At 40.0% G+C, this 144,179-nt stretch overlaps 1 protein-coding gene across 1 annotated transcript; it reads right to left on the bottom strand.

The window, feature by feature from the left end:
* Positions 1-36,608: 36,608 nt before the first annotated feature.
* On the bottom strand, positions 36,609-114,321 carry LOC149181029 (protein YLS7-like). The gene is made up of 3 exons (XM_089414067.1): positions 114,315-114,321; positions 109,621-109,895; positions 36,609-37,635 (listed from the first exon to the last, which is right to left on the bottom strand). The coding sequence occupies exons 1-3, from the start codon at positions 114,319-114,321 to the stop codon at positions 36,796-36,798; spliced, it is 1,122 nt and encodes a 373-aa protein (XP_089270193.1). The 3' UTR covers positions 36,609-36,795.
* Between the last annotated feature and the right edge of the window lie 29,858 nt (positions 114,322-144,179).

Here is a 144,179-nt window from a genome sequence, read left to right as displayed (position 1 = left end):
GTATGTTACAAGTGGAATTAGAGCAATGTTTCTGATTTGATTTCATACAAAATGTTTGACAAAATGTATACAAGAAAAAATATACTTAATTGGTTGTATACAAAGTATTTGAAGAAAGGTTTACATGTAAAGTGTTTGAAAAAATGTATGAGAGATGAAAATAAAGTTTATGAAAGTGTGGTTAGGATAAATTTAATTGGGGTATGTGATAAAGTGGTATCAAATCTTATTGTCAACCTAGTAAAGGAAAAAGAAAATTTTGGATACCTTGTAACCTCTGTAAGTCATTAAGGGAACTGGGTATGTTACAATAAGTTGTTGGGTGAAAGTATCTCCCTTGCCATTTTCTTCCCCTTCTACTTGTTTGGGTGTGGGAGTATCTTGTAGCACCTACCCTCATCTTAAGTTGATCTCTTGGACATCCAGGGAATAGGTTTGATAGGTAGCCTTATTATTGTAAACTATTTGGGCCTGCTTATTGTTGGGATTTGGCATTGGTTGAGAAAGAATTTGATGCTATTTTGGAGTAGTACTTTGGGGAACATTATTTGGTTGAGGAATAAGTGGGAGAAATAAGGCTAGTTGTTTAGGAAAAGGAGGTCTCCACCTCTGTGGAGGATTAGTCCATTGGTAGCCTTATCTCTGAAAAGATTGATAAGAATATGGATGGGGAGCTTGTCGATTTGGATAGGATCACTGAGATTATATATCCCATTGTGGCTAATTAGGTTGATATCAAGGTTGAGGGTGTAATTGTGCTTTATATCCACCAAAACATGAAGAAGAGTTATAACTCATACCTTGTTGGAAGGATGTTGGTGTTGTTGGTACCTTTTTATTGATGGAGCATATTGAATTCATAGTTCATTCGTCTCCTTGACACATAGCATTTAAACATGGAAATGAAGGGAACTTGATAATTAAGTGAGGGTGTTCACAAATAGCACATACTTCTACAATATTGAATAGGCATTCATTATGAGGGTGCCTTGTGTACACTTAGGACAAAAGATGGTCAGTGGCATATTTGCTTTCTCTTGCATCTTGTTTTCTCGCAAAATATCCAATTTTAAAGCTAATGAGTGAAAAAAGTTATGTTTTCATGTCTCCAAGCATTCCTCCAACTTCATTTTATGTGATTGTAAAGGAAGTAGAAGAACAATTCACCAAACTCTTACCATTCCTATTCTTACTTTCCCTAGAGTGGTTTTTGAAGATTTTCTCGGTGTCTCCATAGTCTAGTTGGTAGATGTCCCCATTTGACAATATATTTATTGTTTCCATGAGTTATTCCCCAATTATTCTTAACAAAACAAGCTTCAGAGAGTGCTCATATAAAGTGAAATTGTGCACTCTTTATAGTTTAGTTGGAATCTTTCTTCATAGTCTTCTAAGGATTCGGGTTTCTCCTTCGATCATTTCATTGGTATCTATAGCTCTATAAAATACCTTGTATTTGTTGCTGAAGGTTTGTTTCATTTGATCCCAATTAGAGACACTATTACCTTCCAAGGTCATGAATCATCTTAGAGTTGAATCCTTCAATTTGGAGGGAAATATTTTGAGCCTTTGTTAATCATTTGTGTAGTCATAATTCCTTCATACAACAACATAACTCAAACAAGAATATATCAAGTTATTCAGTCGGTAGCCCATAGAAGTGAGGGAGCAAAAAGGGGTTGGTGTTATTAATTTTTTCTTCTCCATTAGTATACCTAATAAGAAATTAAAAAAGCTCTTTCTATTCCCTATCTCTAGCCATGGTCTAGTAAGATGGGGCTCCTTATTTTGAGAGGTGCTCAGATTATATGACTTGCTTCTCCCAAAAATCTATAAGATATTTTGTTTCTTTTAGAGAGAAGGGATCACAACCAACTTCTTGTTTTTTATTGTTAGTTCTTGGTTCAAAGGTGGGGTTTTTGGTAAAACTTTTCCTAATCTATTCCTAAGTCGAGGCATGTTGTCTAGACATATATGTTTTCCTTTCTCTGTTTTATGTTAAAGGAAAATCTAGTGTAAGATACTTTATGATAAGTAGAGAAAACGATGCCTTTTATCACCTCCCCCACGACAATGCCAAAAAATGGTGGGCTTTAGATTTACAGCAAGAATGTTGCCCTCCTACCTTTGCCAACTTTAATTATAAATCCAAGGTTTGTACAAAATTAAAAGGTGTTTTCCACTATACGTGCAAGGCACACTCCTTTTCCTTATTGTGTAACTATCTTTGTTAATGATTATGGCTAATGGCGGGGAAAGTGGCACCTGCATCTCAAAATAATTGTTTAGGTAAAGGGGAGTTTACTGTCAATTCATGGTTGCTACCTACCAAACTAGGAAACCTATCTAACCTTATTTGCAAGGAAATCCAACCAATGCTTGAAACAAACTCTATTTATTGATTACATATTAATCATCTTGAAGAAAACAACTTGTTGCAAATAGAAAGGAAATACTACTATCTAATCAATTTATATAAAAATGGAAATCAAATCACAATGAAAACATGCATCATAATAAAAATTGAAGGAAGGTTATCTAAATCCTAATTCCCCTACTGTTGATTATCACTACTTGATTTCATCATTTATGTTGTGGATACAATATGCATTGTTCAATGAGAGATATGTTGAAAAACAATTATGCATTATGCTATAAGAAAAGTTGTAGACCTACATTAAAATTTGCGATGTTACAAGAAACCTGCATAAGTGGTTAAAGAAGCTTGTGGAAGTAAATGAAATGTCTTTATGCTCATGCACACTACTCAAAATAACCTAAAACAAGCCATGCAAATCATATATATACTCAGAAAAGTGGTTGCATCATGAAATTAATCTTTCTACTAAAAAAGAAAATAATTATGGAAATTTATGTTTATTCATTTAAATTTGAATAATGTTATTTAGTCATCATTTCAATGTCTCCTATAGTGTATGGATTTTCCACTTTGTATTAGCGAGACTTACCCACATGATTACTTACATGGATTTTCATATGTATGCATTACTCAAGAGCAAAAATCATCCTAAGAAAACAAGAAACCATAAAAATGTTGGAATCACATGTTTTAAGGTCCCCTTTTTTTAGTGTCATTTTCATGACATGAGTAGACAATTATGGGCCACTAGATTGATCACAATAAACCAATTTTGTTTTTACCCTATTAGGGATTTCCCTTGATAAAATTAACCAATTCTATATTTTGTGCACTAAATGACACCAAAGTTTGTTAGAAAATCCTATTACACAGTATTTTGTCACACCTCCCATCCCATATCTTGAAGCGTCAAAATGACAAAAATTTTCAGTGCATTCATCATGAAACACATACAAAAGCATCCCTAAAGAAGAGAAGAAAAGTCGCTCTGAGAGAGTTCTGCAGAAGTTTGCCTAAAAACCTAGTTTTCAGGATCAACTCTTTTTGCACCACTGTTGGCCCGTACTGATGGCTTGTTGCAACATACTTACCTAGCGTTTTCAGTGCGGATTTTGATAGAAAAACCTGTGTTGAACCTCTTATGACAATTTTTCCTAAAGTGGAGGAGAAGCTTCTCTTACTAGAAGCCTCGAGAATGACGAGTTGGATATTGTTGAATAAGGATATGGTTGATTTCTCCCATTTTGAGTCCTTGATCCTACCTTTAGGGATATTCCCCTTAAGATGTGGACCTTCTTCCCTCTTTTGTGGATCCCTAACTCCCTCTCCTTTCCTATAAATGAAATCCCTTCTATCCCCAACTGGTTGTTCATTGCTTGGTTGCATTCCTATGCTGAAACTATGCCTAAATGCTACCCATCTTGCTAAGGAGAAGGAGTGCTTGAAGGTCTTGGCTTGGACTTGGAAACTCATCCAAAGGAGGCTTCCAACATCAAGGCTCATATGGTTATATGCTTCCCTCATTTTCTATTAATAAATACATCATGTGTTTACTTTCCATAAGTGTGTAAATCATTATTCATTTAGTATGATATTCCTTGATCTATCATATAGTTTATGTTAGAATGAATTATGCTATGTATGCTTGTATTGTCTTTGTTTGATCTTCTTATAGGTACTCATCCACAATGGTGTAAAGAGGATTGAACTTGGAAGTGAGAAGATCTAGGACGACATTAACGAGCGCTTAGCATCAGAGTGAGGTAGGTTATCTATCTTACTTTTTATTTTCCGACATGAACTAGGAAAGTTTGCATGTTTTTGTCTAGTTTGTTGCTAGATCCTCTTATAGGACTAGAGAGATCACTTATGTCTGAAAAATGGATTGTCTTCACAACAAAATGGTGACTCGGGAACAAGCCATTGCCTGTGCCAACTGTGCTGAAGGAACCTTTCCCATCTCAGCAGATGCAATTGGTAGACCAACCCCATGCTCAAGCCTCTGGAAGCTCTCAAGTGTTTATGAGTGGCTCAGAATAGATTTTTGTAGCCACGAGATCAAAAGATTATCCGCCTCCTAAGAAACATGTGGTGGAGAAATATACCACTGATGTACCCTCTTCCTCCACTCCACCCAGTTCTAGTCATCTCCATATTGAGAAACCTAGCACCGATTCCCTAATCTGACCACCCCCTAAAGGTGTTCTTCAGAAATCGTCCTATAATTCGATTGCGCGAGCTACCTAACACTACAACATTGTAGAAGACTTGGATCAAGAACCCTTGATGATGTCGGATTTGGAAGTCTTTCATACATGTCCATCACAAAGGAAGTATTTGCTATCTGCTATTGGAGGAATTGATCCCACAGATTCCAGTCTGATTACTTTTGATCGCGAAAACCATGTACCTTTCCTACCACCTCAACTTTCTTTACTCATTCAAGTTGTTGTTGTGGGCAAGAATATCCACTGGACTATTGTTGATGAAGGAGCCTCCACAAGCATCATGTCCATATCATGTTGGAAAGCCATTGGTTCCCCTCCTCTCAACCAGTCTTCAAACACTTTAGAAGCTTTCGATGGTCGAGGTTTCCACCCATATGGTATTCTCAACTCCTTACCCATTCAGTTGGAGGGAAAGATGGTCAATTTAGAAGTCGAGGTTGTTGACGCCAATCTCAATTACAACCTTTTACTTGGTTGGAGTTGGACTCATGCAATGTTTTGTGTGGTCTCATCTCTTTTCCATGTACTTCATTTTCCTCACCAAGGGAAAATTGTCACTATTGATAAATTGACTTTATTTTCCTCTGATTCTTCAATAGGTAATGTGCCTTATGTTGGGAAAACCAATATTGGTTACGAAATTGTTGGAGCAGGCCTTTTCAAGGTCCCTACCTTAATGGAAAATTGTTCCCTTCCTCCTCCCTCCAACGTTGCCTCAATTAACATGATCTCGTCTTATTATGACCCATGGTTCATTCCTAGTCCTAAACAAATTGATGATTTTGGTGATGCCATAAAGCTTAACCCAATTGAGAAATCTTATCAAACTGTCCTTTTCCCTAGAATCGTATCTAGAAACTCCTTGGCTTGGTTCTTCTAATTCTGAAGATCCTTTGAATGAGACATTCCTGACTTATGAAAGCATTGTTGAATTCATGTCCCTAGAAGAATCCCCTTGGAATGATATTCATCATTATTCCTCTTTTCTTCCTAGCCCTGGGTCAATTCCTACTTGCCTAGGTACTTTGCTTTCTCCTAAAATGACTACTCTGTTTTAGATGCCTATCTTGGTTCATGAAGTGTTGTCTAGAGGTAATTTAGGGAACATTTTAGAAACCATGCACATCGACATATCGGTTAAACTTTGGATTGTCAAAAACATTCACATAGGGGTTGCTTGTTATCCTGATGAGATTAAGATTTATACAACCCTATTCAAAGAATTATGTGATGTCTTCTCCTGTCTTACGAAGAGATGCCTAGAATCGATCCTAGTATTGTGGTTCATGAGATCCCCACCTATCCAGACGCAAAACCTATGCGACAACGTCTTTATCCGGTGCACCCAAGGAAGGCAACTACCATTAAGGGAGAAGTTGAAAAACTTCTAAAAGTTGGCTTTATTTATCCTATCCCATTGATAGATTGGGTCTCCAACATTGTTCTGGTAACTAAGAAACAGGGAACCATATGAGTCTGTGTTGACTATCAAGATATCAATCGAGCCTGTCCGAAGGACAATTACCCTACTCCTTTCATTGACCAGATTACCAATGAATGTGCTGGGAGTGAAATTTTCTCCAACATGGATGGATTCTCTAGATATAATCAGATTAATATCCTTCCTGCCGCTCAACATAACAATGCCTTTATCTGTCCTTGGGGGACTTTCGCTACAAAAAGATTCCTTTTAGCCTAAAAATGTTGGTGCAACCTTCTAATGGGCCATGTCTTATTCCTTCCACGATATTAAAAATATCGTTCAGCCATATCTTGATGCTTTATTGGCACACTCGCTTAAACGTCAGGACCATCTAGCTCACCTTCGGCGATTTTTCTTCGTTGTCGACATTACAATATTCGATTGAATCCTCATAAGTGTGTCTTTTGCATCGAATCAGGTCATCTCTTAGGCTTCATATTCTCCAAAGAAGGCATCTACATCGATCCTCTCAAGGTGGAGGCCATTATCAATTTTCCACCTCCATCTTCCTTACATCAACTCCAAAGTTTATAGGGAAAGGCAAACTTTCTTCGTCGTTTCGTCCCTAATTATGCCAAGCTTACCAAGGGTTTTACTTGCCTTCTGAAGAAAGGAGTCCCATTCATTTGGGATGACATTTCTCAGAAGTCATTTGATGATTTAAAAGTCACACTCATTAGTGCCCCTTTGTTGCATCCTCTGAATTATCATTGTGATTATCTCCTGTACTTGGTCGTCGCTGACAATACCATTGGTATGGTGTTAGTTCAAGATGATGATGATAAAAATGAGCATGTTATATATTACTTGAGTTGTAACCTTTTTGATGCTGAGACTCGATATGCTCATGTAGAAAAGTTGGCATTGGCAGCAGTTCATGTTGTCCAATGTTTTCGTCACTATATTCTCTTACGCAAAACTATAGTGATATCTGATTGCAACCCCATGAACTATATACCGTCTCGTTAGTTGCTTGGGGGAAAATACTCCAAATGGATTGTCATCTTATAGGATTTTGACTTAGATTTCACCAAGGCTAAGTTGAAGAAATCACTTGTTTTTGCTGAATTAATTTGTGACTTTCCCTCTGCAAACACGACTGTTGAATTTGATGAGTTGATTCTTGATGAATCTCTCTTCCTTATTAGCACCCACGATCTATGGTATGGAGATATCATCATATATCTCCAAACTCAGACCTTTTGATCAGATTTATCTTACTCTGAGCGGCGCTGAATCTGGTACCAGTCCCAACCCTATCGCATTATTGGGGATACCTTATACTAACTTGGCATAGATTCAGTCCTTCAACGATGTCTGATGCATGAGGAAGTTGAGAAGGATTTGAATGACTTCCACTCTAGAGCTTGTGGCGGTCATATGTTAGGATATGCTACCGCTCAAAAGATAATTCACACTAGATATTTTTTGCCCTCTATTTTCAAAGATTGCATTCTTGCAGTCCAAAAATGTCATGCTTGCTAGATTTACACCCAGTTATAACCGTTGGCCCATTTGTCAAATGGGGCATTGATTTTATGACTTTTAACCCTCACTTGGCCAGAGGGCATGGATACACCATCGTTTCTGTTGATTATTTTACAAAATGGGTCGAGGCGATGCCTACTTACAATGTTGACAGTGAAACTGTGGATTTGTTTTTATTCAACCATGTCATAGCTTGGTTCAGTGTACCGCAAGCCATAGTCACCAACCATGGCTCCCATTTCCAAAATCACATGATGAAAGAACTCACTACTCATTTGGGCTTACATCACGATAGCTCAACTCCTAACTACTCACAGGCCAATGGCCAAGTTGAAGTTGTTAACAAAGTTTTACTCACAATGCTTTGGCGAACCATTTGAATGCACAAAAAGAATTGGAACCTCATGCTTTTTTTGATGTTATGGGCATATTGAACCACTTCCAATACGACGAACAGATTCACACCTTTTCAATTGGTTTATGGTTTGGAAGCCACCCTACCTATCGAATGTGAAATCCCATCTTTAAAACTAGTTGTTGAATTACTCCCTAGTACTTCACCGAAGGAAGAATGGTTACTTTATTTAGAATGTCTTGACGAGACTCATCGAATTTCCGCATTAGTAATTGAGTCTCAGAAAAAATGAGTTAAAATCAGTATGACAAAACTGTGACCCCTCGTGCATATGCAGAAGGTGACTTAGTCTTGTTATATGATCAGGCTAATGACAAATTAGGAGTCAGGAAATTCAAACCCATGTGGCATGGACCCTATATTGTTAAACATGTATTACAAAAGGGTGCATACGAGTTAGTTGACTATGATGGAAATCAGTTGTCTGAGCCCTGCAATGGGCTCTACCTCAAAAAATATTATGCCTAGATTTTGCATAGATACCTTGTACATTAGTGTGTGTTTCATTAGTGTGCATTTTTTGGTGTGAATGTTTGCATTTTTGTGAACATGTTTTCCCTGCTTACCGCATGTTCCACTTGGTTTGCAGATGTCGATAAACCTTCTTCCTCATATCGGTTTCGCTGATGGCACTTGTTGTAGTACACATAATCTCTCTTCCGATGTGTGGGTACTCTATGCTCCCAATGGTGAGTTGGTGAATTTACAGGGCATATGTCTAGGTCGTATAACTAATAATATTTCTGAATATAGTGCATTTGTCAAACTATTGTCGGAAGCTATTGCTCTTGGTATTAGGGAATTAGTTGTTAAACTTGACTCACAACTCATTGTATTACAGTTAAACGGGCATTATTCCATCAGAAACCCTAATATTTTAAGGATGTACTTACGTTTTCGTCTCTTGGAAAGAAATTTTGATTACATTACTTATCAACATATTCTAAGACATCTAAATACATTAACAGACACATTGGCAAATCATGTATTAGATAGACATCTACGACACATGTAAAAATAAAACCATCACATAGTAGGAACAATAGATACAATAGGAAAACATGTATATATATATATATATATATATATATATATATATATAGAGAGAGAGAGAGAGAGAGAGAGAGAGAGAGAGTTTGCAAAATGTTTGTTACATCAAAATATCAAAATATGTGTTCTAAGACACATGGCTTCCTGAGCCTACATAAGTGCAGAAAAATGAAAAATAGAGATATGGCTATCTGCCAACATGGTGCTCGTGGTAAAATGAAACAACTCTAATAACTCGGCTCAACAACCAGTGCAATCTGGCCGACACTCCTATGGTGTGCCTCTAATACCGCAGTGGCACCTCATTAATAGATGCATACTCTAGAATGCCTCTTGTCAAGGCTTCCAGGTTGCATTCCACCTATACTATCGGATCATCCCCCTCATCATAGGGTTCTTTCTTGATCTTCTAAGCCACCCTCAATGCACTTAACATAAAAACATAAAAAAAAACTTGAAAAAACCTCAAAAATAGTTTTTTACATGCATCAATCCATTGTGTACCAGGTGGAAGTGGGAGGTTGGGATCTCCCTAGAAGTCTATACCGGCATAAGCCCAATCATCTACCATGATAATTTGTTGTCACATCCATCCAAAGAACATTGGGGGAAAAGACATCTGCTAACCACCTCCATGACAAGGCATCAACTCACCCCACCTCAGCAGTCATGGATCCTTGGACCCTGGAGCCTCCGGCTCTATCCATTGATACCTAAATAATGGTACACATTCTAGGAATAACATCACCAAGATAGATCCATAGCCGAAATGTTTCAATTTCCTGTCTTTCATTTTGTGAGTTGGTCTTTCATGTTGACCAAAAACCCTTCACACCAGTTAAAAACTGTGGCACCAAGACAATCTATTGCATACTGGAAGTGAGACTTAGTCGCTTTGTGTAGGGTCTAAGCTCCAGCTATTTGAGCCATGGTGTGTAGAATTGTTCTCAGTGGGATATTTGTGATAGTTTTTATATCTATCTTCCCACTCTTTGTTTTTCGAGAGCCTAGGCAATGTATCGCTATCAACATATCTATATTCTCTCCCCCAGTACGAGAAACAGACAACTAAATTCGTTATCCCCTTCTGGACAAACCTGTAATGAAATAGATGTCTGTTGTAGGTTTTAACCCCGTACAGAAATTACCTGCATACGAATTCTAAAACAGAAAATAAACATAGCGAGAGCATAACACACAAAACAAATATACACAAAGATTTTCCTGGATCCCAAAACTGGAACTACCAGATTGATTTTTAATTATGTTCCTTTCACTGTTGCAATACATATATATGCATGCCGAAGCATCCAATACCATGCATCGAAAACCATCGTGCCCAAAACCATGTGCGAAAACCATGCACAAAACCATAGGTAGGTTCACCCACCTAATATAGGGTCCAAAAAAAAATTCCCAGGGCGTTGCCCCGGACCCCATAGAGGGGGCTACCACCCCCTTGTGACCCCCCCACTGTGCATCAAAGCAACGAAGCAGCGACTCCACCCCCCTCTAATCGTGGAAAGAGTATAACACAACGCAACACCTGTAATATCTATCTCGAGTTCTTGGTCTCTTATGATAAACATTTGGTGGTCTACATCCCACCACCCAACTAAATGTTGCAATAATTCCATTTGGGTCGTAATCCCAGGGATACAGAAGAATTTAAGTAGTCCACAATCCCGAAGATCCCTTATGCAATTTGGATATTGGGTTTCCTAATGATCTTCTACTTCATGCCCTCTTTCCTTCCATTCAATCACCATTTTTCAGTGAATAACCTATGGAACATCCATAAACAAATATTGTATCAACTTCTATGGGAGAAAATTTAAGAAGTAATCATTAATCTTGGAGGATTTATGAATTGTTTTATGTCTTTGTGCTAGCGCGTCTGTTTCCCAATTTTTCCGCGCTTCCAGCATGATGCCATAGCTGAGCTCAGGGTGAGTAGTGTGAGTCCGATGGGTAAAACCGATGCTGATCGGCCTCGACATAAAATTTTTGCCAACCCTCCTTACCATCTACTCTATGGATGAAAACATTTAAAAACACAACCAGAATGTCGAGGAAAGACAGATCTCCTACCTGCAGCAACAAATCATCGAATGATGTCCTGGATTGGTTGGAAAATTTGGGTAAAAAGGTGCTCTCCAAATTACCAAATGTCAAATGGTAAATGTTTTTTAACTTTTTGAGTTTTTTTAAAGTTTTTTGAAATATTTTTACCATTTAAGGCACATTTTTGTTTATATTTTAATATTTTTTCTCGAAATGGGTAATGTGCGTTCATTTGTGCGGTGATAGGTCATGGATAAATGGTGACAGTGATTGATTTTGATTGAACTAACGAGTTTTATTTTATCACTTTTTCGAACTCGTAAAAAAGAAATGAAAAAGGAACCCCTTGGAGTCATCTTTCAGCTCTTTTTTGACTCTTTAATTATGAAAAGATTGCCAAGTACTTGTTGTTTCGAACTCATTCAAGTAAATGAAATGAATTCTACTTAGTACAATTTTAACTCTTTTCCAGACTGAGATAGACTATTGTACAAAAAAGGAATACCTTGGTCACACGTGGCTAAGAGGTTCTCTTGAATATTGTTTTCTACCTTTTCGGATTCGAGAGACTATCTACGAAAAGGGACCTCTGGAGTTTCCTTTTTACCTCTTTTTCAAACTCTCTAAACATGAAAAAGATGTCGAGTTATCCCTCTCTCGGACTCGTAAAACTTAAATGATGCAATTATTGTCACCATGACAAGATTGAGTTACACCTTCCTAAGGCTCGTTAAACTTACTAGGATGGATTCATCTGAAGGATGAACTTATATGGTAAACATATGCTATCCTCTTCAAGATTGTGATAAAAAATAATGAGGTACTCACCAGAAATTGTGGGGAAAAATGCAAGTGAACACATCATGTACTTTGTATAAAGGCAACATGTTGCTCTTGAACATGACACTTATATGTCACTCATGTCGGGTTTGGGTTATCCTCACTTCCTCACTTGTCTTCTTGGGTTTTGGGAATCCATTTCCCTTTCATCTGATTATATCCTGATGTCATCATGACCTATGATCCTATGATTGAGTCAAATGTTGCCAAAATCTGGAGTCGTGTCACCAATATGTTCAAGAGAAGTCTCATCTACATTTTTACTGCTTATACCCTGTCTAACCTTTCTGCAACAATCCTGAATCATTGTTACCTACTATTTCCCATATTTTGTTTCATGTTGATGATGTGGGAAACATTATGCTCCTCCTTCGATGGATCACTTCCTGTCAACTTCAGCTCATTATCTAGGAAGATGATCTAGAAAATCCCTTTCAGTACCTTGGAGCTTGCATGCCTCAATGACAAGTTCTTCACATTTGAAGATAAGTTCACATCATTGGCCTTCGATCAGATGATTATGTGGGTGTTCGATTTCAATTTCCTTATTCACACTTGTGTGTTGTTGTACCTTGAGATCCATTGTCATTATTGGTGGTTTCTCTCATGCCTATTAACGGTTCACATCATTGACTGGTAATCAGGTGGTTTTCTATCATGTTCGACTCCGACACATCTATTCACATGATAAGATTCATACTTTGGTTGGATCGAGACATAGATGAAGACCCTGGGTTTTGTCTGATAAATCCAGGTTGCATGGAGTTATTAGCTATTCATGGTTGTACACATGATTCCTTCTAAATGGATGGATGCATCCATGCCGTAGGTACATACAGATGATCCATTCTATTCAGATGTATACGTCCATGCCATGGATCTATACACATGATCCCTTCTATTCAGATGGTTGTGCCTATGTCGTGGATTCATGTCTTGTTAGATGCCTATTCAGAGCTATATTATTAGGCATATTTACATCAGATATGTCAGATATATTGTATCATGCTTGATTTGCAGGTCTCCTAATGATCTTTTTCCGGGTCCTTGCCTTGACTTGTAAAGCATTTCATCCATCACTCCCTGTTCTACCTTCATGCTTTAGGGGGCATCTGTTACACATCATTTTGTCACACTTCCCGTCCCATATCCTGAAGCATCAAAATGACAAAAGTCGTCAGTTTATTCACCATGAAACACATATAGAAGCATCCTTGAATAAGAGAAGACAAGCTGCCCCAAGAGAGTTTTGAAGAAGTTTGCCTAAAAACCTAGTTTTCAGGATCAATGCTTTTTGCACCACTGTTGGCCTGTGTTGATGGCTTGTTGAACCATACTAACGTAGTGCTACCAGTGTGGCTTTTGATATGAAAACCCATGCTAAACCTCTTATGGAATTTTTTCCTAAAGTGGAGGAGAAGCTTCTCTTACTAGAAGCCTCGAGAACGGCGAGTTGGATATTGTTGAATAAGGATATGGTCGAGTTCTCCCATTTTGAGTCATTGATCCTACCTTTAGGGATCTTCCCCTTAATATGTGGAACTTCTTCCCTCTTTTGTGCATCCCTAACTCCATCTCCTTTCCTATAAATGAAATCCCTTCTATCCCCAACTGGTTGATCATTTCTTGGTTGCATTCCTATGTTGAAACTATGCCTAATTGATGCCCATCTTACTAAGGAGGAGTACTTGAAGGTCTTGGCTTGGATTGGAAACTCATCCAAAGGAGGTTTCCAACATCAAGGCTCATATGTTTGTATGCTTCCCTCATTTTCTATGAATAAATACATCATGTGTTTACTTTCCATAAGTGTGTAAATCATTATTCATTTAGTATGATATTCCTTGACCTATCATATAGTTTATGTTAGAATGAATTATGCTATGCATGCTTGTATCATCTTTGTTTGATCTTCCTTGCAAGTACTTATCCACAATGGTGTAAAGAGGATTGAACTTGGAAGCGAGAAGATCGAGAACGACATCAACGAGCACTTAGCATCAGAGTGAGTTAGGTTATGTGTCTTACTTTGTATTTTCCGACATGAACTAGGAACGTCTACACATTTTTGTCTATTTTGTTGCTAGATCCTCTTATAGGACTAGAGAGATCGCGTATGTCCCAGAAGGGATTGTCTTCACAACAAATCCCCTTCATGGGCCACATGCACTCCGAAAACTTATGTCCCAGAAGGGATTGTATTAACAACAAATTACCTTCATGGGCCACATGCACTCTGAAAACTTAAGGCACATGCTTATTAGGCCGATATGCCTTCTTTTTGAATCAATTCACCTCCAAATTTTGTCTACCCTTTTCACTATAATTTGACACCTGTCTCTTGGGTGTTTGTGTAATGAGACAAATCGATGGAGGGCAGGGGTTCTAATGTCTATTCCAGTTCATTTACATGTTTTTAACTATATTGAATCATGGTCCTCAGTGATGGGTAGAATGGTGGGAATTTCAGTTATGGGCCTTAGTAAACTCTTTTTCATTAAGGCCTAAGATTATATTAACAATTTTTGATCCTATATTGAAAAACTTTATAGGAAACATAAAACACAATAACATACTTATCCCCCCGCCGAGAGTAGAGGAACCATCCTCAATTGTAGTAGCATCGCCAAACAGAATAAGTCTCGGTCCAACGTAATCCAGCGAGTCGGGATTTCTAGTGCTTGTAACAACTGTCAACGTATGCCTGCACCTTAGCCCGGGTGCATATTCCTCTAAGTCTCAGCTTGCGTTCATCAATCTGTAAGGAGACAAAAGAACCCACGCAGGCGCAGACAAGGGTTTTGGTACCATAGTTGCTCCTCCTCCCTGCTTAGATAGTACCATAGGTAACAATCGACCTAAAATCCTTATTCCCTTTGCTAATCATGCCGAAAAATAGCAAAAGGCTTGTCTTCATGGTCCATGCCTTATTTTCCATTCAACCATATTGAGTTCGGAAGATTATGGGAAGTTGATGAGAAATTCAAAAAAAAACCTTGGCAATAGGATTTGTTCCCCTTAATTGTCCGCTTCTTTTCTCTGTTGTCTTGTTCCTATAGACCATGGATATTGTCTACTAGAGGACAGCTGACCTGAAATCCCTATTCCCTCTACCAGTCATGCTAAAAAATAGAAAAAGGCTTGTCTTCATGATCCATGCCTTATTTTCCATCTGACCATATTGAGTTCGGAAAATTCTGGGCAATTTATGAGAAATTCAAATGAAAACCCTTGGAAATAGGATTTGATCCCTTCACCTGTTTTCTTCTGTGCTCTGTTAGCTTGTTCTAGTAGACCATGGATATTGTTTACTAGAGGTGATATGTTATATTTGTTGACTTTCCAAAATAATGCATTCGAAAAATTTCTTATTGCTCTATTGTGCAAGTGTTTTAGAAATTAAGTTTTTTTACATCATACAAATATTGAATTTAGCTCAACATCTTATGTAAAATTATGTAAAATAGTAACTAGTGGGTCAGATACTTCACCCAATTGTGAATATCGATGGAATTGTTGTTGAAAACTTCAAAGATTCCCTCTACGCTCCCTTTAGTAGCTTCAGTACTCAATTTTACCCTGTCCCCTGAAAATGAAAATGACGCGACAAGTGTTCCTTCATTGAATTGCAGTAGTGTGGCCCCCTTTTGTACCTTTATTACTCAATTTTACCTTTTCACCTAAAGATGAAAATGAAGCTTCAGATGTTTCTTCGTTGAATTGCAGTAGTGTGGCCTTTAATGTCTCCTTTGGATGTGAACATTTCAAAATGAGTTCTCTTCCATATCTAACAGGCCCACTCACATTTCGAGGCCCTTCAATCTTATAAATATGGCCAACATGATAATCACCAGTAAATTTAACCTCCGATCCAAAACAGATGAGTTTCTTATCACAATTCCTGCCTACTAAGATCTTACTCAACTCTCTGTGCAGTTGATCAAAACTATCAATAGAACCAGAGCCACGTAATTCTTCATGATGTTGTGAGGACGCAGTCCCAAGGGAGTCAAAAAATTGTGCTCCATTAAAATATTCTAGTAGAATTTTTAGAAATCATGCAATGACACTCTCCTAAATTGCTCCCATAGAGGACTCGACAGAAGTGCCTACTCGGGCTTCCGCAATTGAAGTGTTGAGAGTTTTCATTAAATTTTAGTATTCATCATATCTTGGAAATTTACCATGTTTCAACAGAGAGAACAAATTCTTATTTCTCATTTTGTAAAAGTTCAAATCGTTGGTCCTGATGATGGATCCCTGTTGGGATTTGAAACATTGACAAAAATATGGTTTCTACTATGGATACTCCGAGACTAAGCCCAAAATAAATGAACCACAGATGCCTCAAATCCAAAAGTTCAAATCATTGTCCTTCAACCAGTTGTCGATTTGACTTCGAAGTTTATGAGTTCCTTTTAGAGTTTTCCACTCGGGCCTTGTAGAAACTCTTGAGGGCTTGTAATCTGCAGTCAAGAAAGCACATTGATTATAACCATCACAAAATACAACATTACTTGGTGCTATGGGGGACGCCGAAGACGATTTCTTGAATTTCCTATCAATGGAAACATTAAATCCATCAGAAAGCTTGACATCGTTCTCAGAGTTTTTCACATGACTTATTTGAAGCTTCTTAGTGTGTCTCCCTTTAAAAGAAGCAGTTATGTACGAAGAAGCTGAAGCTTCAAGAAACGTCTTTCCTAGAGGCTTCTTTCAGATCTTGACCTTCATGCCAGTAGAAAACAAGAAAACAAAAATGGTTGATATGCTACTATCTGTTCTTAATGTAGCCATAAGTGATTTAACAATCTCCAACAAGAAGGTAGGTTCTTAAATTTTTTTGAAGTGTTTTTTATAATTTTTTTTTTAATTACAAATGAAATCAGAAAAATATAATGTAATAGATTATTTTTGTTTCATTGAGATAATTGTTGCAATAAAGTCAGAAGAAGGTATAGTTGAAATTTGTTTCCCTTCTTTAATTAATAAATTGTTTGGTCACGTACCGTATTTGATTAGATTTTTTAAGAAGATGACACTAAGACATTTACAAAGAAATTTACAGTGTACTTTTCAAGTTAAAAGAATAGTAATAATTAAAATTTAATGTTATCATTCATAAGTCAAGAGCTTAAAATTTAATGTTATAATTTATAAGTCAAGAGAATAAGTTTCTTATTGAATATGTAATATGAGGTTACACTTTAATTAGGGTTAACATCTAGTTGTATAACGAGATTAACATCTCGCTATATGTATGGGACTATTACTTGTAAGTACTTGGTCGGAATATAAATCGTTAAAGGTGATTATGGTGGGATAATAGTTTAATTGTAGATTTTATTTGAGTTGTAATCCTCATTTTCCTCAAAGAGTATAGATTTTAAGTGGGAGACAACCTAAAAACATTTGGCAAGGGTGGAAACTTGCTCATTCAACCTGCATTAGATGGAATGGTATGCCAATAGGTTTTTCAAGGTAGACCATGATGCACTATTTCATTAGAGAAATATATAACCAAAAGATGTTATGAATCTTGTCCAAAGCCATTCAGTCTTAGTAACATCTGAATTTTTAGTATTTACTCACAGTAAAAAATAAAAATCAAGAGAGTAAGTTGATGACCGTCGTTAAGATGGGCTTTGGTGAATGTGAAATTCTATTGAAGTATGAATGCAAAATTCTAGTGAATTGTATCATAATATTGATTAGGAAATTGACATTTCAAAATAGATATTTGATAGCCTTCAATTTGGAATCGTAGGACATTCATCATTGGTGAATCTACTCTTTCTGAACTATGTTTTGGAAGGTGGTCTTTGATGGAAAATCAATCAGATATGATTTGTATAAAATAGTGTAAGACCAAACCTTGCTTAGCTTGGCAACCCATTCAAACTCCATATTTGAAGAAGACCACTAAACACAGTGGGAGTCAATACTATGTGCAGGAGGAGATAGAGGTTCTTGCTAGATGTTTCAAAAGGCCATCTTCATTCTTTCCATGTTGAATCCTGAATCCTGAAGATAATTGTTTAATTTGTTATGATCTTCAATGGAGATATGATTTTGCAATGCCTTAATGTTAATTATGTGTAAAGTAAAAAAAGCTTTTTGTGTGTAAGAGTTTTCCATTTTAACTATGTTTTTTTTTTTTCTATATTGTATTTATCACTTCAATAAAATACATTTTTGCTTAATATTCTTGTTTGAAAGGTAGGATTTCAATAGTACGTATTTGTAGTTATCCAATACTAAATTGGTTTTAAAAGGAAAGTCTCAACTTCTTCCAGATCTCCCAATTGCTTTGTATTATCGAAGAGTCTTGGATATAGAAGATAGGAAGTTGAAATAGTATCAGAAACATAAAAATTTATGAAGCTCACCCATATGTTTTCCTTCTAAACTCATGTCTATGAATTGGGATAAATAAAAAGGGATTTCTGTGAATGCAAAGAATAAATCAATTGGATGCTAATATCTTAAATAATATATCTAAAATTTGAATTGTTGGGCTCAATGATCTCCACTTAATTCCTCTTGGTTGAAATTGAATTTTGTTAGAGTTGTTTTCGAATGATTCTTGCATAATACTCCCGTCAGTATATAACAAGACTTCCATTTGGACTCCCTATCTCCGACATGTTCTCGTGTACTGCAAATTTCAATAATGCTGCTTAAGAAGGGCGCATCAACAGGTCTTACTCCATATGAGATTGCATGTATGATGTGTAGAGAGTCTCTCAAGAAGCCATCAGTGATTGAGAACATTGTGGAGGAGGCAAAGGAAGAAATTCTTCTTGGATGGAGTGAGTCTGCATTCTTGGAAGTTGTTTCTGAGATCATGGACTTCTACATAGAAAAAGTGAAGTGTACCCAGTAGTAACATTTCATTTCGCGTTGTTTTTATTTCCTCTTAATTAAAGAGGGTTTATTAAAGTGGCAACGATGATTATGTCCTCTTGTCTATAGTTTCTTAAATTTATAGTGTGTATTGCCTTGAAACTCTCTCTTTAGCTAGACTAAGTTACAAGGAAATAGAATAAATAATGTGATGAGGTTGGAGCCATTATGACCTACTTTGTTTTGTTCTATGAGTTACGTAACCAATGATAGTATCCATGTTGAATTTCCATGACCTTGGGTCTAGGTTAGAGTGTTAAAATCACGGACGCTACCAAACCAAGAATCTCAACGATACTACTTTGCATAGCGGAATATAAACAACAGTAAATCACACATGCATATAATATAGACAACTTTTTACAGTTTTCAACCCTACTTCGTTATATTAAACAACATATACTATGATAGTTTAGGGCTCTCGTACCAAGGATAATGACCCTCATACATCAACTAGTACAAGATACAAAACTGGGGCTTGGTTTCGGTCCATCGACAACCAATCTATCCTCAACAAGATACTTTCACCATCTGGCTGATGAAGTCGACTCTCTCAACTCCCCTTGGTCGTACCCTGTACCTGCCTAGTCCTTCGGCTCTCGATCTACAACTCTTGCCTCTATTGTAGAAATTTCTCTATAAACTAGCTAGCTCTAATACCATGTAGAAATTCTCATTGTAGATTAACCCGATAATGCAATATACCAAAACAAAATACTATAATCTACTTCTACTATCAAACTTGCGGAAGCTTAATCGATTTGAGCAAGATCAAACAGAACACATATAACAAAGAAGAAGAATCAATACACATGAAACACAGAAGAATACTCTACAGAAAGCCTCAGCTAAAAACCCCACTATCTGTATTATCATACAAGGTGGAAACATATCAAGATTACACAAAGATTTAGCTCTCACAGCTAGCCAGCTCTCAGTACAACCCTCCTGGATGCTCACAGGTTAACAAAGCTTCTCACAAGCCTTATCCTTTGCCCTCCAAGCCTCATATTTCCTTGCGCAATTTCTCCTGGGTGATCCTACTGTTACCCAGTGTAACACTGATCTCACACCCTGTAAAAGTGCGCAATCCTCAAGGAACCTTATTCCTTCTACATGGATGAGTTTCCTTTATAGGAAAATTCCTCCAACTGATAGTACATTGTCCTTGTCTTTAATCTCAATTGGGTCTTTCTCTAAATAGACATGCATGAGTTATTTATGAGAGAATCTTCAGTTATCTGGAGTACACTAGTTGCATGCATGCATGCATTAACTGACTGAACTCACAATTAGTTCCTCAAACAGTTTGGAACTAATTTAACTGGACATAACTCAGTTAATTGAGCTAAATAATTACAACTCAAATACAACTCATCCTTATCTCCTTAATTAAGGGATAATCTCCTCAATCAAAGGGATAATTGTTGCATGACTTCACAAAGACTTCTAGCTTGAATTTCTCCAACTAATTAACTCAAGATGAATTAATTAATTATTTTCCAAGCAGCTAGTGAGACTAAATTCGAATTTTAATTCTCAATTTTAATTCAAGGACAAATTAAAATTGGAATATACTGAATGCTATTTTTAGCATTTCTTGTTGCTATTTTCAACACTCCCTCTCAACAAGAAAGGAATTCAACTCAATCCCGATCCTAAACCTTTGGAATGTTCTGCATGCAACACTTCTCTCAAGTGTTGTTTCTCCAGCAACTCCAGAAACAAAAAAAATAAAAAAATATCCAACCTGAATCAGTATGATGCATCTGTCATCAAAGTCTTTGACTACTATTGCCTCTGTCGACTGAAAACTCTGCGCTTCTGCTGACTCAGCCTTTCTGCACTGTTGTCAATCCTTCTCTGCGCTCTTCAGTATCTGACTACTCTAGCCTCTGTCACTTTGATCTTTTATTGCATCAATCACACTGATTCCTCCCGTTGCTATGTACTTTGGGCTCCCGTAGCAAGGTATGATCCATGAGATAAAACCTCTCAATGGACCCTGCCCAATTTCATCCTTCTTGGGACTATCACTTCACATTGCCCTACCTCGCACTTGGAGGTATGGTTGCATGTAATCCGTCTGCCCACTTAGCTCGAAATTTCCCCCTACTGGAGGTCTCTGCATGAGTGGATGCCTCCACTCGGTCTCCTCTCAGCATCTCCAATTGTGGCTCCTCCACAATTGTCTGAGACTTCTTCTGGGGCTGCATATTGAGAGGTAATTTACTCTCCCTCTCAACCACCAAGTCTCTAACCTTTGCCTTGCTCCTCAAGGCTTTGCATGCATCTTGAACCTCAAGAGCATATAGGTTCTTTACTCGTGAACCGATCTGCTTCACATGTCCCGTGGTGATGTGTCTAAGGAAAATCTTTCCCTTACTGAAGACAACATCATAGCATTTGTCCTCCAACATCGCGATCAATACCAAATTCTTCTTCAGTCTAGGCACATACTTCACATCTGTCAAGGTGATAAGAGCTCCATGCTCCCTCTGAAAGGCAACCGTGCCCACTCCTGAAACACTAAACCTTTCATCGTCACCCATCTCTATGAGTATCTTGAGGTCTTTCTCCTCCAAGGTACTAAATAAACTTTTATCGTCGGTCATGTGGAATGAGGCTCCACTATCAAGAAACCAACCACAACCCATCATCGATGAAACCATGCATGCGATGAGGGTGAAGTCCATTTCAAACTGAGAGGTCAATGCCTCACCTTCAGATCCTTCCAAGGATCCCTTCTTGGACTTCTTCGATGGGCAATTAGTCGCATAATGACCCATCTCATGACAATTAAAGCATCTCACTTTAGACTTGTCAACCTTCTTCCCTCCATGAGAAGAATTCAATTTGGAATGAGAATCCTTCTCCTTCCCTTTCCTTGCCTTACCTACTAAGGCCAGATTTTCTTCATCATCCTTGGATGAAGAACCATCTCGTGTGCTCCTCCTGATCTCCTCCTACATGAGATCTGACCACAGTTGTTCCCAATCCTGCAGTTTCTCCCTTCCATTCACAGAGTCCTGGTAGCTATTCTAGCTCTTTGGAAGGTCGAGGAGAGCAAGGCTCACCAGATCTTCATCAACAATAGTTATTCCCACACTTCCAAGCTCATCTCTATAGGTGGTGAGCTTGTTCAGATATGTGGAAATAGTATCGTCATTCTCCATCTTGATTCTCCGAAGCTTATCCTTGAGCGCTAGTTTCCTCTGGTCGCTACTATTCTGGTAGAGGTCCTTCAATGTCTTCCACATTGAATATGGAGTATCCTTCCCATGGAGACTCGAGACAATATGGTCTCAAACTCCCTCAAGGATGATCCGTCTTGCCCTCGCCACACACTTCTTCCATTCAACCAACTCTTGTGCATTAGTTGAAGTTGGCTTTGGGATTTCTCAATCAATGAAATCCTTCAAGTTGTTGTCTTCTAATACAGCCTCCATGTGATCTTTCCATGCTATGTAATTCGAGATGCCATCCAAGGTATGCTCGAGTCTCAAGCCATAGAATGCCATTGACCAGCCTGAAGTATGAGATGAATTCGATTTGTACCTGCAACCCCGAACTTCAAACTTTGAATTTCCCTTCTCAGTATATTGTTCACAGCTTCGATCAACTTTGCTCTGATACCATGTAGAAATTTCTCTATAGATCAGCTCGCTTTGATACCATGTAGAAATTCTCATTGTAGATTAACCCGATAATGCAATATACCAAATAAAAATACTATAATCTTATTCTACTATTAAACTTGCGGAAGCTTAATCGATTTGAGCAAGATCAAACAGAACACATATAACAGAGAAGCAGAATCAATACACATGAAACACAAAAGAATACTCTAGGGAAAGCCTTAGCTAAAAACCCCACTATCTGTATTATCATACAAGGTGGAAATATATCAAGATTATACAAAGCTTTAGCTCTCACAGCTAGCCAGCTCTCAGTGCAATCCTCCTGGATGCTCATAGGCTAACAAAGCTTCTCACAAGCCTTCTCCTCTGCCCTTCAAGCCTCCTATTGCCTTGTGCAATTTCTCCTGGGTGATCCTACTGTTACTAAGTGTAACACTGATCACTCACACTGATCTCACATCCTGTAAAACTGCACAATCCTCAAGGGACCTTATTCCTTCTGCATGGATGAGTTTCCTTTATAGGAAAATTCCTCCAACTGATAGTACACTGTCCCTGTCTTTAATCTCAACTGGGTCTTTCTCTGAATAGACATGCATGAGTTATTTATGAGAGAATCTTCAGTTATCTGGAGTACACTAGTTACATGCGTGCATGCATTAACTGACTGAAATCACAATTAGTTCCTCAAAACTATTTGGAACTAATTTAACTGGACATAACTCAATTAAATGAGCCAACTAATTACAACTTAGATACAACTCATCCTTATCTCTTTAATTAAGGGATAATCTCCTCAATCAAAGGGATAATTGTTGCATGACTTCACAAAGACTTCTAGCTTGAATTTCTCCAACTAATTAACTCAAGATGAATTAATTAATTATTTTCCAAGTAGCTAGTGAGACTAAATTCGAATTTTAATTCTCAATTTTAATTCAAGGACAAATTAAAATTGGAATATACTGAATTCTATTTTTAGCATTTCTTATTGCTATTTTCAACATCTATCAATGCTCCAAGTCCATCTCGCCACTGAATCTCAGCTATCCAATCTACTCACTAGTTGATCATTCATCCATCAACGCATCAACTCACTGAGACTCATGCCGAGTTGTTCACAACTTCACTTGTGAACAACTCTCGATATTCCCATTGCTGCTCCTCAACTACTCAGGGACATCAGCCCACTATGGTCTTCCTGTGTTGCACCGATGAAGACCAACATAGGGCATTTTGGATTTCTACCTATCACTGCAAGATGCCCATTTCCCACAATGAACATGGGCTAGAAGGACTGCCCATCATCTACTGTAGAAGTCCTTCTCCACACACAAGTATAGGGTTCCACAACTGCTCCTCTGGTTCGTCAACTCTTGAGCTCAACGACTTCCTCTCTCGCAACTACCTTTGTCCATCAAGGCGTTTCTCATCAGGCTCCAACTTGGACACTATCACGCTGTCCTCTAGCAGACCATAAGTGCCAAATCTCGTCCACACTTGGTCTTCTCTCATGTTGCCCTCCAATAGTCCACGATAGACCAAGTCCATTGCTATAACATTTGCACCTAGTTAGGGTATCCCCACACTTCAGAGACCCTTACACATGGCTACCCACATACTTCACCAATATGCCCTTTGTTATGTAATAGAGGAGCTATTGCACAAATCTAGGCACATGAATATGTCCTCACCTAGGACACCATCAATCCATAGATCATCAAGTGAACATCTGCAACACTCCTTATTGTTGTCCTCTTACCTTCCAATCTGATGTGCCTATTATTACCTTGGCTGCTTGGTAGGCTTCCCAACAGTCCATGTGGGCACCTCCAAACAACTCCTAAGGTTTCTTCACGCTGCCCATCATATGATCCAACACATGGATTTCCAAGTGTGCCCACCTTCTGTTGTACAAGGTCCTTTATGACAACATGTCTAGGGCACCTTGTCACCTTAACAACTCACAAAGATGAAAAGCACATCTTTCCAACTTAGGACGAATCCTATAGCATCAAATTCAACGTTATATCTTCAACATACCTCTGGCTGTGCGTGCTGTTGTAGTTCCTCACTGGTTAGGGCACCCACAAAAGTTTGTCACAACCCTAAAACACTCCAATAGGCACCTAGAAGACTGTGGTTTCATCTCCAAAAGATCCTCCTCCCTTCACTATTATAGATGGCACACTATTTCAGCTTGTTAAGGACAACAATCCTCACAAAACTCTTTTACAGAAATGTGGCCAAATAATAAAACCCAGAATAGGACTATGGCATCAAAGGGAAGACAGACTTCAAAAATCCACACACGGGTATCAGATTCTCCTCAAGGTATGCGACCTCCCTTTGTTAGGATATTCCGACACATAGGAAGTAGTTAAGTATAACTTGGTCTAGTATAGAGTTAGGTAAAGTGTGTTTCTTTACTATGTACATTTTGTAACTTACAATCTGACGGTCACGATATGTAGTGATCCGACGGTTCATTCTCTCCTCGGTATTACCGACACTTGATCTGTGGCTTAACACCCGATTGGTCCATGATCTCTATTTAAAGAGCATGGAGGGTCATTTGTAGGGTAACCGTCCATGAGAGAAGCTTATGTAAATTTTCATTCTTTTATTAATAAATTGCCTGAAGTGGCCGCGTTGGCTCAGGCCGTGGACTGTTTCCCTCTTTGAGGGTTTTAACCACGTCAAAAATACTGGTGTATTGATCTGTGATCTGTTTGTGAGCGGTGTCCTTTGGTGTTTTGTCTGAGGAACTTACCCTGTAAATTCCTACATGGTATCAGAGCTATTTGAGGGCCGCGTCCGTTGGTGATCCAAATCTGAAGCCAGTAGAACTGCATCCGACTGTCGTTTCCTAGATCTATTGTTTTTTACTACTTTCGGGTCGAGAGGACTGCTCTATTATGTTATGAGCATCTATTCCAGTGAGGAACCCCTTTCGTTTCATGCGAAAAGGTTTCCGGAAGCCCTAGCTACGTCATTTTTAAGATCTGGAGGTATACAGTGTTTATTTGCAGTTTACAGTTATTTTCTCTATGTTTATTATTTCGGTTTATTTAGCTCCTTTTTTATTACCGAATCTATACCTTTCATTTATGCGTATGCTCTTTGCCCCGCGACTCTGTGCGATCTGGGCAAATCAGAAACAGAGAGGAAGGATTTTTCTCATGCGTATGCTCTTTTCGCCGCGCCTTAGTGTGATCTCGGAAAATCAGAAACATTGAGGAAAATATTTAGTTTCCGGCTAAAGCTAACTTCGAGCCGTAAGGTTCGTTTTTTTTTTGTATGTCCGTGTTGGGTTTTGTGTTTTTTGTTTGTAGGGAAAAAGAGCTTTCTCAAAGTAAGCACGCAGCCCAAAGCTTCAACGACTAAAAAAAAAACCCCCTTCCTCTTTTCCAAAAATTACTAAACTTTTAGTTTAGCTCACTTGGTCCAAAGCTACTTTATGAGAGTAGAGGTCTTGAGTTCAAGTCTTCTTTTTGTTGAGCTAATTAGATTAAGTTTGGAAAGGGGGCTGATTTTTTTTATAACATTATCATTCATTTCCGCACATTCCCGCACTTCGTCGGCATCTTCATCAAATTTTCTTCAAAAAGCCATAACTTCTTCATCCGAAAGCCGTTTTCAGTGCCCTTTTTTTTTTAACCAACCTAATTTTTCGAGATCTTTCCATTGGAACACTTAGTTTCAGCATCTATAGCTTCAGTTTCTGTTAAAATGGAAAGTCCATGCCAAGTTATTCTTGACAACACCAACTACTTCCAATGGTGGTCCTACATTGTGGATTTACTTAGAAGTAAAGGTCTCTACATAATAGCCTCAAGCCAAGAACCCAAACCGAAAGATGAAGATAAGGCAGCTAAATGGGAAAATAGGCAAGATCAAGTATGTGGGTTGATAGGGATGTCTATTTCTCCAGATCTTAGATTCCATATTGCAGAACCTGATACTCATGAGGAAGCAATGAAACAGATCACTAAAGTTTTTGGAATTAAAAATGAACTTAAAGCCCATCAACTCGAAAATGAGTTGCTTACATTGGACCCCAATAATTTTTCTTGCATTGAAGATTTTTTGTCCAAGTTCAAGACCCTTAGACTTCTCTTGGAAGGTGTTAAGGTTAAGAAAGAAGATAGTAACCTTATCTATTCCATTCTTACTAAGTTGGGACCAACCTATTCTGTGTTTGTTTCCACCTTCCATTCTACAAGAGAAGCCTGCATTTCTCAAGGACAAGCCTACAAGTCCCCTTCCTTTGATTCCTTTTGTGATTCTTTAATAAGAGAACAAGAAAAACTCTTACACCTTGGTCTTCTTAATCTTGGAAACTCTTCTAAGAAAGCGTTAGCTGCCCAACAGCAACCAAATTCAAAGAATCCTAAGAAGTTGTATCCTAAAAGGAATGGTCCTAAACCAAACAAGGGTCCTAAGCAATTTCAGCCTCAAAATGAAAAATCATTTCAACAAAACGATAAGACAAATAAAAACAAAGGGAAGAAGACTGATAGACATTGCAACTTTTGTAATCGAGATGGCCACTTAGAATCCAAATGCTTTAAGAAGATGGAAGCCTTGGAAGTAGCAATGAAGAAGAATAACATCCATTTGGAGCACTCTTCAACTTCAACTTCATCTTCAGGAATAGCACTTTCTGCATGTGGTTGTCAAGCATCTCGGTCTAGCTATGCACTAAATGTATCTTCTTCTTCTCATTCTCATGAGTGGCTCATTGATTCTGGAGCTTCTTATCACATGGCCAAAAACAAAGCCATGTTTTCTTCTTTAAATGATTGTAACACCAAAAATATATATGTTGGTGATGATAGATCTCTTAGTGTTGTAGGGACTAGAACTGTTCATATAGACAATGGTCAATTTAATGATGTATTATGTGTTCCAACCTTATCCTGTAACCTTCTATCTGTATATCAGATAATTCATTTAGGTGAAGGTAAAATCATTGAATTTTCACCTCATGATGTTGTAATTAAGGACTTAAGAGATCCTAGACAGATTTTAGCTACTGGCATTACTGATGATTCTACAAGGTTGTATAAGTTTCACAACTTTGGGTCATCAAATCTTCCCTCGGTATTTATTGCTCATAATGATGAAGTGAGCAAACTTTGGCATGAGCAATTTGGTCACTTAAACTATCGCTCCCTTCAGAATCTATGTAAAGAAAATATGGTGACAGGTCTTCCAATGGTATCTTGCAGAGATGGTGTTTGTTCCGGATGTGTACTCGGAAAACATCATCGGGATAGTTTTGAAAAATGTGCCTCTTGGCATGCCTCAGCCCCTTTACAGCTTGTGCATAGTGATTTATGTGGTCCACTTCCAGTTGTTTCATTCTCTGGCTACAAGTATTTCTTAACTTTCATTGATGATTTCTCCAGACGCACTTGGGTATACTTCTTAAAACTCAAGAGTGAAGTATTTAACATATTCTTGGCCTTTAAGGCCTTTGTTGAAAAACAATCTGGACATCAAATTCTTAAGCTAAGATCTGATGATGGCGGAGAATATGTTAACAACAAATTCATCAACTTTTGCACTAAGAATGGAATTCAAATGCAACATATTGTTCCATATACTCCACAACAAAATGGTGTAGCTGAAAGGAAGAATCGCACCTTAAAGGAAATGGCTAATTGTATGCTTCAATCTAAAGGACTTGGTCTTAATTTTTGGGTAGAAGCAATTAACTGTGCAAATTACATAATAAATCGCACTCCTACTAAGGTTTTAAAGAATATCACTCCAGAAGAAGCATGGAGCTCAATTAAACCAAATGTAAGTCACTTTCGTGTTTTTGGAAGTGAAGCATGGGCCCATATTCCAGATGAGAAACATAAAGCTTTAGAACCTAAGAGTGAAAAATGTATTTTTGTTGGATATTCTGAAGATGTCAAAGGATATAGACTTATTCCACTTAAGTCCAAAAATGTTATCATTAGAAGAGATGTAAAGTTTGCTGAAAATATATCGGCCTACGAGCCTAGTTCGGCGGATCTGCCACCTCTCCCTATCTCTTCTACTTTTGAAAATATTTCTTCTTCAGATGATGAAAGCGAGGATGAAAATCTGCCCCCACCTTCTCAGGATCCTCCTTCAGCTCCTCAGCTTCCAAAATGGGTCCGTGCTACTCGGGATGCAGCAGGTGATCTTGCCGGTGATCCTACAGATCAGCGACGTACACGTTCTCAGTTCGATAGAGCCTCTTCTTTACTGGCTCAAGCTTCAATGAATTATGATCCTGACACCTTTGCAGAAGCTTCAGGCCATCCAGATTGGGACGTAGCTATGAATGAAGAATATCGTTCATTATTGGCAAATGATACATGGGATCTTGTTCCTCTACCAAAGGGACGAAAACTTGTTAGATGCAAATGGGTTTACAGAACCAAGTATGGACCAGATGGGAACGTTGATAAACATAAAGCTCGTCTTGTTGCTAAGGGTTTTTCACAAGTTGAAGGCATTGACTATACCGAAACCTTCTCCCCTGTTGCCAAAATGAACTCTATCCGCCTTGTTCTTTCCCTTGCTGCCTCTTTCAAATGGGAAGTCCATCAGATGGATGTTAAATCTGCCTTCTTGCATGGGGACTTGCATGAAGAAATCTATATGGAACAACCTATTAGCTTTATACAAACAGACTCCAACCTTGTATGTCGACTTAAGAAATCCCTTTATGGTCTCAAGCAAGCTCCTCGGGCTTGGTATGCCAAAATGGATAGCTTTCTTTTAGAATCTGGCTTTTCTAGGTGTCATTCTGACAATACTGTCTACACCAAGAAAGTGGGCAAGTCTCTTATCATTCTTGTTCTTTATGTTGATGATCTTATCCTCACTGGTAGTGATCCCAACCTTATAAACCATGTGAAGTCCAGCCTTAAAAAGAAGTTTGAAATGACAGACTTAGGACACTTGCATTATTTTCTTGGTCTTCAAGTCTTGCAATCCAAGGAAGGTATTTCCCTTTCCCAGTCCAAGTATGCCTGTGATCTTCTACGCCATTTTCACATGGAAGATTGTAAGCCAACTCCTTCTCCCTTTCAGTCTAGAGTCAAACTTTCAGTCACTTGCACTTCCCCTGAAGTTGATGCTACCTTATACCGTCAACTTGTAGGAAAACTTTTGTATCTAACCCATACTCGTCCTGACCTTTCCTTTGTCGTTGGTCTTGTTGCTCGGTTTATGAAAAACCCACATGAAATTCATTGGAAAGCAGCTAAAAGAATACTTCGTTATGTTTGAGGTACAGTTCAGTTTGGGATTCATTACAGTGCCGAAGCATCTCCTCTATTGGTTGGTTTCACTGATTCCAATTGGGCTGGTGACCCTGATGATTGGAAGTCTACTGCAGGTTATGTGTTCACTCTTGGTTCAGGACCTATTACATGGGCTTGCAAGAAACAAGGTGCCATTTCTCTTTCTTCAGCAGAAGCAGAGTATCGTGGTGCCGTAGAAGCTAGTAAGGAAGCCTTGTGGCTTCGTCAAATCCTGTCAGAGTTTGGCTTTCAGCAGCAACATCCGACTACACTTTGGTGTGATAATCAAAGTGCCATTCAACTATGCAAAGATCCAGTCCAACATCAGCGCAACAAACACATTGAACTGCACATGCACTTCATCAGAAAGCTCATTCACGACCATGTTCTTGAAGTGCAATATTGTTCAACAGATGATCAAGTTGCAGACATCTTTACAAAGGCTCTCACAGAGGCGAAGTTTACTAAACTTCGATTTATGGTTGGAGTTCAGGAAGTTGTCACTAAGGGGGGATAGGCTCTAGTGCCTCCTTCCTTCTCCTATTGTGTCATATTTGTACATCCTTCAATCCTATCCCAAGTTGTTCTTAAGGGGGGATGTTAGGATATTCCGACACATAGGAAGTAGTTAAGTATAACTTGGTCTAGTATAGAGTTAGGTAAAGTGTGTTTCTTTACTATGTACATTTTGTAACTTACAATCCGACGGTCACGATATGTAGTGATCCGATGGTTCATTCTCTCCTCGGTATTACCGACACTTGATCCGTGGCTTAACACCTGATTGGTCCATGATCTCTATTTAAAGAGCATGGAGGGTCATTTGTAGGGTAACCGTCCATGAGAGAAGCTTATGTAAATTTTCATTCTTTTATTAATAAATTGCCTGAAGTGGCTGCGTTGGCTCAAGCCATGGACTGTTTCCCTCTTTGAGGGTTTTAACCACGTCAAAAATACTGGTGTATTGATCTGTGATCTGTTTGTGAGCGGTGTCCTTTGGTGTTCTGTCTGAGGAACTTACCCTGTAAATTCCTACACCCTTCCAACTCAACTCTGACCCAAAACAAATATAAACAACACCACAAATCATGCCCAAAGTTGCCTTTAGGCTCGTGGCCTACTTCCTGTAGCTTTTCGGCCTCATCATAGGTGTATGTATGCCCAAAAACCATACTTTTATCTCACCCTCCTCCTCCTCCTTGAGCTCGGCCTATTTCAGAGAGAATTCTATGAAATGTTGCACACTTGGATTCCTTAAATGAATCCAATTCACCCTTTATTTATAGAAAACAAGAGGGCTCAACGAATTCATGAAGAGGCCCATCTATTGGACGAATTTTACATCAAGCTTACATGACTTGAAAACCAATAATTACTAGTAAAATTCAAAAATTCATTTCTCTCTAACGACAACTCGAAATCGGATGATTCTCGTTGCGTTGGTATCATCTCATCGACCACTATCATCCTCATCCATCACATGTTGATTTGTCATCACAGTTTTGGCCCAAATCACGATGGGTACAAAACCCCACACTTGGGTTCCAAGGCCACAAGCTTCCCTTGTGGTGCTTTTCCCTCCAAACCCTAAACCCTAGGGCTTGAAGTACCTCCAAATATACACAAATCAACACTCCCTCTTAGCGAGGGAGGTACTTCCAAGACTAGGAAGTAACCATCATCATCCGGTGACACTAGCCCATTTGGCATCCATCACTACAACATACCTTGTAGATGAATCCGACAATATCGGTAGTGCCTTTGCCTCGTCACATCTGAACCTGAAGATCCCAAACCTCCATAGGGATGCTCCCTTTGATGCTAGATTCCCTCTGAGCCTACACGACCTCCACTGGCTCATTCCTGCAAGCACTCATCCTCCTGGATCAAATACCACTCGTGCAAATCCTACCAATATTGAATATGCAACATCACAATTTGATGAAGATTCTAGCCTATTAACCTGTAGTCCATCACATGAAGCCATCTCAATCAGCCTAATCTCGTCCACGCCAAAGTAACCCTCGAATTTTCCCAACCATCCATGACAAGACATAGGATGTTCACGATCTACAAACCACCACAAAACATATTGAAGTGCACCAAGTTCATGACCTATCCACCATAACTTCCTTCCCATCTCATCATGTAGTCTATCGAGACCACATCTCAGTGTCTTCAACTGAACCCTCAGCTCCATAATCTAGACACCCACAACTCCCTCTGAGTTGCTTCGTTATGCACACTTTGATTCACTGTCCCTTAAAGTAGCTCAGACATGCTCCGATACCATGTTGAATTTCCACAACCGTAGGTCTAGGTAAGAGTCTTAAAATCCCTAGCACTACCAAACCAAAAATATCAACGATACTACTTTGCAGAGTGGAATATAAACAACAGTAAATCACACATGCACATAATATAGACAACTTTTTACAGTTTTCAACCCAACTTCATTATATTAAACAACATATGATACAATAGTCTAGGGGTCCCGTACCAGGGATAATGGCCTTCATACATCCACTAGTACAAGATACAAAACTGGAGCTTGTTATCGGTCCATCAACAACCAATCTACCCTCAATAAAATACTCTGACCATCTGGCTAATGAAGTTGACTCTCTCAGCTCCCCTTGGTCGTACCCTGTACCTTCCTGGTCCTTCGTCTATCGATCTGCAACTCAGGCCTCTATGAATGCTCCAGTTCCTCAGCTATTTAATCTACTCACTAGTTGATCATTCGTCCATCAACGCATCAACTCATCGAGACTCCTATCGAGTTGTTCACAACTCCACTTGTGAACAACTCTCGATCTGCCCACTGCTACTCCTCAATTACTTAGGGACTTCAACCCACTATGGTCTTTCTACGCTGCACCGATGAAGAACAACATAGGGCATGGAGGGTTGCCACCTATCACAACAAGATGTCCATTTCCCAAAATGAACATGGGCTAGGAGGATTGCCCATCATCTACTATAGAAGTCCTTCTCCACACATAAGTTTAGGACTCCACAATTGCTCCTTTGGTTCGTCAACCCTTGAGATCAAGAACTGCCTCTCTCGCAACTACCTTTTTCCATCGAGGTGTTGCTCACTGAGCTCCAACTTGGACACTATCACGTTATCCTCTAGTAGACCATAAGTGCCTAATCTTGTCCACAATTGGTCTTCTCTCACGCTGCCCTCCAACAGTCCACGAGAGACCAAGTCCATGCTGTAGCATTTGCACCTAGTTAGGGCATCCCCACACTTAGGAGACCCTTACATATGGTTGCCCACAGACTTCACCAATCTTCCTTTTTCTCTACAATAGAGGAGCTATTGCACAAATCTAGGCACATGAATATGTCCTCACCTAAGACACCATCAATCCATAGATCATCAAGTGAACATTTGCAACACTCCTTGTTGTTGTCCTCTTACCTTTCAATTTGATGTGCCTGTTGTTACCTTGGTTGCTTGGTAGGCTTCCCAACAGTCCATGTGGGAACCTCCAAACAACTCCTAAGGTTTCTTCACGTTGCCCATCATCTGATCCAACCAATGATCCAACACATGGATTGCCAAGTGTGCCCTCCTTCTGCTGTACAAGGTCCTTTATGACAACATGTCTAGGGCACCTTTTCACCTTAACAACTCACAAAGATGACAAGCACATCTGTCCAACCTAGGATTGATCCTCTAGCATCAAATTCAACACTATCTCATCAACATACCTCTTATTGTGCATGTTGTTGTAGTTCCTCATTGGTTAGGGCACCCATAGAATTTTGTGACAACCCTAAAACACTCCAATGGGCACCTAGAAGACAACGGATTCCTCTCCGCAAGATCCTCCTCCCTTTGCTGCTATAGATGGCACATTGTTTTAGCTTGTTAAGGACAACAATCCTCACAAAACTCTTCTATAGGACTGCGGCCAAATAAGAAAACACATAATAGGACTGCGACATCATAGGGAAGACAATCCTAAAAAGTCCATGCACAGGTATCAAATTCTCCTCAAGATATGCGACCTCCCTTCCAGCTCAACTCGGACCCAAAATAGAGATAAACAACACCAAAATCATGCCTGAAATTGCCTCTAGACCTGCAGCCTACTTCTTGTAGCTTCTTGGCCTCATCACAGGTGTATGTATGCCCAAAAACTAGACTTTTATCTCACCTTCATCTTCCTCCTTGAGCTTGGCCTATTTCAGAGAGAATTCTATGAAATGATGCACACTTGGATGCCTCAAATGAATCCAATTCACCCTTTATTTATAGCAAACAAGAGGGCTCAATGAATTCATGAAGAGGCCCATCTATTGGACGAATTTTACATCAAGCCTACATGACTTGAAAACCAATAATTACTAGTCAACTTCATAAATTCATTTCTCTCTAACGACAACCATGGAATCAGTCTCACCGAGCACTATAATTCTCATCTATCAAATGTCGATTTCTCATCATGGTTTTGGCCCAAATAATAATGGGTACAAAACCTCACACTTGAGTTCCAAGCCCACACGCTGCCCTTGTGGTGCTTTGCCCTCCAAACCTTAAACCTTAGGGCTTGGAGTACCTCCCAAGCTACACAAATCAACAATCCATGCCTTAATAGTATACTTTTGAGTTGTATACTTGTTTCATAAATATGAAGGCAAGCTAAATTGTTTGTATTATTGAGATACATGAAGTATTTTGGAAGCTATATAACGTCTTTGTTGTCATCTATGAGTTATGGAACCAGTAACAATAACCTTACCTTAATAGTATACTTTGAGTTACTATATTTGTTGCATAAATATAAAGGAAAGCTAGGTTACATGTACTAATTGAAGTAGCAAAAGTATTTTGGAAGCTATATAAATTGGATTTGTTTTCAAATATATATTTTTCTCACTAAGCTGCTTATGCAAAATATTGGTTTGGTAAAATAATATTGTTCCATGACAGATCAATTACCGAGTTCATGCTTAGGGAAATAATGTCCAAAGACTTATTTCTATGTATGGCAATGCTACAAGTAAAATAATAATTTTCCATCACAAATATCAATCACCAAGCTCAATGCTTACAAGAATAATGTCCAAAGACTTGTTTCTGTGTGTAGCAATTTGAAATTTTAGTTTATAATAATGACTTAGGAGGTACAATAGGAATGGAAGTAGGCCACGGTAAGTGTTAACGGATAAAAAAAATTGAGTATAAATTGGATAAACATCATAGATTCGTATTCCATTCCAGTATATTTAGATAGTAAGCACTTATTTCAAAACAAATATTTGTTATTCATTTTTATACATCTCAAGGATTTGAAACATTTATCATAAACCCCAAACATATCATGACATGAAAAACATTTTATCTTGATATTTCAAAAATAAAAAGGGTATGGAAAACCATATATAAAAGATAAATTAGATATAAAAGAAAATTCAAGCAACCATCATTGAGACAATACTAGACAAACCCACAAGTATCTAAGAAATCATGCGGCAAAATTTACCCTATAAGATGAGATTGCTAAGGAAGTGGATATATGAAATTAAATAATGGGGATTATGGACTCTACTCCTTGCTAAGGAAGTGGATACATGAAATGAAATAATGGGGATTATGGACTCTATTCCTTCAAGAGCACGGCCCTACAATCCGTTCTACTCTTGAAATAAAAAATAAAAATAAAAAATTAATAAAAAGTAAAATTATATATATATATAATTTTCTATTAAAATAAAAATTTGTAATCCAATGTGGAGACAACTACTGCTTCTTTCTGTTGAAAATAAAAATTTGGATGAAAATGTAAAGATGTCAAAATTCCGATGAATATGCAAAGATGCGAAATCTTTATGAATATGCAAAGATGTCAAATCTTCCCATCACATGAATGAACTCTCCATCATTTACAATTGAATGGGAAAACACTATTTACAATTGAATATAAAAAAACTACATGTAGCTAATTGAATTTTACTAGACTATCTCAATTCTTAGGAAGCTATACTTAAATATGAATGCAATGTCTTTGAGTAGTGATTTGTCTTCTAGATGTATATTTTCTACCCTTTGAATTTTACTAGACTATCTCAATTCTTAGGAAGCTATACTTAAATATGAATGCAATGTCTTTAAGTAGTGATTTGTTTTCTAGATGTATATTTTCTACCCTTTTAAATTTGAACTTTTAACTTTTTACTCGAAGGCATGTGTTCTTAACCATTAAAACCACTCAATCTGTATTTAAAATAGGTGTAGTCTAACTAATAGATAAAATAGTTTTTTTTGGTTGTAATCTAGCAATACAATTCTTTTTTTGTAAGCTAGGGGGACTACATCTTCATCATGTCTAGTATATCACCCCGATCGCGGTAGAGAATTGAATTGGTGACTTCAGATCAAGGAGTGCGTTAACATAGTACCCCATCACTATCTATCCCAGATCCCATGGACCTAGCAATACAATTTTTAACCACATTCTAATTTCTTATTTTTTATAAATGCTTTTGCAAGCATAAATGGATCCCCGACACATTCAATTTTTTGCAAATTAAACAATTTAAACTTGTGAATTTTAAAAATTTATACATAATTTTGAGCAAAATTAACCAAGAAAAATGTCCAAAATATATCATGTCATCTATTAATAATATAACCTAATTAATTTTTAAAAAAATATTGGCATTTTGAGTGTCCAATTTTTAATGTTCTAACCTGTAATTATAATGACATTCAAAAATGTTTTTGTTAACCAACTCTAATATTCTTACCTATTATAAATTTTAAAAAAATAAAAATAAAAACTTAAATAGCCTATTATCTCAATTGCATACAATTTTTTCAATTTAAAAATCTTATGAGCTCTCTGGTAACTTCTGTAGCAATGGCTAGTTTATGTCTACGATAATGGAAAAATGGATTTGAGCTACCAAATATTGCACGAGTGTATGGATGAAGACCACCCCAGTGGGCACCCACACGGCTATCTCGTGAGATCTGTTACAATTCACATGTCACTGCTGCTGCCATTCAGATGCCTTCTGATAATTTCGAATGTCATTGCTGCTGCCATTTAGATGCCTTCTTGTAATTTCGAGGACAAACTCATTCCAGCTGTCCACAGCCCCAGGCATACACCAGTGTACACAATCCTGGGGCCGGGGTCGTCCATTTGGACCTCTTTCTGTTCTCTTATTAGGGTCACGACTCCTGTAAGGTCCTGGATGCCCATCGCCTCTAAGCTCAAAAATAGAAGTTATGTCCGCCAATATCAATTTGGACCTGTTTTTCAAATTTTTCTTGGCTTCCTCATACGCATATAGTTGGCATGATTTCATCAAGTCAGAGAAACCATTGGCAACAACTTCAATATCTGTAAAAGGTCTCACTTTACCAGCGCAGGAGCCTCCAGTATTCCAGGCACCTCCTTCATAATGATCGGGGGAAAAGGTACGGAAAATTGTTAAGCCCTTGTAATCTGGATGCGAAACAATGCCTTTCAATGCAGTTTCTGTGGCAATAGCAAATGCTTCAGCATTGTCAATTTTGCGTTCGTGGCCTTTTTCCCACCATTGCTGTCCACCCACAACATTGTCTTTGTATAGAAAAGCTGCCTTGTTTGTAAACCAGTGGCCAGATGATACAACTAAAACATCAAATGTAGGCAGATGATCCATAAAGCTTTCATCAATTTTGTCAAGATGCAATTTGGTAAGACCCTCTGGTGCAAATTGGAAGGCTTCTGATGAAGTGTGTACCAGCCATGCAGACCATATGTGGATGACTGTGACAGACTGAGAACGATAAAACCAGCGTTGCATTTTTCTGTTTCCCCTGTTTTGGGGAGTTTCAGCCTATAATGCCAGGAGTAGAAATATGAGAAGTCAATACTCAAGGAAAAGCTAAGAAAATAGCTGAAATTATGGTGAATTTCTAAGAGAACACACTAAATAGAATATGTTACAACTTTCTTTACAATGAGATGAACAGCACAGCTCAGCACAAGTTAATTCTACCAAGCAACATTGGAATCCAACAACCTGGGAACATTATCCTATCGAAGTTTTGCAACATCAATTATCTTTTACACAGTGGTCTGTAAATCAAGAAAAAATTTACATGTTTGCAATAAGCCCATAGAACCCTTATGAGGTATTCCTCACAAACCTTACGTGTTAATTGAAATTTCAGAAGTTTGCCATGGGGAACAAGCCCACGCCTGTGCTCGAGTCTGGATTACCGCATTGATTGTTGCATGAAATTTCCACGAGCGAAGACTATATTCCTAGGACAATTATTACCTTGCTTCTTGAAGGTGAATTATACCCTTGAAGAACTAATTCACCCTTGAAGAACTAATTCACCCTCTTAATCTGCCTCTTATCTGACTATACATCTGCTCCGGAGAACACCAAAACTTAACTGTCAACCTTGGGCTCCTAATAGTTGACATGCAGTAAGATAATTCTTTTACTATTATCACTAAAATCCTTGTTATGTATGTATGATATTGTCATCATTAGCCACCAATATCAGTGGGGCTGTTTCATTTCTCATCCGTTGAAGATTTTACTTTGATCGTAGTCCAGTCATGCTTTCAATAACCAGACTGTTTGTATCTTCCCCGCTGACACTAGCCAGCACAATGACTATCAGGCATCCCTAAAACCACTAACATTGATCTTCCAAACTTCAACTTGTGAATCCCTTCCCCTCCCTACAAAGTTGTCTTTAATCACATACCATTGCAATTCAATCATTGTTAATAAGCACAATGTTTCTTCCTCTTGGGTTATTGTGCACATAATGTTGCTATCTCCAGGGTCCCCAGAATCGCCATTTTTTATTACCGTCTAAATGTGAATCTTTTCACACTCATGCGTTGACAGTTGTTGCATCACTCCATCCTTACTTTCTATAATTTATTTTTGTTTTATTTTAAAAGCAACGTGGATTTGAAGTACTGCGAATTCTCTTTTCCACATCGGGAGAAGAGAATATTCAACATTGTAGCTTCCTTGGCATGCATCGAGGACAGGCTACCTCGTTTTAATACATTTGGCTTTATGAGTAAATGACAGCAAGACAAAAGAAACAATATCAAGCAAAAAGGCTCTCTTACTTGTATCCTACTCAGTACTCACAATCCTCATTGCAACCTCCACCTCTACTTTTTGTATCATTCTTATGTATGACACTGTGCTTGAGTAAATGTATGGGTATCACAGAAGAGTAAACCTATATTTCAAACCCACCTCTTTATAGGTGGAGCGCATCTCTTAGCTACATTGGAGTAATTCGCTTGGTCATAAGAACTTTATTTCTCAACTCCAATGGTACAGTTTCTGACTGCTACGGTGATCGTTTTCTTGTATTATCCTTGTATGTTTGATTAGAAGTATCGACACCACAAACATTCAAAAAATACTTGGCCCCACTTCTATCCAGGCTGAGCGCACTTCTCAGCTGTGTTGATGAGTTCTCTTGATTGCAACAACTCTATTTCTAAACTCTAGAAAAACAGTTTCTGAACTGATTATGTAAATGATTTAATGACAAGAACTCATTTGGTTATAGAATCACATTATTTCACCAATGATGACATTGATTAATGAGGTTTTGGGCTTGTGCCTAGTTGGAATTTAGCTAGCAACTATGTTGCACCAAGTTTTTGGGTAGGGAGGATTGGAGGAATTTCCAGGGGACAAGTAGATGGGACAGCAAAACATATTTAAAACAATTTAAAATATTAAAATTTAACAGTGGACATTTTAAAACATAGAACTAATATACAACTCAAGGGAAGTAGTGATTCTTAAATAATAGGTCTACAAAAAGATAATACACCCTCAGAAGCCCCAAAAAAAAGTAAACATAGGGAAGAACCTACCAAACATGGGAGTCAAAAACTGTTGTGATTATTCCCCCTTACATACTACATAGTATTCCATAACACACTGCGTGGGTAATTGTCATGGTCTAAATGCCAAACCAGTCAATGAATAATTTTCTTGGAGAACTAGTGCCACATGGGTGCTAATTGTTGAGAATTATAGTTCAGACAGGAACTTCCACAGAGGTTCACTGTGAATGTGTGAGTAGTTCAAGATATTTTCGAAAAGTAATTTTATTTTTGGAAAAGTAATTCTATTTTATAATTCACTTTAGTTAAAAAACTGAGTATCTTATATTTTATTCCAAAATTGTATATCATGCATGACTTGGATGAGGAGTAATCTTAAAAATAGATGCCCACTAAAATTGTAAAGACAAGGCAAAGTAGAGTCTTTGAACACGCTTGAGCAGTTGAGCAGGGTGAGCCATGAAGAGGGAGAGAAAGCAGGAAGCCAGGAAAGAGACATTCCTAGCAGTATTTTTGTGCAGTCATATGGAAATCCATAACAGTCATGGAGACAGTACCGTACATATCCTAGCAGTAGTTTTCTGCAGTCATATGGAAATCCATACAGTCATGAAGACAGTACCATATGTATCCGTACAGTCATATGAACAGCCCATATATGAGTCTGTACATTTCGTAGAAACATGACATACATCCGTACATCAGTTTCTTTGCTCAATTCAAGGTTTTCTTGGCATCAGTGTAGTGCTGGTTTTTGGGTCAATGTGTAGAGGCTTCCTTGTAAGTTTTTCAAAGGATTGAAAAGCTTATTTGAAGGAGTAATTAACTGTGTATGTGTGTTATGCTTCCACTATTTAATTTCTAGCTATTGTGAGATTGGTGCTCTGGCCTAAAATTTAATTTCACCATTAATGAAATTCAGTAATCTACTTGTTTGATTGAGATCAGAAGGACATTAGTCACCTGGGGCTTGAAATTTTCACACTAGTTTAGGTTGGGGAAGTCTAGACATGCCCCAAAACATGGAGGGATGTCCCCCAAACCTTGCTGTTTTTGTCAGGAAACATGTACGGGACATCCTTTTTCAAAAATGGTGACTTCCCCCGGCAATTCCCTAGTCCCCAGGGATGGGGAAACACAAGGAACACATCCCCTATGGGTGGGTACGATTCCTAGGCAACATTGGCTGGAAAGTTAGCCTAAAACATTTCCAAGGACTACTGCACTCTTTTTGTGTCATCTTCAATACAATGTCATCATGTTTGTTTAGAAACCTATTTATCCAGAAGATCATATAAGGAATTCAACTCATTAGTTTGTGAATGGTTCAATGTGATTCTCAGGCAGCATCCTTTTGACATCTGCACTCTTGTTCTCAATTTCTGGTTGAGAGCCTCACTTGAGAAAGAATATGCGAAGGTATATAACTACTAGAAAGTGCAGATTTTTCTGGGTCCTATAGGCAAGCTTGTTGCTACCAAGTAAAACTTACGACCTCTCATAGTCAATGAGGCATGTTATCCTTCTAGTGGTCACTTCAAATCTGAGACATTATTCAAAGAATCAAGAAAGGGTTAAATAGAATATTTAAGTTTTACTTGTTCATAGTCAATGAGGCATGTTATCCTTCTAGTGGTCACTTCAAATCTGAGACATTATTCAAAGAATCAAGAAAGGGTTAAATAGAATATTTAAGTTGGTAAGCAATTGATGTTCTTGGGGAGAGGGTATGGTTTCATGGCATAAGAAGATAATGTTTTTGCTCAGCTAGTATTTTCTTTTCGTATGCTACTCTTACTGTGCTGAGATAATTCATATTATTCTAAAACCATATCTAATTTATTTTCATTCTAGCATCTACTTCCCATTTCTTCAACTGACAAGCATGTTGATTTTGGTTAGACTCCTTATTTATTCTACATAGTTTTTAGAGGCATGCATGATCAGGAGTATGTACTAGAAACATATCTAAATAACGATTGTGTTTGTGTGTTTAACCTCGAATTGCTAAGCACAACATAAAGATTACAGAAAACATTGTATTTTACAATTTACCAAGGTTATAGGTTTGCTAACCACTTTCATGATTATATAAAAATGTTAAGTACAAGCGCAAAACCTTACCTTGTATAAACTATTTCTTTGATAGGCACCCATTAGTATTAAAAACTTAATACACTATCACATGCTCAGTGTTAGTAATTAGGCCCGAGAGAGAATATGAGGGAGACACAATGTCTTCTATTATTCTTCGAATCTTCACTAAATACGTTCATATACATCATCAAGTTTTTTTGTGTGGTGAGTAAGCTACAATGCCTTAGTATTCTTTCATACCTAACCGCATATTACATTAATATAATGATGTCTCGGTTCACATCGATTAAGAGATAAAACCATCACATTATTTCACAAGCAGATTTGCAAGCTTTGTTCAAGGGTGAAAACAAAAGAACACTATCATTTTCTGATGTCTAATTTACTATGAGAACAGTTTCAGATACTGTTGCCATTTTGGTGAATGAAGGAGGTCCTCAAGCATAAGATATCTTGACTAAAGTTGTCTAGCCTTGTTCCTTAAAGGTGAGTATTTTCAAGTACCGCTTGCTTTGAAGTACTCATTTTACTACTAGATGAATTACTTATTTTTTCAACCTACAACAAATATCAATAACATCAAAGCACTCGACAGCTCCAGCAGAAATTATGTGTGATGGGTGTAGACCTACAAGGCATTGCTTTTTAATTGAGACCACCCAGGGATAGATCCACACTAAGATTGGTTATGAGTAAAGGGGTGACTACGCATACTGGAGTTTACTCTAAAAACTCTTAGTCAAGGTCATATTACTATCTTTCTTTCTACTAGGGGATTATTGACCTTGGATGTTAAGACTACTTCTTCAATCCTTGTTGGGTATGTTTTGAAGATATTGAGGATTACTTCACGGAGCCATATTCGGTTGGGGTATTCACAAATGACGTTATCAATCAGTTCCTTGGTGATCAAGTAGGGAAAACCAATTTGTGGGATTCGTACCATTTTGTTCATCATTTTCAAGCATATTGAAGTTCGTTGCAGCATCACTGAATCTCTCGAGGATTTCCAACCCCTCCTCTATTTTATTACGAGCTTCTTAAAGTTTGTTGCAGCATCATTGAATCTCTTGAGGATTTCCAACCCCTCTATCTTATTATGTAATATCCCCAATTTTGTGAGCATGGGAATTTTGCCTAATTTTGGTGATATTAAGTAAAGGGGCAAATATTGTTTTGGGGAAATGTGGCAAGTATTATTTTATTGGAGATTGACTGAAAATTATTATTTTATTAAAATGGAGGCAAAATTCACTTAGTGGAAAATGACCCCCACCAATAAAATAATAATTAAAAAAGGAGTCTAGAAGCATGGGGTGAAATTATAAAAGGAGGATGGACTCATTTTCTAATCATCTTTTGACTATTACACTTAACACTTCATCTTCTCTTGGAGCTGTTTAGTGCAAGGGTAGAGCGCTGTTTAGCACAGGAATTCCAGGCAAAATTCCACCCCATCTTCGAAGGACTTCGAGTGCCTCCTTAGTTGGGAATTCGGAGAGTCCATTGCTGGGCTTTCATAGAGCTTCATTGATAGGAATATTCTGAGCTTTGTGTATTTCCCGAGCATAGAGGCAATTCGAGTTATTCATTGTGGTCTAGCATACAGCAAGTGGGAGTCTAGGTTATTTGCAGGAAGATTTTCATAGTTGGAGCTGGGAATTTTGTGGTGATTTTGCAGGGATAGAGAGCAACAAATCTGTGGGACGAAATTCTCTTCATTTGGAAGTTTGTAGGGGTTTCTGGCTTAGCCTATGCAAGGGAAGAAGGGAGAAGAATTGTGGAGAGATAAGGGTCGAAGATTGGAGGTATACCTCAAGGGAAGAAGGGAGAAGAATTGTGGAGAGATAAGGGTCGGAGATTGGAGGTATACCTCAAGGGAGAATTTTGTCAGTGCTAGATTTGGGCATAATTCTATAATATCAAATTGTGGGGCATTTTCTGGCTAGTGGGTGATTTGCACTTGTTGGGGGTCACCGGGGGAGGGTGGATTCAGCCCCAACCCTTTCTGGGTTTTTGTGGGTTTGGTGAGAGGAGTCCTGGGTTAATTTCGTAGAATTTTCTAGATAGTATTTCTGGCAGAAATCAGTGTTCTAGTCAGCAACTAGTAGAAGAAATTATTGGAGAAGGGTGCACTTCACTTCGGGACCATTTCCACCATTTGGGTCGGTGAGAATTTTCTGGGTTATTCTCGGTTCCTTGTGAGGAGGCTCTAGTTAATTTCCTCGAATTTTTCGAGCAATTTAGAGGGTCGAAACACCAATTCCATTCGAGCCAACAATAACAGGATTTATTGGGCTAGTGCAGAGACTTGGGGAGTGCAGTTTCCAGCATTTGGGCAGCGCCATTTTCACTTGGGACTTGACTAGCTTGCGTAGCAACCCCAGGTTCCTCTTCTTCATTTATATGTACCTTGTTTTCTCAGTTGATAAAATGGCTCAGCTCTTGGTACAATTTCTGGTGCAATTTGTCATTATGCTGACATGTTAGTTTTATGGTTACATGATTTTGCTTTCTTTGTTGGTATCTCTTAATATTTCCCACTAGGAATATTACAGTGGTATCAAAGCCATAATCTTGGCTCAGCTTGTGGGAAACCCTTCATTCTATGACAAGACGAGAAAAAAAAAAAAAAAAACTAAGAAATCATGGGATCCAAAGAAAGGTTAAAATCAAACAACATGGAAGTAACCTTGAATGAGGTGATTAGGATGCAACAAATGATGATTGATGTGGGGAAGCAACTAATTCATACCACAATTGGGAATCAAGACCATTCTCAATTATACAACAAATCCACTATGCCCAAAATTATGGATAATGCATCAAGATGGCAAGACATGATTGCAATTGATGTGGAGTTATTGGCAGCAAATTGGAGGGCATACCAATCATTGGGACATCGCATTCAGACATCTCTCTCTTTTTGGGATTTCTGTGAACTAAGAGGCATGCACAAATCAGTGGGAATTCAGTGGAATTATGCAGGGATGATGAGGAGGATTAAGGCAAAAGATGGAGTAGTTGAAGGGGCCATGGTTGGCAAGGAGACAGTTGAGCATACACTCGTTGATGATATGCCATCCATTGTTGAGGTATTCATTGATGAGGTATCCGGGGTTGTGATTGAGTACTCAGGTGATAACTGCACAACACAAGTTGATGAGGTGTTGGGAGACATCTCCACCGTTGATGAGGAGCCAATAGGTACAAAGGCATCTAGATTTATGACAGAGTTACCGGACGAAAACCACCTGCAGCTGACTGGCGAGCATGTCTTCGGTGTTGGGTTGTCTATGGAGGAGCAGTTGGAGGCTCATGTTGAGTCCATGATGGAGGATGATGTGCAACCATCCTTTGGGCTAGCAATTGATGAGGGGCAACATAGAGACTACACGTTGGGATTTCAGCATAGTTTTTTTTAGAGGCACATTGATGGGATCTACAATGTTATTAGCCCACCCTTACACATTAGACGGGGCCAGGTTAGTGTTAATTTTTGCCATTGCGGTCAAATTCCACCTTAGACCGCTCAAATGACCGAGATAATGATTGCATTAGATTCCTCTTTTCGAGAGGACCAAAATCGACCTAAAGACCACCCAATTTAAGCGGAAGTTGAGTTATGAGTTATTTTATTTATACATGTATTTTGGAATGGGTTGGTCCTAACCACATGGGTAACTACTTAACCCCAAGTGGACCCTCATGAAAGCCTATAAATAGAAGAGGCCTGAAGCTCATTTAGACACATTCGATCAAGCCATCTTCTCTTCTCTTATTGTCTTGGTTCGCACAGGTCTGTTAGAGGAAAGTTCGCACAAGGGTCTGCAATCTTAGGGTCGAAGCTCGCACTGATATATGGATTTCTAGCCCTAGATGTTGGCACAAAACTGGGCATTTTAGTCCTTGGACGCTGGCACACAAGCCTATTAGAGCGTCCAGAGACCCATAGACGCTGGCACAAAAGCTTATGAGAGCGTCCAGGGTTCCAAAGGCAGATCTGGAGGTGTTGGTCCCCAGACGCTCACACAGAGTGGTCTTGAGAGCGTCTAGGAGGTCCTGGACACATGCACAGTAACTATAAGAGAGTGTCCAAGGGTTTTTGAGCAAATTTGGTGAGTTCGTCTCTGGACACATGCACATAATAGTCTGTCCGGGCTGCCATAGTCGCTGGCATACAGTTCACAGAGAGTGTCCAGGTCTGTTATAGATGCTCGCACAACTCCTCCTCCTTGCGTTCGAGACTCAAAGATGAGATTTTAGTATTCTAAAGTTTCCACTCGGTGTTCAGCAGTGTTCGACACAGTGACAGTGGTATCTAGCAGTCGTCTACAGCCAGTGACAACATATTACAGTCATTAGAATCGTGGTTTTGTTTTCAAGCATGTTTAGACCTGTTTCATGGATATCATAGTTGTTTTGTTGCATAGATAAAGTTATGGATCATTGTACTCTCTTTTGCTGAATCATTTGATAACGATCTAAGAAGAAGAAGATTTGCAAGAGTTTTCCCCATAGTGGGTTTTGCCCTAGTCTTGGACCAATCCTGTGTCTCTATGTGTGTGCATGCTTTTCTTCTATTTTTCCTTTTATGTTTCACTGCATTGATGATGATGATGATGTTGTTCTTTCTATATAATTTCATATGCTGATGTATAATGGTGTAGATTTGAATAATTTAATGATGATATGGGGTGAACTTAATTTATTAATGATGAAATGCAATTATCAAAGCAAAGAACAATGTAGCCCTATGAAAATTTATCAGTTAGCAGGATTGAACGACATGATTTGAGTATGACACCGCATCAGCTTGGAGGGCTTGTTCCTTCCACAAGGGATTGTACATTCCATCCCTCCTTTAGGATTGGATGGCGAGAGGTATTGAGATGGTACTCGATGGAGCAGGCTAGGCGGTTGGATACATCCATGGCCACATTTCAGCAGAGGCCATGGATTACCAGAGGGACTCAAGGGCTAGACTGTTGTTGGGATCCAGGTGGGATTTCCCATCACATCATAGAGCCGATAGGTGATGGTAGTAGCTGCGTGATGGATCCAACATTTGGGCGCACACACATTTTCAGATCTCCATCAGAGCCCTAGATAACACTAGTGACAAGATGGTTTGACAAGGGAGCAGACAAATTTCATGAGTTGTCTTGGCATATTGACTGTGCGTGGAGTCACAGGGTGATTAGCCTACTTTGGCAGGAGCTAGTAGGAGGAGGTGGCATCGACAGGCCACCAGATAGGGCATTACATGGAGACAGTGCTCTCTCATTGGTATATTGGACACCAGAGCTACTGAGGATAGGCAGTAGGCATAGTAGTGTCATTCCTGTTGGCATGTGAGGAGTCAGGCCGCTCAGGTCTTTCAAGGCAGATGGGGAGATGTAGCCCACATCATGGAGGGCTTACTAGCAAAGTGGTGGATGTGTTGGCACATGCGGGATGGCATATGATATAGGGTGGTATGACAGTAGGCAGTGGTACCCAGGAGTGCACAGGGATATGCCGCAGAGTCCACTGTTATGCAGAGGGATGCGACCTGATGCATACAGACCCAATTTTAGACCCTATCATCCAGTATTGTATAGAGTTATGTAGTGACGAGCAATGGCATGTAGAGGAGCACAGAGGTACGTGGTTGTTTGATGTAGCATGTTGGTTTGCATTGAGCGACTCAAATCGCATCGAGTACACGTGGGGAGTTCCAGGTACAGTGACAGGCAGGATACGAGACAATAGATGATGGTACAATAGTAGCATGGGGTATCCAGTGGTGTACAGGGATAGGCTGTAGGGTACAGTGCCAGGTCGAGGAGTACAAGGATACTCTGTGGGATGCAGGGGCATATGGTGCTGCACAACGAGGTCTTGGAGGGTTGCCTCCAAGGATACTTATGGATGGAGACAACAGGCATACCTTGGGGTGTAGTTTACCCAGGATCGACGTGGACGCAGATGAGTGATACTCGATGGTATCCATGGGGACTCACACGCTTGTCCCTCTTACACATCACTTATAGGCATAGACGATTTTGCTGTTGTCCTTTGACACTCTGGGCGCGAGCAGCGGGGGACAGGGAGCTCACTCGAGATATTGGGATGACACTTAACGCACTAGGGGAGAAACTTCTCAGCGGTGGCATTGGGTCAGTGCAAGAGTTGACAGCCACAGGTTGGGGGATAAGGTGATCATCTGCAGGGGCGGCATATCGTTCATCAATGAGCCTATGCTTGGGGAGCTGGTTACGAGGGAGACATGTGTCACTCTTTCCACAAGGCATGTTAGGACCATGCATGAGCAAAGGATACCATGTATGGTTGAGGCAACTTTCCAGTATGTGTTCGGCCTCCAGATATTGTATTGGCACATTATCGAGAGGGTGGACGGAAGACTCAGTGGTGATGGTTGGCAGAAGCAGGATGACGATTTTGCTGTTGTCCTTTGACACTCTGGGCGCGAGCAGCGGGGGACAGGGAGCTCACTCGAGATATTGGGATGACACTTAACGTGCTAGGGGAGAAACTTCTCAGCGGTGGCATTGGGTCAGTGCAAGAGTTGACAGCCACAGGTTGGGGGATAAGGTGATCATCTGCAGGGGCGGCATATCGTTCATCAATGAGCCTATGCTTGGGGAGCTGGTTACGAGGGAGACATGTGTCACTCTTTCCACAAGGCATGTTAGGACCATGCATGAGCAAAGGATACCATCTATGGTTGAGGCAACTTTCCAGTATGTGTTCGGCCTCCAGATATTGTATTGGCACATTATCGAGAGGGTGGACGGAAGACTCAGTGGTGATGGTTGGCAGAAGCAGGATGGGTCTGCATACACTGAGTCGATTGTGAGTATCAGATACCCATCTATTGGCTGCCTTTAGGGGGTAATTATTTGGCACATGTGGCTTCTAGGAGCCATCGATACTACGCAGTGGTAGGCACAGGGCAGTTTGGCATGCATCGGATTAGTTCATGATATATGGGGCCTATATGTCGGTTGCATGCAAGGAATAGGGAGGAGGAAGAGACAGATTCCAACATTTGTTAGAGCTATGCACAACAGGTCTGGCTAGGGGATCCAAGGATTCAGTTGGTTGATAAGCCACTCCATCTCGTGAGGAGCAGGACCATAGCAGAGGGTGATCTAGCTCACTTTGGGGTTGACACATGGGGGATCACTAAGGCCTCCATTGTTTGGCGAGGCAGGCTTCTTCAGTTGTAGCTCAGGATCGAGACTAGTGATGGGTGGGTAGATATTGACATCATAGAGACACCTGGGCAGGATGAGCTTGGCCTTCGTCGATATTTCTCTTCCGAGTTTCAGGGGAGGAGGTTGCAGTGTTCACAAGATGAGCAACCTATTCGAGTCAGAGTGGCGCAACGGCAACATGGTGGCGATTTTTTGAGACGAGCATGGGACCTGGGCATCGCAGTTCTAGACAATTCAACGACCTTTAGGGATGAGATCGCTGCTATAGGGGGAGATCACTCAGATTTTTTGTTGGGCTTCAGTGACTTGCTGATGGTGTGGGGGACTTCATCAGCATGGTAGGTTGGTCAGCAGGAGGATATCAGGAGGAGCACATGCAGGAGAGACTTCATTCCCACAGGGATTGGGCTGTATCTTCAGGAGTTTACTCTTGGTGTGCATGAGGTGGACTACTTGGTAGGGCAACTTCATGGAGAGTTGGACAGAGTCCTACATTATCATGATGCTCTACTTATTGATAGTATGCAAAGGGCTTCTGGAGCTTATACCTGGTTGGACGGTGAGTGGAGCAAGGGGTGCTTCACATTGATCAAGATGCCTTGGGATCCTGGTATTGAGAGATTCCTTCATGATCAGACAGTGCAGAGATCGGGGTTGAATCAGTGGCACATTTGGGACCTTGGTATTACTGGTGATGATAGTGGTGATTAGCAGGCAGAGGGGGTGCTTGTTCTGACATTGCTTGAGGACAAGCAATTTTTGGCGGGGAGGACTGTAATATCCCCAATTTTGTGAGCATGGGAATTTTGCCTAATTTTGGTGATATTAAATTAAAGGGGAAAATCAAAATATTATTTTGGAGAAATGTGACAAGTATTATTTTATTGGAGATTGGTGGCAAATGATTATTTTATTAAAATGGAGGCAAAAGTCACTTAGTGGAAAATGGCCACCGCCAATAAAATAATAATTAAAAAAGGAGTCTAGAAGCATGGGGAGAAATTATAAAAGGAGGATGGACTCATTTGCTAATCATCTTTTGACTATTACACTTAACACTTCATCTTCTCTTGGAGCTGTTTAGCGCAAGGGTAGAGTGTTGTTTAGCACAAGAATTCCAGGCGGAATTCCACCCCATCTTTGGAGGACTTCGAGTGCCTCCCTAGTTGGGAATTCAGAGAGTCCATTGCTGGGCTTTCATAGAGCTTCATTGACAACAGTATTCCCAGCTTTACGTATTTCCTGAGCGTAGAGGCAATTCGAGTTATTCATTGTGGTCCAACATAAAACGAGTTGGAGTCTGGGTTATTTGTAGGAAGATTTTCCTAGTTGGAGTCGAGAATTTTGTGGTGATTTTGGAGGGATAGAGAGCGACAAATCTGTGGGATGAAATTCTCTTGATTTGGAAGTGGGTAGGGGTTTTCAGCTTATCCTATTCAAGGGAAGAAGGGAGAAGAATTGTGGAGAGATAAGGGTCGGAGATTGGAGGTATACCTCAAGGGAGAATTTAGTCAGTGGTAGATTTGGGCATAATTCCGTAATATCAAACTGTGGGGTGTTTTCTGGCCAGATTGGGCGATTTGCACTTGTTGGGGGTCACTGGGGGTCGGTGGATTCAACCCAAACCCTTTTTGGGTTTTTGTGGGTTTGGTGAGAGGAGTCCGAGGTTAATTTCATAGAATTTTCTAGCAGTATTTCTGGCATAAATCAGTGTTCTAGTTAGCAGCCAGCAACAAAAATTATTGGAGAAGGGCACAGTTCACTTCAGGACCATTTCCACCACTTGGGTCCGTGAGATTTTTCTGGGTTATTCTAGGTTCCTTGTGAGGAGGCTCTAGTTAATTTCCTAGAATTTTTCGAGCAATTTAGAGGGTCGAAACACCAATTCCATTCCAGCCAACAGTAGCAGAATTTATTGGGCCAACGCAGAGACTTGGGGAGAGCAGTTTCCAACACTTGGGTAGCTCCATTTTCACCTGGGACTTGACTAGCTTGTTGTAGCAAGGCCATGTTCCTCTTCTTCATTTATATGTACCTTGTTTTCTAAGTTAATAAAATGGCTCAGCTCTTGGTACAATTTTTGGTGCAATTTGTCATTATGTTAATGTGTTGGTTTTATGGTTACATATTTATGCTTTATTTGTTGTTATTACTTAATATTTCCCACTAGGAATATTAGATATTATGAGGTTTTGAACCGTCTTACTTTCTATTATATCACTTTGTATTTTATCTCACATGATTAAGGCTTATTTTATTTTATCAAGTATATTAGACCTGCCTTGTAAAACTCCTTAGGATCAAGTTAAAGATGTATTACAAGTCCAATAGACCAATTATGGTCATTAGGGAGCATTTCCATATAATTGCTACTCCATTATTCCCTTCTCTTCTAGTGGATTGAGAGAATGCTATATTCACTCCAAAAATGTAAGAATATTGATGTTTATTTAGTTATGTTTTAGTAATCAAGCAAGGAGATTGTCTTACCAGGTAGCTTTCTTTGCCTACTACTTGATTTGCAATATAGATTCATTTTTACTCATGCATCTTAATTTATTTCCAAGAGTATTATTGAATTAATTTATGATTTTTTGTGTAATACTAGGTGTGTGATGGTAGGATCATTGTAAGCATGCTCGTCAGTTGTAAACTGTATCTGTGTTTTGACCTAAACTTGTTGTGACTCCACTTGTGAGTCTAACTAGGGAATTTTCTAACACATAGCGGTGTGTTACAACAAAATCTAACACTCACAAAAGTGTAAAATACTAAGCACCAAAGCGCTAGCTTTGTATAACTCAGAAAAGCTACCCACTATCACCTTATGTCACCTCCATAGCTCTTCATCTCACTTTAGGTTGCCTCTTCTCCAACACAAGGGAGTATCCCTTAGTAGGATTGCTAAGGCTATGGAGGGGGGCTCTAGAAGGGTAAGTCTTAACGAAATAAGTGGTTCTAGAAGTGTAGATAAGGTGAATGGTTTGAGAATAATAAGGTTATGGAAACCCTAAGATTAGTTCCTACCAAATCCTGGGCAAAATGGAGTCAAAGAAGCATGGAGCTAAGAGGGAAAATGCATAAATATGTAAAGTAAACAAGGGTTGTTATACATGCCACAAAGCAGCCTTAGCTTGTAGAAAATTAACCTTGGAGAGCTAGGGGTGATTCTTTAACATTGTTATGAAGGCAATGTCATATTACCATACCAAACAACTAAGTATTTTACATGCAAGCTTGACATAATAACAATAAACATAAGAGGGATTATACCCTCACACTGTACCATCCATATGGTAGATACTCCATTACGAGGCCTTCATAACATGTTGTAAGGATTTTCTATAAGAATTAACAACATTTGAAAAATGATGCAAACATAAAAGCCTTGCTTACACTAGAAGAAATACCTCCAATCTTCCATTAAGCTTGCCAATATGATGTACAATGTAGCCTAAGGGGAGAACTTCAAATTCCAAATTCCCAACCCTTTCAAATGGAGAGAAAACTTATTTTCATAGAGGGTGCCTTCTCCCTTTATAATAAAATACATTATTTCCTAACTAACTCCATGACAAGTCAGAAACAATATAATAATTTAGTTAGACCTTTCCTCAATAAATGGTTGACCATTTGTAATATTCCTTTGCTAAAATATGCTAGCATTGGAAAAAATATTAAATTTCTCTTTTAGGAATTTCGATAAACATTTTGTGTGCAAGCTTTTCTTCGAATTTTATTAGCTTGATCAAGCGATTTACATGCCAAATATCAATTTGTGAACCTGTAATACAGCTTCAGAAAATAGCTAGAATAACTCAAGGATGATCTTGGCCCTCTGAAAAGAAACTCAGCCCCAACAAGCAAACCTATCCTGGCAACAAGATAATTTGTCCTCAGAGAAATAACATGGCACTTGACAAATATCTCAGCCTCCTCCAACAAATACTCGACCGAGCAATGGAACTTGGCCTTCTCCAACAAGTGAACTTAGCCTCCAAGAATAATGAGTAATTCGGCCTCCAATAATGATGAACTCGACCTCTAAGGATGAGAGCAATTTGGCCTTCAATAATCAACCTCCACAATGATGTATTTGGCCTTCAAGAATGACTCCGCCTTTGTACAGCAAATAGTCTTGGCCACTGGAAATTATACTCAACTCTGGCAAATTGGATTCACCTTCCACCATTGATCAAACCTCCAACAACTGAGCTCGATCTCTGACAAATGAAATTCACAATCGATCTCATCCTCCAATAGAATACTCGGCCTCTAGTAAATAATCTCGACCAGCAAATGAAATCATCCTCTAGTAAATAATCTCGGCCCCAGTAAATGAAATCGACCTCTAGTAAATGGAAACTCGAATTACAATAATTTCAGCCTCCATAATGATGACTTCAGCCTTCAGTAAATTAGGCTTCCACAATATACTTTGAACCTACAATGACAATGACCAAACGTCAGCAAATTAACCCTTTAGCCCCCTCTGGAAAACCTGCTCCAAACACCTACAAAATCTCTTGTCTGCACAAGCGGAAGATTTGAAGTAATCTCCCCAAGGAGCCAACAAAGGTGGCACTTGAAGTCCACCGAAATCAACTGAAGAGTTTCATCTGAAACTCTTGTATGAGACTTGCTCGAGCCAAATCGATCTTCAAAGTAATGATAAATAAGACAAAATGAATGAGAAGTGACCCCCTCTCCCTTTTTAAAGATTTTCTAGATCTTTCTCCGACCTTCTAGAAGCACCTTATTATTTTATTTTTAATTGATAAAGTCACTAAGTGAATTTTTCTTATTTTCTTCAAGTGACTTTTGCCCCTTTTTGTCCTTTTTCTCCAATTAAATAATAAAAGCACTTTTCCCCTCTTTTATTTAATAAAGTGACTTTTTTATTAACTAATTAAAGTCACTTTTAACCTTGGGAAATGCTTAATTCGCCACCATGATCACATCAGCCTCCCAAATCCACTTTTCATCATCCTTCCTTGTAGATATTTTCGTCTCGATTCCAATGAGCTATTACACTAAGGTGTTCCTCCAAATAATCAACCCCAAATAGCACTTTAAGCGTAAGTAATTAAAATATGCCTGATAATAACCCTGTTTTATGGGAATCGTCGGAATGCAATGGAACCAAGATCAAACTGTGTGGAACTGACCTTGATGATGAAATATGGCAAGCGATCCCAATCGGACCCCATAAAACTCCTCCAAAACCCTCCAGGCCCACCAATGGTGGAATTTTGCTCCTATGACTTGGCTGACACAAACTCTGGAAATCTCCCTTAACCACATCATAAGGTAATCCAAAAATTAGGGACATTACAGTTCTCCCTCCCCAAAATTTCTTGTCTTCAAGCAATACCATTACAAGCTACTGCTTCACAAGCCAACCCAAACTAAAACTAATACCAGGGTCCCAGATGTACCATTGAGCCACTCCATGCCACTGTACTACCTTAATATGAATGAATCCCTCGATATCGGGGTCCCAAACCATCCTAATCAACATGAAGCATTCCTCGCTTTACTAACTATCCAAAAAGGTATAGGCACCAAAGGCCCTCTACATATCGCCAATAAGTAGAGCATCTCGATAATGCAAAACCCTGATCAACTCCTCGAGAAGCTGCCCTACTGGGGAACCAATCTTGTGTACCTCAAGAGTGAACTCTTGAAGGTACAATCCAACCCCCGCAAAAAATTATCCTCATTCACATGAGCAACCCATGACCTCCTCTTGGTGATCATACTACCATACTAGTTAGGCATCCAATAACATCAACGAATCACTAGGAAGTGAAACGCTGTCCATAAAACTGAGACCTAATGGAAGATCTGGGTGATCTTCCCCTGTAAATATTGGCTCATCCATAATGATAGCTGAATTGCCAAGCCCTATAACCCCAAGGTCCCACACAAGTCTCTAAAAGAAACCATTGTTCGATCACTGTGTTACTATGATCATAATTGTTTGTCTAATGTCCCCATACTAAATCAGCCTCTCCTGTAACTCTTGGCCATAATGTCGTTAAGCACTGAAGCCACGCCCATGGAGCCCATCTTGCCAAGGCAACTCAACGATGTTAGAGTCTACCAATCCATGGCTAGTCTTAATCCTGAGCAACAATAGGGGAAACCTGCCTCGCCCTATGGTGAAGGCCTCCCACATGTTAACCCATGAATTAACTAGATCACTTAATGTCATAACCCTGCTCATCAAGAAGTGAAGTGATCCATCAATCAACTGGATCCCTAGATCCCATAGTCAAATCGAAAGTTCACAACTCCCATTGTGTAGTACTAATAGCTGTTGGAACCCATCTGAGCCTCGTCTTTGATCCCTCTATGCAATCCATAGATGGACATCATGTATCAAGAATCATCCTGGTGCATGCTAAGCTACCATGTTCCTGCCAGATCACATAGCAAAATCTGCTATCCTGTCTCTTGATAATGTACCAAGATACTTCCTAGAGCCTAAACACCCTCCTGTAAAGAGGTCTACCATTCAATGTACCTCATGCTCATATAATGCTCCAGAATGTCTTGCCAAAAGTGTATCATGCAACTCTCTCATGATCATCTTCCTAAGTGTGATCTCAAGGGTGGAACATATGCTACCTCTGCAGTAGATCACACCATCCCTAAGCCTGTATCTGTCAACTTGCGCATCGATCATATGCCTCAACTGGGAAATCTCTCTTGTCCACGATGCGTTGTGTCTCATCCAATTGTCTCAAGTGAGCCTCTCGTGTTCTGTTGCTCGTGATGAGAGAATGATGGGGCAACAACCAAACCCTCTACGACTGTAAGCAATAGTGGAGAGTGATAAGTGTGTGGGTTCCTAAGGGTGTGATCAATAATCCATATGGACGCCCAAGGGTAGTCTTTTGAATGTCCCTCTCTCCACCTTTGATCTAATGATATCTCAATCGAAGACCACTCTTCAATATACATGTTGCTCCGAGATGTTCATCTGCCCCCTCACCGATCCTGGGTAAGTCAAACCTAATGGTATGCCTGACGTCTCTGTCAGGAGGTCTCCTCGGAGGCAACGCTCCAAGATCCCACTGAGCAGCAATATACACCACTGCATACAACCATGTATCCCTATACTCCTTTGCATAACACTGTACATCGCGACATATCTTTGTACACCACTGGATACCACTGCCTATTGTTGTACCTCCCCTATATCTTCTGGTATCCCGCATGTGCCAATGCATCTGTCACTCCACTAGTGAATCCATTGTTATGTGAATCATCCATCCTAATTTTCCTTGGTAAGTCTGAGTGGCATAACTCCTCACATGCCAATGGGGGTGTCACTGCTGCACTGATCCTTAGTGGCCCCTGTGTCTAGTGCATCAATGGAAGAACATTGTCTCCATAAAATGCCCTGCTTGGTGGAATACCAATGCCATCCCATTCGAATAACTCCTATCGGGGCATGCTGACCACTCCGTAACCCGATACACGGACGATGTGCCTGGACATCTCTCGGAGTCTGCACATTCCCTTGTGAAACCAACTCACCACTATCGCTAACTGAAACTCTGGTGGAAACATGAAGGAATGTGTGCATTCATTCATTGGGCCAACCACCCCGTCAATGCCATAGTTGTCCTGCACCTTCGGTATGTGATCGAAAGCCCGACCTAGATCCCAATGCTAACCTGGCCCTCCAGTATCCCTGAAGTCCAAAAATTCCTGTTGAGTTGTACCCCGGACTACGACTATCTCCACAAGTCCATCCCACTCCACTGAGTACCAACTCAAGATCTTTGGCCATCCAACCCCGAGGGAGGGATCGAATGCACGAACACCTGTACATGGAACAAACCTTCCATATTGATGTTGTACCATGCTCAACTCTTGTTGTTCTGTCTTGCTGACCTGTTCAACCCATAAGATTCGTCTAGGAAATTATGCCTCTCTCATTCCAATGCACAAAGGTGGGCTAATAGTGTTGTAAGCCTTGTCGATGTACTCCTGAAGAGGGTTATGATGAAACTCCAACATATGCTCCCCTTGCTCCCTCGTTAGGGACTTTAGCTATTCCCCAATGCTAGATAGATTGGCCACTGACTTGACACATATGTTACAGATCCATTTGGGCACATCACTCCCATCATCCAGATCATTGTTTTAGGGCTCATCAAACCCTAATTTCAGTGGCTACATGCCCTAAACAAGTCACCCTTTTGAATGCTTCCTTCCCAGACAGTTTCATGACATGAAGACATCTTGAATTGACCTCTAGAGGGACCAACGCAGGTAGGCCCATGTAAGGGTGCGCTGCAGAGCAATTGAGTCCATGCCAGTGTGCTTTGCAGAGCACTTAGGCCTCCTTTCACCTGCCTTGGGCGAGTTTGAGCGAAATTCACATAGGGTTTGGGGAATATTCTTATCTTTTGGAGTCGTCTAGAAGGTTCCCTCACTTATCAACTCCTATGAGCTCGAAAATGGATGAGGAATGAGTTAAGATGCATCCTGTCCTCTCATCCCTTCCTCCATGGAACTAATTCTAAGTATGGAAGGCCATTCAATACCACCATTTATGACAAAACCTCCTTCATCTCCCTATAAATTGACCACTCATCTAAGTGATCAAGGGCTGGACTATGTTGAATTGTAAGGAGATAATGTTGCTATGAGAATTGGCTTTGAAGCAAGTATTGTAATGCTACAAGTTTGTCATGCTTTTGATGTGATGTAGATGGGATCCAAGCTGGAGGAATGACTTTGAATCAAACACAATGGATGTAATTCCTTCTTCTATTATTTAAACCTTTCTCCCATATGTTTGTATTGTCATATGATGCTTATATGTGTGAAATGTATCTGATTCCATTCACTTGTATTCAATAGATCTTTTTCTTTGATCAGTTCTTTGTCTTTTGTTTGTGTTTACAGGTACTTCTCAAGCGTGTTAAGTACGGGAAGGAGCGACAGGATCGATACAAAGGAGACAAGAGGAAAGCGAACTACAAGTAGGTCTTCTAATCTTCTTTGTCTTATCTATTGCTTATAGGAAAAGGCTAAAGTGATTTAAACTGTTGTTCTAGATATGGCTACTTATCTAAGGAATTAGTATTTATCCGTAGATACCAAATTCTTCATAACAACATACCACTCCTATGTCCTCAAGTTCACTGATATGTTGCGGGATGGTGCCTTGAAGTGTGTAGGTCTTCTTCTTCATCCCTAGAATACCTTCCCTCAGATGCTCAAACTCTCTCTGGTGGCCCTCATCTAAAAGCCTTGCGACCCTACTGGATAACCTTACATCTACTTGCATCTCATCAACGGCTGGTCCCAAATATGGATGCTCAACTCTCTTGACCACCTCTCCAACTTGAGCCTTCAACGGGCTCTCCAATAGAGATGACTCATGCTTCTCACACCCATGGGTGTTATCAACATCATATGATAGCTCTAATGGTGTATCAAAGGTTGTCTTAGGGCTCACTTCAATCTTTGCTTCCTAGCCTTTAAGTGTTGTTCCATATTCAGATCTGCAACTTCCTTTTTCCTTTGTTTCCTTTGATAATGCCCATGCTCCAATTTGCTCTATCACCTTCGTGAAGTTTTTGTTGAAATCTTCAAATTTTTTAGAAAATTTTGTGAATTTTTTTTCTTATTGCAACCTCAGAAGCATTTTCAAATAAATCCCTCAGGTTGGCGGGAAAACCAACTTTGATACCATTATAGTATTCCTTTGCTAAAATATGCTAGCACAACTTGCAAAAATATCAAATTTCTCTTTTAGGAATTTTGACAAACATTTTGTGTGCAAGATTTTCTTTGAACATTTTGTATGAAAAATAAACAAACACTTACAACAGAGATATTTTAAGGCACAACCAGAATTTTATTAACTTGATCAATGGGTTTACATGCCAAATATCAATTTGTGAACCTATAATACAACTTCGACAAAAAGCTAGAATAACTCTGCCTTCAACAAGGATGATCTTGGCCCTTTGAAAAGGAACTCGACCCGAACAAGCAAGCCTAGCTTGGCAACAAAATAACTCGTCCTCAGAGAAATAACACAACCCTCAACAAATAGCTTGGCCTCCTTCAACAAATACTTGACCTAGCAATGGAACTCGACCTCTGTAATTCGGCCTCCAATAATGATGAGCTCAACCTCTAAGGATGACACGCAATTCAACCTTCAATAATCGACCTCCACATTGATGTATTCGTCCTTCAATAATGACTTGGTCTTTCTGCAACAAATAGACTCAGCCACTAACAATGATGCTCAACTCCAACAAATGGGATTCATCTTCCAACAATTGATCAAACCTCCAACAAATGAGCTTGATCTCCGACAAATGAACTTGGCAATCGATCTTAGCCTCCAGTATATGAACTTGACCTCCAGTAAAATACTCGACCTCCAACAAATAATCTCGGCCCCAATAATTGAAATCGACCTTCAATAAATGGAAAATCAAACTACAATAATTTCGGCCTCCACAATGATGACTTCGACCATCAATAAATTTTGCCTCCAAAATATACTTTGAACCTGCAATGATAATGACCAAAGCTCAAAAAATTAACCCTTTAGCCAAGGGTCTCTCCTCTGGAAAATATGCTCTAACCACCTACAAAATCTCTTGTCTGCACAAGTGGAAGATCTGAAGTAATATCCCCAAGTTTCCAACAAGGGTGGCACTCAAAGTCCACTGAAATCAACTAAAGAGATTCTCCTGAAACCCTTGTATGAGACTCGCTTGATCCAAATCGATCTTCAAAGTATTGATGAATAGGATACAATGAATGAGAAGTGACCCCCTCTCCCTTTTTAAAGATTTGTTTGATCTTTCTCCTAGCTTCTAGAAGCACCTTATTATTTTGTTTTTAATTGATAAAGTCACTAAGTGAATTTTTCTTATTTTCTCCAAGTGACTTTTGCCCCCTTTTGGCCTTTTTCTCCTATTAAATAATAAAATCACTTTCCCCTCTATTTAATAAAGTGTCTTTTTTATTAACTAATTAAAGTCACTTTTAACCGCGGGAAATGTTTAATTCACCACCGTGATCACACTAGCCCCCCAAAGCCCCTTTTCATCATCCTTCCTTGCATGTCTTTTTGTCTTGATTCCAACGAGCTATGACACTACGGTGTTCCTCCAAGTAATCATCCCCAAATAACACCTTAAGCGTAAATAATGAAAATATGCCTAATAATGACCTTGTTTTATGGGAATCATCAGAATGCAACGAAACAAAGATCGAATTGTTCGGAATTGATCTTGCTAATGGAATATGGCAACCAATCCCAGTTGGATCCCATTAAACTCCTCCAAAACCATTCGAGCTCACCAATGGTGTAATCCTGCTCCTATGACCTGACTGACACAAGCTCTGGAAATATCCCCTAACCACATCACAAGGTAATCCAAAAATTGGGGACATTACACCATCTCAACTAAATATGTGGTTTCCATCCTCTCCAATAAGGTTTGCCTCACCCAAAATAATGAAGAAAAATAAAATCAAAATCTGGGGGTATCACCTAAAATATGTTAAATTATTAACTTAGCACCTAGTAATTAGTTCCTAGCAGATTACCACAAATCTACCAAATAAAGGAACAAATAGGTTCTTAACACAATGACTCAGCGGAAGCACAATTAGACAACCAATCTCAATCACATGTGACACATACAAATTATGCCCTATCGACATTTCTTCATTAAATCAATAATTTAAACCTACTCGGGCTCTTGCCCTCGGATAATAGTCCAATTGTGGAAAATACATTTACAACATACCCTGGATTTGATCCAATTGATTAGGCACAAGATCTGCATCTCTATTGTTATATTCTTGCACCTTCCTCTGACCCGACACACGTAAGTATCTCAATCTCTCAATCCTCACTTGTGAAAATCTCTTTCTCAATAGCTTGTGCCGTTGGATGGTGTATTTCTCCTCTTCTTAGCCTTGCTTTTATAACTTCACATTCATCTGAATTCCTGAATCCTAACCTTAATGGATGGTCAAGATTAGATCTCGCCTCTCTTGATATCAATGGTTGAGATTAAAACTTGATCGCTAAAGTAAATACTTTACTTTTACTAAGTTTCCTTAACTTGATAGCCAACATGATTAATTATATGTTTTTCCTAATTTAGACATAGGCTGAGTTACAATAGCAACTTACTTAATACTTAAGCAAGTGTCCTAAGAAGACTTTGGGAAACTTTTAGACGCCTAGACACTTAGGCCTATGCAAAAGTATCTACCCAAGCTAAAAACATCAACACTACCTCTTAGTGAGGTAGGTACTTTTTCCACTTGAAACTGGCTCTAATCCTGGAATTACATTCGTTGCCATGGTTGCTCCCTTTAAATTGGAAGCCTTCCCTACCACTTGGTTTAGAATCAATCCTCGAAGACCTACTCTGTTTGGACTTGTTCCTAGATGCCTCATGCTCCTTAACATCTTGTAAGGTCATCACATACCAAGAGACCTTCTTGATAGAATTGGGAAGATCTGTTCACTGCTTCTGCCCACCTGATTTTGAAGGCCGAATCCCTTTGAACTAATCAACCTTTAAATCTTCCTGCTCCTTGTTCTTTTTCATCGTTCAATTTCTTGCCATTGCTCGAATAGTTTGGCCCTTTAGTGTATACTGGTTGCCCTCTCTGACTTCAATGATGTGGCCATCATTTGAGCTAGATCCCCATGGGTCTGATCAGTGCCTTTCCATCCTAGAATGCTACAAAAAACCCTTTCTTCTCTATCATTTAGACTAATGGCAAACTTCTCCTGAGTTCCAACACCCATAGCACACCCTTGACTCCCAACATGCCTCCTGAATCAAGTTGGAATATCACTATTCCAACTCCATTCATTGCATGTTTGGTATCAACATCAAACTCCACATGTAACTCTGAGTCCCACTTTGTCAGGTTATCAAACAATTCCCATTCTCCTATCATATGTCATGCAGCTCCACTACCCAATGGCCATGCACCAGCTAGTATGGTGCTCTAGGAAGGGTAGGAAGCAAGTGAGAATGTGCAATGGACCACTACAAAATAACAATACTATAAAATATTCTCTATGAAGACATGCACCCTTGCATAATGTGCCTATGATGGTTAACCTAATCAATGCATGTGCCAAAACCATGTGTTGTTTTACAAACCCATCCATTTATATTCCCAAAACCATGCACACAAGAGAGTGCCACCTAGAGAGGTGTGTAAAGGCAATGACACTCATTAATAAGTAATACAATATTCCTCTATATGCCTTTAAAGTTTAAATCTATGCCAAAGAGGGGAGTACTCCATTAAGATCCTAAAATCGCCTTCAAATAACCTCATACATGTGTGAAAGCAAGCCAATTGGGTAGGATATGTTACCTATCAAACCCTTACTTGTAGAGATAAAGTCCTAAAACTCAAGCAAGGACCTAGAGGAACTAAGAAGGAAGGCCACTGTCACCTCACCAACCTTCTTCACACTTTAGGCCATCTTTTCTCCAACTCAAGGGGAGCTTCCCTATCACTCGATTACTGGAATTTTAGGCAATAAGTTCAAAGGTGAAATGAAAAGTAAATTCCAGAAAAACAGATTTGTGTAAGTTAAGGAAAAGAAAGTAGATGGTAGGTCCAGAGACTAGTGTCTCACCATTGGGTGCATAGGGTCAAAACATAGCTCAAATGCAAAGCAATCCTAATGATGGAAAGATTGATCAATATGGTTAAAAAGTACAAGCTAATTGAGCTCATTCCTTGCTGTCCTAAATTGCAAGAATATATAATATGGCTAAGTACATTACATAAGTAGATAATATCCAACACTCAAGAAGATTATGGTTAGTAGGAATAATGTCAATGTGAGTTCATCCAAAGGTAGAGAGAAAAATGCAAGATTGAACAATACTCCATTGACAACCTAAAAGGAAAATGGAAGGAGTATACCAAGTTCTTACTCCTCAAGCATATGTAATATTTCCTCATCCACATGATAATTGTGTAGATCTTCCAAGCACATCCAACAAATATTGCATTAAGCTCCAAGGGATTTCTTCCATATCCAACTCTTACAAGAGAAAGAGAGAGAAAACCCTTATATAGGTTTGAGCTCAATACCTTCTAAAAATAAAATAGCATTCTCCTTATTTTGTTTTCAAAGGAAAAAATACTAGAAATATTAAAATAAAGCCTAAGTGGGAAAATTAAGACCAAAAAGTCCATATAAAATGCTGATAAAAGATTATAGATGAATGTGATGCCACATGTCATCTTCCTTAACCTTCTAAGTCATGTAAGGTAAATGCAAAGTGCCACACATTCCCTTCTCCATGTGCAAGGGAACTCCTAAAAATAGCCACTTCAAATAAAATAATATATCATGCCAAGTCAATGAAGTAGGGTGCTCTCCGAGTGTCATGAATAAAGTGCTATTTTAGAAGCCTATTGACCAAGAACCAATAGAAAATTTCTTCTTTTACAAATGCACCACTGGAACGTGTGCTTCTTTGACCCCTTTGACTAAATTATAAACAATAAAAGATTCTCCATGTGCCTTAGGAAAGAGTGCTTTGTGGACCACTTTGAATTGATAACATTAAAATATTCCTTTGACAAGTGTGCCCTACGAAAGAGAGAAATTTGGGTCCACATAGAAGCAATCACCATAAATATTTTTTTCATGCATGAATGCACCCTTGAAGGAAGATAGTGGTGTGCCCTTGGAAGTTGTGCACTCTTAACCACCATTCACCAAGTCAACCATAAAAAAGTAACATAGAAAGTACACTCTTAGAAGTTCTGCAATGTGTCCACATTAAAACCACCTTATCTTCTCAAATAATGTGCAAGTGGACCTAGTAGAGGAATGTACTAGTTAATTCCCTCGGAGAATGTGCACAGGTGTGGATGGGTGAGTGGATGAGGTGGATGGATGAGTGGATGGTCAAAATTCAAGGCACATGCACTACTAGCCCCTAGACAACTCAAGGCTTAACAACCTCCTCAAAATGCATGTCAAAGGAATAACATAGTTAAATAGGCAAGTTGGCATGTGTGAACAAGGCTCATGCTAGCCTCAACAAATTAGCTATTTTTAATGGGATGCCTTATTGTGTGTTAAAGAGGGAGCACTTAGCCTCATGTTTGTAACACAAACATAAAGTTGCATCTCCTAGTGATAAATAAAAGTAAAACCTAGGGAATGAGCCTCAGTGAAGAATTATGACATTATAGAGTATTAATAGGCCCATAATCAGGTACTCAAAATAAGATTTTAGGATTTAATCAAAATTCCTAAGTGTTAATTTTAGTTAACAATGGTATGTTCTATGCTTAGCACAATTACTTAAATGTCCTTTTTAGCAACCCAATGACAATTTCCAATTTAGTTTTCCAATATCAATCACATTAACCATAAATCACATTGACAGTAATTGTAGATAGAACATGAACAATAAAACGCAGAAGACAAGCCAAGACAAGAGAACTCCAGATTTCGCATATGCCAGGGGAAAACCCCAAGATGGGGAAAACCCTTTGAACAATTCTTCTTATTATTATATCAAATGTTCAACTGAGAGAGATAGAGTACAAAAGTAAAAATTGACTTGCCAAATCAAAGTCAAAACAACCCTGTCAAATCTAAAACTTTCTGCAGCAGTCAACAACCCTAACCAGAAAGTCAATGCTGGTCAAAGCAACAACAAAATGTGTTCAAAGTAGATCAGTCATACCCAATCAAACTCGGCTTGATAAGGTGGTCAAAGCCAGGCCAAAGTAGTCTTGAAAACAACGGTCAAATTTTGCGGTTAGGTTTGTGGTCAACCCTGTGATAGGTCTGCAGTCAAAGTCAACAAAATGCCTCGATTCCTGAGCCAATGGATGTGGCTTGCCAGAAATTAAATTCTGGCACAAAAACCACAGTCAAAGGAGGTCAAATCACCCCTGGTCAATGTTGGTCAAACTTGCAACAGTCTCTGAAATTTCAGCCCTGTAATTCGACCTGCAATTCGTCCTTCTGTTGCCACATGTGTGAGGAAAAGAGATGCCCAATAAGCTGTACGAACTAATTAGATGACGATGGAGAAGAATGTGTGAGTGAGTGTGGTGCCAAATGAGGTTGGAGGTCTCTCTTATTTATACAAATTGTTGAGGGTGAAGTGACATGTCTCTTGGGCTTCATGAGCCTACATGTGTGGGCATAAATTCAAAAAACATTTCTGCTTATTCAAATTTGATGTTCTTTAGGTTGATTTTGGCCCTCTCAAAAAGAGGAATTCAATGCAATAATCATCTTCATCAAATGAGTTATCCAAAGTGGAATTTGTCCCTAGTTTCCAATTTTAACACTCCCTCTCAACTAGGGAGAATTCCACCTGCCAATCCATCCATCATCATGCCTTCCTGTCATCATGTACCATCTCTGTATGTCTCTACTCTACTGAACACTGATATAGATAATGAAGAAGAATTGATCGAGAGTGAGTCACAAGACCTTACCACTCTCCACTAACAAAAGTCAGTATAGGGGTAGAACCCCAATTAGACTTGATCCCAGATCAAGTTGTTGAACACCGTGAATCCTAGACATAAGGAGTACAATAGTACACGATGCTTACATTTGTAGTGCTATGGTCCCTATCTTCTTTTCCCAATTCATTGGCCAGATGAGAGGTACTTCCCATGAGTCTCGGACTACATGGGTAGGATGTATGCTAGGGCATCCGCAGGAGAAGGTGAACCACTCATCCTGCTCATATGTTATAGGAGAAGGTGAACCACTCATCCTATGCATATATCATCAATCATAGGGGAAGGTGAACCACTCACCCTACACACATGTCAACTATCATGGGGGAAGGTGAACCACTCACCATGTACACAACGTGTTGAAGAATATAACTAGGTTTGGTCTTCATATTTATATTTGAGTCAAAGAATGAAAAATATTTTTTTATTAATATTAAAATGACTTATTAAAGCACGAGTTTCATGTTAGGTCATCATTTTATAGGTCAAAGTCTCCATTGAGGACTTCTAGGTTTTTGAGTCATTAGATTCATTACCCATTTAATGAGACCCTTCTTGGGCTTTTGAATCATTATTATTGAGTCAAAAATGTAATTTGTCACCTCCACACCAAGTCAACCCTTGCTTGATGAAGTTGGCCTACAAGAGGACAATTCAACCCACAAAAAAGGCTATATATACGAGAGCAGTTCGTGTTGATTTGGGGTAGCATCGGATGTGCTCTACCCATGGAAATTGGTGGAGAGGCTAAAGTACATCAGATATCCAAGACCTAGAAATGGTTTGGGTAGATTCTACCCGGTCAAGGAGATATTAAAATAATTAATATTTTCAATGGAATTCCTAAGTCTAAACCTAGGAAAAATAAAATATTAATGGGTATTAATATAAAACTAGGTTAGAAGGTTCTAAATGACATGGATCAAGCCAAATCTAATCTTAACCGTTGATTAGAGATGTAATCTCGGCCGTTGAGGGACCAACATGAAAATTATAAGAGGAGGTTTGAGGGTCAGTTGGAGAACACACCAGAGTGATCAGTCATTCGATTTTCTAGAGCGGGGTTTGCTAAGAGAAATTGAATCAGTGATCAGAGTTGCAGCAAGGGGCAGTGAGTACGAGGTAGAAGAGACTACACAGAGGCCGGAAGGGCCTGCGTCATCCACATAGAGGCTGCAGGAGTGACACAGAGGGCCATAGAGGCTGTGCAGTGCCTCAGAGGGCTGACGCAGAGGGTTTTGGGTTGACGCAGAGGCCAGGAGGGCTGACGCTGATCTTCAGATTGTGTTGGAGAGGGTTTCGTGGTGCAGACTTTCGGAGTATCTGCTTTCGAATAAAGAGGTATTACTGCCAGATTATTTTCTCTGTTGGGTGAGCCAGTTTGGCACCCAATTGTACTCAGAAAGACTGCATAATAATATAACCCTCAGAATTGCTGCACCGGTTTTCCCAAGTTGGGTTTTTCCGGGGACGATTGTCCAAAAATAATGGTGTCACTTGTGTGTTTGTTCATTTCTTTCAGTTGTTGATTTGTAGATGGTTGAGACTATATTGTGTTTATTTCAGTATTTATGTGATTAAATAATTTGTTAGTAATTAAACAAGTAGGAAAAATAAACCAAAGAATACAAATAAAATTTCTAACAGGTAATACTTAGAAATTTCAACATGGTATTAGAGCGTTGCAGATCATAGGAGAGCTGAAGGCACCAAATGAATCAAAGCATTTGCAGCAGAAACAATTGTCTCGAGTGACAGAAGCTGTTCCTAGCAGAAAGCAGCAGAGAAGGGTTGACGCAGAGGGATTGTGTCATCAGTTCGAGCCAGAGGGAGGTCAGCGCAGAGGCTGAGGAGGGCAGAAGAGGCTCACGAAGAGCCACGCAGAGACCAGGAGGGTTGACGCAGTTGGCTAGTGGAGAAATTCAGCGAGTGCCGGGATTGTGTAGAGCCTAGAGTCTCAGTCCTTCAATTGCTGGGGCATAGGAAGCTGTGGGTAGATTGCAGGGAGTGAATCTGGTGGGGTGTTGTTACTACTGAGAGAGAATAGTACCTAATGAGGCAAAACCAAGGTAGAGGGAGTTTCTACTTAGGCGGATTTCTAGCTAAGAAATCCAGATCAGTGTTGCAGGCGCATAGGAGATCTGAGAGGTGCGACTCGACGGTTGGCAGGCGGGTTTCCAGGAGGGAAATCGCGACTTAGTGGGCGCCAAAGAGAGAAATTCCAGGAGGGAAGTAGAGGCTTAGAGGAGTTGAAAGGAAGAGCAGAGAGATGGCCATGAGTGGACTGAGGGATCAACACAGGCTGGATGGGGTGTCCAACTTTATCGTCTGGAAGGCCAGGATCTTGTCCATTCTAGATAGACATCGCATCAAGGCCTTCGCCTTGAGAACCGTGGCTATCCCAATTGACCCAGTTGACAATGAAAAGTATGAGGATGCAATGGCCAAGGTGAAATGCATAATCCTTGATGGGGCCAAGGATCATGTGGTCCAACATATTGCCGAGAAGGAGATGGCAAAGGAAATGTGGGACACCTTGAAGACATTGTATTAGCATACTTCCGTGCAGAGGAAGATGCTACTAGAGAATCAACTGCGGTCATACTAGATGCAGAAGGGGGACCAACTCACTTCCATAGGGGCCAAGCCAAATCGGGAGTTGATGGTGAGGACCGCCCTAAACGCAGTCTCTGAGGAGTGGGAGACATTCATCCAGAGCATTCTGCACAGAGCGAATCTTCCAGATTGGGAAGAATGGTGGGCAACTCTTTGCCAAGAAGAGATCGGACAACTGACCAAGATGGCAAGTAGCAGCAAAGGAGTCTGTGTCCAGAAAGAGGAGGAAGAGGATGCAGCTCTGGCATCTGCGGGGAAGCAGGAGAAGAGGAAGAAAAAGGACCCCTCCAAGATAAAGTGCTTCAACTGTGGGGAACTGGGGCATTATGTGAACCAGTGTTTGAGGAAGAACAATAAGGGAGAGGTGTCGGACTCCAAGGCAGTGCCAACGGAGGCGAAAAAGGAGGTAGAGGAGGATGACGATTGTGCCATGAGTGCTCATGTACCTCTAGAGAAGAGGTAGGGAGACATTGAGCTGTAGTCAGGAAGACCACAGGCGATGAGGGGCAAAATACTTGAGGTACCCAAACTCTTGGATTAAACCTGGCTACAGGAGCCCCGAAGTGAGAGTAGCAGGATGGCAGATGTTGGTAGAAACGGATGTGGATGAAGCAGCAGAGAGTGCTAGAAATGCAGAAGTCCCATGCAACACATAGGGGGTTGCAACAGTGCGAGAGGCACAAAGGAGGTTGCAACAGCGTAGGATGGCACAGAGAGGTTTGCAGCGGTGCGAGAGGCACAGACATGTTGCAGTAGCAGACACGCAGTAGAGGGAGCACGAGATAGTGACAGAGAGATCTTCAGCATCGGGAGTGTTTCTAGCCTGAAAGGGATATCAGTACTTGGGTGGATCAGTTACTTACTTCTCAGTAACTGAGTTGCAGTGCAGTAGCAGTAGCACGATGCAACATGATGAGAGGGGGTTGTAGTGCAGATGCAGTGTTGGGAGAAAGGACCAACAACAACACGGATGCAGAGGGAGCTGTTGTACAGATGCAGCAGTGGCAGTGGCAGAGCCATGGGCAGCAGTACAGGATGCAGCAGTGCAGAGGATGTTGGGTGGGGAGGCCTAGCATCAGCACAAGGACTGGTGCCGTATAATTAGGGTGATGCTCAGTGTGGAGTATTACTAGAGCATAATCCTCGCTAAGAGGGAGTGTTGATTTGGGGTAGCATCAGATGTGCTCTAGCCATGAAAATTGGTGGAGAGGCTAAAGCACATGAGATCTCCAAGACCTAGAAATGGTTTGGGCAGATTCTACTCAGTTAAGGAGATATTAAAATAATTAATATTTTTAATGGAGTTCCTAAGTCTAAACTTAGGAAAAATAAAATATTAATGGGTATTAATATAAAACTGGGTTATAAGGTTCTAAATGACATGGATCAAGCCAAATCTAATCTTAGCCGTTGATTAGAGATGTAATCTCGGCCGTTGAAGGACCAACAGGAAAAGTATAAGAGGAGGCTTGAGGGTCAGTTGGAGAACACACTAGAGTGATCAATCATTCGATTTTGTAGAGCGGGGTTTGCTAAGAGAAATCAAATCAGTGATTAGAGTTGCAGCGAGGGGCAGTGAGTACGAGGTAGAAGGGACTGTGTAGAGGCCAAAAGGACTTGGGTCATCCACGCAGAGGTTGCAGGAGTGACGCAAAGGGCCATAGAGGCTGCGCAGAGCTTCAGAGGGCTGACGCAGAGGGTTTCGGGCTGACGCAGAGGCCAGGAGGGCTGACGCTGAGATTCAGAGTGTGTTGGAGAGGGTTTCGTGGGGCAGACTTTTCGAATATCTGCTTTCGAATAGAGAGGTATTACTGTCGGATTATTTTCTCTATCGGGTGAGCCAGTTTGGCACCTAGTTGTACTTAGAAAGATTGCATAATAATATAACCCTTAGAATTTCTGCATCGGTTTTCCCAAGTTGGGTTTTTCCAGGGACGGTTGTCCAAAAATAACGGTGTCACTTGTGTGTTTGTTCATTTCTTTCAGTTGCTGATCTGTAGATGGTTGAGATTGTATTGTGTTTATTTCAGTATTTATGTGATTAAATAACTTGTTAGTAATTAAACAAGTAGGCGAAATAAACCAGAGAATACAGGTAAAATTTCTAACGGGTAATACTTGGAAATTTCAACAGTTCGATCTATCTGGACATTAGCTTAACAAGTTCGATACACATCAAGGAAGTGCAGAAAAAGTGCGAAGTTCAAGGAGAAGAAGGAAGGATTGCAAGTCGAAGTTTCTAGGCTATCTCTCTCACTCTCTTTTATGCGAAGTTAATGGGCTATTTGCTGGGTCGAAGTTTTTCTGTTGGCAAGATCGAAGTTTTGGATTTGCTGGGTCGAATACTGCTACTGGGAAGGTCGAAGTTCTGGATTTGCTTGGTCGAAGTGCTTCTGCTGTAAGGTCGAAGTTGCTGGAAAGAAGGCCATACTCGGTGGTTGGAGGAGGTCGTGTCTAGGTTGAAGAGTCTTGGATTATCTCGTCTTAACTACTGAACGAAGAAGTTTGACTGGGTTTTCTCCTAGATAGGGGTTTTGCTCTGATAAAGTGCCTACATATTGTGTCTCTTGTTCTTGTGATCTTCATACACATAATTTTGTAATTGCTTGATGAAATAAATATAATAAAGAAGTAAAATAAGCCAACATAATTCACAAGTAATTATCAAGAAAGAGAAATCAAACCCTAATTCTACTAACATTGATTTCTCAACATGGTTTCAGAGCTAAGGTCAAGGAAGATTGGAGATCACTCTATTGGATTGAAAGAAAGGGCTACTCCCTTTATGATAAGATACTTGAAAATGGGATTCAATATTGCAGGAAGTTAGATCAAAAGAATCATCTACATTCAACAATGTCAAAAGAAAAGGGTTTTTGGCTGCACTAATAGGTTCACTCAATGATGACAATGCATGGATTATTTATAGTGGAGCATTAAGACACATGACAGGAGATAGCAAACAACTTCACACTCTTTCAAAGGAACAATCTTCTCATGCAGTGGAATTGGGAGACAACAAAAGCTATGTTGTTAAAGACCTGGGATCAACTTCTTTGAAGCTGGACGATGGAGCAAAGCTACATCTCAACAATATACTCTATGTCCCAGGATTGAAAAAGAATTTACTTTCAATTTCTTTCTTAGAAGATAAAGGTGATATAATTGCTTTTGATGGAAAAGTTTTGGCTTGGGGAAAAGATTCAAGCATTGATAAAGCTAGAGTTATTGGAATACGTGAAAGAAGTATATATAGAGTCATAACACCATCTCCTCAAGCCCTCCTCAAGCCCTAGTTCACATGGAAATCAATCCCATTGAACTATGACATAGAAGATATGGACATTTACATTATAAGGTTATTCCCTCTCTCAATAAATTGGTAAATGGCATTCCCAATAACAAAGAAGACTATGAAGGAATATGCAAGGGATGTGCCTTGGGAATGAATACAAGGAATCCATTTACAAGCAGTGAAACAAGGTCTAAAGAAATATTGAACCTCATTCATTGAGATGTGTGTGGGCCTATGTTTGACAAATCACTTGGAGTTCATCTCTATTATGTAACCTTCATTGATGATCACTCTAGAAATACATGGCTCTATCTACTCAAATCAAAGGACGAAGTATTTGAAAAGTTCAAGGAATTTAACCCTGAAGTAAAGACCTTAACCGAAAGAAGAATGAAGGCTTTGAGATTCGATAATGGTGGAGAATACACTTCAAAATAAATAATTGCATATTGCAAATAAGTAGGAATTAAGAGGGAGCTTATTGTTCCCTACAATCCCGAACACAATGGAGTTGCAGAAAGAAAAAATAGAACACTTGAATAATGTATACAAACAATGATTTTTGATCAAGACATCAAAATTTCCACGGGGAGAAGTAGCAATGACCACTGTATATATACAAAATAGAAGTCCTCATAGAATGTTGAAATTTGATGACTAAAAAGTTTCCTGCAATCCCAACCATCCCAACTCGGTTTTAATTTCACCTTATCTCTTCAACCCAAAACTCCTTGAAAACCGTGCCCACTTTGCCTCGATTTCCATGCCCACTTGAAGGTAAAGATATGTACTGTACGGATACAAACTGTACTGTACGAATTTAGTATGGATTGTACGGATTTCCGTACCGCTGTACGAATTTAAAAAAAATAAAAATGTAAAAAACTTCTCTCGAACAACGTGAAACTCATAGCATTAATGTTGTTCGTACTGTACCTTCTGTTGTCTTCTATGCCTCGATTTTCGTGCCCATCTTTGCCCAGAAATAACTGCTTCAGCTTGCTGCAACAAATTTCTCCTTGAGAACTTTTCTCCAGCTCTCAGCCTCCTTTTTCCAATTTGCTCATGAAGAATGAATGTAGTCTCTCTTTTCTTTTCCCCCTTTTGTTTCCCTAAATGACTTTTGGGCAACCCTAAGATCGAATGGCTCATATTCATTTAGATCAAGGGATGAGAATAAATGTGCATTTAATTCTCACTTTCTATTTTTAACTCATCCATTAAATAAAGTACCCACATTGTACTTTATGTCTAAAGTCATTTTTCACTTTATAATTTAACATTGACTTTACCACTTATAAAGTCACTTTCATTTTATAAAGTCACACTTAGGAAAATAATTATTTTGGACACTTTTCCCTAGGTAGAGACTAACCCATGGGAAACCACTTGTCCAAGGTACATTAAAAATCAACACTCCCTCTTATCGAGGAAAGTGTTTCTCACCACACCCATCTTGTCCTTGAAATGGACATGCTTGCCTCTTGGCAAGGACTTTGTGAGAAAATCGACCACTTGCTCATCTGTTGATATATACTCTAGCTTCACTCCCCCCTTCTAAACATAGTCCCTGATGAAATGATATCTGATGTCAATGTGTTTTGACCTGTCATGAAACACTAGATTCTCCGTGAGTTTAATGTAACTTTGATTATCATAGTGAATAACCGTCGATCTCAACTCCTGATCAAATAGGCCATACAACAACTTGCGAAGCCAAATGGCCTCACAACTAGCCTGGCTAGTAGCCATATACTGAGCCTCAGAAAAGCTCAAAGCAACTGACTTTTGCTTTTGACTGAACCACGACACAACTGTCGAACCCAATCCGAAGCAACACCCTGAAGTGCTTTTCTTGTCAGAAGCACAACTTACCCAATCTGCATCTGTGTAACCTGCCAACCTCACTCCATCTCCCTGCCTATAGTCCAAACCATAATCAACAGTCCCCTGCACATAGCGAAGAATGTGCTTTGTAGCTACCCAGTGCACCCTCTTGGGCTCAACCATGAACTGGCTAAGTGTGTTCACTGCAAAGCATATATTTGGCCTAGTGTTGACCAGAGACCCAATAAACTGCCTATACAATGTGGGATCCGCCAAACTAGAATCTGAAGCATGAAGCTTCTTCCAGTTGGTGATCATAGGTGTAGACATGGGTCTACAGTCTGCCATGTGAAATCTTCTCAACACATCCACAACATACTGCCCTTGCCCTAGAAAGATATGCCCCTCCTTCTGCCACACCTCAAGCCCCAAAAAGTAATGCATCAACCCAATGTCCTTCATCTCTAACTCTATAGCAAGATCCTCCTTGCAACCACTAATCAGTCTCTCTGCCCCAATTATGAACAAGTCATCAACATACAACACAAGAATGAGTGGATCATTCCCTACAACAATGTAGTATAGGTTCGGATTTGCATCACTCTTCATGAAACCCATCTGCTGCAAGTAAGTATCAATCCTCGAATACCAAGATCTCGGAGCTTGCTTAAGTCCATAGAGTGCTTGCCTCAACCGGCATACATGGATCTCTCGCTCAAGTACCTCAAAGCCCTGTGGCTTCTCAACGTACACCTCCTCCTCTATAACCCCGTTCAGAAATGCGGTCTTCTCATCCATCTAATGGATCTACCAACCCATTTCTGCAGCAATAGAAATAAGGGACATGATAGAAGTGTATCAAGCTACGGGAGCGAAGGTCTCATCATAGTCAACTCCCTTTATCTGTGAGAAACCTCTAGCCACAAATCTCGCCTTGAACTTCTCAATGCTGCCATCCGCAGCATGCTTGATCTTGTAGAGCCACCTGGAAGTCACAACTGACTTGCCCTCGACCTAGGCACCACTTCCCAGACATTGTTCTTAATGATAGAGGCATACTCCACCATAGCCTCTCTCCATATCTCCTGGCTGGTAGCCTTCTCATAGCTAGTAGGCTTAGAGTCAACAATGGTGGTAGCCTTGGCTGCATAATTGCAAAACTGCTCAGGTGGCACACTCTTCCTGTTCACACTCTTTGGAGGACCAACGAACTCCGCTTCCTTCAAGGTGTCTTGAAGCCACTTGGGCCTCCTCTTCCCTGAAGAAGCTTCCCCATAGGGAACCTCATCCTCTGCCCCCCAGTCTGGTGAACCTGAAGGTCTGCCAACTGACCCTGGTGTGCTTGTACCAACACCTGTCCTCGAAGAACCTGTACTGGTAGTTGTGCATGTGTTAGCTGAAGGGCCATGTGAACTCTGTACGAGTGGACTCCCTAAAGAAGTGCCCGGTGAACTCGCCACTGGTGCCTCAGATGTCACTAACACTGAAGTACCTTCTGTACCAGTCAATCCAGAATCCTGAGGTCCTGCTCCCTGAACCTGACCTCCCTGCTGAGGAAAAGTCTGTGACTCTCTCTCATCATATTCCTGTGATCTCCGATAGGCCCTCTCCTCCGCGAACTTCACATCCCTCCTAATCACCACTCTCTGTTTAGAAGGAATGAAGATCCAATAGGCCTTTGAAGTCTCGCTGTAACTCATAAAAATACCCTTCTCTACCATGGGTTCCAGCTTCGTCCTCTGCTCCTTGGGGATATAAGAATATGTGAGACATCCAAAGATACGAAGATGTCCCACACGAGGCTTCTCTCCAGTGAAAGCCTCCTCCGGAGTCATATTCCCCAATACTCTGTGAGGACTCCTGTTCTAAAGATAAACAATACTATTGCAGGCCTCAGCCCACAAAAACAAAGGCAACCCCTGATCATGAATCATCACTCTAATAGCCCCAATATTAGCTTTGTTCTTCCTTTTAGACACCCCATTTTGTTGGGGCTTGTAAGGAACCGTGAACTCTCTCCTAGTGCCCTCCTGTGCACAGAAGTCAGAAAACCCACCATCGGTGTACTCACCACCATTATCTGACCTCAAGACTAGAATCTTCCTACCTGTCTACTTTTACACAAGAGATTTGAACTCTTTAAAGCGACTGAAGACCTCACCCTTGGTCTTCAGGAAATATATCCAAGTCCTCCTAGAATAGTCATCAATGAATATAACATAATACTCATAACCACCCAAAGACACATGAGACATACGACCACTAACATCAGTATGAATCAAGTCTAGTATACCTGTAGATCTGTTGTTGCTCGTTGGGAATGGTAACTTGGTGTATTTTCCCAAAGCACACCCTCTACGGACCTCCTAATGCTTGACACTGAAATCAGGAACTCCAGTAGTGATCTCCCTTAGTACTCTCAAAGCTCCATGATGCATATGCGCCATCCTCTGGTACCATAACTCGCACAAGTCTCTACTGCTGGTGGTACTAGTATGAGTGATACTAGATGTGCTACTCACAAATTCTTCTGCCGAGTGAAAACTGAACCTGTATAGTTTCCCAAAGCGGACTTCAATCACTTTGGCCGAAGTGATGGAAGCTTCCCTGGGATGCATCAATACCTGCCCTCCTGAGAAAGTGACGTCAAACCCCTTCTCCTCCAGCAGACACTAAAATCAAGTTCTTCTTCATCCCCAGAACATACAAAACATCCATAACCTTCAAAGGAGGCAAAGACTCCCTCTCAAAGGTCACAGTGCCCACACCAACAACTCTCATAGTGCGGTCATCTCCTAGTACAATCTCAATATCAAGTTCCCTCTCTGCAAGCTCTGAAAAGAACTCCCGTGCACCTCTCATATGGCGGGAAGTCCCGCTGTCTATGTACCACACATCGGATGATGTACTACTAGATGTAGAAGTAATAAATGCAAAGTCTTGGTCAAACTGTGAAGCAAACTACTCCACCTCTACTGAAGCTGCAGTACCCTTCTTCCCCTTGTTCTTCCTCTCAGGACCCATCTTCTGACATGCCCAATGTTGCACGAAGCGGGGATGAAATGGGGACGTTTTTTGGAAGCGTTCCGCGTCATTTTCCAAAAATCTAGGAAGCGAAGCATCTGCTATCTATATATATATATATATTTATATTTTTTTGCATTTATACTCAAAACAAACATCCCAAATACCAAATTAGTTGTAGAAGACATGAAAACATGCATATTTTTGCATAAATCAAGATAGATATAGCATCCATTGTACATTAATGATTAATTATTCGAGCATCAACCATTTAGTTGCATCAACCATCTAGAATCTAGATTCTTCTCCTCTTGTCTAGCCTTTGCTTCTACCTCAATTGTCTAGGGATATTAGTCAACATTGCCCAATTTTGGTCAAACTACCTAATTCAAGACTTAAAATATGGTAGAAAAAGCTTAACATGCTTGATCGATGATTTTGACTTGATTGAAAGGTAATTTTTTTGCTAAGGGCGTGACAAAGGAGTTCAACAATTAACACCACCAACACTAGGGTACATATAGGGCTTGGTGCTCTTGATTAAATGCTAATCGCATACCTTAATACTTGATATAATCTAATGAGGATGCCACAATCCCATTGATCCTGAATTCCTGAAAACTGTTAAGTCTGCTGAATTTTGAATAGGATATGAAATTCTATTTTCTCCATATGAAGTCCAATGAGGCTGGAACCACTCTCAAACATCCCGAGTCATTTCATGGTAATGTTAAAAATTTAAGTCAAAAGAATGAAAATGAAAAATAAAGGAGAATGTCACTTTTACTTTAAACATTACCATGAGGGAGTATCTACTATATTTATATTTTTTTTGCCTTCATTCCTCACCTTAACCCAAGGTGGACCCACCCCCAATATGCAAACTCACCTAAAATTAAAAAAAAAATTGATTTTCTAAACTGCGTGGCGCTTTTTCCGGAAGGATGTACAGAACCGTACACTTCGCCCTCCGAAGCGCCACGCTTCGTACAGCCGAAGCGCTGTACGAAGTGCGCTTCGGAGGGACGCTTCCGGAATTTCCAGGAAGCGTCCAAAACAGGCGGAACCACGTTTCCGAATTTTGGAGTCACGCTTTTGAGGATGCTTCCTGTATGAATCCGTATGGGACGCGCTTCGGGCATTAGATTCGGGGGGGAGGGGACGTGTCTTGCAACATTGGACATGCCTAACATTTGACTCTGGACATATCCATATCTTTCATCTTATTCTTCCCTTTTCCCTTAGCCCCATCTGATGAGGCCCCTTTCTTGGCCTTCCCTTTTGTCTTCCCCTTGGCTATCAAGGCCACATCTTCCTTATATGCTATCTTCACCCTACCACTGCCAATCTTCCGTGTCTCATGTTGCACACAATCATCCCAAAATCTGTCCTAATTGGGAAGATTCTTCCTAGAGGTAACAACATCTCCAAAGACCTCCCAAGACTTAGGAAGTCCCGCTACAGCTATCATGACTAACTTTGTGGGTGCAACTGCCTCACCAATAGCAGTCATATCATTACGTACCTGTTTGACCTTGCCAAGATAATGAACTACCCTTTCAGCGTTTGTCATCCTAATGTTCTTCAATTGTTCTTTGAGTACCATCTCCCTGCTCTCATTGGTACTTTGATAGAGAGTGGTTAGAGCTATCCACATTTGATATGCATATGTGTTTCCTCTCACCTGAGGAATCACATGATCCTTCAGACTGTCCATCAAAATCCTTTTTGCCTTTGCATTATTTTTTGTGAATTCAACAAGTTTATCTGCAGCAGTAGGAGGTACAACCACTTGCCGCACTATGTCCCAAACTGTTGTCTCCTTAAACACTGTCTAAATTTTGTCCTTCCAAACAACATAGTTGGATATCCCAACTAGTTTGTCCTCTATCCTTAAGAACATGGCCATGACTGTTGTCCAAAATTTACAAAACCAAGAAAATGGAGAAATGAACTTTTCAGCACACCTTGCTGTCCTAAAAGTTTACTCTGTGTGAAATTTCACCTTGCTGTCCCAAAATATCAGTTTGCTGTCCAAATATTCAGTTTGTTGTCCAAACCACTATTTTTTGTCCCAAACTATTTTCTGTTGTTCAAACTGCAATTTTCAGCCTATACCTCTGATACCATGTTGAAATTTGATGACTAAAAAGTTTCCTGCAATCCCAACCCGATTTTAATTTCACCTTATCACTCCCATTCAGTTAAATGCCCTTTCCCATAAACATACATTCAACATATAGAATTATGGAAATGAAATTTTCAGATTAAAACACATGGGACTGTCAAGACACGCTGAAAATAAATATGGACATACACAGACTAGCAACACACATAAAAATACACACAGATTTTTGGTCAACTTAGACCTAGGCAAAACCCCTTCAATCTTCTCTGGGGAAAACTTGTTAGAGAGCTCTTCAAATTTATTTATGTTTCAAGTTCAGAAAAAATACATTTGCAGATAAAACAAAACAGCGAAATACAACTTATCTCTTCAGTCCAAAACTCCTTGAAAATTGTGTCCACTTTGCCTCGATTTTTGTGCCACTTGAAGCTGAAAATATGTAATGTATGGATTTCTGTACCGCTGTACAATTTTTTCAAAAAAAATCTCAAAAGCTTCTCTCAAACAACGTGCAACTCACAACATTAAATGTTCATACTGTACCTTCTTCTATCTACTATGCCTCAATTTTCATGCCCAACTTTGCCCATAAATCACTCCTTCAACTTGCTGCAACAAATTTCTCCTTCAGAGCTTTTCTCCAGCTCTTAGCTTCCTTTCTCCAATCTACTCGTGAAGAATGAATGTAGTCTATCTTTTCTTTTCCCCCTTTTGTTTCCCTAAATGACTTTTGGGCAACCCTAAGATCTAATGACTCGGATTCATTTAGATCAAGGAATGAGAATAATGTGCATTTAATTCTCACTTTCTATTTTTTAACTCACCCATTAAATAAAGTACCTGCATTGTACTTTATGTCTAAAGTCATTTTTCACTTTATAATTTAACATTGACTTAACCACTTATAAAGTCACTTTCACTTTATATAGTCACACTAAAATAATTATTTTGGACACTTTTCCCTAGGTAGAGACTAACCCATGGGAAACCACTTGTCCAAGGTACATTAAAAATCAACATAGAATCCTCGATAATATGACACCCGAAGAAGCATTCACAAGAAGGAAGCCATGTGTGGACCATCTCTGAATCTTTGGATGTCCAGCCTATATCCACATTTTAAAGGACAAATGAAAGAAGCTATATTCTACAAGCATTAAAGGGATATTCATTGGCTACTGTCTTTCTTCAAAGGCATATAGAATCTACATCAAGGAAGGAAGACATATTTATGTAAGCAGGGATGTTATATTTGATGCAAATTATGCCTACAAAAAATCCAAAGATATTCCTATTGATTCCAATGACAAAGACATACCACTATTCGAAGAAGAAGATCATCACGATAATCCTACTACAAATCAAGAAGAAGAAGAAGAAAGACCGAGTGAGCCTATTCAACCTATTGATTCCGATGACAAAGACATACAACTATTCGAAGAAGAAGAGCATCATGATAATCCTACTACAAATCAAGAAGAAGAAGAAGAAAGACCGAGTGAGCCTATTCAACTTGTGATCGTACCCAACACAAGGAAGAGGCCAAATTGGTTAAAAGCTACTCTTGAAGATGCCGAAGGACATGGAGCTGCGAAAGGAACTATTAGAGAAAGAAAAAGACAAAGAATATATTTTGGATATGCTACACACATGAAAAAACTAATAGAAGCTGAACCTACAATATTGGAGGAAGTTGCTCATCAAGAAGTATGGAAGAAGGCTATGTAGGAAGAATATCAGTCCATCATGAAGAATGAGGTTTGGGAAATTGTTCCTAGATCAGGTGACAAATCGGTTGTCACCTCTAAATGGATCTACAAGATCAAGCACATTGTTGATGGAAGTTGTTGTAGTGGCTGCAACACCCTCCAAAATTTTGGCTTGTACTAAAATTTCAGAGCCTACTGTGGATCCTGTGATCAATCGTTTCTTAGTCACTTATTGGTAAGTTAATGACCTCAAGCTCCCTCTTTCGATCTTAAGAGTCGTTCACGCTTTAATCTTTCTACAATATGTGTCATCTTTCGAGGATGGGGATTATTGCTTGTTATGCAAGGGAAGTTTGTTTTGCTTCAAGGGGAAATCTGCCCATCCTACCTTAGCATTCAAAACTGCGCAGTGGTTTCCTCTAGTGTCCTTCCCTCAACCAGAACTCAATGTCTCCAGAAACTGTGCAGTTTTGTCCCTCAACTGCCCAATCTGCCTTGCATCCTGAGCGCAGATGTGTCCTCCCAGGACTTCATCTCGCAATAGTGCCTTGCATCCTAAAAATGCGTAGTTTTGTCCCTCAGTTGCTCAGTCTTCCTTGCCCACTGAAACTGCGCAGATGTGTCTCTTAGTGATCACAAGAAGGATGACATGCTAGAGGACTCTCAAGGAGCTGAGGAAGAAGATAAGCAGACCAAGGAACCCAAGGTATGATAGAAGATCAAGACTGCATGAAGACTCCATCTAATGCACAACCCTTGGAGGGTAGGTATGAAAAACAAACTACATCTTTTGAAATACACCTCTTAGTGTAGCTTGAAGGAATGCTTATCATTGTCATATCATTCTGTCTTCAATGACGTGCATAGTTGCAAGCATTGAAAGTCATTCCATGTGTTTCCTCTATGTGTCTTGCTCCCTTTTGCTTGCTTAACCAATTGTCGTCTTTTGGCATGTTGATTTCTTTGTAATGCTTTTGATCTTGTTTTGGTGATTTCGAGGTTCGTCTTTGTGTGTTTGGGTTGTCTTAGCTATGTGAACACGCATTGCACTCACACACAAAGTTGTAAGCACTGTCGCGCAAGTGTTGTCATGATTGTCTAAAGGTCTATCCCAAGTGTTGCACTTGTTTCTTTCAGCTCTAGATAGTCCCACAGAGGGTCATGCTTTGCTATGTTGTCCTGGTGGTCAGTGTTGTCATGTTGTCGAAGTACGCTAAGTGTGTGATCACAATGTCGAGTCATCACAAGTTCACTTGCCTCTCACACTTAGCCATTTTCCTGAAAATATCTCGACAGAACAACTTCACTTCCCTAGACCCCGATTGAGCTGCACTGCGTAGTCTCAGCCCTGAGTGGTTCTTCTTTAATGTCTGGAACTGCACAGTGCTTGAGGCTATCCTCCTGGTCAGTTGCACTGCGCAATCCCAGAGGTGAGCAGCCTATCTTCCTTCCCAGAACTGCGCAGAAACTGCCTCATTGCCTATCTGAACTGCGCACTTCGCAAGAATAGTCATCGAGCCTCCTTCCTGCTTGCTGGAACCCCACATTGCGCAGAGACCTGAGCTTGCACTACTCCCAAAAATTGCGCAGAGACTTGAGCCTCCGCTGCTCCCAGAAATTGCGTAGAGATGTCCTCCCAGTGACTTCCCTCAACCGGGACTCACTGCTCTCAAAAACTGCGCAGAACTGTCCTCTGGTCCCTCTGCTGTCTTGCCTTGTCTTCCCTCTGGAAACTGCGTAGAGGTGTCCCTCAGACTCCCACCTTGCAGCTGCGATTGGTGTCCTTAACTGCGCAATTCTGCCTCCCAGTGGCCTCTATGTAGTTTTCCAGGACAATAAAGACTGTGCCCTAGAGTTCCTTGTCTAAGCCTGAGTTGCGCTCTGCGTAGTCTTAATGACCAGTCCTCCCTCCCTGTCACCTGGAACTGCGCAGTGCGTAGTTACTGGGCCCTCTCCCAGCCTGTCATCTGTCCCAGGCCCGGAACACGGAAAACAATGCATCATGCTAGACTAGGAGGTTTTGGATTTGATGTCGTCCCGTCATGAGTGAATTGCAAGCGCAGGTATTGATAGACCATGGTGAGACGATGAACGAGATGAAGAGGGAGCACACATGCTAGAAGACTTACTTGTAGCTGGACAGATGAACAAAGCGCATCAAGAAACAAACGAAAGGAACACATGCATGGAACCATCTTACAAGACCAAGACCATCGAAGACCCCGCAACACCAAGCCATGCAGAGGAGAAGACAAAGCACACCCGAGAGTACATCCATCACTTAGCAGCTTGACATGGACACCACAGCCAGCCAGTACATGTCAGCAGTGTCGTGTCAAGTTGTGTCATGAGTTGTCAAGGCCACATCACCACCATGGGCCATATCTGTTGTAACTGAATGTAATGTAAAGTGAAAGTCCAATGGACACACACAAGAAGTTGAAGAGTCATGTTAGTTGAAAATTCATAGGAAGTTCAACGGTCATGAGGGTAGTCCAAGAGTCACAAGGGTCAAGCATCACCCTTGGCTATATATACCCCTCCCATTGTATGAGCAAGGACTTTTCACCTTGGCTCCTCCCACATAGCCTTGAGAGTAGACAATCAGTTCTTTGAGGAGCGAGGAGTGGCTCCAATGTCCCACTACTGGGACTAGTGATGTATGGTGTACAAATGTGTCTTGGGACTTTTGCTTAATTCAGAAGCCTGTTAAGGCCAACATGTTTTCATGCATGTTTTGTAGATGTTTGTAAGACTATTCTTTTGGCATTTGTAATGCATGTTTGTTTCACCTATACTAAGATAGTTGAACTACTTCGGTTGTTTTAGTACTTACATTGTTGGGAATGTGTTTTACTGGTTATCACCGTTGTCTCATCCCTATGGACTACTTTGTGGGATACTAAACAGACCACCTTTGTGTAATGGTTATCACTGCTGTCACATCCTTGTGGACTATTTCGTGGGATACTTGGCAGACCATCTTTGTTTTCTAGTTATAATGACCGTCACATTCGTGGGGACTACTCCGATGGGTGGTGTATCTGTTGTCCCCTTCACTTTGGTTTTAACGACTGTTGCATCCGCTGTGGAATATTCTGCTAGATGTTGGACAAACCTTTCTAGTCTGCGTGTCTCTTCCTGGGTGGTACTATTACCTCTCACTTAGAGGCTCATTTTACTCTCTCCCTTTGCAGTAAGAGAACCGAGGCACGAGTTACATTATGCACTCACCAGGCATACTCACCTCACTTTTTGAAGACACCCGCGGAACACTCTCATGTGCTGATAGCCAGAGCCAAGGCATATCTATAAGTTAATGGCAATTGCGCCATCATACCAGATGTGACTCCTACGCCAAACGGTGTGAGGTCTAGTTGGAACTTCACATTGGGGAGATCCCCTTGGTTGATGGATTTCCAACACCGTCAACAAAATGGTGCTAGAAGGAGGGCCAGACGACAGGCTGTGCCCGTAGAGTCTAGTTTGAATCTCTTATTTTCAAATGGCTCTTCCTAAAATCACAATCCCAGGATGTTTTTCTAAAGAGCTTAATTGTACCATCCCTGCGGAGGTTATTCATGACCTGTCCGAACTTAAGTTCAATGGTGAGGGTGAATCAACTTTTCATGAACATCTGTTTCAAGTTATCCGTCTCTGTCTCTGTCACAAAGTAGGTTCCGAAGATGTCATGGCTAGATTACTCACCCTCACATTCGAAGGTCATGTTAAACAATGGTGTCATACATTACCCATTGCTTCCATCTGTTCATTCGGTCAGCTTGGAAAGATGTTGTATAAAGATTCTGATAAGTATAACCACCAAGATGTCTGTGAAAGAATCCGTCATTTAAGAATGAAGCTTGATGAATTAGTTGAGGACTTTGCTAATTGGTTCCCTCATCTTTGTTGCGAAATTCCTGACAAAAATTTGAACTCAGATTTCTTGAGACAAGAGTTTAAACGCTTGGTTCATGTCTCCCAATACAGTGAACCTCTTGTTTTCCCTTCCTCCCCAACTCTTGCGGATCATGAGGCACCTCAGATTGCAGAGAAGGAGCCCACTACCCCATTTGTTCCTTGTCCTCCTCCTTTTCCAGTCCCAATGTGGGTGCCCCCTTGCGGTGATCATGAAGCCGAGAAATATGCACAACATGTCCCCAACCCATCTTCTCGTTCGTCTCCCGCTTCAATGGAGGAAATTCTAGAATGGATCAGGAAGCCTACAATGAAGACTCACTCCTCCATTCCGTAAGAGGACATCACCGTTCATAACTCAAGTTTTGAATCTGATCTGCATCTCTGCCATCCTCTATCATCTACAAGCCATGACTCCTTGCACCATGACTCGCTTGATCAATCTGCTTCACCAACTAGTTATTCGCATTCTCTTGATTCTTAAGCTATTGGCTTAAATTGAGATTAGGCGCAAGGCAGTCACATTACACAGGTAGAGGAGCAAAAATGTGAGGACACTATCAATCTTCCCTCTCTGTTTCAAAATTGTCCACATCAAAACAATGAGCATTCATTCTTGAAAAGATTCTCAATCTGCTAATCTCGGTGGAACATCCTGTACAATCAATTCTTTCGATAAACCCCCCAGTCTTGGGTTGTCATCACTCCCATGCTTCCATATGCTGTGACGAATGCCCAAGCACATCATATGATCTTCCATTTTCTCATGAAGACTCTAACTTAGATCTAGAATGCACTCTGGTCAAAGAAGACGTCCATATCGAAACTTCCTCTTCACCTCACTTTCCCTTGTGTCCTATCATTCGCAATGCATCTACATGTGATGGAGATACTCCATGTTCTCTTGCTTCTTCATCCGATGAGTTATCTCCTCGATTGACACAAGGCGGTGAGGTTGTCCATGATAAAATTGAAAACAGTCTAATCATAGAGTGTCCTACCCATTCCCCATCATCCCTTCTTTTGCACGAAGACAACTCGTCAAATCAACTTGCTCATGTGAGCTCACCAATTCATTTATCTTTGGACGTACCATCAGAATATCCTCTTCAATTTAGTAATCTGATTGGTTTTGAAGCTGAAAAATCTAGTGAAATCTGTGATAGAGATGGCTGCCATCCGGAGAGCAGTTTTGAAATTAGCAACAACAACCACCCTCAAGCCATGCATGATCTGGTTCAAGTTTCAAAATGTGATTCTACAGTTCTGGAAAGTTTCGGGATGTGTCAGGTAGTCGAGCCACCTCAACGTCCGCTGACAGTTATGTCAAGACTTCGCGACTCTAGTAAGCCCCCCGAACCAAATCAAATCTGGTTTCTCACGCACAATCTGTCTATTTGCATGGTTTCATTCGGTGTGGATCCCCGTGTAAGAAATGTTTGGTATTCCGGGTGTGATCTTTCAAATTTTCAAAATTTCACGTATGGCCGAATTCACGAATCTGTTATAGCTCATTTGTCTTCATGCAAATCTCTTACGTCAAACTCGGGTTGGGAATGTTCATCTCTCATGAAGTCATGGAATTGTGAAGTTGATCATCTCAAAGACTATCTTTGCCTGCAATCATACTTATCGAATTTCCCTCTTCATGGTCAGCTCCTTGGCCTTCTTGCGAACCTTGCACTGCAAATATGTTTGTCATATCTAGCTCACAACGAACTTGGTTCCATTATTCAGAGCATTCGCAAGATTGTTCAAATGGATTTTTCTTTGTTCATTGTAAACCAGGAATTTGACGTCTCAACTAGCTCATCTGATCATTTCTCTATCTTGGGTGACTGTCATTCGGCTTATCATTTTCCCATTAGCACATCCGATGACAATTGCTTCGCGCTCTCTGATATTCATTGCTTAACATCTCTCTCTTTAGATTTCCGTCAAGCGGAGGCACCTCAGCCTTCGCTGATGGTTATGGCAGGTCCTCGCTGTCTTGGCATGACCACTGAGGATAATCAGATCTATTTCTCTTTACAAGATTCCCATCGTGATCCTGCTTCTTGAATCAAAAATTATTTTTAGAGATCACAAGGCTTTCAAGACAACCATCATGAATTTTACAATCTGATCGCTGAATGGCTGGAACAATCTTACTTGGCAAGCTCTGTTGCGGGCAACAAGTTTCAATTATTCCTCGCGCTTGTTAAGAAGCTCGGTGCAGACGAGGACGTACTTGCAAAAGGCTTCCGAGCTTTGTTGAAAAGCGGTATCCATCAAAGAGGTAAGCATGTGCATTGGGTAAAAGTAGTGGTTGTGATACGTCTTTCTTTTCATAGGCAAGACATTCCTTCCCATGTGCAAAATTTTCAAGTTTCTATATTTTCTGTTGCACATCACTTTTTTTTTGTTCTAATCATTCATATCTTTGTGGATGCAGGTCGGGAACGACTATGGTGGCTTCACTGGAAATTTCATTGTTGAAGAATCTAGGGCAATTAGGTTAATAAGATTGTTCTCACGATGATAACTATTTGTGAGGTAATTCTTACCTTTTCTTATTAGCACAATCTTCTCTTGTTATTATTAGAGTGTGTTTTTCTTACTTCATCAAATAGTTACCAAAATAAAAGAGACAAGAACACAAGATGTTGGCTTTCTCCTAGGGCCAAAACCTCTCACTCTTTGAGAGGAAAACCCGCACAAATTCTTCTTATAGAGATTCCAATTGATGAATACCAAGACCAAGACCCTTGACCTATTAGCCTCTCCAAGATCAAGACACAAGTCTTCTTCACTCTTCTTTTGATTCAACCTTCTTCTTCAGATCTTTCATCATCACTGTCATCATGTAGTTAGACTGTAATGCTCCTCTTCCTTTAGCAGCAAAACCGAACCCTTATTTATGATATAGTACCGAGACCTCATATTACAAAGGGTTGGTCACATATTTGTGCTCCTCTTCCAAAGTCCTTCTTCACTGTATATATCGAATTTCTGTGGCATAGTATTGTGCTGTAGCTTCTTAATGATGCAGAACTATGACTTCTACAAGGACATTGAACTGTGGTCTATACCGAGACCATTCTTCCTTGCTGCCATCGTGATCATAAGAGGGATCCGAATTCCCTTGTTGTTGATTGACTATAGAGGGATACAAACTTTGCCTCAGACATCTGAGCTTACTGTTATGTGAGATCTCAGAGAAGAGCAAAGTCTGAACTGTGATTACCCATCTGAAAATTGTAGAGTTATCCGCATATTGCACCATGGATAGACTTCCGAAAATACCTCACCGTGGCATCCAAAACCCTTTTCTATGATAGCCATCTGAAACTTAAGAAGGATATGAGTTATGCACTTAACTTATGCAAAGATCCTAGCTGGGTATATATAGTAATTTGTCCCACATATTGAGCCGACATGATAGTATGAATGGATCATGTGTCTATTAATGTAAGCCGACATGAGCTTTCCACAGAATTTGGAGGCCGAGTTTGAAGAGGATGGCAAGTGCTTGTTGTTGGAGAGCTAACTAGACATATTTATAGACTTATATACATTGATTCATGCTCAAGAAGAGCTTCTTCATACATGAAATTAACTCTTTGACTCAATAATAAATCCTAAGGCTCTCAATGGGAGCCACTAACAAATAAACCTCTTGCTCATGAAACCCATGAAGCAAGGCATACAAAAATAATTTTATTTCTTTTGTTTCATTATTTTCAAAGATCATGTCATTATGAAGATCGAACCTAGTTATATTTTACAACATTCATTACACGTAACCCCGACCGTCTAGCTGTTAGGGTAGGAGTAGGATTAGTTGCATCTTAGTTTTCCTTTCCTTGCAATCATCTTGCACTTGTTCCCGATAGTTCTTTTTAGTTTTATTTATTTATTCTGGTTTCACACCATATTCGCTTTAGTCATTTTGTTATCTTGTCCTTAGATTTTGGTTTCCTGATTTTGTGTCTTCTTTCTTTTTACTTTGTTCCCTTCCTTGTTCGGTTTTCCTTTTTTTTTTCGCTAAGAAAATAAGTGTTGTGCCTGGACCTGCATCTTGGTTTCTGAATGTGTATGTGGCTGACGTTCAAAGAGTCTTGTGACATTGCAGCCCTTGGCCAGTCCTGTGTCCGTCTTCCTTGTGTTTGGTTGTAACTTTTGGCCGATGAAGTCTTGATGGAAAATATGATCCGTCTGTAAGGAGAGCTTTGGTCCAACCATGAACCCGTGTCCAGTCTGGGAAACCTCATGCATGTACTCAGTTTTCTGCTTTGGTGTGTTCAAGCTTATCCAACTAGTAAAAATCAAGAAGGGAAAAATCTAAACAAGCAAACCTGAATCAGAGTTCTTTACATATTTGTCTGAAGGAACAACCTCTCCTGCTCTCAATAAGTTAGGATCCCTCTTTCGCCCCAAAAATAAATAAGTGTCGATGCACAACTCTCTTTCAAAAAAAATAAAGGCAAAAGAAGAGAAAGGATTCCTGCGCAAAGAGGTGAAGCAAGCAACTCCACCGGGGTGATTTCTAGGCTCGATGGCAGTGGAGCAATGCTTTTGTTCTTGCGTGACTCCGCCGGGGTACTGTCCAGGCCTGCTCGCAGTGGAGAAACACCAGAGATGAAAAACTATACTCTGAAAATTTTAAGCTCACGAGCTAAACTACCCTTCCCAATTCGAAACTCTGTGATCTGGCTGCATCTTGTGTTGTGCTCAACTGATACAAGGCGAACCATGTCTATCCATGGGGTAAGTGGGGAAGCCGAAGTAATCTGCACGATGAATCAATACTCCTTGATCGACCAAGGCCCTGCAATGAACGAACCAAGACACAGAAGCTGGAATTCAACCAGTGTGTCGCCAAGTGTTGTAGCGGATGCAACGCCCTCCAAAATTTTGGCCTGTACTAAAATTTCAGAGCCTATTGAGGATCCTGTGATCAATCGTTCTTTAGTCACTTATTGGTAAGTTAATGACCTCAAGCTCCCCTTTTCGATCTTAAGAGTTGTTTGCGCTATTATCTTTCTACAGTATGTGTCATCTTTGGGGGATGGGGATTATCGCTTGTTATGCAAAGGGAAGTTTGTTTTGCTTCAAGGGGAAATCTGCCCAACCTCCCTTAGCATTCAAAACTGCGCAGTGGTTTCCTCCAGTGTCTTTCCCTCAACTGGAACCCACTATCTCTAGAAATTGTGCAGTTTTGTCCCTCAGCTGCCCAGTCTTTCTTGCATCCCGAAACTGTGCAGATGTGTCCTCCCAGGACTTCATCTCGCAACACTGCCTTGCATCCTAAAACTGCACAGTTTTGTCCCTTAGCTCTCAGTCTTCCTTGCCCACTGAAACTGCGCAGATGTGTCTCTCAATGATCACAAGATGGATGACATGCTAGAGGACTCTCAAGGAGCTGAGGAAGAAGATAAGCAGACCATGAACCCAAGGTATGATAGAAGATCGAGACTGCATGAAGACTCCATCTAACACACAACCCTTGGAGGGTAGGTATGAAAAACAAAGCACATATTTTGAAATACACATCTTAGTGTAGCTTGAAGGACTGCTTATCATTGTCATATCATTCTGTCTTCAATGACGTGCATAGTTGCAAGCATTGAAAGTCATTCCATGTGTTTCCTCTACATGTCTTGCTCCCTTTTGCTTGCTTAACCAACTGTCGTCTTTTGGCATGTTGATTTCTTTGTCATGCTTGTGATCTTGTTCTAGTGATTTCGAAGGTTTGTCTTTGTGTGTTTGGGTTGTCTTAGCTATGTGAACACCCGTCGCACTCACACACAAAGTTGTAAGCACTGTTGCGCAAGTGTCATCATGGTCGTCCAAAGGTCTATCCCAAGTGTTGCACTTGTTACTTTCAGCTCTAGACAGTCCCACAGAGGGTCATGCTTTGCTATGTTGTCCCGGTGGTCAGTGTTTTCATGTTGTCAAAGTACGTTAAGTGTGTGATCACAATGTCGAGTCATCACAAGTTCACTTGCCTCTCACGCAACCATTTTCTTGAAAATCTCTCGACGGAACAACTTCACTTCCCTGGACCTTGACTGAGCTGCACTGCGTAGTCTCAACCCTTAGTGGTGCTGCTTTGTTGTCTGGAACTGTGCAGTGCTTGAGGCTATCCTCCCCGTCAGTTGCACTGTGCAATCCCAGAGGTGAGCAGCGTGTCTTCCTTCCCATAACTGCGCAGAAACTGCTTCACTTCCTATTTGAACTGCGCACTTCGTAAGAAAAGTCATCGAGCCTCCTTCCGGCTTGTTGGAACCCCGCATTTCATAGAGACCTAAGCCTGCACTGCTCCCAAAAACTGTGCAGAGATGTTCTCCCATTGACTTCCCTCAGCCGGGACTCACTGATCTCAAAAACTGCGTAGAATTGTCCTCTGGTCCCTCTGTTATCCTGCCTTGTCTTCCCTCTAGAAACTGTGCAGAGGTGTCCCTCAAGTTCCCACCTTGTAGTTGCCATTGGTGTCCTTAACTACGCAATTCTGCCTCCAAGTGGCCTGTGCACAGTTTTACTGGATAGTGAAGACTGTGTCCTGGAGTTCCTTGTCTAAGCCTAAGCTGCGCTCTTCACAGTCTCAGTGACTAGTCCTCCCTCCCTGCCACCTGGAACTGCATAGTGCGTAGTTATTGGGCCCTCTCTCAGTCTGTCATCTGTCCCGGGCCCGAAACACGGAAAACAATGCATCATGCTCGATTAGGAGGATTTGGATTTGATGTCGTCCTGTCATGAGTGAATTGCAGGCGCATGTACACTGATAGACCATGGCGAGACGACGAACAAGATGAAAAAGGAGCACACATGCCAGAAGACTTACTTGCACCTGGACGGACGAAAAAAGCACATCAAGCAGCAAGCGAAAGGAACACATGCATGGAACCATCTTACAAGACTAAGACCATCGAAGACCCCGCAACACCAAAGCCATGTGGAGGAGAAGACAAAGCACACCTGAGAGTACATCCATCACTTAGCAGCTTGACATGGACACCACAGCCAGCTAGTACATGTCAACAGTGTCATGTCAAGTTGTGTCATGAGTTGTCAAGGCCACATCACCACCATGGGCCATATCTGTTGTAACTGAAGGTAATGTAAAGTGAAAATCAATTGGACGCACACAAGAAGTTGAAGAGTCATGTTTGTTGGAAAGTCATAGGAAGTTCAACAGTCATGAGGGTAGTCCAAGAGTCACAAGGGTCAAGCATCACCCTTGGCTATATATACCCCTCCCATTGTATGAGCAAGGACTTTTCACTTTGGCTCTTCCCACATAGCCTTGAGAGTTGACAGTCAGTTCTTTGAGGAGCGAGGAGTGGCTCCAATGTCCTACTACTGGGACTAGTAATGTATGGTGTACAAATGTGTCTTGGGACTTTTGCTTAATTCAGAAGCCTCTTAAGGCCAACACGTTTTCATGCATGTTTTGTAGATGTTTGTAAGACTATTCTTTCGGCATTTGTAATGCATGTTTGTTTCACCTGTACTAAGAATCTAAGATAGTTGAACTACTTCGATTGTTTTAGTACTTATATTGTTGGGAATGTGTTGTACTAGTTATCACCGATATCTCATCCCTATGGACTACTTCGCGGGATACTAGACATACCATCTTTGTGTAATGGTTATCACTGTTGTCACATCCTTGTGAACTAATCCGCGGGATACTCGAAAAACCATCTTTGTTTTCTAGTTATAATGATCGTCACATCCGTGTGGACTACTCCGTTGGGTGGTGTACCTGTTGTCCCCTTCACTTCGGTTTTAACGACTACCGCATCCGCTGTGGACTATTCCGCTGGATCTGGATAGACTTTTTTGGTTCACGTGTGTCTCTTCCTGGGTGGTACTATTACCTCTCACTTAGAGGCTCACTTTACTCTCTCCCTTTGCAGTAAGAGAACCACGACACGAGTTACATTACGCACTCACTAGGCATACTCACCTTGCTTTTTGAAGACACCAACGTAACACTCTCATGTGTTGACAGCCAGAGCCAAGGTAGATCTCTAATTTAATTGCAACCGGGCCATCATACAAGATGGGACTCTTACACCAAATGGTGTGAAGTCTAGTTGGGACTACACCTCGGGGAGATCCCCTTGTTCACAGAATTCTAGCACCATCAACAAAAGCATAGACAAGTACAAAGCTAGATTCATTGCAAGAGTTTTCTCTCAAAAGGAATGCATAGACTATGAAGAAACCTTTGCACCTACCGCAAGATATACTACTATAAGATCTTTGGTTTCGTTGGCTGCAACAATGGGATGGAATATCCATCAAATGGATGTAAAAGAAACATTTCTGAATGGAACCATCGATGAAGAAGTATACATTGAACAACCTGAAGGCTTTGAAATAAATGGCAAAGACACTCATGTTTGTAGACTCAAGAAGGCCCTATATGGTTTGAAGCAAGCTCCTAGGGCATGGTATGCAAGAATGGATGCATACCTTCTAAGAATCGGGTTCGTCAAAAGTTTTGCTAATCCAAATTTCTATATCAAGGTTGTGGATAATGAGCCAATCATTATTCTAATATATGTGGATGATCTATTTATTACAGGTGCAGAGAGAAGGATACAGGAATGCAAGAAGATGTCGGCAATCAAGTTTGAGATGAAGGATCTAGGACTGATGCATTATTACCTAGGTCTGGAAATATGGCAGAAACGTGGGGAGATATATCTGGGGCAAGGAAAGTATATAATTAAGTTGTTGCAGAAATTCGGTATGATGGATTCCAAGCCCATGACTACTTCCATGATCACCATTCTCAAGAAGTTGAGAAGCTTTGACTCAAGTCTCGTAGCTCCTACCTCTTAACGAAAGATGGTGGGTTCTTTGATGTATCTAGTAAACACTAGACCGGATATATGTTTTGCAATGAACATTCTTAGTTAATTTCAGTTGAAGCCTCTTCATGATCACTGGATAGCTTCCAAGCATATATTGAGATATTTGTGGTACTATACATCACTGCCTCAAGTATGATAGCAAGGAAGTCAAGCTGACAGGTTTTACAGATTTTGATTGGGGTGGCAGTGAGACTGATGGAAGAAGCACTACTGGTGGATGTTTTAGTTTGGGATCTGCGATGATTTCATGGATGAGTAGAAAGCAAGATCCTGTTGCTTTAAGTAGTGTTGAAGTTGAGTATGTGGTTGCATGTGAAGTAGGAAAGGAGGTTGTATGGTTGAGGAAACTTCTGTCATATTTGTTTGAGAAACCTCTAAGTCCTATTGTGATAAATTGTGATAATCAAAGCAACATTAAGATGTCTGAAGATCCTGTGTTCCATGCAAGGATGAAGCATATCAACAATAAGTACCACTATATTAGAAGTTTGGTACAAGATGGGATCGTGAAGCTATAGTATGTCCCGATCGACGAACAGGTAGCTGATGTGTTAACAAAGTCTCTTCCTAATAAGAAGTTCTAATATTTTAGAAGCATGCTTGGTTTGGTTGATATCACTGATCTCGTTAAGGATAAGTGTTTGGAAGAATTTTGACGAGGCATCTTCTGTGATACAAAATGTCTGGGAGGACATCTGGCCGACATATATGTTGATGTCTAGTTCTCGAAGTAGGGAGGGTGAGGTTGGTCATAGAGATCTGACCTTACGCACCTAGTTCCCTGGGTTGATGGTTAGCAAGTAAGTCTAATGGTGCCTGTTACCCACCATTTTGTGGGTGATATCCCTAGGATAAAAATTTTCTCCAAGATGGTCCTCAACTGGCAACTAGCAGCCCTTTGCAACCACCAACTACCTTGTTGTGCCATTTCTCTGCCACCTGAGCCAGCCATGTGGTCCCTCACCCATCTGCCATGATTGTATGTTTGAAGGTGGGCCTCCCGAACTTAAAGGTATTCCTTGTCATTTGGTAATTGAGTATTGTAGTTTGCTTATCATGGATACTTCTGGGCATGGATTAATGGGGAGATTCGACAAAAAGAGTCGGCTAGGTCTGTGCTCTTGTCCACTAGACCTCTTTTGGATGTTAACCTTGGACCCTAGTCCCGTGGGATCTCTTTTATTGACCCTTACACTTTAGGGATGGTACTACATAGGAAATTCTGATTTTGGTTTCATGGTCCCGCTCCCTCAACATATATATTACTCCCCTTCCACTCATTATAACCCCATTCATCATTTCTCCCACTTGGGTCCACATTCCTCCATTAGGCCCACATAGGGTTAGCCTTCCCCTTCCCCTTTCCCACACCTTGTGTCTGACCTGGAATGATGCCCCGAGATTGATGCAGATGAAAAGAAAGGTAAAGTATTATTGGCCACATCAAACAGGAAAATGTACCACAAAATGCAAAAGATGCTTGAGACAAACACATTTAGCACGTGGGCAAAATCCAATACATGAGCTCTACCCCATCATCATGGCCATCACCCTAGTTCCTACAGGCCCTAGATGAGCCTCCTTTATCATTTAGGAACCCATGATTGTCCCAACCCCTGGTGGGCAATGAATCACCCTACCTTAAAGTGGGTATCCACTGCTATATCTCACACATCATTCTCTTACCCCTTGAGCCCCGAGCAGTGAATTAAAGAAAAATCATAAAAGGAAAAGGGAAAATAAAAAAGGGTGGAAAAATCAAGGTCGGGGCACCTCATGTACCAAGATTGCTCCCTCCTATACATTATATACCCGAGTGTGGGCTTCCCTTGTATTAGATACTCTTGTACCCCAACATGTGACCCAGGGTTGCCCCTTTCATTCCCTACTCCATGCATCTCTCCATCACATGCCACCACCCTTTTAAATGATGTACCTTGGATATACTATTCCCTTTAGAAGTAGAAACCACCTAATAGAATACTTGGTTAACCCCACTTGGAGCTTGGAGACATTGGCACATGCCAAAGCCCATTATGGATGGGCATGCCATTATGGAGTCCCCATTTGTTGTCCATGGTTTTTAAGCTCCTTTAATCGATTTCCTTGATGACTTGTTGTACTGGAAGGCTAGGGGACGCATTGGATCTTATGCAGGATTGCAGGTGGTCTCCATCTTGGGTTTGGTCTCCCTATATGGGGTCCTAACCCTCCAGAGGGCTACATTGGCACATTTAGGGTGTGTGTTGAGAGCCATGGGCCTCCACAGCAGTAGACAACACTCCATGGATCCCCAAAGATGTTCAGAGATTGCTCAAGATTCTCCTGTTGGACAAGGAAAATGCACCTAGTTCACCTTTGCCCAGACAACCCCAAATTTGTACCATGCACTTGGCAGATGACCCAGGACTTGTATGCTAATGTGGTATCACTTACACCATCATTTGAGCCCTTACAGATGATCTACATGCATCTTCGACTTACTTGGAGACCCATTAGGTCACTTGTGTGCCCTCACACCCTTTGAGAGCACCACATGTTTATTATGTGGAGAACAAGGGGCCAACCCTTTGTTCATTACTTTTTGAAGTCTTATTCATCATTATGGAACTTATGGAATTCATCATGCTTTTTAGAGAGACCAAAAATATGTATTATTGATCACTCGACCTCTTGAAACACTTGTTATTTTGTTTATGAGCTAGTTAGGTGGGTTTGTCACCAAAAATTAGTTATTTGAACATTATTTCTATTTTAGGGGCTAATGTAGGCTCAAATAGCTAAATTGAACTCCTTAGAGGTGTATAAATACAAATGATGAGAGTTCATTTCTCATCATCACTTGGTTTGGACTTGTATCTCTCTTGAGATTTTTGCTATTCCTTCTTGGTGGACGAAATTTTGGAGCATGGATGAATTTTGATGTATGGATTGTCTTTTCTTATCTTGGAGCTTCTTGATTGGCAAGTTTATTGGTGGTTGGATATATTCTCTTACATGTAAGTACAAATTTAATGCTATTTATTCTTTTACTTTGTCACATACATTGATAATGAGATTTTCGCTATACTAGGGCTAGTTGTTGCATGCATTTACTGCAAAATTGTGGAATTATGTTTCTATATAGCATATCTCTATGTATGGGCCATGTATGTTGAACGAATTCTCCTAGGGATAATTCTATGGTTGAATTTATCTTGATAAGCCACTTCACCTTGCAAAATGAAGTATAAAAGCTTTTAAGGTCACTCTCCTTTGCCCTAATGACAAGTGAAGTTGATCTTAGAGCCTCCTTGACCTAGAAACGAAGTCTATTTTCATATTCTTCTTGACTCCAACCTTCCCAAAGGATTAGGCACTGGTCTACCGTAAGGTGATCACTTAAAGAAACATTTTTTTTCACCTCTCCTTTATTCTAGGTCTAGCCACATTAGGGCTCCTAGGTCATCATTTTCCCGACAAGCCATCCCTAGAAAAACTTCGATCTCTTGGCCTCAACTGCGTTGGTATCTCTCCTAGGCCGCCTCCAAATTTGAGGAAATTTCGACAGTGGGGTTGTGAGATATCCCAAGCCTTAGCCTTGAGATTTGTTTTTGCTCTGAGTTTCCCTAGGTTGGCTCTTGATAGGGATCATTTTGCACCTTCAATTGAAAATCAATTCTTTGATTCCTTTTTCCTCCTTGTTTAGGTCAAGTCTATCATTGGTTGCTAAACTCCTTCCTCTTGACCTAACTTGGGTCCACTTGGTCCTGTGTGGTCCCATACCTTTGAAAAGTCAACTCTTCAAAAACCACTTGGGAAACCAAGTTCAACAAGGATTTTAGGGTTTTGGAAGCTCCTTTACAATTCACACTCCTCAAACCTAGCCCTTAAATCCTCATCCCCTTCTCCTAGAAAGCTTTGTACCTTGCTTAAAAGGCAAGCAAGTCCCATTCTTGAGCCTCCCCTAGGAAAGGGTCCCTGAGATCACTTCACACCCATTTTAGTTGATCTATCCTTCATAAGTGATTCTCTATATATCGGATCTCCTCCCATCAGTGAAAGTCTGTAAAGAGTAGGAAGCTTTAGCTGTGGTGGCAGTGGGTTTTAGCTTCATTGTTGCTCTTAACCTAGCAAGTGCCCCTCTAGGACCCCCTTGTTAGTTTGAGCGGTAACATTTTGGCGCCGTTTCCAGGGAGGAAGAAGGTCTACCTCCCTAGTGAATCATTGAGGAATTGATTCATTAACAACATTTATAAGCATTCCTTTGGCAACTCTATTCATTGTCCAAACCCCTAGTTTACTTGAAGGTGACAACATTCCTCCTTTAATTAGGGCTGCTGCAAAAAGGGGAGAACAAACTCCATCACCTGTTAGAACCGCCCTTCTCCCTAAATTTGAGAAAGTCAGTGATCCTTCCCAAAAGATGGCATCTAGTTCTAACACTGACCCAAAACAAGACCAACCCAAGATGATCAAAAGTGAAAGACATTGGGTTAGTGTCTTTTCCCCTTTGAAATTGAGTGATGATCCCAAACCATTACTTGAAAAATATAACTGATGGTTACCCAAGTTCAAAGGGGATGCTACTTGGATTGCCTGTGACTTTGTTGAGGAATTCTATTGGCAGATGTCCCCTAGGATGATCTTCGATGAAGATAGGCTCATGATGCTTTTTGCTCTATCGCTTGAAGGACAAGCAAGAGAATGGTACCTTAGCCTTCCCCCAGCATGCATAGAAGACTAATGACTTTAAAGACCTATTCATGAAGAGATGGTCATGCAATGCCCAAGGAACCTTTAACATTGAAAATTTCTATCAAATAACTAAGGGAAGGGAAGACATACGAGAATTCATTCAAAAATTTGATAGGGTAGTCAAGGATATCCCCGATCATTTGAAACCCTCCGAAGCTAATATCCTTGATAAATTCATAAAAGTTGTGGGTGGCCACTTAACCTATGCATTAAGGGACAAGAAACCTTCCACATTGGCTGAAGCCAAAGAGATAGCAATGGAAGTTGAGGAAAACTTATGAATCTCGAAGGTGGATGTCACTCACCACCTTAGAGCTAAAGCCAAGGTCAAGAAGCAAAGATCCAAAGATCAATATGAAGAAAACCTTTGGTCATCCTCAAGAAAATGGAGAAGTTTACTGAAGAAGCCAACACACGTGACAGGGTTATCATGAATAAAATCACTGCCTTGGAAAGGGCCCAAAAATCTAGTTATATTCCAAAAGGAAAACCCTTTCCCAAAAAGAAAAATGAAGAAGATAGGCCAAGCTCGTCTCAATTCCCAAACACTTTGGCTCCAACTAATGCTGTTGAGCTAGACTCATCTTCTGAGGATGAGGGAAGTGAAGGGAGAAAGTGAGGATGAAGAAATTGATGAGCAAGCTAACCTTGTGGAATTCGACATCTTCAACATTTTGCTAGGAGGCTCGTACACACACCCTCCCATTAGTGAGGTCACCCTTAAGGAAGAAAAGGAAGAATCCATTCTTAACTTTGATAGCAAGGGAAGATTCAAAGGGATCAAATACTCACGAAAGGAAAATAACAAAGACGCTGCAACCTCTAAGGAACCATTTAAGAAGACTCATTGCCCAAGCAAGCCCCTCCCAAGGAGTCTCCCCCTGAAATTCCTCCCAAGAAGGATCCCCAACCAAAGCCAATTCAAAAAAGGATCCTCCAAGAAAGGAAAACATCAAGAAGAAAGAGAAGGGAAAAGAGGCTAAGCTTGACATTGACATAGGGGTTGTCATAGGGAAAATAACCATACCTATTCCTTTGAAAGAAATTGCAAAACTTCCCAAGCAACAACAACAAATCAAGAAGTCCCTAGGTATCCAGGAAGAAGAATTACCCGAAGACTTACAAAACATTCATATTCCTGACCGAAACCCTAGGTATGAACCATTTATGCTCACTTTGGCTATCAATGACCTCTTACACAATTGTATGTTAGACTCAGGGGCTTCTGCAAACATCATGCCTCTAAAAGTTATGAAGCAATTGGGTCTTAACATCACTTGCCCATACAAAAAGGTATGTGGTTTTAACTCCAAGCCCGTAGAGGTGGAAGGTCTCATAAAAGACCTAAAGGTCTCTTTGGCTAGGAACCTTGATATATCGCTTCTCATGGATGTTGTGGTCATAGATGTCCCTGATGTGTGGGGGATGCTCTTATCTAGGAAGTGGGGAGCCACGGTTGGAGGCCATCTCCAAATGGACCTGTCATATGCAACTATCCTACAAACTGATGGTACCCCTTTTGTCCTCTATAGAGAGCCTACCTACCTTTCTCATGTGATCAAGCCTGGACCAATCCCATACTATGAAACACATGAAATTGAGAAGCCTTCTCCTATTCTCCCATCACAAGAAGTCCGCATTCTCAAACGACCAAATCCCAAAACAAGCAGAAAGTGGAAGCCTAAAAGGAATATAAGGTCGGGGACTTGGTCTTGGTTGATAGAGACCCAATGCCTGTCAAGATTCATGGAAAAGTTGGGGAGGACTATTATTACATTGCTAAACTCAACGACGAACTTTGGCCCAAGCCGGTCAAATTAAGTCATATCACCCCTTTCCTTGAGACTTGATATTGTATCATATGCATGGTAGAGTAGGATGCATTGCATGTTGATTCAACATTAGAACTAATGTCATATGATATTTCTCATGATAGATTAGCTGCATTTAGATTTAAAAATTGCATTTTACTTCTATGAGTCGATTTTATTGGCCTAATCCTAGCATGTGCGATCATGAGACCCCGCAAAAGCATGATGACCTGTGTTTTTCATCTATTATATGTGCAGGTAACATATCTACAGTAACCAAGAGATTGTTGGAGTTCTTGTGACCTTCTGTTCAAGTAGCTTCGTCCACTTCCTCGAGAGATCACGTCCCAGTTGGAGCCAGATGTTACCCACCATTTTGTGGGTGATATCCCTAGGAGAATTTTTTTCTCCAAGATGGTCCTCAACTGGCAGCCAATAGCCCCTTGCAGCCACCAACTAGCTCGTTGTGCCATTTTTCTGCCACCTGAGCCAGCCATGTGGTCCCTCACCCATTTGCCATGATCGTATGTTTGAAGGTGGGCCTCTCGAACCTAAAGGTATCCCTTGTCATTTGGTAATTGAGTATTGTAGTTTGTTTCTCATTGACACTTCTAGGCATGGATTAATGGGGGGATTCGATAGAAAGAATGGGCTAAGTTTGTGCTCTTGTCCCCTAAACCTATTTTGGATGTTAACCTTGAACCCTAGTCTTGTGGGATCTCTTTTACTAACCCTTGGGCTTTAGGGATGGTAATACATATGAAACCCTAATTTTGGTTGTGTGGTCCCGCTCCCTTATGCATATATATGACTCCCCTTCCACTCATTATAACCCCACTCATCATTTCTCCTACCTGGGTCCACATTTCTCCACTGTGTCCACATAGGGTTAGCCGTCCCCTTCCCCTTGCCCACACCTTGGGTCAGGCCTAGAATGATGCCCCAGAGGTTGATGCAGCTGAAAAGAAAAGTAAAAGCATTATTGGCCACATCCAATAGGAAAATGTACCACAAAATGTAAAATATGGCCGAGACAAACACATTTAGTATGTGGGAAAAAGCCAATTCATGAGCTCTACCCCATGATCATGGCCATCACCCTGGTTCCTACAGGTCCTAGGTGAGCCTCCTTTATCATTTAGGAACCCTTGGTGGGTAGTGAACCACCCTACCTCAAAGAGGGGTATCACTGCTATATCTCACACATCATGCTCCTACCCCTTGAGCCCCGAGCAGTCAATTAAAGAAAAATCATAAAAGGAAAAAGACATATAAAGAAGGGTGGGAAAATCAAGGCGGAGGCACCTCATGTACCATGATTGCTCCCTCCTATACATTATATACCCAAGTGTGGGCTTCCCTTGTATTAGTTAACCCTTGTACCCCAGCATGTGACCTAGGGCTGCCCCTTTCATTCCCTATTCCATTCATCTCTCCATCACATGCCACCACCTTTTTAAAGGATGTGCCTTTGACATACTATCCCCTTTAGAAGTAGAAACCACCTAATAGAATACTTGGTTAACCCCACTTGGAGCTTGGAGACATTGCCAATTGGCACATGCCAAAGCCCATTATGGAAGGGCATTCCATTATGAAGTCCCCACCTGTTGTCCATGTTTTGTAAGCTCCTTTACTTGATTTCCTTGAAGAATTTTTGTATTGGAAGACTAGGGGATGCATTGGATCTTATGCAAGATTGCAGGTGGTCTCCATCTTGGGTTTGGTCTCCCTATATGGGGTCCTAACCCTCCAGAGGGCTACATTGGCACATGTAGGGTATGTGTTGAGAGCCATGGGCCTCCACAACAGTAGACAACACTCCATGGATCCCTAGAGATGTTCAAAGATTGCTCAAGATTCACCTATTGGATGAGGAAGATGCACCTGGTTCACCTTTGCCTAGACAGCCCCACAGTTGTACCATGCACTTGGCAAATGACCCAGGACTTGTATGCTGATGTGGCATCACTTGCACCATCATTTGAGCCCTTATAGATGATTTACAGGCATTTTCGACTTACTTGGAGACCCATGAGGTCACTTGTGTGCCCTCACACCCATTGGGAGCACCACAGGTTTATTATGTGGAGAACAAGGGGCCAACCCCTTGTCCATTACTTTTGGAACTCATATTCATCATTATGGTACTTATGGACTTCATGCGGCTTTTTAGAGAGCCCAACGGTATGTATTTTTGATCACTCGACCTCTTGAGAGGCTTGTTATTTTGTTTATGAGCTAGTTTGGTGGGCTTGTCACCAAAATTTAGTTATTTGCACATTATTTCTATTTTAGGGGCTAATGTAGGCTCAAATAGCTAAATCAAACTCCTTAGAGGTGTATAAATACAAATTATGAGAGTTCATTTCTCATCATCACTTGGTTTGGACTTGTATCTCTCTTGAGATTTTTGCTATTCCTTCTTGGTGGATGAAATTTTGGAGCATGGATGAATTTTGATGTATGGATTGTCTTTTCTTATCTTGGAGCTTCTTGATTGTCAAGTTTATTGGTGGTTGTATATATTCTCTTACATGTAAGTAATGTTATTTATTCTTTTACTTTGTCACATACATTGATAATGAGATTTTCGCTATACTAGGGCTAGTCGCTGCATGCATTTACTGCAAAATTGTGGAATTATGTTTCTATATAGCATATCTCTATGTATGGGCCATGTTTGTTGAATGAATTCTACTAGGGATAATTCTATGGTTAAATTTATCTTGATAAGCCACTTCACCTTGCAAAATGAAGTATAAAAGCTTTTAAGGTCACTCTCCTTTGCCCTAATGACAAGTGAAGTTGATCTTAGCGCCTCTTTGACCTAGAAACAAAGTCTATCTTCATATTCTTCTTGACTCTAATCTCCCTAAAAGATTAGGCATTGGTCTACCATAAGGTGATCACTTAAAGAAATATTTTTCTTCATGTCTCCTTTATTCTAGCTCTAGCTACATTAGGGCTCCTAGGGCATCATTTTCCAACAAGCCACCCATAGAAAAACTTTGATCTCTTGGCCTCAACTGAGTTGGTGTCTCTCCTAGGCCTCCTCCAAATTTGAGGAAATTCCGACAGTGGGGTTGTGAGATTTCCCAAGCCCTAGCCTCGAGATTGGTTTTTGCTCTAAGTTTCCCTAGGCTAGCTCCTCATAGGGATCATTTTGTACCTTCATCTGAAAATCAATTTTTTGATCCCTTTCTCCTCCTTGTTTAGGTGAAGTCTATCATTAGTTGCTAAACTCCTTCCTCTTGACCTAACTTGGATCCACTTGGTCTCGTGTGGTTCCATACCTTTGAAAAGTCAACTCTTCAAAAACCACTTGGGAAACCAAGTTCAACAAGGATTTTAGGGTTTTGGAAGCTCCTTTACAATTCACACTTCTCAAACCTAGCTCTTAAATCCTCATTCCCTTCTAGAAATCCTTGTGCCTTGCTTAAAAGGCAAGCAAGTCCCATTCTTGAGCCTCCCTTAGGAAAGGGTCCCCGAGATCACTTCACACCCATTTTAGCTGATCTATCCTTCATAAGTGATTCTCTATATATTGGGTCTCCTCCCATTGGTGAAAGTCCGTAAAGAGTAGGAAGCTTTAGTTATGGTGACAATGGGCTTTAGCTTCATTTTTGCTCAAGTGCCCCTCTAGGACCCCCCTGTTAGTTTGAGCGGTTACAGTACCTAGAGAGGTTGAAAGCTTTAGTCCATCTTAGTCCCACTCGGATAGATTGCCCTGGTCAGGAATCTAGTCCATGGCACCGTGTGTGCCTAAGTTCTTCATAGTTCTTGTGTTTTGAGATCTTCCTTGTACTTGTATATACATGTGTAAATTATGAATACCTCATTAGTTAAGAGGGAGTGTTGAAGAATGTAACTAGGTTTGGTCTTCATATTTATATTTGAGTCAAAGAATGAAAAATATTTTTTTATTATTTTTACAATGACTTAATAAAGCATGGGTTTCATGCTTGGGTCATCATTTTATAGGTCAAAGTCCCCATTGAGGACTTCTAGGTTTTTGAGTCATTAGAGTCATTGTCCATTTAATGAGACCCTTTTTGGGCTTTTGAATCATTATTATTGAGTTAAAAATGTAATTTGTCACCACCACACCAAGTCGACCCTTGCCTGATGAAGTTGGCCTACAAGAGGACAATTCGACCCACAGAAAAGGTTATATATACAAGAGCGGTTTGATCTACGGACATCAACTCAACAAGTTCGATACACATAAAGGAAGTGCAGAAAAAGTGCAAAGTTCAAGGAGATGAAGGAAGGATTGCAAATCGAAGTTTATGGGCTATCTCTCTCTCTCTCTTTTATGTGAAGTTACTGGGCTATTTGTTGGGTCAAAGTTCTATTGTTGGGAAGATTGAAGTTTTGGATTTGCTGGGTCGAAATTATGCTACTGGGAAGGTCGAAGTTTTGGATTTGCTGGGTCGAAATGTTGCTACTGCAAGGTCGAAGATCAATATCGAAGTTGCTGGAAGGAAGGGATGAGTTGGTGGTTGGAGGAGGTCTGTGTCTAGGTTGAAGTGTCTTAGATTATCTCGTCTTAACTACTGAAGGAAGAAGTTTGACTGGGTTTTCCCCTAGACAGGGGTTTTGCCTTGGTAGAGTGCCTACATCTTGTTTCTCTTGTTCTTGTGATCTTCATACACACATAATTTTGTAATTGCTTGATGAAAGATAATATAATAAAGAAGTAAAAGAAGCCAACATAATTCACAAGTAATTATCAAGAAAGAAAAATCAAACCCTAATTCTACTAGCATTGATTTCTCAACACAATGCACCTATAGGGGAAGGTGAACCACTGACCCTATGGTCGCTCATAGCTCCAAGAAGTACCCTAAGCCCCTAGGAGCTCCTAGAGCTCAATGTCCAACTCAAGCGGAATCCTCATGAGAGGGTCCTTCCACGACTCCAAGTCTCTCTCGGAAGGCTAAGAATTTGACCTTCCCCAAGGGCTTCGTGAGGATGTTAGAAACTTGCTCATCAACCTTGATGTGTTGGAGCCTTATTGCTCCTCATTGTACCATATCCTGGATAAAGTGGTACTTGATATCAATGTGCTTAGAGCAGTTGTGGAATACGGGATTCTCCGAAAGGCGAATCCCACTTTGGTTGTCACAATAGATCACGGTGGTATCCAACACATGCTCAAATAGCTCACTGAAGAGCTTCCTCGACCAAATAGCTTCACAACAGGGAATACTAGCTGCAATGTATTCGGCCTCAATGGTGCTTAGAGCAACTGATTTTCGCTTCATGCTCATCTAAGAAATCGAAGTAGACCTTAATGAGAAGCAACATCCTGACATGCTCTTTCGATCCACCACACTTCCAGCCTAGTTAGCATTAGTATATCCATGTAGCCTCAAATTCTCGACAGTATATCTCAACCCATAGTTGATTGTGCCACAGAGATATCTTAAGAGATTCTTAGCAGCAATCCAATGTATGTAATGAGGCTCAACCATAAATTGACTCAACGTATTCACAGTGAAGCATATGTCAAGATGAGAGTTTACTAAGAACATTAGGGCACTCACAGGTTGTCGATACTTGGAAGGGTTTGCTAATTTGGGCCTAGCAACACTTCCACATAACTTCTTGAAGTTGAGTTCCATCGGAGTAGACACAAACTTGCAATCCACCATCCCACATCTCTCTAGCAGATTCACAATGTATTTTCCTTGAGAAAGGAAAATCTCGCCTGGCTTTTGCCAGACCTCCAAGCCTAGGAAGTAGTTCATCAGTTCTAGGTCTGTCATCTTGAACTCGGAAGTCAACTCCCTCTTGCATTGATAAATGAGAGGGTCCATACCAGTCAAAAAGAGATCATCTACATAAAGGACCAAAATGAGAGGCATGTCCTTTTTAACCATGAAGTATAGGTTTGGATCAGCGTAGCTCCTTGTAAATCCTAGCTTCATAAGATAGCTATCAATCCTCTCATACCAAGCCCTAGGGGCTTGCTTTAACCCATAAAGGGATTTCTTCAACTTGCATACATGTGTCTTTTGATCTTGTACTTCGAACGCTGAACCCTTTGCTCCATGATCTAGACAATCTTAGCTCCCTTTGAGTTTCTTCGCTTTGCACACTCTGATTCACTGGCCATTCAAAGTAGCTCTGATACCATGTTGTTTTTCCACGATACTGGAGTCTAGTTTAGAATCTTACAATCAATGATGCTACCATTCCAAGTATCACAACGAACTACTTTGCATAGTGGAAAAATAAATAGCAATAAATCAACACATGCACAAATATAGACAACTTTTTACAAGTTTTAATTGCCCAAATTTGTTATATTAACAAACTGATAATACAATTGTCTAGGGCTATTGTACCAGGGATAATGGCCCTCATACATCCACTAATACAAAGACTACAACTGGGACTTGGTGTCAACAACTATGACAACCAAACTGCCCGACCAAGATACACTGACCCTTTGGCTGATGTAGTGCGTTCTCTCAGCTCCTCTCGCTTGTACCCTGAACACACATGCCTAGTCCCTCGGCTCCCAATTTGCAACAACTCTAATCTGACTCTATCAATGAACCAACTCCATTAGGTCACTGAACACAACTCCAATTGCTCTCTAGTTGATCGTTCGTCCTTCAACACATCAACACATCGAGACTCCTATTGAGTTGTTCACAACTCCATTTGTGAACAACTCTCAACTTCCCACTGCTGCTCCTCAGCTCCTTTGGGACTTCTTGCCCAACTAGCTGCTCCTTAGTCCTTCAAGGACACAACTCTTAGGGACTTTCTTCCCACTAGTGTCTTCTTGTGTTGCCTGATGAAGACACACTTAGGGCACGGAGGGTTTCCACCTATCACTGTCAAATGTCCTTCTCCAACAATGAACTTGGGTTGATGTGATATGCTCCCTTGACCTCCTTTCTTCATCCTTCAAGAATCAGTCCTGAGCTCACCTATTTCTGCCTCTTCTAACAGTCCTCTTAGTCCTTCAAGAGGATGTACTTTGGGCTTGGAGCAAGCCACTACATCCCTCCTAACTCTTGCTCTTTTGGTTGCTCGAACACTGTCCTAATCTAGGACCTCATCCACTTAGCAACACATCAAACAAGGAGGAAAATCACCATACCTTGAGCTTGTGTATGAATTTGATTGCGACTTCTTGACCTGGTTAGGGTTTCCTATAACAGCTACTATAGCCCAAAAATCTCGGCCTATGTTGCTTAGAAAACTTCACTCTTCCACTCCTAGAAGACCCATGCTCCTACTTGTTCCTTAGCCTAACTCGACCAATTGTTGTAACCCTCTTTCAGCCCTATGGCCTTCCTGAAACAAAGCTGTCGCAGACCAGAACCATGCGGCCTTTTGTTGAGAGAGAGTATCCACCAAAACCATACACAAATTTGCTTTTATTTTCCTTCCTCACATCCTCAACCTATGTACCTTTTCCTGCAACTCATGACCCTTTGATTAGGGCTGACTGTAGCTACAGTCACAACCCCTCAAAGTCGACCTCTTGTGCTTTGAAGACCTGTGGCTAGGCTCTCCCTACAGGGCTTCTTAACTCTTTGACCCATATGCATTACTAACCCTCTTGTTTAGGTTCTCGACTCCTCCAAAGACACCTTTTAGGTTTGCGACCTGCAATTAGGGCACTCCTTAAGGGTTCAAATCTGTAACAAGATGAAACACAACCTCAAACTAGGGATAGAATGCCCTACTCGGATCTCTCCTTACGGACTGCAATCTGCTCCTCATGCGACTCAAACAACTTGAGAAAGTAGCCCAAGATTGTCTCTTCCTCCTTTACTTGTCCTCCTGAAGCTTGCGGCATATTCCAGAGAGATCTGCCTTTGATGTTTTTTCCTTAGGACGGTGAAAATGATTCTCCAACATCTCTTATTTATACCTTCTCTTTGGCCAACGTCTAGCCCATCAAAGGGTCTCTCTCAAGTCAAGGCCGACTTGAATTCTCTAGAACAATTAGCCCACACAACCTTCAAAAATTAGTTTCTCCATTTTTACAAGGGATCTCATAGTGCTTGAAATCGCTCCTTGCTCCTTTGAGGATGCCCTACGTCCTCCATGTTCAAAGTCATCAATTCTCATCATGGTTTTGGCCCCACACCTTTGGGTACAAAACCCTAACCTTGGATTCTAAGCCCAAAAACCATATTTGTGTGCCCATTCCTCCGAAACCCTCTAGCCTGGGGTTTGGAGTATCTCCCAAGCTACAAATCTCAACACAAGCTAGTAAGAGTGTTGGCAAGGAGGAAATAATAATATGTTGATTGCATTGTTACATTTAGCTTGTCAACAATATATCATCGAGGGACCAAAATATAACTTATTGACAATATCAAGGACAATAAAAAAATATAAAAAATAAAAAATATTAGCAAATATTGACATAACAATATTTTTATATATGTCCTGATATATTAAGGCGATATTATCATTGTCAGGAAAATCTCATGATACATCATGATATGCCAATATTATTATAGTAAATGCAACAATACTTGAGTCAATGTTGGTAAAGGTTGTTGTGTGATTTTTCTCCTGTTTGGTTGGCATTGGGATTCATGGTATTTGCAATTGTTTGGTTTGGATCATGCAACATAGTCTAGGGAGTAAGAGAGAGAGTTAATATGCATGCCATTACCCTCACTGCCTAATAGCCCAAATTAGGGGTGGTGTCTATAGTGGATGCCCATGGATAGGTCATAAATTGCTCCTATGAAACCATTTCGTATATTCACATTTGTGCATATAAGTATTCAATTTGCCATAGCCCCAAGGGTTAGCTCAATTGGTCGAGTCCCTGTCATTAAAGCACCTTTGCTATTGAGGGTCATGCATTCAATTCTCTCAACACTCTTGGGGTCAGGCTCCATGGTTTGTCCAGTAGGAAGTGATCCCTTCGGTGGATCTGCCTAGTATAAATATTCCGTCGATGTAGCGGTCACCGATCTTTGGGGTCCATGAAGCACATAGAAAAAAAAGGTATTCAGTTGCCATTAATATTTATATGAATTATAATGGATTGCACAAGATGAATTTATTTGCCAAAGTTGTTAAAACTTAAATGTATTATTCTCCATATCCTTCATTTGGAATGCATTATGAGCAAGTAAGTTGATTTTTGAGAGTTTCAATTAAGAGTATTCAGTAGGATTTCAGTTGAGCTGGTCCCTGCTAGCCAATGAAGTCATTCAGGTACATAGCAATACATCTACCTTAGATTATAAATGTTAACAAATCGGTAAACTAAACCCTCATTCATTAGAATGTCTTCCACGGTTGGCAAGGAAATCCTATATTGATTTCTTTCAAAAAGTATCTTTAGACCATGACAAAGCATTCAGTCCATGTGCAAATCTTTGGGTCCTAAAACAAACAAATTCAGCATTTATGCAAATAAAATTTATATTGGTTGTATACATGTTTATCATGCAACATTGTCTAGAGTGGCGAACGATAGCTAATATGTATGCCATTACCCTCACTGCCTAATGGTCCAACTCAGGGGTGGTGTCTACAATGGATGCCTATGGCTAGGTCATAAATTGCTGCTACAAAACTGTTTTGTATGTTCAAATTTGTGCATACAAGTATTTGTTCATTAATATTTATATGATGTGTTTATATGGTGAATTATAATCGATTCAACAAGATGAATTTATTTGCCAAAGTTGTTGAAACTTAACGTAATATTCTGCACATATTTCATTTAGAATGCATTATGAACAGGTAAGTGGATTGTTGAGAGTTTCATTTAAGCGTATTCAGTAAGATTTTAGTTGACCTGGTCCCTGCTAAGGCACCCAGGTACATAACAATACATCTACCTTAGATTTTAAATGTTAACAAATAGGTAAACCCTGATTTATTAGAACATAATCCAAGGTTGGCAAGGAAATCCTATATTGATTTCTATCAAAAAATATCTTTAGACTTGACAAAGCATTCAGTCCATGTGCAAATATTTGAATAATTAAACACAAATTCAGCATTTGTGTATATAAAATTCATATTGCAAATTAATATAACAAAAAAACATATGCAAGCCAACAAGAAATTTTTAATAGCTATCTTGCAAGAATTTTATCATCTACCATAAAAGGACATCTGAATTATAATCTAACACGAGAGACGATTGTAATAACTAACCTGCCACAGTATGCACCTCATTGACTCCATCTGATTTCTGGCGACCGAATCACCCACAAAAGCAAGGGTTTTTCCATGCATTAGTTCCAGAAACTTGTGTGCATCAAATCTTGGCAGATCACAATTCATAGGTTGCCACCTCCAATTTTCATAATCCTTATCTGGCCTTCCATTACCTTGGCAATTTTGTTCTTGTGTCAATATACAAGAATCATTCTTATATAAAGGCCCAAGAGAATCATGTACCCATTTTCCTTGGAAAAGGTCACACTTTCCTGCAAATACCAAAAATGGTAAGTAAATTGAAAATAAATAAAGACATCGTATATTTTTGTCCCAAAATTAATTAAATCATATTTATGTTTAACCATAATAGAGTTTCCCGATAATAAAGAAATTACACAATGAGCAAATCTTCCAAAAAAATACTTCTAAAGAAATTAAACAATGAACAAATCTTCCAAAAAATACTTCTGCCAATTATAAGTTTTCTTCATTTCATGAGTCATTCTTTTACTTTCAGTTCTTATGCTACTCAAACATTAGATTATGGAGTTGGGATCAACCTTGCTATTTCTTTTATTATAATTTCCTGTGAAACCAATGTTTTCTAGAGCTAGAATCCTAAAATTTGCTAGACTCAAACAAAATTCATCATTTTCTGTCATGATGCCTATTCTATAGCTTAAATTATGAGCTGGAAGACATGATTCGAATCATTTTCTAATCTGCAAAGGGTTAGGTATCGGTAGCATCTATTTCAACAAAAGTTGGAATATCTGACATCTCCAACTGAATGTCGGCTCGTATACTTAAGGCTGCACGATGATGATGTCAACTTCACCATAATTGAATACTTCTTTGGATTATATGTAACTTTGTTGAAAAAAATTTCAACATAGCAGCATTTGAAAATGAAATTAGTTAGACTATGAAACAATCACTCATTATTGGGTTAAGAATGCATTATTACTCGTTCTTATATAAACAACCCTTATTTATAGGTTTTTGGAAATCGTGAAGACATTTTTTAGTCTAGTGGAACTCATGACCATTAGGAGCACGCCATTCTAATTCAAATTGGAACACTCGCAAAAATGAATATCATATACACAATGCAAATCCTACTATTGTAAAACTGTTCAGTCATTACTTGATCTATTTATGGGAATTGCAACTATTTCGTAGATGAAACCAATGTTATGCAAAGACAGATTTCAACTGTAAATTGTGTTACAGTGTAGTACCTACTCTTTTGCAAGCTCTCAGGATAAGGAATACTTTCTTAGGATGTTGGTGTCTGTCATAATAATTGGTACCACAGTCTTTGACTAATTGTTTGTTGGGCCATGGTCTACTGGTAAGTTGGAGCACTTGTGGTGATGATGACCTAGACTTCAAAACATGGTAACTGTGATCACCTTCTTAATGTGGTCAAAGTAGATTAGGCATGCTCCCCTTCTTAAAGAGGTCAAAGTACATGAGGCCAGATGCAAGTCCAATGTAATTTTGATGGAGTAGATACCCTTTTGGTTGCAGCAACTAAGCCCAAGACAGGTTGTGGTTCTAACAATGATATGTAAGTAGAGGTGGAGCCCAGCCTTAAAACAAGGTGCTGTTTCCCTGTTGGAAAACAAGCATGAGCAGTTCAATTGTCACAAGGATTTAGATAATTTTCTAGGCCATTGTTGTTCCAATGCAAATGTCTAGAGTTATAAAAAGGCTCACTTCACTCTGCACGGACAAATGATTTATTATAAACGAAGAAATGAGAGCCAAATTTTGGAGATTTTGCCCTGGCTTTTCTATTCAGGCCACGATAGGCCCAAAAACCCAAATGCCATGGGTGAACTTTCCAGCATAACAATATGATCTGGTAAAGAAAAATGCTTTACAAACATTGCTTACCATAATTCAGCTGCAGAAGACATTTGGTAAAAACATTGAACTTATCTGTCAGTATAAGCCAGAAAAAAATACAAGGAAAAACAGGTTTGTAGATTTAAGGGAAACAACTGTAATAGAGATGTAAGTTGATTTTAAAGGTATTAAACAAATATTTAAAACTTATCGAAAAAGTACTGTAATATAAACTTTAGCCCAATGATGCATGGATGTTTTTTTATTTGACATCATAGATACATCCCATGAAGGTGTTTCTTTCCCAACGAGACTCGGAATTCTAAACAAAACTCCTAGGAAGTTGAACAGTGGAATCAGGGTTGATGAGGAGGACTGGCAGGAGCTCTCTAGGGTTTGTGGACAGGAATCTTTTCCAGCTATCAGGAATGGCTGTTAGAAGGTGGGAGGAGGAGGGGTAGACGCCCTTCTACCTATTGAGATGGACATTGGCCAAAAGCCTAACAAGAGCCCATGTCCTAACGATTGGTGGTCTTAGGGGGGAATCCTCCTGTTGTCGCACGGATTGTCACGACAATGCTCAGACCGGGGGCTGTCACCCTGATCCCCGATCTCTCCGTTTAAGCCTGTCTCCCGCGGCTAAGGGGGGTAGACACTGTGGGATAATGCGTGACCAACTGGGGACCAGTTGGGTTGGGAGACACGAAGGGAAACCAACACTAAATTGATTTTATTAAATTAATAGACCAGTGCCTTATGAAATAAATGATTAAACGATTATTTATCAAATGCTGCAGAAATATGAACTCATCAACAATCGTTTACCATCAAACAACTCAAACAAAGTTTAACTTTTACCAAATGCGAGATAATCAATAAATGCTCAATGACTTAATGATACTCCAGCAATTAAAATTTCGAAAGATAAAGTGCTTCAACCACGTAAAATGCTAACCAGAGATCACATTCATGTAGTTAATTTTCAAATGAACATTAAAGCATGTTAAACATTAATTCCCACATCAAAATTTTAGCCTCAGCAGAAAAGATAAAACATAAGAAATTCTTGAGCCAAGACTGAAATTGGCAAAAAATTTCCCAAAATATTTTTATATTTTTTCAAATAACAAAATTTAAAATAAAAAATCTAAATAATATTAAAATCTAAACTAAATAAAAGAAACCCTTTTTGCTTTTTATAATTTTATAATTTTTTTATGAATTTTTAATAAAATAAAATTTAACTAAACTATAACAAAAACTAAAAGATAAAAAAAAAAAAATCTAATCCTAAACTAATCGATATAAGATCTAAATAAAAGATTTTTTTGTTTGTTTGTTTGTTTGTTAAGGCTAATTGAAAAACTAAAGAAAATAACTTAAATCTTAAACCTAACTCTAAGACTAAAGTAAAAATTTATTAAATCTAAAGTCAGAAAATAATTAAAATCTAAAAAAAAATGAATTCTTTTTAAACTTTTATTTTTTATGATTCAAAATTTAAATAAAAACAAAACCTAAAAGAATAAAACTAAACAAAAATTATAATTCGAACTATGCTAACAGTGATCTAGTTTAAAAAAAAAAAAAAAAAAAAATTTGAACAAAGGAAACTTACCAACGCATGCCCAAAAAAAAGAAACTAACGCGTATCAAAATTTTTGCTTTGTTTCAGCTGTTTGCGTGTGCAGGTGGGCGCAGAGTTGATGAAAGGAACGCGTGTGGCAGGTTTTGCGATTGGAGGTGAAAGAACTGAGCGATGGGAGAAACCTCACGCGAGAGGCAGGTGTTTGGCTGCGGATGGGAACAAGCAAGACGGCGGCAGCAAGGAGAACGCTGGAGCGAAAGGCAAGGGATGATGAGAATGACGCAGAGCTTTGAGACAGCGTGGGATTTTCAGAAAAACCGCAGAGAAAAGTCGACGGGGCTAGCAACGGGTGAGCTGGAGCAGCGGATTTAGGAAAAAAGAAGAAGATATGGGCGCGTGCAGAAAAGGCTGCGTAGGAGTGAAAGGCAGTGTAAAAATACTGAAGGCTGAGCGTATAAGAGGCAACGTCTTGATCCCCCCCCCTTTTTTTTGTTTGCAGGTTGTGTAAAAAAAAAAAAAGGCCGAGTGCGTGGGCAGACAGAGGAGAGGATAGACTACGGATGAGAGATGGATACGCAGGTGACTGAAGTGTGAGGGAGCTGCGGCTGAGGGCAATGGTAGCAGAATAGGGGACTAAAAGTATAGATTGGAAGGCTGCACGCGGGTGAATTGAAAAGCTAGAAGAAATGCGTGGAGGAGAGCTGATGCTTCTGCTTGCAGATTGGACGCAGGGAGCTGAGGTATGGCAGCAATCCAGCCTGCCCCAAAAAGAAATTTTTTTTTCCTGTAACAAAAATAAACTCCTAGCAGCAAAATAACTTTGATCAAACCCTCGAAAATCTTCAGAAAACCCTGCAACCTGTAATGGAAAAACACCCAAAAATAATATGTGCAGAAAACGAAACTAAAACCCTAGATCAGCAAAACAATTACAGTATTTACAACTTTTCGACTCTTGAACAGCCAGATTTGTCAATAACCTTCAATAATATTTTCAGAACTTCAGATTTACTATGAAATGCTTTGGAAAAACTCTCATGCAACTCAGAAATAAACTCTAAATGATAAACCCAGAATCAAAACTGGATGGGCTCTACAAGAGAGTGCTTTGCGGGAGTTAGTTGGTTCAGCTGAGAACTTCCCCAAATGCCCACTGATTTTCTCAATAAGGGTTTCCTGCACAACTCACTTCAACCATCAATAAAAAGAGAAAAACAATACTAGATCCCAAATGCAATGGAGATACCTGCCATTTATTAAGAAATTCTAATACCATTCAAACCCTAGTAAGTGAACAAGATACCTGTGTTCAACAATACCCTACATCAAGCTATTACTAATGGCTGAAAATAAAATTATGTAGAAAATAAAATAGCTCACAACACTTTCAGGAGAGTAACACCAGCAAGATTTCAACCCCAAAGTCTTTCTTTATTAGCACCAGAAAAAGTTTACAAGAGAGCTTTCTTCAGCGCAAGACTCACAGATCGAATGATCTCAAATGACCCCTAGCACCCTATTTAAAGGAAAAATTCCCAACGGCTAGTTCGAGTGATCCATGTCAAAATGATCTCGATCGTCGATGAGGATCAAGATATCTCTTAATCTCATCCGTTGAATTTTTAATGCATTAAAAAATTGAAATTCTGCATTTATTTACTCAAAAATATTATTATTTTATTATTTTTAAGTTTTTATTTTATTTTATTATTTTTATTAATTTTTTTTTTTATACTTATATCTTTTATATATATATATTCTTTTTTATTGTTTTTTATCTTTTCAATTTTTTAATTTTTAATTTTTATTTATTTTTAAATGGATCCTCGAACTTAGCCTTTGGAAAAATCACCTAGGACCTAGGACTTAGGACTTATGAGGGGATTAAAACATTTTCTAACCTTCAAGACACTTTACATCATGACTTTTACAATTTTACATCTCAAGGGGGAAAACCTATTTGACATAGACCCTCATAAACCACCCAGTTCTGTGACACAACTATAATCTAGCAGATTAACACACTAGGATTCCTCTAAGATTCTAATGACAATTTATTCCGGCTTTGGGGTTAGGCTGAAGGAAAACTCTGCCGATCATGGATCGGTGAGACAAAAAACCTTCCGGAATGTAGATTATCACTAGAAAATTAGGTCCACCTAGGCAATTTACATACATGACTCATATCTGCTAAGATTATTTACAATTCACACATGCAGAATGGGTTTACAACATAATATGATAAAGTCGACGATGACTGTCGAATGGCACGGACATGTCAATCAAGCGCTATCCCTTTTGCGAAGAAAAGGGGGTGTACTTGCTATGGGAAGTTGACATGTAGTGGTCAACACCTCCCAAGGACCCAGGTCCACTTTTTGGGCTTCTTGAATTGAATATTTTCTTAGATGGAGCAGTAAAACAAGAGTTTGTAAAGCAGACCAAATCTTTTCTATGATACCGAAAAGATGCTTAAGAAAGGTAGACAAAAGCACCAGGGTGGAGATTAATGCAGGGAAACTTCAAGATGATGAATTTCTCAGAAGTCATGTCTCAATCTGCTGATTCATGGGTATTTTGCCTCCAAAGATAACTCTTAGATGGTGGATATTCATAAGTTAGAACGTGGAAGGGGGGATAGATCCAGATTTGTATGCAAAATAGTTTTCCATGGCTATTTTTACAGCCAAGGAGGACAGTTCAAATTTGTGAAGAGTAGTCCTTCATTCTGAACATTACAGGCTTTTATATGCACTACTGGAATGTGAATTTTGACCAACACCTGAAGTATTTCTCGTAGTCCCACGTGGGTAAAGACTATACACTATTCCACTCAAATTCCGAGTCAAAGAGATTCTAGAGAGACTTGGAAACCCGATAGGCAAATATCTCAAGATATATGAGAATACAAAGGAGAAACACCTAATGACTTGCCCAATATTCTGTGCCTATCAAAATCTAATAAAACCACTGCCAGGCTCTGTGGTGTTTTCTCTCTATGGTCATGAATTGATGCATCAGATCAACTATGACAGCAACCCGTTTAAATGTCACCATTTACATGAATACAGATATCTGCAGTAAGACTGCCCTCATTTGGTGTGGAATTTAAAGATCATACATGAGAAATCAAAGAATGCAAATACTCACAATGGAATCAGCTGCAGAAAAGATGGGAAATGAAGGAGCGGATAACCTTAAGCCCTCTATGTTGGAAACATAATCCTTTTGCGTTATGTGAATTTGGCACATTCACTAGAGTGGAAGGAAAAATGCCTCAAGTGAAAGCCAACAGTGATTAGAAGTCCAAAAGATCAAGTGAAGGCCAACAGTCATGAGAAGTCCAAAAGACCTTTTGGAAGTGAAATTGTATTAATGTGTATCATATGGATGAGAAAGTATCTCACGTTCATCTAATTTTGGTCTATTATTTTTGTGTGAGTTCAACAGTGGTATCAAGCTTAATTATATTAATGTGTATCATATGAATGAGAAAGTATCTCACGTTCATCTAATTCTGGTCTATTATTTTGTGTGAATTCAACAGTGGTATCAAAGCTTGATAGCTATGCACTTGGGCACTCTGCATTCCCTGTTTGCCAGGTTTCTAACATGCACCAGATTGTTTTTGGCCCGCTCAAACCTTTAAAAAACGGCCTTGGAAAGGAGTTGAGTGTATTCCCTCATTTTTCCACCTTGGTTGGGCTCCCATGAACTTCGCTGTCGTATTTTTGAACTAGTAGTAGAGCAAAAGGCGAATATCAAAAGGAAAGCTTTCCTTACTTCATCAGCCAAGCCATTCTAAAATTATCATCAATTTGTTCCTTCTTTTTTATTTTCTGAAGAGCAAGCAAACAGAAGGTATTGGTCCCTAAATCAGTTTCCTTTACCAATTTGTAATACTTGCCCAAGTGACTTTGGTGTGGCCCCCTAAGTAGACAAATGTTGATAGTCCCTCTATGCCTCAGTGCCTCAGAATGCGTAGGAGATGCTAGCCATATCAATTGTAAAAGGAAGTCACCATTTTAACAAGCATACTCATACTCTACCTGTGGAGTGATTGAATCAAGCCAACCTTGAAAGCTAGTATCTAGTGGAAAATTTTGCTACTTATAATCCATATTCATGAAGGGTTGGTCTTATGATTCGCTGCCAAAGATAGTTGAAGAATTTTTACGAAGACGCAGATTGTAGGAGGTACTTTCAATAGAGAACGGGAGAGGCCCCAAAGATTGATGACCGACCATTGCCATGTGAGTGCAAGAATAGGGGAATCTTGACTTTGTAGACAACTTGTGAAGAAGTCATGCAAGAGGAGCCCATAATAGAGATTAGAAAGGGTACTACAAGAACCACGTTTTATTTTAACATTGAATTTGCCGAGGTCCCTCTCTTGCTGCATCGCTTTGCTATATGAAGATTGCATTGTTGAATATTTGGCTAGTGTGGTCATCTTAGAGACCACTCTATTATGATTGGTTGTCAAGGTGATTGATTGGCGAAGAGCATTGAAGCACCAGGAAAGCTGTCGCTTTGTGGCTAAAGATGGTGAATTTCGTCAAAATTTGATGATTTAGACAATCAATTGCATCGTTATTGCAGAAAAGAATTCATGCTTTCTTTGATATTCTTTTGAAGTTGCCCTCTATCGTATCAACATTTGATAGCAAATGGAAGGTTCCTTGAGTTTGCATTCCATTTCAAAGGTGTCTTAGACATGGTACTGCCTTTGGGGAATACTTGGGAGTCTAGTAGTCATATACACTGCTTGGCAATGCACATTCAATGTAGCCATGGTGAATATATTGTGACCTTAGGAAACTATCAATAGCGATTGTTTTATATCTTGCATGATAAAAAGAAGAATCATTTGGGCTAACTAACAAGACTTACAAGTTTATGAAAGGTGGTGCTCCTCCAGAGTCTTTTACTGTAAGGATATGTAGATCTGACATGCCCCTACTTCATATTAGTACATCATATTGAATTATTGTTAGTTGTTGCCATTCGTATTTTTAAGTGCAACATTTTGAATATTGTACTTTCAACATTTGGACAACAGAGGACTCAAAGCATTGACTACACCCATTTTTTTTTGTAGCTTGAGTTGTTGAGAAAATGGCAAGAATTAATAAAGTACTAGAGTTATTAAATGCTTTGTTACACTCTTGGATGTGGGTGAACGGTACAGGTAGAGGTACGAAGCTGGCGGGAGGGGCAGGCACGTGGAGCACTTTCAACAACACCTGGCCTCACTTGTTGCCAGACTTCAATCTCCTGGCAAGCTCATTCATGGCTGCGTTAATGCGGCACGACAATCTACACAGGCTCCCTTGCTCTAATCACATGGCGCTCCTCCAATTCTGTTCTGTTCCTCTTTTGCGAATGTCTGGCCTTCTCGCAGTTGTAGTGCTATGCTCTTGGGATAATCCAGGAATCCATGGCGCTCAAGCACGCGAAGTAGTTTCTCTGCTGGATCTCCTGGTTCTCCAAAGTCCCTTCAACATTTTCTTCTGTCATTTGTCCTCCAGCTTTCTTAGATCATCGGCGAGTGGGATAACTCTCCCCCTTCCTGTCTCCCCTGGTCTGTAAAGACTTGCTGCTTGTCCTGCTCTTTTTGCTCTGAGCAGCATGCCTATCCTACGCCAAAGAATGGGTTGCCGAAGGGGCGACGCCCATGGTCGTCCCATTTGCCAGGCTTCTTCCTCTTCCTCGGATACCTTCTCTGGCTCTTCAGGAGGCGACACTGAAAGCCATCCTGCTACCAGGCGAGGTCGTGGTCGTGGTCGTGGCCAGGGGAACCAAGCTGCAATGTCGAACCCACACCATACTCATGCGCATTCAGCCCGCTTTCAAATCCCCTGCACTCTCAGCAATCACTCTTTCATTGCTTCTGTTACGATTCAGCTGAGTGAAGGCGCAGTTGGCTTGGTTCCGGCAATTCCAAATGCGACTTCGATGCCGAGGGTGGAAGAATTGCGAGGCACCTCTCAGAATCCGAGACAACAGGGCGATGTCCCAAGGAGTTATGCTTCCCAGGATAAGCAAGCTCTGGCGTGTTCGAATGTTCCGAGTGAAGTTGGTCTGCCAAAAGAAGAGGGCCATCCCTCAGACGATGATGACTCCTCCAGCTTCGGTTGTCGGATTGTGGAAGAAGTGCCTTCCATCGCTCAAGATGCATAATCAGGTTGTCGTTCTCTTTTGCAGTCTCCGTGTCTGTTCAAGGGGAAATGTTCAGTTGTTTTTGTCTATGTTTACAGTTCGGGTTAAATGTATCAACTCAGTCAAGCAGTTTTGGCACTCCGGTTAGTCTACATTTTTGACAATGTGGTTCCTGTTTCAATGTACCAGTCATAGTCCGAGTTCTAGTCGGTCTTCTGCTAGTTTTTTTGGGTCAATTTTCAGATTTGTAATGTGCGTAAGCCATCTTCAAGGCTAGACCTCTTGAGGCTGCTGCCTCGTTGTAAAAATATTTTGTATCAATATAGGAGTAGACTTATTCAAAAAAAAAAAAAAAAAAAAAAAAAAAACTTTGTTACACTCTATTGTTCATGATACAATCAAAATTAGTAAAGCCATTCTCATTGATATTCAAACCTATTTACAAAATGCACAAGGCAAGATTGACTTTCTTGAGCTTGAATCTCAATTCCAACAAGATAAACTATAGCAAAGGAATCAACATTTTGAACTGGTTCTTGTTCAGAACAATTCTCTACTTGAGAATGATTCCCACCAGTAACCAACGCTTGATCAAACTTTAGGAGCATATTTACATGAAGATGCAGAATTTATGCTTGTACTTCCTAATCCTCTCATCAAAGTTTGAGAAGAATTCATTAACCACAATTATAGAACTGGTATTCGATATGAAAAGGATGTGAACTTTCACATTCTAGACTACTCTAAACCCATCAAGTTTCATAGTGATGGATTTCTTCAAGACAACTCATCTTCACTTGCCCTCTTCCATAACCACTTCAAATTGTCAAATGCGAACATTGTGATCGAGTTGGCCATGTGAAAGATCAATGTTTTGATCTTCACCCTTGTGAGCATTGTGGAAAACATACTCATCATTCAAATAGATGTTCCAAACACAAGACTCCTACAAGAGCAAAGATTCACCTTAGATGGATCACTTCTTGGCAATGGTCTTCAACAACAAAGAAGATATATAGTTCATACTGCAGAGTTCATTTTCGAATATTGACAGGCCTTGCAATGGAGATACCTTCATCTTCTCACCTTGTATCTGACAAGGCAGGAATTGGTAGTCAACTACTAGTTTCAGAGTTGTATCAAGCAAGCCTAAGACACCACTTAACCCAAAGCCTAGAGCCAAAGTCAACCAGTGCAAGAGTCAAAGTTGTAGCCAGACAAATTCATGTTCTGTGAGCATTATTTAGTTGGTGGCCAACGTTAAACTAGCACAAGTAGAAGACTTTAGCATCAACTACCCATTTCATCAGTTTGTGGTCATCTTTAAACCATGATCAAAGAGCACTTCCACTTCGTAGAAGATTTCAACTTCTAGCCAGATCCAAAATTGTTTTAGGAACTGCTTCGAGCCAAGTTCCAAAGTTGGTGGTCATACTTAAACCACCATCATTAGAAGACTTAAGATTCTACTACCTCATTTGGTTTGTGGTGTTCCTTAAACCAACATTATAGAGAGCACATCTGACCATTAGCTCCCATATACTTCTATATGTTAGCTCTCTTCCTAGACTCATATACATCCCTTTAGATTAAAGGGGGGAATATTGGAAACATAATCCTTTGGGGTTATGTGAATTTGGCACATTCACTTGAGTGGAAGGTGAAAAGCATTAAGTGAAGGTCGGCGGTCATGATAAGTCCAAGAGACCTCTTGGAAGATGAAAACCAACGGTCAATGAAATTGTATTGATGTGTATCATATGAATGAGAAAGTATCTCACGTTCATCTAATTCTGGTCTATTATTTTTGTGTGAGTTAAATACTCTAAAAGGGAAAACACCAGCACGACTTGGTTAATCATATGCATGACAATCCCACTATAGAAGTTGGAGATTCCTCTAAATTCGTCAATGATAAAACTTAAAACTCAGAACACCAGAAGGGGAAACATGCTATGCCAAGTGAGAAGAGGACCATTGACCTTTATGATAAAGTGAATGAGCTTGATCATAAGCAAAACCATGATCCATGAAATGAAGAAAAGAAAGAACAAATCAATGATAAAGAGGGGAAAGATTTTTAGGATGGGTGATGGAGGCTCCTCTTGTCTCCCTCCCCAACCTTGGAAACCTAAAACCCTCTGGTTTCACCTCCCAAACACAAAAAAATGCAAGGTAGTGGCTTGATATGGTGAGGACGTCCATGGCGATGGAAGATGTTGATTTGGGATAGCATCGGATGTGCTCTAGCGACGAAAATTGGTGGAGAGGCTAAGGCACAAGAGATATCCAATACCCAGAAAGGGTTTGGGTAGATTCTAAACAGTTTGAGAGATATTAAAATAATTAATATTTTTAATGGAGTCCCTAAGTCTAAACTTAGGGAAAATAAAACATTAATGTGAATTAATATAAAACTATGTTAGAATGGTCCAAAACTCATGGATCAAGCCAGACCTAATCTTAGCCTTTGATTAGGGACTTAATCTCGGTCGTTGATTTGTCAACGAGAAAAGTATAAGAGGAGGATTGAGGGTCACTTGGAGAACACACCAAGAGATCAAGATTTCGACTTTCTGGGGCTGGGTTTACTGAAAAAGTTGAGAGAGTGATCAGAGTTGCAGCTGAGGGGAAGTGAATATAGAAGCAAAGAGGCAGAGACAGCGCCGGGAGGATCATCGCAGTAGTTGGACAGAGGGACGTAGAAGCAGCCAAGGGTTCACGCAGATCCAGCCAGGGCTCATGCAGAGGCAGCTAGGAGCTGCGCAGTGCCTCAGAGGCCCAGTGTGGGTGACGGAGAGGGCCAGAGGGCTGATGTAGTGCCTCCAGAGGCTGACGTAGGCCAAGCCAGAGTGATGTTGGGCTATCACTGGGCTAGAGAGAGGCTGACGCAGTCCCTAGAGGCTGACGTTGGGGTTTTGTGGGGTAGATTGGAGCTGTGGAGCTTCCAGAGTGTTTATCCGTGGTTTCAGCCGGAATATCTGCTTCTGAGTAGAGAGGTACTACTGCCGAGATTATTCTCTATTGGGTGAGCCAGATTTGGCACCTAGATTGTATTTTGAAATTGCTTAATAAATCAAACCCTCAGATAGTTGCACCGGTTTTGCCGCATTGGGTGGACATTAGTCCAAAAAAAACAGTGTCACTTGTGTGCTTGTTTCTGTTTCCTTCAGTTGATGGTCTGTAATGTGTTGAGCATGTACTTGTATTTATTTCCAGTATTTACATGGTAAATAACTTGTTAATTAACAGAACAAGTAGGTAGGAATAAATTAGTAAAGTACATGAAGGGTTTCTAACGGGTTAGACTTATAAATTCCAACATGGTATTAGAGGGTGGTTGCAGATCACAGGAGAACTGAGGACATCAACCGAGTAAAGCAGCAGTGGTAGAAAACAACTGTCCAGAGTGACAGAAGCTGTTCGTAGCAGAGTAGAAGCAAGGAAGGGGTGACACAGTGCCTGCATCATCAAGATTGAGCCAGGAAGAGATAGCGCAGAGGCTGAGGGAGGCAAAGACAGGCTCACCCAGAGCCACACAGAGGCCAGGAGGGCTGACGCAGTTGGCTAAGGAAGTTGATTTTTGGGTGCTGGGATTGCGCAGAGCCTAGGAGCTCCAACCTTTAGTTTGCTGGGGGTTGGGAGGCTGTGGGTAAGTTGCAAAGTAGAGCTAGTGGGGTACTATAGTCAGAACAGTTCCTAACAGGGCAAGGCCAAGGAGGAGGGAGTTGCTACTGAGGATTTCTAGCCGAGAAATCTGGATCAGTGGTGCAACGGCACGAAGGATCGGAGTGGGGGCATCTCGACATTGGTAGAAGGGTTTCAGGAGGGAAATCGAGGCTCAGAGGGAGTCACACCGAGAAATTTCAGGAGGGAAGTAGAGGAGTAGTGAGATGGCAGTGAACGGGGTAAGAGATCAGGACAGACTGGACGGAGCCTTAAACTTCGTAGTCCGGAAGGCCATAATCCTATCCGTTCTAGACAGGAATCATGTTAAGCACTTCGCCTTGAGGACGATAGCTATCCCAGTTGACCCAGCTGATAACGACAAGTACAAGGAGGCAATGGCGAGGGCCAAGAGCATCATTCTTGACAGGGTCAAGGACCATGTAGTACCACATATTGCCGAAAAGGACACGACAAATGAGATGTGGGAGGCCCTAAAGAAATTGTACCAGCATACTTCTGTGCAGAGAAGGATGTTACTAGAAAATCAGTTGCGATCATACCAGATGCAGAAGGGAGAACATATTGACCCCTTCCTCGGTCGATTGAAGGAGATCCGGGATCAGCTGACTTCCATAGGGGCCACACCGGATCAAGAATTGGTGGTGAGAACAACCGTAAACGCAGTCTCAGAAGACTGGGAGGTGTTTGTCCAGAGCATACTAGGCAGGGCGACCCTTCCAGATTGGGAGGAAATGTGGGCTTCTTTTCGCCAAGAAGAGATCAAAAGGCTGAGCAAGGCGGGAAGTAGCGGCAAGGGGATCAGTATCAAGAAGGAGGAGGTGGATGCTGCCCTAGCATCTGAGGGAAAGCAGGAGAAATGGAAGAAGAAGGACCTCTCCAAGGTCAAATGATTCCATTGTGGGGAGATGAGTCATTATGCGACCCAGTTTCCAAGGAAGAAGAGCAAGGGAGAGGCATCTGAGACCAAGGATGTGCCAACAAGGGCAGAGAAGGAAGTGGAGACAGACGATAACTGTGCCATGAATGCACACACACCACTTGCGCGGAAGTGGGGAGACATAGAGTTGTATTTAGGCGGACTACAAATGATGAGGGGTAGGATCCTCGAGGTACCCAGCCTCTTGGATTAGACCTTGCTACGGGAGCCCTGAAGAGGAGTAGCAGTACTAGCGGATGTCAGTAGAGACAGATGCAGATGAAGCGACAGAGGGAGCTACAATGCAGGATTCCCAGGACACTGTGAGGTAGCAGTGCGAGAAGCATGGGAGTGTTGCACCAGTGCAGGATGGCACAAAGAGGTGTGCAACACTGTGAGATGCATGTAGTTGTTATAGTAGCACAGAGGTCAGAGAGGGAGCACTTGTTAGCGACATAGGGAGTTTCAGCATCGAGGGTGTCTCTAGCTTGACAAATATGTCAGAGTTGGGAGATCAATTACTTACTTCTCAGTAATTGAGTTGCAATGCAACAGTTAGCAGTGGTAGTGCTATGGGCAGCGTAATGCAGCATGATGAGAGGGGTTGCATTGCAGATGCAGCAGTGGTAGTGGCAGGACCATGGGCAGCAGCACGAATGCAGAGGGAGTTGCAGTACGGATGCAGCAGTGGCAGTGGCAGGGCCATGGGTAGCAATACAGGATGCAGCAGTGCAGATGATGGGCAGCAGGCCTAGCATTAGCACAAGGACCGATGCCGAATGATCAGGGTGGTACTTAGTGAGGAGTATTGCTAGGGTACAATCCTCGCTAAGAGGGAGTGTTGATTTAAGTAGCATCAGATGTGCTTTAGCCATGAAAATTGGTGGAGAGGCTAAGGCACAAGAGATCTCCAATACCCAGAAAGGGTTTGGGAAGATTCTAAACAGTTTTAGAGATATTAAAATAATTAATATTTTTAATGGAGTCCCTAAGTCTAAACTTAGGGAAAATAAAATATTAATGTGAATTAATATAAAACTATGTTAGAATGGTCCAAAAGTCATGGATCAAGCCAGATCTAATCTTAGTCGTTGATTAGGGACATAATCTCGGCTGTTGATTTGTCAACGAGAAAAGTATAAGAGGAGGCTTGAGGGTCACTTGGAGAACACACCAAGAGATCAAGATTTTGACTTTCTGGGGCTGGGTTTGCTGAGAAAGTTGAGAGAGTGATCAAAGTTGCAGTTGAGGGTTAGTGAATACAGAAGCAGAGAGGAAGAGATAACACTGGGAGGATCAATGCAGTAGCCGGAGAGAGGAATGCAGAGCCGGCCAAGGTTCACGCAGAGCTGGCCAAGGCTCACGCAGAGGTAGTTAGGAGCTACACAGTGCCTCAGAGGGCCAGTGTGGGTGACAGAGAGGGCCAGAGGGTTGACGTAGTGCCTCTAGAGGCTGGCGTAGGCCAAGCCAGAGTGATGTTGGGCTATCGCTGGACCAGAGAGAGGCTGACGCTGGGGTTTCGTGGGGCAGATTGGAGTTGTGGAGCTACCAGAGTGTTTATCCGGGGTTTCAGCTGAAATATCTGCTTCCGAGTAGAGAGGTACTATTGCCGAGATTATTCTTTGTTGGGTGAGCCAGATTTGGCACTCAGATTGTATTTTGAAACTGCTTAATAAATCAAACCCTCAGATAGTTGCACCGGTTTTCCCGCATTGGGTTTTTCTGGGGACATTAGTCCAAAAACAACGGTGTCACTTGTGTGCTTGTTTCTGTTTCCTTCAGTTGATGATCTGTAATGTGTTGAGCATGTACTCATATTTATTTCTAGTATTTACATGGTAAATAACTTGTTATTTAACAGAACAAGTAGGTAGGAATAAATCAGTAAAGTACATGAAGGGTTTCTAACGGATTAGACTTAGAAATTCCAACAGAAGAATGGGGAATTGAGGTGGATTTGTTGAGAAATCAAATCTAGTAGAATTAGGGTTAGATTTCTCTTCCTTGATAATTACTTGTGAATTATGTTGGTTTCTTTAAGTTCTTTATTATATTATCTTTCATCAAGCAATTACCAAATTATGTGTGTATGAATATCACAAGAGCAAGAGACACAAGATGTAGGTACTCTACCAGGGCAAAACCCCTATCTAGGGGAAAACCTAGTCAAACTTCTTCCTTCAGTAGTTAAGACGAGATAATCCAAGACTCTTCAACCTAGACACATACCTCCTCCAACCACCAAGTCAGCCCTTCCTTCCAGCAACTTCGATCTAGATCTTCGACCTTGCAGCAACAACACTTCGACCCAACAAATCTAGAATTTCGACCTTCCCAGTAGCAAAGCTTCGATCCAGCAAATAGCCTAGTAACTTCGCATAAGAGAGAGAGAGAGATAGCCCAAAAACTTCGACTTGCAATTCTTCCTTCTTCTCCTTGAACTTCACACTTTTTCTGCACTTCCTTGATGTGTATCGAACTTGTTGAGTTGATGTCCAAATAGATCGAACTACTCTTGTATATATAGCCTCTTCTGTGGGTTGAATTGTCCTTTTGTAGGACGACTTCATTAGGCAAGGGTTGACTTGGTGTGGAGGTGAAAAATTACATTTTTGATTCAATAATAATTATTTTTACATGATTCAAAAGCCCAAGAAGGGTCTCATTAAATGGACAATGACTCTAATGACTCAGTATAAAACCTAGAAGTCCTCAATGGGGACTTTGACCTATAAAATGATGACCCAAGCATGAAACCCATGCTTTAATAAGTCATTGTAATAATAATTAAAATTTCTTTTTCATTCTTTGACTCAAATATACATATGAAGACTGAACCTAGTTACATTCTTCAACACTCCCTCTTAACTAAGGAGGTATTCATAATTTACATATGTATATACAAGTACAAGGAAGATCTCAAAACACAAGAACTACAAAGAACTTAGGCACACACAGTGCCACAAACTAGATACCTGACTAGGGAAATCTATCCGGGTGGGACTAATATGGACTAAAGCTTTCAGCCTCTTTAGGTACCATTAGGCCTACTTTCTAACCATTAACATGGGGAACTAGGTGTGTAATGCAAGGTCAGAGCCCTATGACCAACACCACCCTCCTTACTTTGGGAACTAGACATCAACACATATGCCGACCAAATGTCCTCTCAGACATTTTGTATCACACAAGATGCCTCCTCAAGTCTCTTCCAAACACTTTTCATTAACGAAATTAGTGATATCAACCAAAACAAGCATGCTTCTCAAATATTCAAGCTCCTTATTAGGAAGAGACTTTGTTAACACATCAACTACCTGTTCGTCGGTCAGAACATACTGTAGCTTCACGATCCCATCTTGTACCAAACTTCTAATATAGTGGTACTTATTGTTGATATGTTTCGTCGTTGCATGGAACCCAGGATCTTCAGGCATCTTAATGTTGCTTTGATAATCACAATTTCTCAAACAAATCTGACAGAAGTTTCCTGAACCACACAACCTTCGTTCCTGCTTCACATGCAACCACATACTCAACTCCAACACTACTTAAAGCAACATGATCTTGTTTTCTACTCATCCATGAAATCATCACAAATCCCAAAATAAAACATCCACCAGTAGTGCTTCTTCCATCAATCTCACTGCCACCCCAATCAAAATCTGTAAAACCTTTTAGCTTGAATTCCTTGCTATCATACTTTAGGCAGTGATGAATAGTACCACACAGATATCTTAATATATGCTTGGCAGCTATCTAATGATCATGATGAGGCTCCAACTGAAATTGACTAAGAATGTTCACAACAAAGCATATATTCGGTCTAGTGTTTACTAGATACATCAGAGAACCCACCAACTTTCAATAGGTGGTAGGATCTACGAGACTTGAGTCAAAGCTTCTCAACTTCTTGAGATTGGTGATCATGGGAGTAGTCATGGGCATGGAATCCATCATACTGAATTTTTGCAACAACTTAATTATACACTTTCCTTGCCCCAGATATATCTCCCTAGGTTTTTTCCATACTTCCAAACCTAGGTAATAATGCATTAGTCCCAGATCCTTCATCTCAAACTCAGATGCCAACATATTCTTTCATTCTTGTCTCCTTCACTCTACACCTGTAATAAATAGATCATCCCCATATAATAGAATAATGACTGGCTCATTATCCACAACCTTGATATAGAGATCTGGATCAATAGAAATTTTGACGAATCTGATTCTTAGAAGGTATGCATCCATTTTTGCATACCATGCCCTAGGAGCTTGCTTCAAATGATATAGGGCCTTCTTAAGTCTACAAACATGAGTGTCTTTTCCATTTATTTGAAATTCTTAAGGTTGTTCAATATATACTTCTTCATCGATGGTTCCATTCAGAAATGTTGTTTTTACATCCATTTGATAGATATTCCATCCCATTGTTGCACCCAAGGAAACCAAAGATCTTATAGTAGTATATCTGCGGTAGGTGCAAAGGTTTCTTCATAGTCTATGCCTTTCTTTTGAGAGAAACCCCTTGCAATGAATCTAGCTTTGTACTTGTCTATGCTTCCACCAACAACATGCTTGATCTTGTAGATCGATTTAGAATTGACAATCGATTTGTCACTTGGTATAAGAACAATTTCCCAAACCCCATTCTTCATGATGGATTAATATTCTTTGTGCATAGCCTTCTTCCATACTTCTTGATGAACAACTTCCTCAAATGTAGTTGGTTCATATTCTATTAGTTTTTTCGTGTATGCAACATATGTAGAATATCTTTTTGGTCTTTTTCTTTCTCTAAAAGTTCCTTTCGCAGCTCCATGTCCTTCAACATCTTCAAGAGTAGCTTTTAACCAATTTGGCCTCTTCCTTGTGTCAGGTATGATCACAAGTTGAATAAGCTCACTTTGTCCTTCTTCTTCTTCTTCTTGATTTGTAGTAGGATTGTCGTGATGCTCTTCTTCTTTGAATTGTGGTATGTCTTCGTCATCAGAATCAATAGGAATATATTTGGATCTTTTGTAGGCATGATTTTCATCAAATATAATGTCCATGCTTACTTCAATATGTCTTCCTTCCTTGATGTAGATTCTATATGACTTTGAAGAAAGACTGTAGCCAATGAAAATCCCTTTAATGCTTGTAGAATCTAGCTTCTTTCGTTTGTCCTTTGGAACGTGGATATAGGCGGGACATCCAAAGATTCAGAGATGGTCCACACATGGCTTCCTTCCCGTGAATGCCTTTCCGGGTTTCATATTATCAAGGATTCTATGAGGACTTATATTTTTTATATATACAACGGTCATTGCTTCTTCTCCCCATAGATATTTTGGTACATCTTGATAAAAAATCATTGTTCGTGTACTTTCTTCAAGTGTTCCATTTTTCCTTTCTGCAACTCCATTCTGTCTGGGTTTGTAGGGAACAATAAGCTCCCTCTTAATTCCCGCTTCTTTGGAATATGAAATTATTTCTTTTGAAGTGTATTCTCCACCATTATCGGATCTCAAAGTTTTTATTCTTCTTTCGGTTAAGGTCTCTACTTCAGACCTAAATTCCTTGAACTTTTCAAATACTTCGTTCTTTGTTTTGAGTAGATAGAGCCATTTCTTTCTAGAGTGATCATCAATGAAGGTTACATAATAAAGATGACCTCCAAGTGATTTGTCAGACATAGGCCCACACAAATTTGAATGAATGAGGTCCAATATTTCTTTAGACCTTGTTTCACTGCTTGTAAATGGTTTCCTTGTATTCTTTCCCATGGAACATCCCTTGCATATTCCTTCATGATCTTCTTTGATATTGGGAATGCCATTTACCAATTTATTGAGAGAGGGAATAAACTTATAATGTAAATGTCCATATCTTTTATGCCATAGTTCAATGGGATTGATTTCCATGTGAACTAAGGCTTGAGCAGATGGTGTTATGACTCTATATAGACTTCCTTCACGTATTCCAATAACCCTAGCTTTATCAATGCTTGAATTTTTACCCCCCGCCAAAAATTTTCCATCTACAAAGGAAATTATATCACCTTTATCATCTAAGCAAGAATTTGAAAGTAAATTATTTTTAAAACCTGGAACATAGAGTATATTGTTGAGATGTAGCTTTGCTCCATTGTCCAGCTTCAAAGAAGTTGATCTCACGCCTTTAACAAAATAGCTTTTGTTGTCTCCCAATTCCATTTCATGAGAAGACTGTTCCTTTGATAGAGTGTGAAGTTGTTTGCTATCTCCTGTCATGTGTCTCGATGCTCCACTATCAACAATCCATGCATTTCCATCATTGAGTGAACTTGTGAGTGCAACCAAAAACCCTTTGCTTTTGACCTTGTTGAATAAGTTGTAGATGATTATTTTGATCCAACTTCATGCAATATTGAATCCCATTTTCAAGTATCTTATCATAGAGGGAGTAGTCCTTTCTTTTAATCCAATAGAGTGACCTTCAATATTTCTTGACCTTAGCTCTGGAACCATGTAGAGAAATCAATGCTAGTAGAATTAGGGTTAGATTTATCTTCTTTGATAATCACTGGTGACTTATGTTGGCTTCTTTTATTTCTTTATTATATTATCGCTCATCAAGCAATTACTAAATTATGTGTGTATGAAGATCACAAGAACAAGATACACAAGATGCAGGCACTCTATCAGGGAAAAATCCCTAGCTAGGGGAAAACCCAGTCAAAACTTCTTCCTTCAGTAGTTAAGACGAGATAATCCAAGAATCTTCAACCTAGACACAGGCCTCCTCCAACCACCAAGTCAACCATTTCTTCCAGCAACTTCAATCTAGATCTTCGACCTTGTAGCAACAACACTTCGACCCAACAAATATAGAATTTCGACCTTCCCAGCAACATAACTTCGATCCAACAAATAACCCAGTAACTTCGCATAAAAGAGAGAGAGAGATAGCCCAAAAACTTCGACTTGCAATTCTTCCTTCTTCTCCTTGAACTTCGCACTTTTTTTGCACTTCCTTGATGTGTATCGAACTTGTTGAGTTGATGTCCAAATAGATCGAACTTCTCTTGTATATATAGCCTCTTATGTGGGTCGAATTGTCCTCTTGTAGGCTGACTTCATCAGGCAAGGGCTGACTTGGTGTGGAGGTGACAAATTACATTTTTGACTCAATAATAATTATTTTTACATGATTCAAAAGCCCAAGAAGGGTCTCATTAAATGGACAATGACTCTAATGACTCAGTATAAAACCTAGAAGTCCTCAATGGGGACTTTGACCTATAAAATGATGACCCAAGCATGAAACCCATGCTTTAATAAGTCATTGTAATAATAATAAAAAAATATTTTTCATTCTTTGACTCAAATATAGATATGAAGACCGAACCTAGTTACGTTCTTCAACAAGATTTAAAGGATAGTGTGGCTTGATTGTGTGGGTCATTGTAGGAATTCGATTTCTTGGTTCTTGGTTCTATGTGCTTTAGATGTATGGGGTGGTTCCCTCAACTAGTTCATGGCTTGTTTGCCTCCTTTTTGTTGCCCAATGTGGTGTCTACTCTCAACAACTTGCAAGGGTTTTATGGGTGGATTTGTATGTCAATGACAACCTTTCATGACATGTGCTCTATTATGGATTGCTTTGTTTTCATGTTGGTGTTTAATATGGCTATGGACCTCATGTTTGTACATTATTGTTGGGCTCACTCCTATGGCAGATGGATACGATGGTGTTTCTGACAGATAGGCACTGTTTGAAGTTCGATCATCCGTTTTGTGGTTGTGTTGCAAGGCTGTGATAATTATGGTTAAGGTTTCACTCTTCAGGGGCACACTGCTTCCTAGAATTCTACTGGCAGTTGATTGATAGATTTCTCATGGAACATGCTCATCCAAGTAGTCCTAATGGGGCCATCTTTCTCCTGGGGCCCGGTGACAACTCATCATGGAAATATTGCATCTCAGGGTGCTTGGATCTATGACTTCCTAGTTTGGCCTTTTGTTTTCGTCCCAACCTATTGTTGGCCTCCCTGTGTAGAATGGAAACTAGAGTTTTAGTTGGTTGGTTACTTGTTTTAGTGTTTTTTAAGTAGCCATGTGAGTGTGTCTCCCCACACACTCCATTGATACTCTATGGGGGATAGTCTGGATTGGGATATTTGATTAAGCTTGCACTTGTGGATGTTTGCTTTTCTGTCTCGCCTTTTTTGTAAAACATTCTTTTAATAGGATTCAAAGGAATCATTTCAAAAAAACAAAAAAAATTAGGCTATGAAAAAACTAGAAATGTTGGATGAAACACCCAAAGTGTTGATTTTTCAAGTGCAATAGATACAAGCACTAATTTTTGAAAAATGATAATTACTTCTAATGATGTAGATATTCTTTTAACACTTCCAATTTATCATTAAGAAATTACACTTCAGAAATTCAACCATAAATGCACAAGGACAATAGAGATCACAATGCACAAAGACAACACAAGATTTACCCTAGGAAAACCCATTTGGGGGAAAACCCAATAACCTTTTCGTTAGAGAAATTATTCAGTTCAACAAGAGATACACCTAATTCTACTAGTCAATATGATGGTCAAAATGACCAATAATTCAATGGTCAAACCTGGCCAAACTGCCCTCTTGTCAAGCCGAACAAACTCGACCCTGTCTGATCTTCTGAGGATGAATTCTAGCCTCCCAGAAATTGCCTAGAAACTTCACCCTTTCGCTAATAATAAGCTGCCCAGAAGTTTGACTTGTTGCCTAGAATATGCCCAGAAACTCACACGTGCGAGGTTAGAGAGAGATACATGATATGCTTGAGATGTCTTCATCCTTCTTCTTCTTCTCCTTCACTTGGATACCCAAAATATACTTTGTTGTGTGAGTGATTGAATTGTGCCTTATGGAGGAGGTAGAGTGCCTTATATATAGTGTTTTTACTGGCTTGAATGGGTGTCTCTTCAATGGGGCTGAATTGATTTGAAGGATGGCCAACTTGACAAGTTTGGAGCCAAAATTCAAAATTTTCTCTTTTGAAATCGACATGAAAAACATGTCTTATATTAATCATTTCAAGGGTTAATCAATAAAATGACATGAAGAACATGTCTTACATTTTCATTATATATTTCAAGGGCTAAAATATTAATTATGAGGACCGACCATAACTAAAAAATTTAACACTCCCTCTTAGCTAGGGAGGTATTCATAATGATTATCTAGATGTTCTCTTGTTGACAAATATATCTAAGAAAAGGCTATAACAATTCAACATCAACATCATCCAATTGCCACAATTCTAGCAAACAAATTTGACACATGGTAAATCAACAACATCAACAAGTTACCATAATTCTGGTCAGTACCTCTGACTTATGGTATATCCTCACCATAATCCTGGTCGACACTCCTGACACATGGCACATCATTAGCATCAACTAGTCACCATAATTATGTTAGAATTAAATAAAAAACAATGGAACACATAAAATATTGTGGAAATACAAACACAGAAAATCATAAAACAAGAGAGACACAAATATACATGGTTCACCTAATTTGGGTTACGTCCATGGAGAAACAACGCGTCCTTCCTTTCATATTATCCAACAAACTTAAGTGATACAACCTACAACAAATCCATTGTAACTTCCTCTCTGCTCTCACACAGTATCTTTTCTTTTTGTCACACAAAAAAATACACAGTTACAATGCAATGCCCTCATATAAACCGAGTATTGCCTTCTAGGGAAAAAAAAAACTTAAATTAACATAAATTCTACAGTCAAATATTTTGCCTAATGAGCGACTAAGACTGACTACAAAATTACAATATTTTACAAAGGAATTTTTCTTTAAATTTTTCTTTCAGGGGCGTTGCTCCTGAACCCCCACCAAGGAGGGGCAAGCCCCCCCACACCTTCCCCCTATTAGGGATTGGGATCCAAATGAGGATGAAACAAGACCTCTGAATCAGTAAAATAATCAAGCTCCACACCTAACAAATTCTAGTCCCTCTAACTCATGGTATACCAACTAGTCTTGGTCCACCATCATTCCAGTTAGTATCTTTGACACATGATGAATCTCCAAAGGCCTCACTCTTTATGAGTAACTCTGAGCTCGATGCTAAGTTGCTCACTCAACCTATCTGGAGAGTCTGAGCCCGATGATGAAATGCACCCACTCAACTAAGTGATCTTAGGCCTCTAGGACCATTCTTCCTAATTACATTCAACATACTTGACACATGAAGAATGATTGTCCTCTATTGGACCATTCTCGCTAATTCTGATAATATTTGACACAGGGAGAATGCTTGTCATTGATGCTATCTCATTAGCTCAACAAGTACAAGCTTGTCCTTGAAGTATACAAATTTCACTTTGAACAAAGGCTTTGTAAGAATATCAACTATCTTCTCATCAATAGAGATGTATTGGAGCTTCACTGTGCCCTTGTTCGCCATTTCATGAATGAAGTGGTGCTTGATATCAATGTGCTTCAACTTGTCATGAAAAAATGCATTTTCGGAAATCTTCACACAAATTTGATTGTCAAAATATATCATGGTCGGTTCCAGCACCTGATCAAATAATCATGGGATTAACTTCGAAAGCCACACTCCTTCACAACTCGCTAAACTTGTTGTGATATGAGTTTTCCTCGTCAGCGTTGAGTGCAACAGGTGTCTGCTTCTTTCTCATCCAAGAAATCATAATGGATCGAAAACCAAAAAAACCTTTGGATGTACTCTTTCTGTCTTCTACACTCCCTGCTCAATCTGAATCTATATATCCTTGCAGTTGTATATCACCATTTGAGACATATCTCAAACCATAATCAACTGTACCACATAAATATCTCAATACATGCTTTGCTACAATCCAATGATCATGTCTTGGTTCCACCTAGAACTAGCTCAGAGTGTTCACTGCAAAGAAAATGTCCAACCTAGTATTAACCAAATACATCAAGGAGCCAATCAACTTCTAATACATGGATGGATATATTAAATCTGACTCAGAGTCTCTCAATTTCATCAGATTGGTCATCATGGGAGTTTCCATAGATTTACAATCCATCATTCCAAACTTCTGAAGGATCTTTATAATATACTTTCCTTGACCAAGGAATATTTCACCAGGATTTTGCCATACTTCTAGTCCCAAATAGTAGTGCATCAAGCCAAGATCCTTCATATCAAATTCAGAGGCCAACTCCCTCTTACATTGAATAATGAGATGCTCTACATATGTTAGAAATAAGTCATCAATATATAACAATACAATCACAGGTTTATTTTTCTTAACCTTGATATATAGGTTTGGATCGACATCACTTTTAGAGAAGCTAAGTCTTGTTAGGTAGCCATCAATTTGTGAATACCAAGCTTTAGGTCCCTGCTTGAGTCCAGAGAAGGCTTGCTTCAATCTACCAACATGAGACTCCTTCCCATGAACCTCAAAACCTTAAGGTTGTTCTATGTACACTTCTTCCTCAATCATACCAGTGAGGAAAATATTCTTTACATCCATCTAATGTAAATTCCAACCCATAGATGAAGCAATAGAAATAATATATCTAATAGTAGTGTACTTGGCAACTAGAGCAAAATTCTCATTGTAATCCTCTCCCTCTTTCTGGGAGAATCTTCTAGCCATAAATCTTGCCTTGTACTTGTCAATACTGCCATCGATTGCATACTTAATCTTGTATACCCATTTGGAGGTCTCCACTAATTTCCCTTTAGGTCTAGGCACAATCTCCCATACATCATTCTTCATAATAGTTTGGTATTCTTCTAATATCACATCCTTCCAAACTTGTTGGATAGTTTCCTCCTCATAGTTTGAAGGTTTTGAATCAACGATATTATTCATTAACATTGCATATCCAGAGTACCTCTTTGGTCTCTTGCTTTCCCTGAAGGTGCCACGTGGCGCTGCATGTTCTTATACTTCCTGCAAAGCAGATCTAAGCCAAGATGGCCTCATCTTGATTTCTGGAACAACATCTGGATCCATTGGTTCACTAGGCCCTTCTGGCTCTTCTTGATGATATATGGGATGTTCTGAAGGATTGAATGGACCCGAGCCTTCTTCCTTGGGAGATTCATGTTCTTCATCATCATCAGAGTCCATGGGAACTTCTTTAGACTTCTAATAGGAAACATTCTCATCAAAGGTAATGTCCCTACTGACTTCAACCTATCACTGTCCAAGAACATAAATTCTATAGGCCTTTGATGACTCGTTGTATCCAATAAATATTCCTTTCTTTCTTGAAGGATTTAGTTTCTTTCTTTTATCTTTGGGTACATGTATGTAAACTAGACAACCAAAGATTCTCAAATGTCCAACCTTTAGTTTTTGTTCGGTGAATACTTCTTCAGGAGTCTTGTCTTCCAAGATTCGATGATGACTTCTATTTTGAATATAGACTGTTGTCATGGATGCTTCACTCCATAAGAACATGGGAAAGTCCTTATCATGCATCATTTCCTTAACAAATTCTTCAATGGACCTGTTCTTTCTTTCAACAAATCCATTTTGTTGTGGATTTTAAGGGATTATCAACTCCCTCTTAATCCCAACTTCTTTATAGAAGGCAACAAGTTCCTTGGAAGTGTACTCTCCTCCATTATCTCATATAAAAATCTTTATTTTCTTCCTGTCAAGTTCTCTACTTCAGCCTTGAATTCTGACATTCGCTAAAGACTTCATCCTTGGTCTTCAAAAAGTAAATCCTTGTCAAGAGAAGTTATCAATAAAAGTTACATAATATAGAGAGCCTCCAAGATAATTTCACTGGAATTGGATATGTTGTTGCCAAAATTGTACACGCGATTGCGACAATGCTCAGGGTAGGGGCTGTCACTCTAATCCCAACCTTCTCTGTTTAAGCTATCTCCCTACAACAGGCTAAGGGGCATAGTCCCTATGGATGAAACAATGGATTCGGGAGACACAACTGAGTGGCCTAGCAACTTGGTTGAAGATAATTTGGCAAGTTAAGATTATTTAGCACAACTTGATTATATTTAAGATTTTTTTAAGTATGAGACCAGTGCCTTAGGAGTCAAATTACTTGCACAATGTGAATTAAGATACCAACTTACCAGATGAACAATCACTGGTAGGATTAAAACTATTCTATATGAGATGCGACACCTAAAGCTAAGTGAAATGCAATCTCTTGGTTAATTTTAGATTAAATGCCTATTCTAAGTGAATCCTCTCTCTCAACTGTTTTGAAGTTAGTCTGAAATGTAGCTCGTGGAGAGAAACCCAGGGGAAAAAAGCTAAGGATTTATTAACGATACCTCCCCTAGAGTTCTAAACACTTGAATGATTTTGACGTTGTAGGGATTGTGGCCCTGACAACTGCAAGGTCACCATGTTAACTATGAAAATTCAGAAACTGAATACTCTTACAACAACTCGAAATAATTCTGCTAATTGTTAAATTAATTTTTAACAATTTATTTATTGTTTGCTACAACAAATACTGAATCAATCACACTGCAACCTACACAAACAAACTGGGGAAGAAATAAACGCTGGAATAAATACTAGCACACATACATAAAATGACAGTTATTTTTGGACCAATGTCCCTAGAAAAAACCAACTTGGGAAAGCCGGTGCAACAGCTGAGGGTTTTATTATTATGCAGCAATGAAATAATTTGAGTACCACTGGATGTCGAAACTGTCAATCCTACAGAGAAAAACTAGCAAGAAAAATCTGGTGAGGAATTTTCTCACTCCATAGGCAAATTCGGGCTCTGACCTCAGCTCAAGTTGAGTGGTCCAAACTGGCTCTACGCAACTACTGTGTCACCCTAGCACATTCACTTATGCACTAAGCTCGAACCAACTTCTCCTCAAGCCGTGTGGTCTACTACTGTCTGGGAAAATGTCTCTCCTAGGCTTCAGAATCTTTTGCCAACTTCTGCCATTGAAACTCTGCTTTTCCCCAGTAGATTCAAAATTTCCTCTAGAGGCTACTGCACTGCTCTGCGTCAGCCTCACTGTGGCTTCTCTGCCTCTCTGCAAATGCACTCACCGGATCTGGAGTCCTTCCTCTGGTTTCATTGTCTGTGCCCCTCTCTCATTGCTTCGATCTCACTAGCTCTTTCTCCAACAACTGACTGTTGCTACTCTGGAAATCGATCTGCTCATGAACTCAAACTCTCCAAGTCTATTCTCTAAGTTCCCATCGATTTCTTCTTATTATCTTTTGTTTGGACTCCAACGACCAATATTAGATCTTAATCGATGGCTAGGATTAACTTGAAGTCAATCCGTGAGAGTTTCTAGAACATTCACACATTGACTTAATTAATTCTGATTAATAAGCCATATTCCCTAAGTTTAGACTTAGGAAACTTTTAAAAATCATATAGTAATCTAATTAAGCCATCTAGATGGAATTTCCAGAAAAGATTTCTGGTTATGGAGATCTCTTGTATTCTAGTCTCTCCACAAAATTTGGTGGTTATAACACATCCAATGCTACAAAAACTAACACTCCATCTTAGCGAGGAATGTGTTCTAGTGCTCATTCTGTAGCAACAACCTCTCTCTACATCATCTCATATCATGATGCTAATGTATAGCCATAGTGCCTAACAACCACTGTGCAACTCTGATATACACTGCATCTGTGCTGTTACTGACCCTGCTGAAATGCTTCCAACACTACATCTACATTGCAACTCCCTCTTCAACTGTTGTTGTTGCAACTGCAACATATGCAAATGAAAATAATCCTAAATACTGAATCAACTGTGATTAGTATGATGCATCTGTCTCCTGAGTCCTGACTGCTACTAGCTACTGTACTGTCTACTGAAGACTCTGTTGTTGTTGCTGACTGCCTGCACTGCTGCCAACTCTGCACTGTGCTCCCCAAAATCTGACTACTTCTAGACTGCAACTTTCACTCGGTCTTTGACTACACCTACTTCCACTGATCCATACTGCTACTGAATATTGTGGATCCCCGTAGCAAGGTATTGATCCATGAGGTGGACTCCTGAAGGACCCTGCCCAGCTGTAGCGCTCTAGGGATACAAAACAAAATCTCCCCACCTCACTCTTGGAGGTATGTATGCAAACATGGCGAAATATGATCTACTCATATTGTTGCTGTTACTGCTTTGCTGATGCTTTTTCACTGCTGAGGTAACTACTGCAATAATGAGTCTGATTTGCGCAGATCCTAAAGTACTAGCTTCCATAGGGTTTCTCCCTCTGAAACTAGACTCCTTATGAGTCTCGATCTCCCTATGGGAAATCTCTTTGCTCCCTCCTGGCAACTCGCACTGTCCTCCTTCATTGGAAACTGGGCTGCGAAGTTCTGCATTGGGAATCTTTTGGCTGGAACTGCACCTGCATACTGCAACTGGGCAATTCGTATTACTTGTGTCACTGCATCTAGCTCTGCAACTATGTCCCAGGCATTGACTGCAACTAGATTTGCAACTGTCTTGCATATGCTGACACTGAACATGATACTATGATACTGTGGGCTCCTGTAGCAAAGGTGATGGTCCCACTACAAAAATCTGGAACTGATCTCGCTGATCTCCTTGTTGCAATTGCGCTGGAACCTACCCATCTGGCACACCGGAGTCTCATACTCCTCATCCAACTGGATTTGGTGCCCCACTATCTCCTTTCGAGCCTAGTCCCTGGCTAGGACCCTTCCTTTCTTTGCAACTCGCACTTCCTTTGGCATCTGCCTCTGACAACAAGAAGTCGATTTGCTACCCATATCTGCATTATGGCTATCTCACACGACCTCTTCTCGAAATATCATACGACCATCCCTGCAAAGCTACAAAATATGGAAACTCAAAACTGAAGAAATAAACCTCGAAAATCTCCCTCTTTTCCTCTATTCGATTGCTGAATCTGCTACTTGTACTCCCTTCTAGAGTGAGAAAATATGCTCATAGCAACTGCCAATTTGCAATTGGAAAAATTTAGATCTCTAAGACTCGAGATCCACTAAGAGAAATTTTCCCTCTGCTGTGTGCTTTTCTCTTTTCCACCCAGATTTTGGCCTTGCTCTAGTGAATAACCGAGAAACCCTATGCGTCTAGTTAGAGATATACTCTGCATAAATACTGGGCTACTCCCTCTTCCTCTGGAATCCCTCGATCTAGAGGGATTGAATTTTTCTGTCCCTCACTCAAAATAAATCAAATCTCCTCAAGAAACTTGGCCTCTCGGCAAAGTGACTGCGCTTCCTCTGGGCTTTCGATTTGCTGCCCACACTAAACAACTAAACTCCTTTTGTCTTAACTACTGAGCTCTCCGGTTGATCATCTGCGCTCTGATACCATGTGAAAATTTAGAAACTTGAATCATATTGCAACAACTAGAAATAATTCTCCTAATTGTTAAATAAATTATTAACAATTTATTTAATGTTTTCTATAGAAAATACTGAATCAATCACACTACAACCTACATAAATAAATTGCGGAATAAATAAACACTGGAAGAAATACTAGCACACACACATAAAATGACAGTTATTTTTGGACCAATGTCCCTGGAAAAACCCAACTTGAGAAAACTGGTGCAGTAGCTGAGGGTCTTATTATTATGCAACAATGAAATAATATGAGTACAACTGGATGCCAAAATAGACAATCCTACAGAGAAAAATTGGCAAGAAGAACCTAGTGAGGAATTTCCTCAATCCATAGTCAAATCCGAGCTCCGACCTCAGCTCAAGTTGAGCCATCCAAACTGGCTCAGCGCAATCACTGCGTCAACCTAGCATAATCACTTCTACACTCAGCTCAAACCAACTTCTCCTCAAGCTGTTTGGTCTGCTGTTGTCTGGGAAAAGTCTCTCCTGGCCTCAAGAACCTCTACTCGACTTCTGCCACTGAAGCTCTACTTTTTATCAACAGATTCGAAATTTCCTCTAGAGGCTACTGCGCTGCTTTGCATCAACCTCATTATGGCTTCTCTGCCTCTCTGCAAATGTACTCATCGGATTTGGAATCATTCCTTCGGATTCACCATCTCTGCACCTCTCTCACTACTTCGATCTCACTGGATTTCTCTCTGCTAACTGACTGATGCTACTCTGGAAATCGATTTGCTCATGAAATCAAACTCTCCAAGTCTATTCTCCAAGTGCCCATCGACTTCTTCTTATAATCCTCTATTGGGACTTCAACGACCAAGATTAGATCTTAATCAAGGGCTAGGATTAACTGGAAGTCGATCCATGTGAGTTTCTAGAACATTCACATCTTGACTTAATTAATTCTGATTAATTAGCCATATTCCCTAAGTTTAGACTTAGGAAATATTTAAAAATCGGCTAATAATCTAATTAAGCCATCTCTAGATGAAATTTCCAGAAATGATTTCTGGGTTGTGGAGATCTCCTGTATTCTAGCCTCTCCACAAAATTTCGTGGCTAGAACACATTCGATGCTATAAAAAATAAGATTAACCACATGTGAGGATCTAGACTTCGAACACTGGGTGAGAAAGGTTTGTCCTATCTTCTTACAACCAAGCTTATGCTTGGAGGTAAATTAATTAATGCACAACTAATCCTAGGATGAAGTTCAAGTTATGAGGGATTGCCTTAAATGAGATTATCAAAAACCTCTTAAGTACTTTAAGTTAAATTATGTAGGATTAGATTCTTATGATGTTCACTACAAAGTACTTAGAGAGCAATATTAGGAACAATCTCAATTAAAACAACGTGCTAATGAAACAAGATCACTAGAGTGCCAAATAGAAATCATTACAATATCTATCCAATGATTAGAAATCTCAAAAAATGACAAGTGCTTTAAATAAATAACTAATGAGAAGCAAGGGGCACCAAATTGTTGGAAAAAGTAACTAGGTTCGATCTTCATTTAATGTATTTGAGTCATCTTGTAATGTACTTGTTAAAGCATGGGTTTCATGCTTGGGTCATCATGTTTTCGGTCAAAGTTCCCATTGAGGGCTTCTAGGATTTATTACAAGTTAATAGAGTCATTGAGTCATTGTACTTTTAAAGAGACCCTTCTTGGGCTTTTGAATCATGTAAAAAGGTTAAGTATTGAGTCAAATATGAATTATGTTGTCTCCACACCAAATTGGCCTCAAAGAGGGCTATTCGACCTCACCAAAGGGCTATAAATGAAGCAGTTCGAATTCCATTCGAAGCACTCACTCATAAGCTAGTTCGATATCTCTTGAAGCTGGAAAAAGTGCGAAATAGAGGAATGAAGAAAAGGAAGTGCGAGTTTGGTCTAGGAGAAGGAAGGGAGGAAGATCGAAATTTTGGTGCATCTATCTCTCTCTCTCGTGCCCTGGTTTGAAATATTGAAGCTATCTTGTTGATGCTATATCCAGTTGTTGCACGTTGTTGCTTCCATATCAAAGTATAAGACAAAGTTGTTGTTGATGAGTGTTGTTGCCTTTAAAAGTTGTATTGGGCCAATATTGAAGTTTCTAAGTAAGGATCGAAGTATTCCAGTAAAGATCGAAGTTGCTGGGTCAAAGAAAAGTGCTGCTACTGCCAGGTCAAGTTGGATCGTCTACAAGAGAAGAGGAAGACTGACTTGGTGTGGAGGAAAGTTTGTGTCAAGGTCTAGAGTCTTGGAATATCTCTAAAAAACTATTGAAGGAAGAATCACTGACTGGGTTTTCCCTAGAGAGGGGTTTTTCCTTGGCTATGAGCCTATATCTGGTGTCCATTGTTTTATGTGCTATTTCTTTGGTAATTGCTTGATGAACTAAAAGAAAGAAGATATAAAGAAACTTAATAAGAAGTCAAGAACATCACAATTAATTATCAAGTATAAGAAAATATTTATGTCTTTCTGGTTTTCTAACATGGTATTAGAGCTTTGGTGAAGAAAGAAGAAAAAGTCTGTCTCAAGCACTTGATCAAGGAATTATTCAAGGGAAGAAGTCTACTATTTTCAAGGACAATGTCTAACACAATCAAGGGAGAGAAAAAACTTGAAGGAGCCTCTAACTATAGGTCTTGGAAGAAGAGGTTTGACCTCATCCTTGAAAAGAACAAGGTACTAGAGTTGGTCAAAGGAAAAGTAAAGACGCCTACAGATGACTCCAGTGATGCTGACAAAGTAAAGTTCAAAGAATTAGAATTGGTGGCCATGACTCTAATTGTAGAAGGAATAAAGGACAATATTGTCCCATTTATAACCAACATCAATCATGCTCAAGGAATGTATGAAGCCTTGTCAACGTTATTCACTATTAATAACATTAGTCAAGTATCAAGCTTGAAGAATGAACTAAGGACCACAAAAATGACTAAAGAAGACACAGTGGCCTCTTTCTTTGTGAAGATAACAAGAATCAGAGATGACCTTTTGGTCATTGATGAAATTGTTCCAGATAAAGAATTTGTGATCACTACTTTATTGGGATTACCACCTACTTGGGGAGCATTTGTTACAGGACATAACAATTGGAAGGAAGATCCCACTTTTGAAAAACTATGGACTGCCTGCAGTCAAGAAGAATTAAGGATCTCACTAGTTGCCAATCCTGAAGGAGTTTCAAATGCTTACATTGCTCAACATAAAGGAAACTTCAAGAAATCAAAAGGACCAAAAAGGAAGGTAGACATGTCCAAGATAGAATGCTATCAATGTCATAATAAGGGTCACTACATGTGTGACTGTTCCAATAATCCAAGAAATAAGAAGAGAGAAAGAGATCATGCTAACATTGTTGAAGAAGAAGATCCAAAGAAAGCCAAATCTGAAGAATCTGACATAAGGAACTTACACTACTAAGTCCTTTGTTTTTAGTCTTATATGTCCTATTTTGTATTTTTTATGTTTTAGAATTTATAGGCTTTAGCATGTTTTTGGAAAATACATTTTATTTTGTTTTGATAAGTTTATAGGTATCCCTCAAGCATTGGAGGGAGCCGTCAACATCTCCCAAAGATGAGTATCTCATTTCCTTTCAGTTTTTGGATTCATGTGCTCATTTAAGTTTTGATTATATTAAATACTAATCACCATTCTCCCTCTATTGTCTTTATTAGGGAAACATATGCTATATGCTTAAGGAGCATGAAAGAGAGCCTCCCAAGACAAGATTTGTCAAGAAACAAAGGTATGCCTTAAACTACAAAAACATTGATAATAAATGTTTATTCATCTTGATAATCTATTACTAACATCGTTATGTCTAGCTACAATGAATCATAATGATTCTTGTTTTGGGTGATTAATCACTTGATAAATCTACCCTCCTCATATTTTGAATTGATTTTATAGAACCCTAGATAGGTTCTATGGAAAACCCTAACCTAAGGATATGATAATGTTAA

This window comes from Pinus tabuliformis, chromosome 3_2, assembly GCF_031772625.1.
Source record: "Pinus tabuliformis cultivar Carrire ecotype Pingquan chromosome 3_2, CPIR1, whole genome shotgun sequence".
NCBI lineage: Eukaryota > Viridiplantae > Streptophyta > Pinopsida > Pinales > Pinaceae > Pinus > Pinus tabuliformis.
The sequence above is the reverse complement of the archived record's forward strand: the minus strand, read 5'-3'. Positions and strand labels throughout refer to the sequence as shown.

Bases quoted from the DNA above. Each gene is read 5' to 3' on its own strand.
- LOC149181029 (XM_089414067.1), bottom strand. The intron at 37,636-109,620 runs GTTAGTTATTAC...CTGGCATTATAG, and splicing joins TGAGGTGCATACTGTGGCAG to GCTGAAACTCCCCAAAACAG.